Source organism: Cheilinus undulatus, linkage group 1 (genome assembly GCF_018320785.1).
Source record: "Cheilinus undulatus linkage group 1, ASM1832078v1, whole genome shotgun sequence".
Taxonomy (NCBI): Eukaryota; Metazoa; Chordata; class Actinopteri; order Labriformes; family Labridae; genus Cheilinus; species Cheilinus undulatus.
Window position 1 is genome coordinate 44,649,123 of NC_054865.1, and position 144,179 is coordinate 44,793,301.

At 38.4% G+C, this 144,179-nt stretch overlaps 4 protein-coding genes across 8 annotated transcripts; 1 reads left to right on the top strand and 3 right to left on the bottom strand.

Annotated features, from left to right (window-relative positions):
- Nucleotides 1-16,419: 16,419 nt before the first annotated feature.
- On the top strand, nucleotides 16,420-31,441 carry marchf7 (membrane-associated ring finger (C3HC4) 7). The gene is made up of 11 exons (XM_041786014.1): nucleotides 16,420-16,634; nucleotides 19,330-19,522; nucleotides 21,074-21,220; nucleotides 21,378-21,546; nucleotides 23,022-23,207; nucleotides 23,769-24,957; nucleotides 27,317-27,486; nucleotides 27,570-27,673; nucleotides 27,870-27,974; nucleotides 28,295-28,343; nucleotides 30,745-31,441. The coding sequence occupies exons 2-11, from the start codon at nucleotides 19,340-19,342 to the stop codon at nucleotides 30,834-30,836; spliced, it is 2,394 nt and encodes a 797-aa protein (XP_041641948.1). The 5' UTR covers nucleotides 16,420-16,634; nucleotides 19,330-19,339; the 3' UTR covers nucleotides 30,837-31,441.
- Nucleotides 31,442-32,880: 1,439 nt separating this feature from the next.
- On the bottom strand, nucleotides 32,881-76,614 carry ly75 (lymphocyte antigen 75). Of its 2 annotated transcripts, XM_041794364.1 has the most exons (36): nucleotides 76,355-76,614; nucleotides 73,123-73,494; nucleotides 68,808-68,981; nucleotides 68,425-68,586; nucleotides 65,199-65,318; nucleotides 64,993-65,007; nucleotides 64,281-64,418; nucleotides 60,577-60,780; nucleotides 60,292-60,452; nucleotides 60,066-60,173; nucleotides 59,478-59,566; nucleotides 57,756-57,925; nucleotides 56,196-56,395; nucleotides 55,390-55,532; nucleotides 54,895-54,973; nucleotides 53,875-53,946; nucleotides 53,208-53,331; nucleotides 53,046-53,081; nucleotides 52,696-52,865; nucleotides 50,717-50,784; nucleotides 50,533-50,609; nucleotides 48,401-48,537; nucleotides 45,728-45,836; nucleotides 45,395-45,555; nucleotides 45,083-45,212; nucleotides 42,700-42,920; nucleotides 42,440-42,602; nucleotides 41,155-41,319; nucleotides 40,952-41,074; nucleotides 40,604-40,789; nucleotides 40,282-40,505; nucleotides 39,948-40,155; nucleotides 37,392-37,553; nucleotides 37,183-37,299; nucleotides 36,593-36,778; nucleotides 32,881-34,812 (listed from the first exon to the last, which is right to left on the bottom strand). In XM_041794364.1, the coding sequence occupies exons 1-36, from the start codon at nucleotides 76,455-76,457 to the stop codon at nucleotides 34,637-34,639; spliced, it is 5,253 nt and encodes a 1,750-aa protein (XP_041650298.1). In that variant the 5' UTR covers nucleotides 76,458-76,614; the 3' UTR covers nucleotides 32,881-34,636. The 2 variants fall into 2 exon arrangements, with proteins under 2 accessions (XP_041650298.1, XP_041650306.1); XM_041794372.1 differs by lacking the exon at nucleotides 64,993-65,007 and having other exon boundaries at nucleotides 32,882-34,812.
- A 2,240-nt stretch (nucleotides 76,615-78,854) lies between these two features.
- On the bottom strand, nucleotides 78,855-115,086 carry pla2r1 (phospholipase A2 receptor 1). Of its 2 annotated transcripts, XM_041794383.1 has the most exons (30): nucleotides 114,743-115,086; nucleotides 111,544-111,924; nucleotides 111,271-111,444; nucleotides 110,783-110,947; nucleotides 110,265-110,378; nucleotides 107,957-108,106; nucleotides 107,483-107,677; nucleotides 107,237-107,400; nucleotides 106,267-106,377; nucleotides 104,243-104,355; nucleotides 103,976-104,145; nucleotides 103,630-103,838; nucleotides 102,702-102,847; nucleotides 100,318-100,402; nucleotides 100,097-100,232; nucleotides 99,678-99,713; nucleotides 98,178-98,338; nucleotides 97,478-97,542; nucleotides 95,604-95,698; nucleotides 95,390-95,526; nucleotides 94,209-94,326; nucleotides 93,920-94,059; nucleotides 92,032-92,173; nucleotides 91,244-91,479; nucleotides 85,816-85,990; nucleotides 85,584-85,718; nucleotides 83,276-83,398; nucleotides 83,010-83,186; nucleotides 79,951-79,986; nucleotides 78,855-79,730 (listed from the first exon to the last, which is right to left on the bottom strand). In XM_041794383.1, the coding sequence occupies exons 1-30, from the start codon at nucleotides 114,888-114,890 to the stop codon at nucleotides 79,513-79,515; spliced, it is 4,455 nt and encodes a 1,484-aa protein (XP_041650317.1). In that variant the 5' UTR covers nucleotides 114,891-115,086; the 3' UTR covers nucleotides 78,855-79,512. The 2 variants fall into 2 exon arrangements, with proteins under 2 accessions (XP_041650317.1, XP_041650326.1); XM_041794392.1 differs by lacking the exon at nucleotides 114,743-115,086 and having other exon boundaries at nucleotides 110,794-110,947; nucleotides 111,544-111,729.
- A 3,483-nt stretch (nucleotides 115,087-118,569) lies between these two features.
- On the bottom strand, nucleotides 118,570-138,859 carry itgb6 (integrin, beta 6). 3 transcript variants are annotated; one of them, XM_041797569.1, is made up of 16 exons: nucleotides 138,722-138,859; nucleotides 135,162-135,231; nucleotides 134,754-134,833; nucleotides 134,367-134,565; nucleotides 134,024-134,270; nucleotides 133,760-133,925; nucleotides 132,914-133,075; nucleotides 132,379-132,474; nucleotides 132,049-132,138; nucleotides 130,645-130,779; nucleotides 128,069-128,486; nucleotides 127,770-127,992; nucleotides 127,217-127,311; nucleotides 121,204-121,320; nucleotides 120,950-121,116; nucleotides 118,570-119,317 (listed from the first exon to the last, which is right to left on the bottom strand). In XM_041797569.1, the coding sequence occupies exons 2-16, from the start codon at nucleotides 135,214-135,216 to the stop codon at nucleotides 119,216-119,218; spliced, it is 2,352 nt and encodes a 783-aa protein (XP_041653503.1). In that variant the 5' UTR covers nucleotides 135,217-135,231; nucleotides 138,722-138,859; the 3' UTR covers nucleotides 118,570-119,215. The 3 variants fall into 3 exon arrangements, with proteins under 3 accessions (XP_041653503.1, XP_041654262.1, XP_041655070.1); XM_041798328.1 differs by lacking the exon at nucleotides 138,722-138,859 and adding an exon at nucleotides 135,353-135,434; XM_041799136.1 differs by lacking the exons at nucleotides 134,754-134,833; nucleotides 135,162-135,231; nucleotides 138,722-138,859 and having other exon boundaries at nucleotides 134,024-134,266; nucleotides 134,367-134,410.
- Between the last annotated feature and the right edge of the window lie 5,320 nt (nucleotides 138,860-144,179).

Here is a 144,179-nt window from a genome sequence, read left to right on the forward strand (position 1 = left end):
AGGTTGTTTTAAAGGAAAAAAATTCTTAAGTTTCTGAAAGTAATTTCAGAAGTAAAAAGTAATTTCTGAAAATCAAACATCCTACTAAATGCTATTATAAACTGAAGGTATATATTCCATAATGGCCATAATGGCTTTTTGATCTTTTATGGTTAAAGTAGCTCGACAGACCAAAACCTTGTACCCCATTTTTTAAGATTTAATTTTTTTCATAAATATGTCTTTTGGTCAACCTTTACCCTTTACATCTGACAGTGGATTTTTACAAACTTTAAAGCAAACGGAGTGTCAAAAAGATACTAACCCCACTGCCAAATAGTGCTCTTTTTGACAGATGAGGTTTTGACTTGATGACAGCATTATGTGTCTCACAAAATGTCATTTTAAACATGCTGTTCACTGTCTGGATGTATCAGAAAATGCGTTTCCTTCAATATAAATGTATTATTAGCTCTTGAAACAGAATTTTAGATTTACCAAACTGAAGTGTTGACCAAGAATCAGTAATATTAACATAGTTCACATATTTCAAGAGGGACTAGTTGGTGAAATAAGAATTTCAGAAAACCCACAAACTAAAGAGAGAAATTTTAAACCTCTGACTGGGCTCTACATCTTCTTTGAAATGTATGATGTCATGTCCCAACTCTTTTAACAACACACAATCATCCCTGTTACTATGTAATTGATATGATTGATGTGAAGTCAATAAAGTCAGCTAAATATACTAGTGTAACCTCAGATTTTTCAATAGTTAATCACAATGACAACCCTGTGATCCCCCTGATCGCATTTTGAATTTCCACTATTTTGCATTTAAAAGTGTTGTTTCATTTTGGATTTTTGACTTCCTGTTTGGATACAGATTTAAAAGAAATGAGGAATTTTGGGTAGATCAAAGACTATGATATGAGCTTAACCACTGAAAAGGGAACTTGGTATGGATTGGAAAGGATATAAGGGAACAATAAAAAGGTAAATGTTTTGTAAATCAAGGTGCAGATGACTCTTGACGTGTCCCCTGAGCTGTGGATGAGTTCCTTTTTTTGAAGGAAATGAGAAATTAAGACGCAGTACATGCACTTTGGCTTAACCAAATTGTGCTGAAGATGACAATAAAGTAATGCAATTAAACAAAAAATGCAGACCTTGATTTATTGCAATTAATTAATGCCCCCATTGATAACTAAATGCTTAAAGCATTAATCAATAGGGATGTATTATATTACAGGCATGATAACGGTATCTACAAATATTAGCGGAAAAGTAAATTATTAGGAAATATCAAAGGACAAGGAAATTTTTATTAAGCTAGTTTCTAATGTTTTGCATTCAAAAAATAATTTTGATAATGTCTATTCAGTTTTCCTGCATCATTTGCACATCCTGTAACTGTACTATTAATGCAGACAGTAAGTATATACTAGATGATACCTAACAAGAGCTTGCATATTTAAATCTTGATTTTCTGTTTTTTTCAGTTTTACTTTTACATTTCAGTTATACTTTTATATATTTGATGTTAGATTCTGGTGTACTGAAAGCAAAACTGACCAGAGTCAATTTCCTTGTTGCAGAAGCAAACTCTGCCTATAAGCTGATTCTGATTCTGGAAAATTGGAATTATTGAATAAAGGAACAGACAGCAGTCAGTGTTTATGTAACAAGAGCTTTGGCAAAAATGAAACGGATAATAAAATTGAATTGTGAATGTTAAAAGGTTTTTTTTTTGGTACAAGAAGAGAAGAAGTCCAACTTGATGTTGTTTTATTTTTGTGTTCCCGATGCATTTCTACATTATATCGCTGTGCTCTTATTTCAAAATGTATGTTGTCACATGATGTACATCGCTACATGCCAACTGCAAAGCAGAAATCATTACTAGTCTGCTTGACATATGTTCCATGCTTTAATAACTGTAAGAGCTAAGAGTGTTTTCACCACCTACACATGCACACAGTTTAAGCACGTCTTACTTAACACAAAGTATCTGTGTGTGAAAATGTGAACTCCATAAAAGAAAAAACCTCTGAGAAGGTATATGCGTGCAAAGAGGGTGAGTTATGCCTGGCTTTGTCCTCCGTTGTGTGTCTCAGAGCTACAGTATTTGTTAAAAGTAAAAGCCATGATCACATAAAACAAGTCTGAAGCCAAATCGATGCTAACATGTTGAATCAAAATGCTTCCTATGGTCTAATTATAGACCTTAAAGTCTCATTTAAATGCAGAAAAAAATGTCCTTGCATACCATATGAGCTATTTTAAGCTGGAGTGCGTCAAGGCCATCAAAAATCCATCTATTGAACGAGCTTTCATATTTATTCTAGAGCGTGTTTGAACTGCACACAAACCCTAAGAGCTATTATAAAATGTATGAAAAAAGACCCCCCTGCAGATAGAACGTACACATGCAGAATGCTGGACAGTTTCTGCTCTCTGTTTTAAACAGCAAGGCTGTGCTATAAGGAACAATGTTCAGATTGTTTTTAAGGCTTTGAAGCAGAAATCCTACAAATTAATATATAATTGACTGATCTCTGATACTGACTGATCACTTTATTAGGTACACCAGTCAAACAGCAAATACCTAATCAGCCAATCGCATTGTAGCAACCAATGGATTTAGGCATGAAGAGGTAAGGTGCTTCAAGTGACTTTGAGTGTGCCATGGTTATTGATGGTTTGGCAGGCTTTCACATTGTTTATATCTGACCTTATCATTTAAATTTTGGCAACAACCTGTGTGAATTACAGCCTCAGTTTCCTGTTCTTAGCTAACAGGAGTGGCACTCGCTGTGGCCCTCTGCTGCTGCTTCAAGATTTGACGTGTTGTGAATTCAGAGATGTTGGGCAACATACTTTAATTGTAACAAGTAGTTGTTCCCTTTCTATCAGCTGGAAACGGTCTGGTCTTTCACCTCTGAACTCTGCCATCAACAAAGCAATTTGGCCCAGAGAACTACTGCGTTTCAGACCATTCTCTGAACAGATTTACCACAATGCTGTTTAACCCTTCAAACCCTAAGCTAGTTTTTAACCATTTTGTCTCACCTGGACTTATTGTCTTATAAAGCTTTTCAAACCTCAACCCTGTAGTGCACAGTCAAGCACTAAATATCTTTCTTTATAGGACAACCTGGGCTTTAAAGATTTGTGTGCTGCTGCAATGTCACTTGAATAAAAAAAAAGTAATGGGACTATAAAGACAAAACTAAAGAGAACTTATGACTCTTGTATGTGTGAGACAGAGTAAACAATAATGACTGAGACTTTTTTGCACAGAAATTGGTCTCCTATCTCTTGAGGATCAAAATATGAAAAAGTAATCTTTCTTTGACAAAAAGTCTTAAAAATATTTACAAAAAAGTCCTTGCACTTTTTTTGCATTGGCTGTTTTTGAGCCATTATTTAAAGCAGTTTCTGTTTGCACATTTCAGGCTCTCTGTGTCTCTATTGCTCCATTATGAGCTACTCATGCTGTCTCCTAAAGGAGCTAAGCATATCGACATGCACAGTTTGGCAAAGCATGACACAGCCTGCCCCTGGGTGTCACAGCCTGTCAAAATGTGTTGTGGGAAAACAATATGGTGGATAGCATCCTACCCTGTGGTAGAAACTGTTGAAAATCAATTTTTAAAAAATGAATAAAAAGACATTGAATATCTGAGTTGCTAGTGTGGATTTAATTTTTAAATATCCTGGAAAGTCACTCAAGTTCCCAGCTGATAGAAAAACTTTTGTAAGGGCTACAAAGTCATGGATAGCATTAATAGAACTGCTCAACAGCAGGCTACAAGAAGGGAAAAAAGTGTCTATGATTTATGGTTCAAAAGTTATTTAATTTTTAATAACGTGTCTTTTCTTGTTGAGCGCACCAACATCAATCTCAGTAGGTTTACCCCTTAAATATCTTTGATATCTAGTTATAAAATGTAACTATAACATATTATACACCACCAGAAAGCTCTGTTTCTTAGGAATCTGACAATGTAAACCAAATCAGGATAAAAACACCAAAGCAGCCTCAACTGACGCATTTGACAGGCTACAAACAAACAATCAATAATAAAAGTGACACATCTCACCATTAGAAGCCCTCCTGATCATAATAGTCCATCAAAAACAGTCCTGATGAGAGTCCACACAATCTAGACCCAGTCAAAGTTTTAGTCCAAAAACTGGACTGAATCCATAAAGACCCTGTTGTAATAATGTCATTTTTCTCCAGGCAGTTATTAGCACTACTATAAAGCAAAATGTCTGCCATTCTGGATCCTTTTTGGAGTCTCCAGTTTAAAAATGTCTGGTCCTTTCCTAATCAGGCGTAAAATTCTCACTTTCTGTCCTATTATTATCCACTTTGAACCTGAACTAGCTTAGGTTTCACGCTTTGGTGCAGTTGAGTTTTCCAGCTAATACCTCCCAGTGACAGTCATCCACAGGCCTCTATTTTGTTTTCTGTTGTATTACTCAACACCAGTAGCAACAACTACAATGAGTCTGACACTTTGTTTAGAAATGTCAGAGTGTAATCTTTCTAAAGACACCTTGTCTGTGCTTTTACTCCAGATTGTTCGAAAATGTATTCAATTTAATTTGGGTATACCTGGGTAGGAGTTTTTGACTGATTTTACCCAGAATGCTAAGGTGTAAATACCTGTTTGACACCACAGCAACCAAAATAGAAGTCCTAAGCACCAATATCAGGTATTTTCTTATTTTTTTACAGTCTGTTTTATATTTGTGCACAGTCTAAATTGCAAAAATACAGAAGCAACATTTCAGTGTTAGTGGGAAAGAAAAGTACAGCTATGTATCTTCAGCATAGCAGTGTTACAGAAGGACTGGAGTCGGACTGGATTGGGAGACATATATAAAGAAAACAGAATCGGTGCCAGAATTGACCCTTGTGGAACACCACAGGGGAGCAGTGACAGACTTTTGGTCAGACCATTCTCTGTAAACTCTATGGTTTTGTGGGAAAATCCCAATAATGGGTGCTTGCGAAAAACCCAGACTAGCCCATCTGCTTCCGACAACCATGACACGTTTAAAGTCACTTAAATCACCTTTCTCCCCCAATCTGATGCTCAGTTTGGACTTAAGTAGATTATCTTGACCATGTCTACATGTCTGAATACAATGGTATTTGCCATGTATCTGGCTGATTTTAGCAGCTGGACAAGTGTGCCTAATAAACTGATCAGTCAGTGTACATAAAGCACATCTTATCCCTGCAACAAAGGATCCATCTTTTATAAATATAATGTTCATGATATGGAAAAGAAGGAGAAGTTAAAATGAAAAAAAAAATGATTAGAAGCTGCAAGGTCAGTTCAATGATTGTCAGTTTCTAATTTATTCATAAACCGCTTAAATTTTAGTTAATTAAGCATAGATATTGTTTGTTTGTGTTTTTATTCCACTGCAGACTGAACACACCATTTAAAATCCTTCTCACATTCTGGGTCTGAGTGATTTTTGGGCAATTTCTCTGTAAAACAATCGTTAATCCCTCAGAGTAATAACAGCTTGGTTTATCTGAATCATGAGCTGACATTTGCCTCTAAGCCTGTTTGCTGAGTGTTTTACAGTACCACATCCAAAAAAAAAAAAAGGGAAGAAAGGCCTGAAACCCTTGTGTTTTAAGATACACCTCCTTATAGCGCCCACTAGCACTCTCAAATCCCAGACCTTCCTTTAGGTCATATTTGACATTTTATAACTCGAAACATCAGCGTTGAGCTGAGAGGAATTTTGAGGATTTGGGAGTTATTAGTCAGATTTCAGGTAGTACATCTTTACAAATCAGTGTTTTTTAGAATTTAGAGGTGCGTCTTTTTTATTCATTTAAAGGCAGGCATGAAACTCACAGCAAGTACCTGAAAAATATGCAGTCAGGATGCACTTTGTTGCATGGAGTCCTCGTATGAAGTGATGCATATCTTTAAAAACATGAGGTCAATGGCTGCCAGCATCTGTCTATCGGCCGTCACACCTGGGTGTTTGAAAGTTTCATTATGAAAAATAGCTTTTAAATTAACCCTTCAAGTGTAAAGGTGTCATAAAGAACATTTGGGTGTGGTTGTGTGTGTGTGTGTGTGTGGGTGTGTGGGTGGGTGTGTGTGTGTGTGTGTGTGGGGGGGGGGTACCATTACACCATGAAGACAAAAGAAAACTCCAAGCAACTCAGATAAAATGTTATTTAAAACGTATAAGTCAAGGGATGGATACAAAAAAAACCCAAACCCCTGAACATCCCCTGGAGTTCAATTCAATCCATCGTCAAGAAATGGAAGGAATATGGCAACATGTGTAAATCTGCCTTGATCAGGCCGTCCTCACAAACTGAGCAACCATAGAAGAATAGCCGTGAGAGAGGCCACCAAGACACCTATGACTACTCTAAAGGAGTTACAAGCTTCAGCAGCTGAGATGGGAGAGACTCTGCATACAACAACTGTTGCCCAAGTTCTTCACCAGTCAAAGCTTTATGGGAGAGTGACAAAGACAAAGTCACTGTTAGAGGAAACTCATATTAAATCTCAACTAGAGTCTGCATAAAGGCATGTGGGAGACTCCATGGTCAAATGGCAGAAAGTTCTTTGGTCTGATGAGACCAAAATGGTGCCTTTTGGCCATCAGACTAGACACTATGTTTGGCGGACACCAAACACTGCACATCACCACAAACACACCATCCCCACTGTGAAGCACGGTGGTGGCAGCATCATGCTGTGGGGATGCTTCTTGGCAGCCGGCTCTGGAGGGTTTGTAAAGTTAAAGAGAATTCAGCAAAATATAGGAAAATCCTAAAGGACAATGTTTTCACTGCAAGAGAACTACGGCTTGGGAGAAGATTTATTTTCCAGCAAGACAATGACCCGAAGAATACAGTGAAAGTTTCACAGACATGTTTAAAAATGACAAGATGAGACGAGTCAAAGCCCAGACTTCAAAGCCTGACTGAGACCTATCCACACAGGCTTGGTGCTGTGATTGCAGCCAAAGGCATATCTACTAAATACTGACTTGAAGGAGGTAAATATTTATACAGTCACTTATTTTAAATTACATTTGTTATTGAATGTTTTAGTATCTAAATGTTCTTAAACTATCCTATTTCTGTTACCCTAAATATCAATATTTTTCACTTCTGCCTACTTAAAAAGCCATTTTTAAAAACTACACAGCAAAGTTAGAGCATGGACTTGGTGTTAATGTTTCTAATTTGCATTATCTATTATACAAAAAACATATAAGGCAAAATGTGTGGTTCTAGAGATAAATTCATTTATAAAATTGCAGTAAAGCTCATACATGGTGTTTTGACAACTATACCAACATAAAAAGATTTGTGGCTTTTAAGAAAACATTCAGAAGCTCTGTAAACCACCCATGGCTCTGCCAATGGTGCAGAATACACCATTAAAAACAAATTACACATTCACACAAAGCAGCACATTAAAGTTGGAACACTTCAAAGCACATTTCTATGAAAAAACTAGTAATTTGTTGTAGAAAATGCAGAAATGTAGGGTGCAGATGAAGGTTTATGTTTAATCTAGAATGAGAAATGCTAACCTTCCTTAATTACATTGAAATGATGCGGATAAACAAGAAAAGAATCAGGACCATGAGGTTGGAACATGCTGTCAGGTTGCTCTAAATGATCTATTTATTAAGCAGCATCTGAACACAGACTGAGGTGGGCCTGTGGGGGTGGTCTTAAGACGGTTTTTAGGAGCAATGAAAACAGGCCTTGTGTTAATTAATACTGGCAGGCCTGTGTTCCTCCTGGCAGTGTGCAGGCAGACATTCTGGCCTGCCCTCAGTGACGCCTGGTCAAAAATAGGGCACCACACAGCACAGTAATGATCACAATGGTGACATCATCTCTGCCTTCAATGTGCTCTCCCCTCAGTGCTCCTCTGAACAAAGAGCAGCAGGCATGCAGGGAGCGAGGCAGATGTCACTTTGTGTCTGGGGAACATTAAGACCAACAAATGTTCTTTGAATCCTCGCTGAAGCCTTTTAGTGGTTGTGGAGTCAAAGCAACGCCTCACTGAAAAGTCACTAATTGAAAACGAGGTTTGAACATATGAAGTGATTTTTTATTTTATCTGCAGCACGTGTGGATTTAAATAAAACATTTCAACAGCTGATTAAAACAGGGCAAAGCTTTAGTGAGACAGGAAAGTCTGCAGATAACTCACAAGCATTTTTTACATGGTGCCCCTCAAACATGTGACCTAAAGTGTTAACACATGTGGCCCTGCCTTTTCACCACAGTTTCAGATCTGCGTGACTACAATCCTGTGTTTTAACCAGCCAATATACACCTTAGATTTACATCATAACAGCTTACTCTCCAGTCCATCCAAGAGTGGCCATGAGATCTTAAAAAAAAGAGATATTGACCAAAAATGACACGGCTGAACTCTACATAACAGAAACCCTTGACCACATTTATCCCTGTAAACTTAAAAGTTAAATTCACTGCCTCATGAAAATCAACACAGCATAGAAATCTCCCCCCTGGTGACGACAACCCACAATATGTGCTTAGTAAGGTCACTCAACTCTGCTGTGTTGCGTGTTTGTGTCCATGAATCTTCTGTTTGATTTACGCTAGAAAATAACCCACAACCTTCGACTGGATGTTCTTTCCTCGAGGTTTCTTTTCTTTCTCAGAAGTCATAGACTCTTGCTCTTTGCGCTCTTGAAGACACTGAGCCTGTATTGTAGTTGTTCTAAAAACCAGCCTTTGTGGCATTCAAGTGTCTCCCACAAACACAGAAAGACGGAGAGAGAGAGGGAGGAAGGGAGACAGAGAGAGAGAGAGAGAGAGGAAACAGATTCTCAAGACCTGGACAAGCCGTGGGAAAAGAGGGGTCTTGTAGAGGAAAAGCAGAAATGTCTCAGGACATTCCTTTGTGATTACACAGTGCTCGACAAATCCAGACATTCTTGCACTTATTCTGTGTCTCAAGGAAAAAAAAGTTAAAGCAACTTTCTCTGATTCTTTTTATTTATTTCAAAAAACAAAACAATAACAGCTCTTTAGTCTTTGACACACTTATGCACACTTGGTCCATGAATCATACTCAGCATTTATCAGCATACAGATAAATATGGTTATCAGTGGAGCTGAACATTAACAGGACAATCCTTGAGCTAATTCAGCTGTTTTATGCCATCCTGTAATTAATATCTAAAAGATTATTTAAAAAAAAAGTTGTGTCCTACCTCTGACACATCTCAGCTTCTCTACACAGAAGGACAGAGGAGGGTTAACCTCCAATGCAGTTTTTCAGTATGGCCTCCCACAGATTAAACAATGTTTTTCCTTTTTTCCCTTGAGATGGTAGGTATACTTCCTAGCATGCATAGAAGTGGAAAAGGAGGCAGTTATTGTCCCATCACTATGCCTAATTCACCACATACAGTCTTCCAAAATAGCAGATTTTTTCAGAGCCGTTTGGATGGAGACCTCAATGGTGGGACGTTTTGGGCACATCTGTTGCAGACCTCTACAACGGGGTGACCTCAACCGTGGGGCAGGAAGTGACGTACTTACCCTTGTTGGGTTTGTGTTGTGTTATTTTAATTTTATTCCCCTCCACCAAACTCAGGTGCCTAACCCTCTTTGGATTTCCTTTAGTTTGTGGTGTGTTCAATCAAATGTATCCCCCTCTGTAAATATCCCCCTCAATTTATTCATAAATTTCTGCTGTTGTGAAAAATAGCTCCTTACCCTAACAGCTGACAGTGATATCATTCAGTACGTCATTCTTGTTCCAGCTTTGGTAATGTACATCACTTGTCCACCCCATGGTGGAGGTCGCCCCCGTTGTAGAGATCTGCAACAGATGAGCCCAAAACGTCCCATCATAGAGGTCTGTAGTCAGATCATCTAAGGATTTTTTTCACACCTCCAAAGATATTGTGTAGTGGTTCCAGCATTTGGGTAAACTTAATCAGCCACTTTTTAATCGCTCTTCACCATTTTTTCCCATCTATGTTTACCACCTTGAGATAATTTATTTTAACTCTAAACACACTTTGCCATATTAAGCCAACTTTTACCACAATAGCAAGTTATAACACGTTTGCCACTGTCAAGCAATAATGTCCACATTTTAACTGCATTTCACCATTTTCACTTTTTGCAATGTTTTTCTTTTCTCAACCCATATGTGCTGTTTAACCCATTTTTGCCACTTCAAACCTATTGTTGCCACTTTAAACCATTTTTCCCACTATTTAACTATTTTTCAGTCATTTTCAGCCATGTTCAACCCATTTTTACCACTTTTAACTGCTTTTCACCATTTTCTCTGCCTCTTTTTTTGTTTATACACGTTTTTGCCACTTTCCCACCACTTTTTACGGAAAAAGGAAAAGAAAGGAAAAAGTTATTCTGTTTTGAGAAAATGGGTTTATATTTTGAAAAGGCTATTGAGCTATTGAGGTTTTTGCCTATTTAAAGTAAGTTTTTCTCTCACGCCTATTACCTTGTGTTTTCTTATGGTTCATTATTGGTGGTAATCTAAGAATAATACAAAATAAAGTGCAGAAAAAAGAGGTCAGAGATAACTTTTGTAGTTATTCAGGCCTTTTTAAATTGAAGTTGATCAAATACAGGTGTGTTTAGGGATTTTTTGTACATAAAGGCAGCACAAACATAAAGGAAAAGTCACAACATACTGGCATAACAGGAAACTTTGTTTTTGCACAGCGCCATCTGGTAAAGCCTGATTTAATGAACAACATCCAAAAGAGACATGTAGGTATGTGTCTCACATCAACACCACAAGTGAGAGGTGTACATTGTGTGCAAATCTCAGGTTACATTCCCATGATCTAAGCAGAAACTGTGAGAGCCCTGGTGGAAAAAAAATAGCAGGCATGTTCCTCCCTTGTCACAGCTAGCATGAATGAGAAACAGCTCCAAGGAATGCTCCATTATCATCCTATCAGCGGCTCTGGGGGAGGAGAGACGTCGCAGAATCATGTGTCTGAAGGAGGAAGGAGAATGGAAAGAGAGATAGGGGGGTGCATACAGGCGAGTGGTTGGCATTGGCCTACAGACCTGCAATTGGGTTGAGCATCCTCCTTCCTAACTCATCAGACCTTGCTCTTCCTCATTTGTCTAGGTCTTGCGTCCTTTTTGTCAGCAATTAATCTGCAGCGCCGCCCTCCTATATTTATCCCTTTCACTCTCTGCCTGTTTCTCCTTCACCTCTCGTTCTGCCAGCCTTGGGTAGATTTACACTCAGTTTGATCACTCTTGTATACATGCGACTAATAAAGGATTGGGGCCTTTTTAAAGTGCTATATTTTTTTGCTAACATGATGAGTATCTTGTTGACCTTCACATCATTATGCATCTGCTGTGCAACAGTGCTCTCTCTCCGCTTCAAACTGACCTTTCCAGACCCCCCACTCACTTTACATGAATTCAGTGTGTTACAGCTTTAGATGGGAAATTAATTTCACTCAGTGTAGGAAAAAAAACAACAATAACATCTATAATATCTGCAGCATGACAACAAAGAACAAAGGAGTATGTGTTTAGACTTATCTGTGATCAATGCTTCCTGAGGTCCTCTAAATTAGATGTGTTAAAGTATGCAAATCAAATGAATGCAGCTAATCCAGGATTTGCTGTGATGACAGGATCTACAATGCCTTTCAAAGCAATTATTCAAATCAATCTAATTAAACCTGTTGAAATTGGCTTTAATTGCCTCCCTGACTAAACAAACACTAAGTTCTGGCATGCAAATAATAGTGCAGCTCAAATTGCTTCTTCTAAGGAGGTGGAGGGGAAAAGTGTGATCTATTACTCCCTCTAGTGGCTAATAGTGGCCCCTGGCTTTCATAATGACGTCAGCCCTGGACAGCAGTGTTTGCGGTGTCTATGTGTGCTTGTGTTTGTTTGGCCTACCTTTGTTGCAATTGACCCAGATTCTGAAGGTTTTCACGGCAAAAAGGATTCTCATCAACAGCTTTAGCACACATCACAGATGACAATTAATGGTCAGTTCTTCAGAGATCTACCTGACTGATGAATTAGAAAAGAACAGCCTTGGATCAAAAATTGTATAGTAAATAAACACTAAATGTCCCCCTTCAAGAAACCATTGACTTTTGCTTATTAATCTGCAGCTGTCACATTGATACTACAGCAGTTTGGTGCTGCAACCATAACTCAGGAATCTGATCTTGTTTTTTGTGCAATCTACAGTGCATTTTGAAAGCATTTTTCTAGAGATAATAAACTAAAAACTAACATTAGTTTTCATATCCTTTGCAAAAAATTAGCTCAGGTTTCTCCCATTGCTCTTGATCTTTGCTTGGTTGTGGTAAATTAAACTGATTGGATGTGGTTTTGGAAAGGCACACACTTCTCTATAGAAGGCCTCACAGCTGACAATGTATATGAGAGCAAAAACCAACCCATGAGGTCAGAGGAACTGCCTGCAGAGCTCAGAGACAGATTTGTTGCAAGGCACAGATTTGAGGTAGGCTGCAAACAAATTCTGTTGCACTGAAGGTTCCCAAGAGCAAAGTGGCCTGCATAATTCTCGAACTGAAGAAGTTTGGCACAACCAGGACTCTTCCAAAATCTGGTTATCTGGCCAAACTGAGCAATCTGGGATGAGGGGCCTTAGTAAGAGCTGGAAAAGAACCCAATAGTCACTCTGACTAAGCTCCAGAGATCCTGTGTGGAGATGGGACAAAGTTTCAGAAATCAACCATCACTGCAGCCCTCCACTGATTGGCTTTGGAAGAGTGGTTAGGCGGACGCCAGTCCTCTGTGTAAAACACATGGAAGTCCATTGGGAGTTCCCCTGATTGCTCAGTTAGGTCGGACGACCAGCTCCTTGAAGAGTCCTGATTGTGCCAAACTTCTTCCATTTGAGAATTATGGAGGCCACACTGAGCTCTTGGGAACTTTCAGTGCAACAGACATTTTTGTTGCCTTCCCTAGATCTGTGCCTTGCAACAACCCTGTGAGGACAGAGGCCTCCATGGTGTGTTACATGAAACCATTCTGCTTTTTATTTTATTACTGATTTTTTTCCTTTGTAAGTTATAACACTTTTTTTTTAGGTTTTCTTTGTGTTTTCGGTTGGAAAATAGAGCAGGATCCCATGGATGCGGCAAAAATGTTCAGAGAGGAGATTTTAAATCAGCATGCAACTGGAAAACCGTTAAGTGTGGTCATGGATCTTGGAGACAGTGAAGAGGAAAGGGACAGAGCTATCTTTTCATTTTACAAGATGGCTCATGTTGAATGAGCCTCTCCTTTGACATGCACACTGAAAGGTAAATTTCTTTTCTACCTAACAAATCAAACTTGCCGAGAAATCTTTTAAGATTATAGGAATGAATTATTTGTAGAATTTAACCCTTCAGCAAATCATAGAAACACAGCTTTTGGATTTTTGTGTGGTGTGTTTTGTTTGCATAGGAGATCCAGCTACTGGTGATGGTGTGACTCGCCATGTCTTTGCAACAACGGTGTCCAAACTTCAGCATGGATTTGATACCCATTTCAGAAAGTAAAACTATTATTTTATGATTTATTTATTATTTATAATGATGCATTTCTTTCACTGTATCTAGGCTAATTTATTACTACTTATGCGAGGAGCCAGTCCTGTGTCTAAAGTAGATCTTGAAATAATTCAGTGATATTAAAGTCTTGCATAATCTACATAACCAAATGTCCATAAGAATGTGTGTTGAAATCTTCTTGGTAAACTGCAGTATGGTAGTCATCATAGGTAATCAGTGACTCATTAAAATTGTTTTTATTAACAGTGTATGACAGCAGACTATTCATTTCTTTTGTCCTGACCTCTGTGTGGTTTATCTTATTTTCCCTTTATTTTAAGCACCAGGGGGAACTCTTCTGTTTGAGGGGGGAGACGGACCATTTGATTCCCTCCACTTCCCATTTCCTCCTTGAGAGCGACCTCTTTGTTCTTGCTGGACGAATGATTGGACATTCCTCCCTACATGGTGGGCCGTGCCTTGTTGGACTGAGCCCAGCAATTGTGCATGTGCTCTTTGGTGGATCCCCAGAAGAAGCCAGGATAGATATTAAGGGCTGCGCTGACTTGGATATCTGTGAGAATATCAGGATGGTGAAATTTTTTGAACCTTTTATTAATTCTAGTTTTGTTTAACAACAGTAGAATTTGTTGTCCCTGGAACATAATACTTGATAGGATCATCTGAGGTTATTACAGTTTCACTGCATTGTTTTCAGTGGATTGACATATAGAATTATGGGGTTATATTTTCTCCCACTTCTCACCTTGTTTGTTTTATTTTAGCAAATGATATTTGCCTTTTTTCACAATTAAGAGTAACATGGAATTTTTTTTTTTATAGATCTGTTGACTGCTGAATGTTTTCATGAAAATAATGCATCTCACCAATTTGGAGAAATACGTCATGTTTCTGTTCAGATGGCTTTCAGGAATTCAATGCAAAATGCAAATTAATTTTACAATGTTTCCACATGGTCTGAGAAATGAGTGTTCTTAATTAATTTTTGACACATTTTAAAAGTTTACGTTTCAAATTTGGCATTTGCTGGGCACTGATAGAAAGCATGTAAGTAGCTGTAAGCTAAGTTTTCACTTATTAATTTGGGCTTGTATTTACAGTGACTCCCTTCAGGCACTCATTTTGTAAATGTCAGAATGCCATGATGCATGTCAGATGCATCTCATGCCCTAGTTTAGTCAAAATCCATGGTGTGAATGAGCTCTTAGGGGGGAAAGTCAGATGGTTACAACTTGAAGCTGGTAAGAAAAAGAAAAAAGATTTTTAATCTGAATCGCTGCTTACAAACAGCTTTAATTTGGATTTAAAGCTCCTGCAAGGAACTTTTTGATTTGTTGATTTGGGCGCCCTCTGTGGTCAAAGCAACACCTCTAATCTCTTTGTCAATCCAATCTTATCCAACACGCGAAAGCCATGTGTTTAAAGAAAAACCACACGCCATTTCACAGTCAGATGACCTCTCAGAGTGAATCTTTACTCTAGAAACTGTTTATAAAAGCTGCTTCCTAAACATGCAGTCATTCACCTTTAATGGGACCTTGATCAATATTTGATTATCTGATAACCATTAAAACTTCTCACAGGGGCTTTAAAGCCAATTTGTTAAGACTTTAGGATATTTGCTGCAGCTTTTGACACTGTAAGCCACTTGATTTTACAATAGCTCCTTAAATGTTTAGTGCTCCTTTGGAAACTCACAATCTTCAAGTGTAAATCTATCGTGTGGGGTACCTCAAGGGTCAGTTCTAGGACCAGTGGTGTTTTCTATTTATATGCTGCCCTCTAGACACGCGATCCACAAACACATTAGTTTCCATTTTAACGCTGCTGGCGCTCAGCTTTATATTTCTTTTAGCTGTGATAACCGGCATTGCAATTCTACACTGGATTTGTGCCTCTCGGATCTTCTTCCAGACTCAAGGACCTTGATTTCTGAATGAAACGTATTTAGTTTCATCTGAATACAGGACTTTGAGCCACTGAGCAACAGCCCAGGTTTTTCCGTAGCCATGGTGAGATGCTGGTGACATTTTTTCTTTGGTTCAGGAGTGGCTCGACACGAAGGACACAACACTTGTAGCCCATTTCCTGGACACGTCTACATGTGGTGGCTCTTGATCCACAGACTCCAGGCTCAGTCAGCTCCCTGTGGAAGCCCCCCTAAGTTTTTAAATCTGTTTTTTTGACAATCCTCTAAAGGCTGCCCTCATCTCTGTTGCTTATGTACCTTTTCTTACCACACTTTTCTCTTCCAGTTACCTTTCCATGAATATGCTTTGATAAAACACTCTGAGATCAGCCTGCCCTTTCAGCAGTGACCTTCTGTGCCTTACCTTGTTGCTGGAGGGTGACAATGATCGTCCTCTGGACAATAACCAAGTCAGCAGTCTTCCCCATGATTGCAGTTGTGTGTGCTGAACCAGAATGAGAGAATGAAGGCTCAGCAAACCTGCAAATTGGACTTTTTAAAATTGTTCTCATATTTTGGGATGGTGGACTTTTGATCGTTGAGAAATATAATCCATAATCATCAGTATTAAAACAAAAAAGTCTTGGAATTTTTCACTTTGTATGAGATAAATTAGGAATTTTGGAAGTTCCTTCTTCTTCTTCTTCTTCTTCTTCTTCTTCTTATTGTTATTATTGAAGGTTCCTTTTTTTATTATCTGTCTTCAGGCATGGATGGCTTTACAGCTTAACCATGAGGAAGCTTCCTTTGAAAAAATATGGTTCAGTTAAAAACCGCATGGTGGCGCTGTTTGACTTTTTGAGACTTTAACGTCCTAGTGAGGTTTGAGGTTTAATTTGATCATTGCTGTAGATGTGTCTTTTTGTCGAGGTGGTGTATCACTTCAGTACTTTAAATAAGGGACACAAGGATAGCTGATCAACCATGCTCATAGAGAGACTGAATCTCCTAATAACAAACGTGTAACCACTCCCTCCAGGTCTGATTAAATCACCTGACCCTCTGTGTCAACAGCAGTCAACACACAGACGCCATCGATCCTGTTGAGCAGAAGCAAGAAAGACTGAAATCAAAGGTAAGGATTTGTGCAGACAGTGTGCTGAGTTATTAAATTCATGTCATGCAGATTGTCACTTAGCTGGGGAAACTGGTGGTTTCAAATGGACGTTAGATATCGTGAAAGTAAGCGATAAGGCTGGTAAAGCTAGCGTAACATTTCAGAACAGCAGCGCTAAAATGACAAGCTAACCAGCTAGCTAGCTCTGAGCTAACGGAGCTGTCAACTGCTTTAGCAAACAGCTCTGCCTTTTAGTCGGTAAACAACAGCTAAAATGTACCCTGTCCACAAGTGAGCGATCACGAAGATGATCTAAATATTCATCCTCAATCAATTTGAAAATGTAGGCACATAAGTCGGGATTTTTACGTTTAAACTTTCTAACGTTATTTGCCCTGTAGCTAACGGAATGTTAATGCTGGCTAACGGAATGTTAGCTAATGGAAGTTAAACCTTGTTCGGTCTATCTTAAAGAAAAATCTTTAATAATCGATCATTAGAGCACCTAAAATGACTTACTGTAGATTCAGTGTTCACGAAGAAAACATAACTAATGTTTTTGTAAAGTCAGTGGCTTGAGAGCTTTGCTCCTCTGAGGCTCAGTAAAGAGATAACCTCTTGTTTTGGTAAGTGATATGTGTGCATGGAGAGTCCTGCAAAGGTTAGCTACATAAGCAGTGATCAGTTTTCAGTGTTTTTGGTTAACGCTATGTAGCTCAAACATCGTTGAAATGAATGCAACCAATGCTAACCTTATGGCTGTTTTCTGTCATTTTTGATTAGAGGTTCGTAACAGCTGTTGATTCAACTTAAGTGCCATTTAGAGGGCTGTGTTTAGCTGTTTAGTTGCACTCCTCTATTACATTCATTGGTTTAATCAGCGCAACTATCAGCTGTTTTATCTGGATTGGATGCACATATTTCTACATGATGCTGCACATCAAAATTCACTCCTATTCTTTCTGTCAACTTCATTGTTCATATTGAACGTACAATTGACTTATTTAACATATTCTTTTCCATAATGCATGCATGTATCTCATATTGTATATTGAACAGAGGTATGACTCTAACAACCAAATTTCCCCCTATGATTGATCAGCCTTCTTCTCCTTATAAATTATATTGAAAAAGGTTTTTAAAAAAAGAAGATAAAAACAGACACAAATCAAAAGAAACAAAAACAAAGTTGAACATAAAAATTCCAGACATTAATTGATTTAACTTGGACACACCTTGCATCGATCAGTGCAGCATTCACTTGCATATACTAGTGTGGGGGTCTCAGAGTCTACTCAAATCCATACACAATTTAAAGATAAACTAATAGGCAAATACTTGACAGAAAAGCAGTTTTTAAGGCAACTTTTGAAAGAATTAAGTGTTTCAACAGACCTTAGGTCAATAGGCATTGTGTTCCAGAGGATAGCAGGAAAGTGACTAAACAGATCTTCACTGATTTTTTTTTTTTTATTAGCACTCAACAACAGCAACTTGAATTTAAACCAATGATTTCAGAACAAGAATCAGTTTTTTTGCCAAGTATGCTAAAGAAACAAAGGATTTGACTCCTGTTATCTTTGCTCTTGGTATACAGGAAGTAAACTTTGAATACAGAAATAAATACATTTGAAAACTGTTGAAAATTAAGATTTAGATATTAACAAGACAAGCTCTTGTGTATTATTTGTAGTATGTAAGAGTTTGTGTGCATTGATAGTATGGTTTGAAGATGTGCCAAGGGTGCGAGAATGCATTATCAGATCTTAGTATAAATTATGCAAGAATGTGTGCAGATTTACACCAGGTATATAAGTTAAGAAAAGATTACTTGAACATTATTTGGGTTTTTTTTTTTTTTTTTTGATATATTGTCATTCAGAAACCTGCCATCATTGCTTTGTTCATTGTTATGTAAAAGAGAAAATCACTATTCCTCCCCTTTAAACCACCAACGTTTTGTTGTTTGTGGGTTAAAAGATTTAGTGCTCTGTTGTGGGCAGTGATTCCTTTTATGCTGCCTTTTTTACTGCTAGTCATTTCAGTATGACAGGCTGCTGGCGTGCTGAGCTATCTTTGGGCACAGGTGTTGTAGCTAAAGTCCATGGATACATATCAGTACCAAGGAGTAACCCATACTGTATCTTCTTATGTCAGAAAGTCTACTTGACCCTTTCAGGTCATCACATGCATTTGGCTTTCAGTTTAACATCAGCAGACCTTAAGATACTAAAACTGAAAAAGTGAGAGTATTTAAGATGAATTGACTCAACACTTTTATTTCTGTAGTAAGGCAGATTAATAATGAATGACTATCCTGCCACAGACCTGCTGCAGAGCAGCTTGTTTGCTTAGACAGACTCATCAGAGGGATTCTGCTTGCTCCATTAAGTGTCATGTTCATGTGACAGAGTTCATAGTCCCAAAGATAGGCACTGTGACTTTGATAGCAACCCCAGGAAGAAGCAGCATGGTGGCACATTTAATGTTTACAGTCTTACTGTCACGTGCACTCTTTCAACAAATTAAACATGAACACACACCACCCAACCAAGGATTGGTATTTCTCAGTTCTCTGATCGAGACTTTGAAAGCCCTTTGAGAGCATGTGGTGCAAGGAGTGAACTTCATGCATGTGTGAGCAAGTTCCTCCTTCTTCCTGCCTGTGCATACTGACTGAATTTTTGGATTTATCATCTTTGTACTACAACAGGTAACCTGTGATGGACTCCAGATCGCACAGACTTCCTTTTTGTCTGTCCAGCTCGAGATCCTCGTACACGTCCAGTCCATCAGTGTCCTCCTCATCACTGGGCTCAAATAGGTTGTACAGCAGAGAGACTGTGCTGAATAATGATCATTTTCCGAGGGCATCATCTGCTTACAAAGCAGACCTGGAACAACAGGTATCGTCATTCATCATCAATCATTTTATACAACTGTTCAAGTACACACCTCTTCTTTGCATTTCCCTTCATATGTAACTCAGATGGACTACATCAACCACTATCCTGGTTATTTTTTTGGTCCTAGTGTCCTGTAACCACTGTTTCTTGTTTCACATTAGGTTGGCTTGACATTAGTGCTGGGCAGTTAATTGAGTTTAGATTTCAATTACAGTTTTGGCTGCCCACATGAAAAGAAGACAATCTTGATTTAACCATTACCGTGCCACATGTTGTTCATCTGAAGGTTTTGCCATGTGGTAAACGTTTCATTGTTTATTGTGTTGTGTCCACGAAAGTTTTTTTTGTTCATTCATTTTCATTATTAATGATTCTTTACTTACTCATGTTTTTTTTCACCTGTGTATATGTAATTTTTGCATTTTTTTCAAAGTGTTAAAGAGTGTTTAAGTATGATAAATGCATGTAATGCAGATATGTTAAAATTAATGAGTAATTGTGTTTAATAATTGTGATCTCAGCGTCATTAAGAATAAATTTGATTATGCTTTTTGCCATACTTTAGCAGTTCTACTTGACATGCTGATGTTTTCTGGTGTTGTTTTGAAGCTGTCATTGTAGAGGAACATCAGCTTTATCTAATTTAGCCTTACATGCAAAGGCTAAGTGTGATGAAAATATGAGCTAGAAAAGTGTTACTTTTGGTTGGGTAGAGGAGCCAAGAGGAACAAAAACAACAGCAGCTTTAGGTCAGCTGAGTCCACGTCTTTCCTCTTTATCTGTGTTTCATGCCACACAGGCATTTAGTCATCTTTCTTTCTTTCCAGTAAATTCCAGAGAGACCGCATTCAAGTTATCTTCTTACTGGTTCCCTTTGAGCATGCTACAGTAGCTAACTACTTATATCAGTGGTTCATCGGCAGACACTTTGGAGGTCTTTTTATAGGACAGCCTAGATTCCTTGGCACACACTGTGTGTATTTCAGTCCTGCTGCTCTTTGGGGCTCATCTAAATAGATAATGTTACTGTTGGCCTGAGCCCTGTCTGGTTGTTCTGGTTCTTTTCAGAAGAGTCCATGTTCAGTGCAAAAAAAGCCCCAACAAAGCACTCACTGTTCATGATTTAATTTAGCAATCCCACTTTAGCAAATTAAGCAATCCTCTTAAAACTGTATCTATTTGTTTTACTTTTAAGTTTCATGTGACAACTGGAAACTCAAACATATTAGGTAACAAGTAATTCAATATTTCAAAATGTCTTATGTTAAAATGACTTGCACACTTCTCATTCTCTGTTCTTTGCGGTGCATTTAGCTGCTCAATAAGTGTAAAAATATTTGCATTAAACTCCATACTTTTACATGTGCTGTTAGAGCACGAGATGCAAACATAATCAGGGCAGTACTTAACAAAACATTGCTACATAACACCAGTAATGATTCAGTGATCTTTCCAGCTACAAAAATACAGGTAGAGCTAAACTGTTGTTTTTATTAAGTACATATTTGCCCTGACTACCACAGCATGATTTTGCCCTCTCTCCTTTTAAAGAATTCTCGTCTCCTGAGGTCACCCAGAGACTACAGCAGCTCTGACAGTCGCTCCACAAACTGGAAGTTGCCCTCCTCACTGACATCCTCCAGCAGATCTTATGATCGGCCGTGGGCTGAATCCTCTCTCAGCAGCAGGAGCAAACCGGTACTTGAATTCTTCTCCGTCACGTGTATTTCTCCAACCAAATACAGCCTGGTCTGATGCATTTTTAAAGTTATAACAGGGGTTAGATAAATATTTGTAAATAATAAAAGTGATCCCTAAATGGACGTTAATTCAGTTTCTTCATTTATTCTCCCAGGCTGAGTCTGAGGGGAGGTTTGGGCGCTCAGTACTACTAAACCCCAGTGATGATGGTGATTCGAAAAGGGCCAAACTTTCATACAGCAACAGAGGACTGTACTCAAGAGCTGCCAGCACATCGGCCTCAGGATCCACCTATTCCAGTAACGGGCTGAGCAGTGGCAGAGGTACATCAAAGCAGCCATTTGTGGACCTGTATCCTAATGGTTTGATGTGAGAAAGGGCATGTGAAGCTCTGCATGTTAACATTTGAAGTCCTATTTCACACAGCTTGTCAAGCATGCTACACAACTACCGGGTGGGAATTACACAACATATTTCCTAATTTTGATGATCTCTTCTGCAATGAAAGGTTCAAATGTATTCATATTACGTAATAGTCAATTTCAGATGTTTTTTAAAATATTTTTGTTGACTAAATGGTATTTCCTGATAAGCTAAAACAGGCAAAATAAAATAACACAATACAGGCATTCATGGGGAGCCAAAGTTCATTTTAAAGGGTCAGATTTGGAAATTATTCCCCTAATACAGTGAAACAAAATACAATGATAGGTGTTGATAAAGGGAAGTTTTATTGACCTTACATTCTTATAGAAACAACTAGTGTCAGTGTATGCCTCTGTTCAGATGCAATGCAACCACAGTTAATTTGATGTTAAAGGACTGCACCAGTAAAACAGAGACTTAAGTATGGGTGAAGTGTTGCATAAGTTGACTGTATTACTTCAAGTTTCACCAACTGTTATTTTTAGATTTGTGCACATAAAGTCTTTTTTTTAGGATGTTAGTAAATGTATTCATTTCCAATGACCCTGTTTTTTAAAATGTCTAAGCAACTTAAAAACACCCAAATTTGTGCATTTGTTTCCAGGAAATGTGCTGTGCACTTTGATCATAAGAAAACTTTGTACAGACAGGAAGTCTCTGCACAGGCACAAGCTGAAAAAATAACTGCCAAAAATTACCATTTTGCAAGCCAAATGATGCACTTACAGTTATCTAAAAGGACTAAACAGCCCTAATAAAAATGTCTTATTTTTGTGGATTAAAAATGAGGCCAAGATATTTAAAACCCCAAATATTTTCGGGGTAATGAATAAAAAATGACAAATATGAAAAACCTGGTTGCATAATTGTAAAAAACAGACCTTAGACTCGTACTTTAATTCAAGCACCTTTTTAAAGTTACTACAGCACTCAGTCTTTTTGGATAGGAGTCTATCAGTGTAACCTATTTTGACTTTGCAAATTTTGCCTAGTATTCCTTGCAAAAGCACTCAAAAACTGTCTGATAATGAGGTCATTACCTGTGTATAGCCCTCTTCAGGTCATCCCACTGAGGATTCAGGTCTGGGCTCTGGCTTGGTTGTCCTAACACTTTCATCTTTTCTTGCACTTTGATTAGACTTAACAGCACCAGTATAACTTCAGTTTTTCACTTCACAATAAGCACAGCATCATATTAGTGGTAGAATATTAATACCATTTAAAAAAATAATCAGTTTAACTATTTGCATATTATTTGTTCTTTTTGGTATTTCACAGCAAGTAAATCCAAGAGTTGAGTCACTGACTTTTAACTGACTTTAAAGCAAATCTCTAGGGACCTCATAAAGTTTCTTTCCCATCTTGTCAACAGGTTCCAGTGAAACACAAAATGATGCATCTGATTCATCATGGAGCTCGTACCGTTTACTTTCACGGCCGTCAGCTTCCTCCTCCAATCCCCTGCTGTCCAGGAGGGAGCTAGAGACTAAAAATGAGCCTAGTCTCTCAGGGTTAGGAGAAAGAAGAAACAGAACTGCTGGATTGGCTTCCTCATTGTGTAAGCATACTTCAGTCAGGACCACTATGTCAAGAAACGCATACGATTTGCAGCTGTAAATATTTCTTTATTAAAAGCTATTAATTAGCACTTAAGCACTTAATTATAATTGGTGGCATGGCTTTTCTGGGACACCCCTGCACTTCCATGAACCTACATGGAAAGCATCAAGCAGGAACAGCACATGTTCCTGCTCTTCCTATACAAATAAGGAAAGCTTGAGGCATCAAAACCCAGAGCAGAGCTGGCATCAGTGACAACAGAAAGACATTGATTAAGTCAGAGGCAGAATGGAGAAGCTGGGGTGGAGGAGGGTTGCAAGAGCAGCTTGCAGAAAGAGCAGCAGAGCATAGCCAGGCCAGAGCAGTATGAATAAGTGCAAATCAGCTGGCCGTCAGCTGATCTTAATAATGGCAGCACTTGACTCCGTGGCCTGCCTGAACTGCTGTAATGTATATGCTTGGTTTGTTTTGTAAACACATGGAGTACACCACATCTACGGCTGTACTGTGACACATAAGTCAGTCTCATACAAACTGTCCATCTACTCCCTTATTTCAGATCAGACAGACAGAGTGACCTCCACGTATGCACAAGGAGCTCGACCAAAAGAGAACACATACTCCTCATCCTACTCCCTCTCCTCCTCGTCCTCTCCTTCCAATGCTAGAAGAAGCTCACCCAGCCGCCACCTCTCACCTTCCATGTCACATCGGTCCTCTCCTCTGTTGCGTGACTTCAGCAACAACAGAACCACAGCACGTTTCTCAAATGCCTCATCCAGCCTCCACTCATCTCAGGTACAAACAGGAAACCCTGAATCCTCCTCCTCCTCTTACTCATCCCACACTCCCTGGTACACCACTCCCCTTGCCCGACCAGAGGCCTCGCTCCCTCCACGGCCAGCTCCTGAGGGTGGGGAGTCAGAGGGCCGAAGCTCCACTCGACGCCTTTTGTCCCGTCTCTTTTCACGCCGCTCCAGCCAGGACTCTTCCAGCGGATCTTCTAGTGTTCGCTCCCTTGATGACGACACTCCTTCGACTGGAGGAGAGTCTGTGGACGGTGATGAAGGAGCAAGGATGGCTGCTGTGGAGCCTGAAGCTGCAGGATCAGAGTCAAACTTTGGTAACCTCAGGAATCGTAGAGCAGATCTAACACCTATCCAGGAAAACAACTATCAAAGTGGCCTGCCGCGGTCCAGGATGGCATCATGGCGAGAACCTAGCGTTGGAAGTGGTAACAGCACAAACAGTGGAGGAGGAGGCAGCAGCAGCTACTCATGGCTCTCCTCCTCCCTCCGTGGTCGCTGCCCTCCCCTGCTCGCTCGCCTTAGGAGACATGCCAGAGACGAGAGCGCAAACTCTGCTGCAAGTTCTGAAGCAGGATACAGTCGTCCCCAGCACTTACTGAGAAGATGGGGTGACCTAGAGCATAAAACATCACAAGATGATGATGATGAAGATGATGATGATGATGAAGAGGAGGAAGAAGAAGATGAAGAGGAGGAGGTAGGGGCAGTTGGTTTGGAGGCATTTGGTGCAGGTCGTCCCTGTAGACTCGAGGACGAGACGCTGCCTGAGCTTGAAGACGCCTCAATAGAATATTCGCCACAGCGCCGAAGAGTTGGAGTTTTTGAAAACATTTCAGTGTCGAGGGGTCCTGTGGGTGCTGCTGACAGCCAGCTGGATGGGGAGAGGGAGAAGCCACAGTCAAGTGGAGACCAAGAGAAGCTGCGTAGGATCAAGGAGAGGTAACAGACTAAAATCTTCCACTTGTTTTCCATTGATTTACTTTATATGCCCTCAGTTGCTTTTTTTCTGTCGCACTGTAAGTTGGTTATCATAAATACTGATGTAAAGCATTCAGGAAGTATTCAGACCTTCTTCACTTTTTTCAGTTTTGTCATGTTGCAGTCTGATGCTACAACTGAAAAAAAACATTTTATCCTCATTGATCAACACACAGTACCCCATAATGACAAAGTGAAAACAGAGTTAAACATTTTTTTACAAATAAATTAAAAGAGTAAAAATGTAAGTATCACATCGACATAAGTATTCAGACCCTTTGCAAAAACACTTGAACTTTAGCTCAGGGCACAGTGGCTAGATGAAAGCCTCTTCTCGTAGCAAAACACATGAAAGTCTGCTTGGATTTCATATGGGGTTTTGCAAACCCAAGGTGGCTTTCATGTATTTTGCACTGAGATGAAGCTTCCATCAAGCCGCTCTGCCATACTCCCAGATCGTTGGAGGACAGCAGTGATGTTTGTCCTTCTGGACCTTTGTCCCATCTCCAGACAGGAGTGTCACAGTCAGTAGCTGCATTTCCATTACCCTTAGAAATGCACAAAATCTAAAAAGAGAACTAAAAAACTGGGAATGAAAACACCTGAATTTTGAAAAACCTTTCAGATATCACTAAAAAATTGTTTCGCTTTCATGAGGAGGTTTTTCAGATGTTTTGATATAGAAATATATCGCAAAAGTGTAATGGAAACCTTTTTTCTGCATTTACAAGTCACAGGACGTGACGTACGGTGTCACGTGAACAGTTCACTCTGAGACAACATGGCGCGGTACGTGTGGACAGAAGAGGAGACGAGACTTTTCATAACATCATACTTACACCCTTATACGTGGCTTTTGCCATACATACAGACTTTGCCTCAGAACTATCATCCGCTGCCTCCGTCTTTTGTTCAGAATTGTCAAGGCAACTGCTGTAGATGTAATCATAACTGTACCAACACGGAGCAGGTTTTAAGCATCCAGCCTCCTTGCAGCAGAGTCATGCGAGATGAGATTATACGAGAATTTCCAGGCTCATGTCCAGAACTCCCTTCATTGGAAACACATTCAAAGCACAATTGTACTAAGTCGAAACTTAAGAAATATCACTTTTATTTGGCAAAAAAATGCAATGGAAACCCAGCTTGAGTGACCTTTGGGTTCTTGGGCACCTCTCTTACTAAGGCCCCTCTACCCTGATTGCTCAGTTCTGCCAGAGGATCAGCTCTTGTAAGAGTCCTGGTTGTGCCAAATTTCTTCAGTTTGAGAATTATGGAGGCTGCTGTGCTCATGGGAACCTTCAGTGCAGCAGAAATTTTTCGTTGCCTTCCCAGTTTTTGTGCCTTGCAACAATCCTGTCTCTGAACTCGTAGGCGGCTGTAGGGAGCTCCTTTGACCTCATGGCTTGGTTTTTGCTCTAATTTGCATTGTCAGCTGCGAGGCCTTCTATAGAGAGGTGTGTGCCTTTCCAAATAACATCCAACCAACTTAATTTACCACAGGTGGACTTCAACCAAGGTGTAGAAACATCTCAGCAATGATCAAGAGAAATGAGAGGAACCTGAGCTAAATTTCAAGTGTTGTCAAAGGGTCTGAATACTAAAGTCAATGTGACATTTCAGTATTTATAATACATTCACAAAAGTTTGTCAAGGTCTGTTTTCACTTTGTCATGATGGGGTACTGAGTATAGATTACTGAGAATAAAATGGTAATTTTTAAACTGTAGCATCAGGCTGCAACATAACAAAATTTTAAAAAATGTGGAGGTCTGAATACTTTCTGAATGCACTGCATATTTTTTATGACAATGTTGGTCCAGAATGTTTCTAGTGTTTTAGTGGCTTGCCAGGTTAAGGGCACCCTTCACACCCCTTATACATCGTTTCATTCAGAGGTTACTTGTATCTTGCATCTTTTTTTTTTCTTTCTTTTTTTTTTTTTTTTTTTTTACTAAAAACAGTATGTTCTGCAACTTTTCAAATCAGGCCCACTTAATCATTTAGGAAAATTTAGGAATGTAGTTGATTATTCGTTACATGTCCCCTTAGCAAGAGCTGCACTTAAAATTTACCAAGTCTGTGAAATGATCAGGAAGTCTTCATTTGTTTAAAAAAAAAACAAAAAAAACCCCATCATTTTGGTGAAAGGAAAAGAAAATATGGCAGGCACGTGCTCAGATGACCTCCAAGGATGTTAACAATAATTTACACCTTCAATAATTTACCAAGTGGTTAAGAACATGTTTTATATATGAGTCAGGATATGAAGAAGAGACTGTATTAACAGTTAGAATTCACATCCCCCTTCTTGCTGCAGACTGCTGCTGGAGGACTCAGATGAGGAAGAAGGGGACCTGTGTCGAATCTGCCAGATGGGCGAGGAGTCAGACTCTAACCCTCTGATTCAGCCGTGCCGCTGCACAGGAAGCCTGCAGTACGTCCACCAGGAGTGCATCAAGAGGTGGCTTCGCTCCAAAATTGGCTCAGGTAAATGTAAACCTCTTACCTGGCTAAAGATACCTTTGGAAACACAATGCCAGTTTGTTCATTTTTGTTTTTTTTTCTTTTAGGCACAAACCTGGAGGCCATCACAACATGTGAACTTTGCAAACAAAAACTGCGTTTGAATATAGACAACTTCGACATTCAGGAGTTGTACAGAACACATGTGCAAGTGAGTCCCCAAACTAAAGCCACACCATTTCAAAAAGATTAAGAAACTACTTTTTAAAGAATACATATTTTACAATCAAACTAATAATGTTTGTGTTAAAATTAGTTTATACTTAAAATGGGTTTCCTTGATTTGTTGAAAACCTAGAACAAAAAGCATTGCAGCTTCCTGACAGGTTTAAACTCTTGCTTCACAGTCAGAGTATGATGAGTTCATCAGCAGCGGTCTGTATCTGGTTGTACTGCTGCATTTCTGTGAGCAGAGGTTCTCCGACGTCCTCGGAGCGGTCGATGCAGCAGGGGTGAGGACACACAAACACTTTACTACACACACACACACTTGGAAGTAGATTAACCCTAGCCCTAATTCAGCACTTTTCTAGTTTATATTACATTATTCTTTAGAACATTGGCAGAGAAGAAGTAAGTATTTTATTGCTGTCAGATTTCATTATGTTGAACAGGGCTTTTTTCTTTCCAGTATTTACTTCACAGCCTTCCTACACAGTGAACCATAGATGCTCAAGTCAACACCGATTAACACATTATGAAGTTGTTTTAATGTTGTGTTGTGGTAGTATTCAAATCTTGAAAAGAGAAACTTCTTCCTTTTCTCACCCAGTTATTCAACCTGGTGAGAATTCTTCATGAACACATGGACAATCTTGAAAGTATGTTGCTCAATCCTATCTCTCTCCTGTGCCAGTGTTTTTTGTTAGTTAAGCATCTGCTTCTTAGTAAGAAGACAAGATTGTTTATAAGTGGGGCTGTCAGCGATGCGTTGATTGAATTGATCCCAATTACTTCAAGGTCTGAAATTAGAGATGGACTGATTGAAAAAATCAGGGCCAAACTGATACTGAGGCCAGAGTTTGGCCAGCAGGTCACATCCTCTGCCCCATAATAAATCTCTTCTCTAAATTACCTGTTAGCTGTGCTAAGTGTCTGCATTAAATTGTAAGGGCACAACTGCAAATATCAGTTCACGCTCACATTATTTTTCCGACACCCGACATATACCAATGTTAAACTCATGAATCTGTGCATCCCTATCTGAAATGCACACATCAGACTTTTTAATTGTATTTTTTAAATGCTATGTACACCACAGTTAAGAGAACATAGCAGTGCTGCAGCTTGATGCTGCTCACCATAGCATCTTCCTTATCTCACACTGACAGAAAGCAAGGACCCCACTGCTCCTCTAAATGTCTCATTTCACTTTGAAAAACTTGCTGTGGACAAGTCAATAGTGATCTAAATCTTGTGATATCAAACATTTCATAAAACTATTTCCTGTAGCTATTTACTTTTTTGATCTGTAGAAAGAAATCTTGTCCATGGTTTAGCTAGTGTTGTTTTGTACCAGAATTTCTTTTTTATTTTCTAAAAAAACAAAAGGCAGGTTTTTATCTAATTCAGAAGTAAAGTTCAGTAACCTGGCATGCCAGATGGAATTGTTTCACACATCCACCTGGAAAACCAGTCATACACGGTGTTTGGGAAAGGGCAGAGCCTTTGAAAAAAAACTCGGAGCATGATTGGATGAATGTTCTGTCTGTCACATCTTTACGGGCCAGTCAGAGCAACAAAACTTGACGTAGCCGCTACCAAGCTGCGCCTCTGCCAAAGGAATAAATTCAATTAGAGCTGCGTAATGTGAATCATGGCTACTGTAGACATGTCAGTGCACGACTTTTGTCATTTAAAAAAAAACAAAAAACAACTGACTGCTGTTCTTTGTTGTTTTTTTAACGAAGAAATGTGGTCAAGTTCTGAAAAAAATTGGCGCTTTAGCAGCATCCACGCTAATGTCTGTAGCTGTAATTGCACTGGTCTCATGTTGCTGCTTGCTTACATCAGGACTCCGCCATGCCCAAAAGTACTGCCCCTCGACGCTGATTGGTCCTGTCACTTTCTAACCGGGCCCAAATGGTTCAGATGGGAGCTTTGCAAGATGGATTCACCAGTGACAAAACGGAAACGGGTGAATTCATCTGCTTTGCAAGGTTAAAAAGTTCATGTAGCTTAGACAAAGAGAAAGCAAAAGCATTACTAAGAACAGTTTGAAAGAATTTCTTAATTTTGTGTCAACCTTAATCGGGTTACTTCCACTGAAAAAGGAACTGGAATATCTGAAAATTGAATGCTGTCATTTTGTACATGCATCATCACATCTGACAGGAATATATTCTCTATTTTCTTTCCCTTTTCCCACTCAAAGTGCTCAATAACTTACTTTTTTCAAAGGTGGAACAGGGGTGCATTCATAATATTCATGATTGTAATGTTTTGCTTTGACTTGCGTTAACACTGAAGTAAAACCTGACAGTTTACTATCAGCATAAACATGTCTACATAAAGTGTCACACTTCCCTTTTTTCATTGTCAAATTAAAGGTGATATGTCAGATTTTTAAAAGGAAAAACAGACATAGACAGGGCAAAAAAATTCAACGTTTAAGAGACTGCTAGCAGTGTGGACTGCACGTGTGCAGTCCTGCATGATGCAATATAATTTCTTACATTTGCACGCTGTTAGGACATGATGCAAGTCATGATTTCAGACAGGTCTGGTGCAACACTCATTCAAATAGTAAATCTAGTTCTAAAGCAAACATCAAAATACATCTCTTTGGTTTCTTAGATTGACAACATTGGTAAAAATTGTTTCAAATTTTCCAGTATGGATCTAAACTTTTTTTTTTCAAAACACAAAATAAATGAATTCTAGGACTTTCAAACAGTGATTAATCACAGTGCATTCTCAAAGTTCTGCAATTGATTGCAATAAAAAATGTAATCGTTTGACAGCCCTATTTATAATCTGTACGATGGTAAACAAACAAGAAATAGCAGTTTGGTTTTGTGTTACTTTATAGAATTTTTATGTTGGGTGTCACTTAATGTTTCCTTCTTTAAATCCTGTTCAAATGTATTTATTGTGGGGTGAATGTTTAGCCGTTTGTCTTAAATCAAAAGCAGCCATTGTGTCTTAATATCAATGATGCTGTATTTCACTCAGATGAATGTTTACATGGTTGTATTTTTATTTATCGTCTCTTAATTGCAGTTCCTCACGGGGAAAGCGACGAAGAAATCCGAGACAGCAGGCCATCTATTGAATTCTCTGACCTGGATGACGATCTCGAAGAGGAGTACTAATTATGTGAAAATGGTTGAATGAGAGTTAAAGAAAAGTGGGTCAGGGGATCTGAGGTTGAAGGGGGGGCTACCCGGTGCCATATGGTAGCTCACCCAGTTTTTCGCACATGCTTCGACATCATAATCTTCATCTGAAATGCAACAGTAGTGAGGAATGCTGAGTGCACAGGACATGTCTCGCCTTGTGGCTTTTGCGGATATGCAAACTTGAACAATTGTGTGAATCTCTATGTTGATACCATCACATTTCTGTTATGAGTGCACTTTATTCAATCATAATAAAATAAAATGCAAATCTTTTTAACTGTTAAACCACAAGTGCTTTAATGTTAAACTGAGAAGGCGGATTAAAAAAGGCAACAGAGGGGGAGTGGATTTGAGTTTAAATAGTGATGGTTTGATTCTTTGGGTGAGAGGATTAAGAAAAAGAAGGTGGTGATTTTTCCTTTTATTGTTCATTTCCCTCTTTCTATTCCCTCTGAGAACATGTCACATTCACCCCATCAATGACTTCCCTTCTATGTCTGTGTTTAAAATGCTTTATGGATGTACAAATCTAGTTTCTTGCCTTCAATTTATGAAATAAAGATTGAATGCGAACTGGCTTTTCCATCTTTTTTTTTTTAGAGGTTTTAGGAATATTACTCTTTCCAGTATAGTTGGAAATTTCAAGGTTTCTCAGAATATGACATGGTACTGATCATTTCAGGACGCTGTGAGAATACTGTTGTAAAACTAATCTAATAATGATAATTCAAAATCTCTGGTAAGATTCCATCTAATAAGATTGCTAATTCTTTGGGTATCTACTGACCCACAAAATGTCAGAAAAGATGACTGATCCTTTGCACTTTTTTGAGGTCTGTTCAGACTCTGTTTCCATTGTGACATCACATTGAGCCATTATAACACCTACTCATGTCTTGGTCTTTCCACCCACAGCCAAGTTGTACCTGTGTTGACACAACCCATAGAAAGGAGGGGTACAAAGGAGCTTAGATGCATTTAAGAGAGACAAACTGAATCAAACAGCTCAAATGTTCTTTAGAGCTGGTTAGAAACCTTCCCTAGTGCTTGATCCATGTCATATTTTGACCCGCGTACAGCACAGACATTTTATTTATGCTACAGGGACTGTGTTAGAGGGTGGACAAGGGGTATGGTGTGGCCTTTTAAAATAAAAAAATGAGTACTTGGCACCTGTTATCAGAATTTAGGATGATGATAAATTATAACCATTCTTTGTACCGACTCTAGTTTTTAAAACACTTCTGCTTAAAACCACATTTAATTTTACACAATACTTGTCTTTTACAGGTCTTTCTTCATTGTTAAACTAGGGTGATTCTCAAAATTTCAGCCCACAAACCCCAAAATAAAGGGGCCTGGAACTTTGTCCTATCTCTACACAGAATCTCTGGAGCTCAGTCAGAGCAATCGACAGGATCTTGATCACCTCTCCTGCTAAGGTCCCTCTCCCCGATGACTAGAATTATGGAGGCCACTGAGCTTTGGGAACTTTCAGTGCAGCAGAATTTTTTCTGAATCAAGAGAAATGGCAGGCACATAAGGTGTTTTTGTATAGGGTCTGAATTCTGATGTCAATGTGATATTTCTGTTTTATATTTTTTAACATCTTTGCAAAAAAAAATCTAAAAGTCTGTCTTTTCATGATGGGTTACAGTGTTAATTTTGGTAGCTATTTTTAATTTTAGTCTTAGTCTTAAGACAAAATGTCTCAGTTTTAGTCCCATTTTAGTCATTTCTACCCTTTTTAGTTTTAGTCCATAAAAAGTCCTCACATTTTAGTCTTTACTTTTTGTCCAAGTATTTATTTTCTTGCCTAAATCCGGTACCAAATCATGATAGTGTGTTCTAGGCACTCTGCCAAACCTGGGGTCCCTGCTTTCTACAGCTGAGAGACAGAATAACTACAGCTTCATTGTTTTTTTGACAGATTTTACCACTCAGGGAGAAATATCATGAATTTTGCATGTCCGACAAAAAAACTACATTACATTTCAGTCTAGTTCTAGTCATCTTGACAAAAAGTAAACTTAGTTTTTCAGTTTAGTCATCACAGATCTATTTTTGTCAGTCAAGTTTTTGTATTGGAGAAAAGGCTGTTGATGAATAGTTTGTCATAATTTTAGTTGAAGAAATGAACACTGATGGTTTACTGGGTGTAGATGAGAATAAAATATTTTTTCAACTAACATCAGGCTGCAATATAAAAAAAATTTAAAAGTGAAGGGGGTCTGAGTAGTTTCTGAATGCACTGCACTTGATGGGCTCTGTGCCTACAGTTGCAACTTAAACATTCTCATAAAATTTCCCAGTGATTGACAAAAGCCAGTCTTTGAAGACAGGAAATTTTATTGAAAGGCTTTTGTACCTGATTTGAGCTGACAGATCTGCTAAAGAGTGAATTATTAAAAAAAAAAAAAAAAAACAACTTAAAACAACCCATCAACACTTGGTTTACCACTTGATATGAATAAGCCAACCAGCCTTGTTGCGGCAGCTCTATAAACTGAGAGAAACTCAAAATTTTTAACATTCAAACGACCCATCAGAGCATCTTTGGTTCATTCTCGGTTAGAAATCACACAGCATGTATTTACAAAGCATTCACAGCAAAGGCCAGTGCAAATTGAACGTCTCTAAACATCCTTGTGCTTCAACATACTACGACATATTAAAGTGCGTTCTTGCTCAGTAGTTAAGTGCATAGGAAAGTCTAATGTACATACCAGACGTCATACAACAGGTGTCTGATTCATTTTTAAAGTAAGACAAAGTCCCACACTTTAAACTAATCAGCAGGACAGGAATATCTGCAAAATCTTCTTTTTCATCATTTATAAGCTGATGAATAAAAAAACAGTATTAGTAATTTAAAAGTTAACTTAATCAGTATTTAAATTAAATGCAAACAAATCCAGTGGCTTTAAGCTTCCATTTGGTCTGAAATAATGACTTTCTCTGCTTTTTTAAAGGCACAGTTCAGTTCAAATAATTATTTTGCTTTAACCACAGTGAAGTCGAGAAAGCTCAGTACGTCGTTTTAAGAGTCGTAAAAACTGTAAAGAACTTTCTATTTTTTATCATAAATTAAGAGTTGAACATTATCCAGTCTTTAGTTTGTTTTTTCTCTTGGCGTGTAGACAGTTAAAGGGCTTACTTTGGCAGAAACGTGTTATATTTGACATAGAAACCACCCCCTAAAGATTACAAATCAAAAAATACTGTGTTTGTAACAGAACTTGCCTTTTAAAAATCTGTTACTGTATTAAGTTGTTATTGTGTGGATAGAAAATGTAACCAAGTTTAAAATACAGCTTAAACAGTTTGAATTCCAAATGCATGCACCTTTAGTTACTGATAGTTTGAAGTCACTCATAAATCAGTGCAATTGAAGCCCTGTAATAAGGCTAAAGGGGAGTGCTTTGTAAGCTGCATAATTATGTAAATCATCTCATCAAGATACAAAATAAAAAACAAAATAAGACCTCACTCGAATCAGTGATCAGCATTGAAGAGAAAGCGCCGCCCACATATTTACATCAGGGTGCTTATTAACGAACTAAAATAGTAAGACACTGAATTGGCAGATATTCACAACTCTAACAATATTTACAGCTTTACAAATAATTGAAGGAAGCTTGCAGGCTTGAGCAGGATAAATAAATTATTTTTAAAAAGTTGGAAAAGGCTGCATTCGCTCTGGCTGATAAAGTACTAAAATGCACAGGAGGCAGGCACGTGGATACTTCCTGAGGTTGAGTCACGAAGCACGCTCAGTCAGTCTCCGTTATAATACTGTTGGTGTCCAAGTCATCAAACGTCCTCTTGTAGCGAACGGTAGAAGTGAAATAAGATCTTTTCTTCTTATAGACGACGAAGGCGATGGTTAGGAGGAGAGCGAGGAGGACCACAATGAAGAGACCGAGTGCCACAGGGGAGCCAGCAGACTCTGAGGAGCAAAAGGAACGTCAGTCAGTCTTTTCATGGTTAAGATTAACATTTTCATGTAGATGCCTTTAACAGAATTACACAAACAATGTAGACGGGCACACAGAACTTAATGATCACGACAGTAATGTCAACTTCATAGCCAGGCCATAATGTGCACAAACATCAGGATGCCAGAAAATGGAGTAAAGGAAATGGAGACAACTTAAATAGAACAGAACCTAATAATTCTGAGAAGAGACAAACAATGGATGAAAAGTGGCAAAAATGAGTTGAAGTGGCAAAAGAAATGAAAAACTTGGCCAAAAAATGACAAACATGGGTGAAAAATGGCAAAAAAAAAAAGGAAAAGCTTTAAAACTGTGGCAAAAATTGGGCAAAAAGCAGCAAAAAGGGTAAAAACAAACAAGAAAAACTGGTCAAAAGTGGCAAAAAGGGCAAAAAAACAGCAAAAATGGCGTGAAGTGGCAAAAATGGGTTGAAAAAGTGGTGACATTGGTCGACAAGTAGCACGAATAGAAATTTTAACGTTAGAACCCAGTGATAGTAGGGGTGTGAGAAAAAAATTCGATACAGCATAGTATCACGATATTTGTCTGGTGATATATCGTATCGTCTCATCTACCAAGTATCACTTTTTTTCAAATTAATTGCTAATATAAACTCGAGTCTATGATAATGGAAAAATAAAATAAATTGTTTTTCCAGTGAGGTCTGCAGAAGTGATGGTCATAGAGCAGGAGAAAGTTAGTACAAACATGGCAGCACCAGGGAAGGACATTAGGAATGCAAGCAGGGCATGAATGAGATGGACATGACACATTAGATTTGCAAGAAGTGCTACATGAAAATAACATAGTGCATAAATAAGAAAAACATAAGAGCAAGACTAATGCTAAATCAGCTAAACACTTGAAAAAATTGTATAAATCGCGATATATCGCAATAAATGATATTGCAATACTCACTGTATTGCAAAATGTTTAAAATCAAAATAATATCAAATTGTGACCCAAGTATCTTGATAATATTGTATCTTGGGGCTACTAGTAATTCCCACCCCTTGACAGACTTTACATCTCTAAAATTTGGTAAATGTTGGTCAGAATGTTAGCAACAATGCTGCTGATCCAGCACACATGCATTAATAATAATAATAATAATAATAATAATAATAATAATATCTTGAATTTATATAGCGCCTTTCAGGAAACCCAACAACGCTTTACAGGAACACACAGACATGGACAAACTATGTGAGGGGTAGGATAAGTGTAAGAGGCATTGACAATGTCAATAAATCACAACTGGGGAGGGCCCCTTCTCTGGGTTTTTCAGGGGCCCAGCCAATTCTGTGGGCAGGCCTGACAATATGGAGGTGAAAATGAGGGTTTATATAGTGCTTAAAACAGAGGCAGGTGAAGCAAAGGTGGGTGGAGTTTAGCAGTGTGTGTCTACTTGACATCTTTAGTTACTGTTTTGCGTGAACCCCCCGGTGATGGAATTTACATACTGCACATTAACAAAAGGGGGGCCAAGGGGATCTTGTTTGTGTAAAATGGAAACATTTTTCAAAGCTAGTCATGCCAGTTGCTGCAAAATTTGCTGTCATTTCCATGACTGTACTAAGCTCAGTTCAAAGTCTGCTGACTCAAGATAAATGTTGACTTTACACATAAGGAAAACGTTTATATCCTGTCATTTTTCTCTTGGCTGATATGGCAATTCAGTGTATTTAGTAAAACATCGACCTTTTCAATTGATACAGTAGTGATACTCACTTGCTTGAGTTTTGCAGACAACTCGACTGTGGCTTGACTTGCAGTTCACCAGATTCCAGATTCCTTTTTCATCTCCGACTATCATGACTGCACAGCCCAGATCTGACTTCTTCCCACTGACCAAGTCTTCAGACTTCCAGTTTGCATAGGTCAGGGTAGAGCCATCCTTCCAGGATACAGGCTTACCTTGAGGAGGAAGGAGAGCAGTTAAGGACAACGGGAAGGCTGAAGCTGTGGCTGCTTGTGTGCAATGCATCCTGGTAATTGTAGGCAGTGCAGGAAGAAAATCTCTGCTATCTTGGTCAGTAGGGCAAGCCATGGTCTGTACAGTTTCTAAATCAGATTTAAGACTTGAATATCTTTTGAGACCCAAAAAATGAAAATTTATTTAAAAATGTTACTTCGTAGCATTGGTGCTTAATAGATTTCATGTGGGACACAGAAAAGGTCAAACTATATCTTTCTAGCCTGCATGGGTGAAAAAAAGATGCTGCCTAAATAAATTAAAGGATATGATTAGCTCAAAAACTGAAGATCAGATGTGTTAAGTTGCCAAAATCCTACATTTTTCTTTAAAAGATTAGATTTACCTTGAGAATTAAAGTCCATGTTGAGCCACACTCTGCTGGTGATGAGAGGATCATCGGACACGTATTTTGAAACAAACTCGTTCTCCTCGTTTGTTTTTATGGTCAGCAGCTGAGCGTCTGTTGGCAGAACAAAACGGGACAACTGTTGAACTGTAGCAGCATCAGATGAATACTAATCATAACCCTTCATACTGGCAACAGCAGCTCACCCATGCCCTGACAGATGTCCCTGGCCTGCTGCATGGTGTAGACGCTGTAGTTGTAGAAGCTCATGTTGAAGGCGTAGCAGTGATCATTGTGCTGCACCCACATGGACACACCGTTGCTCTGAGGGCAGTGATTGGCCTCTGGGGCAGCCTGCAGACGAGCCTCTGATTCATGATAAAGACAAGAAGAAAACAAAACAAAGGCATTAAAAAACATAAAATATTAGTTGAAGTGGCAGTAGCATGTACTGGGACCTTCCACCTCTTCCTTTGCTATCCCGTATCACTGTGCTAAGCCCCGCCCTCCAAATGATGCCAAAACAAGAAAACCTATTGCTGTCATGCACTAGAGATATGCATGTTTAGCTGACTGAGCACTGAAAGGTAGGTAGCCACCCTCACCATTCAACCCCAGAGTTACTTCTCAGTAAAATGAATTGTTCATGCTTCTTATGTTTGCCCTTGATGCTGGTCAAATGAAAGCTCAGAATGCAACGCAGCCACCTGCTGGCTTTAGTTGGGGACCGGCTGAAGCTCTAGTCCCTTCTACAGATTGCATCTTTATGAGCGGTAGAGTTTGGCAGCATCTTGATCTAGAAATTTACCAGCTGATGATTTTGAATGAAACAGAGCAAAAGTTTGTTGTATTCTGAGTGTTTTCTTACCTATAGACCAGTTAATTAGACTTAATTTATATTTCTGTTAAACTGAGCATGAAAACACCTAGAGGGAACATCACTAATACGAACAGTTTTGTTTAGGAAGTTAAGTTGCAAGTCAGAATAAGAGGACAGAGACTGACAACCCATTAATCTAAAAGTGCATCTAAAAAAATTAAATATTGTGAAAAAGTTCAAATTTTCCCTGTGATTTAATTAAAAAAGTGAAACTTCCATACATTCTAGATTCATCATTACAAAGTGAAATATTTCAAGACTTTTCTTGTTTTAATGTTGATGTCTATAGCTTACAGCCAATGTTATAATAGGGTAGGATTTTTCATTAGTTTTTATTTTTAGGTTGTTTTGACTTTTGTGCTCAATTTCAGTTTAGTTTCAGTAAGTTTTTACCGCTGGTTTGTTAGTCAAGTTTAGTTTTTATTTTGCAAAAATGCTCTGTCTTAGTTTAGTTTTAATTAGTTTTAGTTTTTCCAAATAGATGTCAGGGCTGAGTGAACATCATACATTTTAAAAATCATATTCAAACAGGTTACTCTCCACTTATCACTTTGTTTATTTAAAGGTGATGTGTGAATACAACTCCAGACATAAAACTACCCCAGTGTGAAGTCTTAACCAATCAATTCAGGCCATTTTACACTTCCTAGACTTGGGTGTAGGTGCCAGTCAGTTTGGTTGTGTCATAGACTAAAACTAAGGAATTTTGTCTCTATTTTTATTTTATTTTATTTAGTTTTATAAGCACATTATACAGTTTTAGTTACTTTTCGTTTTTTTGGTAAAGCTTAGTTTATTATTTCGTTTCAGTTAACTAAAATGATTTTTGAATTTAGTTTTAATTATTTAGTTTGTTTTAGTTAACTATAACACCATTGCTTACAGCTCACACAAATAAAAATTTCACCATCTCATAAAAATGTTGACCTTACGGAAATTCATAAATTATATAATCGATGAAAATTATGCTACATGGTATGGAACCAATCAGCCCCTGGCACTGCTGGGGTGTTATGAGGTTGCTCAGATAGTGGCATTCAGCTGGTCTGTAGTTGTTGAGTCTGATGTCTCTCATCTTCCTCATTTTTACATTGACTTTTTTACTGAAAACAGTTGTAAATTCAAAACTAGAATGGCCGTCTGAGGCGGCAGACCCACGTCTAAGCAGCACCACCAAGGAACTCATGCTCCTATTGATTACTACGGTGTTCAAATTTCGAAGTGCGAGAAAAATTGAATGGGTGCGTGGATCATCACCAAAATCTAACTGATTCTTCCCTGTCACTATCCCAATATTCCCTGAAAGTTTGGTGAAGATCCAACTTTCCGTTCTCAAGTTATCTTGTACACATACACACAAACAAAGAAACGAACAAAGTGACGGAAGCCTTTACATAACCCCCTGCTGATTTCATCGGTGTGGGTAATAAGAAGTAAACACTGGAGCTGGGCAGAGCACTTATCTGACTTGTCATGTTGTGTTACTGTTTCAGTTAAGAACTGGTGGCAGAATTTTACATAGTGCCTTTAAGTTTTCTTACATATAGCAAAGGATTCAAAGGTGCTATTTTTTCTTTGAGTCATTTCTGTGGACTCAGGCATTCAGAACCAGGCAATTTCTTCCCTTATGCCACGAAGAAGGGTAATGTGTTTAATTTAAAAGAGACATATAAGGGGAGCAGGTGGCCTTGTGGTTAAAGGCACTCCCCATGTACGCGGGTGGTCCAGCCTGAGGCCCTTTACTGCATGTCTCTCCCCCACTGTTGACCCTGTTTCCGACTCTATCCACTGTCCTCCTCTAACTAATAAAGGCACAAAAATAAATCTTAAAAAAACAAAAAACAAACAAACAAAAAAAACATATAAAACTCTGGTGCCTTACTTTGGGAAGGGGTTGTGATGGTGGTGGTGTAGCAGATGGCTCCGTCCACCAGTGTATTGCAGCTGTCCCTCACCCAGGCTCCAGCAGGTGTCACAAAGACACAGCTGGCCTCTGGTTTGCTGGAGCTTAAGCCCGCCAGTGGGTCAAAGATGGTGGCTTTGTAGTCAAACTTGGTTCCATCAGACCACTCGTAGGCTGTACCCCCAACCTGTACAGAGAAAGAGAGACCATCATATTTAATCTATTTAGTTGAAGGTTACATTATGTGGACTCAGTTTCTTGTGTGTTCAGTGATAAACAATATCTAGATTTTTTCAAAATTCAAAACCCTTACATCCTGGTTCGACAGTCCAATCCAGAGTGGAAAGCCATCTATCTTGGAAATTTGCCCTATGTGTGTGTTGTGCTGGACATCGTGAACACTTGCTAGGTGGCCTCCTCGCTGTCCACACTCTTCCAGAGCCTGGTACCAGGTCAGCTTCCTCTTTATAACTTCATATGTTAAGTTGCCAAAATGTTGGAAATCCCTGGTTGACTGATTGTACTGCTGTTTTGGTTCTTTGGAGGGAAGGATCAAAAGTGTAAACACTTTAAATTGTCAGTAAAGATAACAGTAGAGAAGATACACAAGTAAAAGTCAAATAGAATACACCAACCTTTGTCCAGCTTGCATGTCACAATTGATTGTTGTTTGAACTCTGGGAACAATCTGGCATCCTTGACAACAATCCAGTTGCCGTCAATTGTAAGACCGGCCATGAATGGTCCCGTCACATCTGGTCTGCCCCTTTTCCAGTTTGAGTATTGGACAAACGTGCTGTCATACCACTTCATCTGGTTATCTACAGCAGAGCACAACTATGATAAACAGCCATGGCATTTAGGAACATTATCAGTGTTGATTTTGTGAACTAAATTAAGATGGATCATGCCTTAAAAGTACTTATACACAGTAAAAGTGAACATATCTTCTACAACCACAGGAAAATTAGTAAAATACGAACAGTTCTTATCTTTGAAGACCCCCAGCCACACGAACTGGACCAGGTTTTGAAATGGTTTGAGCTGCTGCTGAATAAACTCATTCTCCTCTGCATTTCGGATGGTTAGAATGTCTGCATCTGCATCTAAATATAAAGCATTATCATCATTAGCAAGTCTATATCAGCCTTGTAACAACTTGTTCTCAATGTTGAGAGATCCTTACGGAGTTTCTTGCAGGTTTCATGAACCTTCTTCTGGTTAAAACTCTCCCATCTGGAGGCGACCAGCTGGAAGGAGTAGCAGTTGTTCTTGAAGGGGATCCAGTTTGGACCATTAATCTTATGAGGGCACTTCATTGCTACATCCTCTGGTGTGGTGATGGTCTCCTCTGTAACAGACATGTTCATATCTTTATAAATACAAAGAATGTAAATGTCAACATACCATAACACAAAGACTGAGAGAAGATGTTCAAAGGATGTTGAACAGAAAAACCACAAACAAAGAAAACAGGATGTGCAATAAAACTGCTTTTGTTAAATGATGAGTGAATAAATCAGGTCTAAAGGCCTTAGAACATCAAAGTTGAATAATCTGAAAGGTTTCTCTAAAGGGTCCAATTTGACATTCAGAAAAGAAGAAAAAATTTGATAATAACTAAATCATTCTCTAAAATTTCCATCTACATAGAAACTTACAACCTTTCTAACATCTTTCTGGGTTTCTTTAAAGAAGTCCAGGTTCCCTTCTTTTTGTAGGTTCTGTTAATTTGGATTTATCTGGAGCTGAGGTGGTTCAGGCAGCACCTCCCGTTGGAGATCTTCCGGGCACATCCAGCTGGTAGGAGACTGAGGAAGACCCAGAATGCACTGGAGGTATTATATATTCTGTCTGGTCTGGGATTGCCTCGGGATCCCCCAAAAGGATTTGGAAAATGTCGCTGGGGACAGGGATGTCTGGTTTGAATTGCTCAGTCTGCTGCCACCGCGACCCAGTCACAGATAAGCAGAAGAAGGTGGATGTCTTTGTGCTACTGCTCTTAACTCTGGCTTTTATCTTATTTACATATTGGCTTTATTCAATACAATTTCAGATGTTGTTGACTTCTGATATGTGCAATACTATTTTATGGCTGTTTTATGAGTTTGCAGATTTGGCACTTGGTGTATTTGTTTAGGATGTTTTGTACGTGATCCACCAGACACAATTTGTTATGTTGTACATTGTGAAATATTAATAATTGCATGGAACTGAATATAATATACTCCATGTGGTGGCAGTTTTGCAGGATTTAGACCAACAGTATTTATGATCTTTTGTCCAAAGGCAGATGTTAAAAAAAAAAATTAAACAAATTAACAACTGCAGGACATCTCACAGGAAGGTCCACAAGACAGCACAGAAAAGTCTATTAACAGTTTCAGAAACATGATGAACATATTTGCAGAAGTCATTAGCAGGAAGTAAAAAAGTCATTTCTGTTCATCTGATTCTGTTTCTCCTCTCACCATGTGGTTTGTGGCAGATAGCGCCCCCTAGCTCCTCCTCACACTGTGTGGCCTTCCAGAAGCCGTCTGTGTCCAGGTAGACACAGGAGCCGCTGGTGACATCAGAGGACCATCGACTGAACACCGTGTGACTGTGGTCGGTCCAGCGATAGTGGATCCCATCCTGAGCATAAAATAAAAGTCATGTACTCTTTTTTTAAAAGGATGTCATTTAGTGGTGGATAATTAAATAAAATGAAATATTTCTTTGGAATACGTACGTCGTCACTAAAGAGACCAATCCACATTGGCGTGTTGGCCCGGCTCACATGCACAGTGAGAATGGATTGCAGGAAGGTATCAGCCACACTTGCCAAATCCATTTTGTTACTTCTGCATTGCTCTAAGGCTTCTAACCAGGTGAGGTTTTTAGCAAGTAGCAGGAAGGTGTGGTTATTCACACTGAACGGCTCCTTGGGAATGCTGGGCGCCTCAACTTTATCTGAAATGATATTTTTTAATGAACATAAAGTCATATGACTCGTGGAATGGGCTTTTGAGAATTTATCTAAGAATATAATGTATTTTAGTAAGATAAGAGAGAAAGAGATGTTCAATAGCATGCAACAACAGTGGATCTAGATTTGAATTCTGTGACCCATTAACCCTGAAACACCAACCGAAATCTTTATGATTTAAACCCATCATTACAACACAAGGTCAGCCAGTAATCTTAATCCGGCCTTTTTAGGACAACTATTTCATCACTTTAGATATGATTTCAAGGACATCATTGTTGAAACAACTTACCAATTATTAATAGAAACCCAACAAATTTAAAATCATTCAAATAACAAACTAAATATTTGGCTGCTGGACCAGTTAAGCATAGAATCTTAATTATCCTGTAATAAATGTCTGTATCAATATTACATTTGTGTTTTCTTGTACCTGCATATTTTTATTGATATTTTTAACACTCTCTTCTGAAAGATTGCATTGTATTAATTTGTACCATTTTGATTGTTGTTTGTTGATTTTGAATGTTTGATGCTCATCACTGCTTTTTGGCAAATTCTAGCCTGGCCTTCATATTCTTCCTGCTAATAAGTGCACAGTAGATGGTGATACTTTCACTCCTGCCCTCTGGAGGTTGTTGCTGATGTCACTAACAGTTGTTTTAGGGCCTTTCTTTACAGTTCTCCCAATGTTTCTGTCATCAACTGTGGCTGTTTTCCTTGGTCTAACCATTCACAACTGTTACTGAGTACAACAGTGGTTTCTCTCTTGTTCAGTACACTCCTAATGGTTGTACTGGCTATGGCCAATGTTTTTGCAGTGGCTCTGATTGATTTTACATCTTCTCTCAGCTTCACAATTGCTAATTTTCACCCATAGACAGCTCTCTGGTTTTTATATTGTTTACACCTCTAACTATAAATACAGTCTGTGCAGGTGAAACCCAAATCTGAAACTGAGCGTAGACGTTCAGCACTATTTATTGTGTGAATGATCAATGTCATTGGACATTGGACACACCTGGGCAACATAACACATGTGTCAGTCACATGTTCCAATACTTCTGCACACATGAAAAATGGGTGGGTTCAAACAAATAATGATATCTTCAAAGTGTTTTTTCAGATTAAAATGCAAACACCTGGAAATAAAAGCTGATATGTTGATCTATTGTTCATATTCCTCTTTTGATTTCAAACCCAAATGTTTTTAGTCTGCAGCAAAAATAAAGGAACTGGGCCAACCGTTCCAATACTTTTGGAGGGGTCTGTATACTGGTGTGGTGGGCTATGGGAGCGGCACTGACACTACACTATGGTCTTCTCTAAAGTCAAACTGAAATGTGCACCGCTGGTTGTAATGTGGTCCTTGGAAACTTGAGTTTAAAAATACTCCAATTCTTCTTTGGATCAGAGATGAGGGATGATTAAGTTTAAGTTATTAAAAACCACAGGTGCTGCATGCTCCAGCAGCAACATCAAGTGTAATTAAACCATCAACACTTTTAAAAAACATTTAAATCTATCTTATCCCTTTTTATCTGAAATATAGATGAAGCTTTGGCACCTGTTGGTTATTTTAGACTCTAAAGTAGTCTGGAACTTTCTATAAACTTCATGTAAAGTGAACTCATTGTAGGACAGAGCTCACCAAGCTGGGCAACACAAAAACTGTATATTAAGATCATCTCACATGGGATTACCCTACATTCTTAGATACTATATGATAATAGTTGTAGATTATTGTTTCACATATTTATTCTTAGCGATGGAGGGAAATTGGTGCATAGGAGCTTTTATGCAGAGGGAGAGGGAGAGTCTGCTGACCTGTTAAGTTTCAAAAACATTGCTTCAACTTTAAATCACTTCAAGCACCCCTGTAATCAATGTCTTTTTTTCACTCTTAGTATTTTGATGAAGGAATAAGTGAAGCTCCTGCATAGGAGCACGCTCTGCTCCATGTGCTTGCAAATGCACAAAGACAAACGCTTATAAAATGTGGTTTTTGAACACCTGGTGGTACAACCATGTACCAACCTTGGTAGGGGTTTGGCTGTATTAAAAAATGAATACTGCCCAATCTTACTCCAGTTACATCTAACAGAAATATCTGGGTATCAGAGTAGAGTTGTAAGTATTGAGTTACCTGCATAATGCTGACAAACACCCACATGTTGATACTGGGAACAGGAAGAATAGTCCCAGGTACCCAACATGGCAGAGTCTGGGCTGTTGATCATAAACACACACAGATCCATACTCGCTGGATCCCACGTCTATAACAAGAAAGTAAAAAAAACAAGAATTAACACGTGGTTGCAAGTTTAGGTATGATTTTATCTGTCAAAGTGAAAAAAAAAGGTTTAGCCAATGCTAGCAGCAATGAAAAAATTGTATCTTTATTGAGACAGGATACTGATAATGCTCTTAGTTTGAGGTTTAGGCTCCTTCCACTTACACTGACTTGAACAGCCCTGTACATGCCCAGTAGCAGGGGGTTGAAATTAAGGTAGTTAACTGGGGATTGGTCCATCCATTCAGGGTCATCACGTTTGATTTTCAGACCAATCCATATCCTCTCCATGTTCCTCATTCCAGGCAAAAGACTGGTGATAAAGTCTGTGACACATATACCAACAGTTATTCATGGCCAAAATAACACTGAAATCTGAAATATCACTTGTTACCTCTAATCTGAGGTGTTAAAAACTTTGTATATACAACAACAAAAGTGAATCAACATAATCCAGGTCCTAATGAGCTTGCTTAAAGGAGAAAAAAGAACTCCCACCTTGCTCCACCTGATCTGATATAGTGACCAGCGTTCCTCTCACTGACTGACAGTCCTCATTGCCATACATGAATGAAACAGGCTTCTGGCTCCTCATCAGAGTGTAGCACTGAAAAAAATATATATATAAATAAATGTTGCAAATCTATGTTTCATGTGACACAGTTTAAAAGTATTTGCTCAACTATTGGTATTTTGGTTTCTGCTGTAGTGAAGTTATGGATGTAAAGAGATCAATGTATGTGTTAAATCAAACAGCCAATAGATGTTCTGTGGGCTGATGAGAAGATACACATTTTTACATTTTCATCCATGCAGTCAATGTTTTTTATTTGCAGACAACAAACATGACCAAAATGACTATTGAAAATGCAAAGTTTAAAAAATGACTTTACAATAAAGCCATGGTGCCTCAGTTGTGCATGATTAGCTAAAAGACTAACATTTACCTTTTTTGTAATCCACTTCAACTTTTTTTGTCCCCTAATGGAAGTTCGCTTTGCTGCCAGGCAAACCCATAAACAAAGAGCAAATAGCCACAGAGACTCAGCCACAATGAACACTTAAGTACATAAATACAGGATATTAGAGGACGAGTGAAAGTAAAACTGTCCTGAAAGACACCACACTTATTTAATGTCAATGATTTTACCATCAACTTTAACGGTGCTTTCTTACCTTTTTCATTTACCATTGAAAAGCTACCAAAAGGGGTGATAATAGCAAAGATAAGGACAGATTCCACCATGGATCTGTAAAAAGTGCCTTTAATTTCCAGCATGACCCAAACTTGCTGAGCTTCCAGAGGAAGTGCAGTCACTGCTGAGATTTTTTTTGTAAACTACATCTGTAATTTCATGAAATGACAGCTTGTTATTAATAAAAATACTGAGGTACTTAAAATATATAAAACTCACTCCACAATCTCCCTTCTAGCTGCTATTAAAATCAGTGCATTCAAAAATCTACATACACGTCTTCTGTCAGGAGTTTTCACACCACTCAAAAAAATCATCCACCACTGGTTTGGGTGCTGTGTTGTGTTTTTATTGTTATACTGTACTAAAAGAGTAAAAATTATCATCCTCCTGAATTTCTCGATTTGGGTAAACTGAATCCTTTTAAATCTGATAGACAGCTTTGCTTGATCAACTGGTTAAACCATTAAACAGTGTTACCTTTGATAGTCTGCATCAGAAATACAAGTCCTTTCAAAAGGAGTTACTAATATTTCTAGAAGTGAAGGCCCATAATGCCAGTTTAATACTGTATTTAGGCTTTAACAAAGCTGGTCTCTAGCCAGGGCCATAGCTCTGGTTAATGTGCCTTCTCTGCCCCCTTGGACAATTGGAAGTATTCTGATCTAAAAATGGAGATAAATTAGTATGCTGTGTCAGGGTTGTGTAAGGTTAAATTGGCATATTATTACTCAACCAGAGCAAAGGGTGAACACATTCAGAACAGGCATGTGGATGTCCAGCTGCATAGTATGTGTGCTCTGGCTCTTCAAAGTTGACTGAAAACAGCATGCTATTGTGAAATAAAGTCTATGTAAAGCAAACGAAGATTCATTACTATAACTTTGTAGGTGCAATATTTGAAGTTTTAGTGTGAAGTAACTGTGTTGATGAAGTTTATTCAGTGGATTGCAGTCATGTTTTACAGAGAGCTAGTGTCATACATTATACAGCATCATTTCAAATAGCCATTACTTTCATCTTTGAATAAACTGATGAACTGTTTAAAACAGCATTTTAAACAGGCTGAATGCAACAGGTTCTTAGGGGTCAGGAAGTGAAGAACAGCCATTAGAGATGAATAGGAATGAAGGAAAGTTAGAACTCAAAAGCTCTAAATGAACCTGTGTGCTGCACATTATCAGAAAAAATATATACATTGAGTATAATCATTACATTTTACAAGAAAGTTTTTTTTTCTTTAAAGATCAAAAATCACAATTCACTCAGTCCTGCAGACCTCCTAGCCTTGTCTAGTGAGGTGAAAGGAGACAAGAGTCCAGAGGAGTTTGAACCACTGAACTAAGAGGCTAGCTGAGACCCTTTACCGTGTATAAAGTCCACATTGTTATCAACACGCTTTTAATTGAAACAATGATATACTATTAATAGAATAAACCTTGTGGGGTGAGTTACCAAGTGATGATGTGGATCATGATCTCTTAAAAGAGATGGATTTCCAGCACAAGTGAGGCTGGTCAGACATCTGAGGAAGTATGTTTTGTTTTTTTTGCCTGCATATTTCATTACTTTTGGGACACAAAAGTAGCTTAAGAATATAGAATGTTTTAATTTTTGCACTTTAAACCCTTGCTAAAGTAGTAAACAGCTCAAAAAATCATCTTTTTGCAGCCTTTCTCCATGCAGAAATCACTACTTGCCCCCCAAGGGGAAGTTCTCTGCTGCTGTGTGATGCCATCTGACAAGAACCTATTTGGTTCTGGACAGTGCTTTACTGTGTAAACAAATTAGCCCTATTTTGTTTTTGTTTTTTTTTTCTCAGTGCTATCTTACCTTTTGTCAGATTTGGATTTAATCAACTGGATATTAGATGCTAGAAAAACTCCAACATTTGGGTTTCAAGTGTTACATAAAAAAACACAAGTTTCTCTTTTTTGAGGTGTCAGCAGTGTCTAAATGCAGCTGAGGTTCAGACCTTGTTTCTGAAGGACAGAGAATCGTTTCCACATGGCAGTCCGTCAGGCTTTGGCTCCAGGGGATTTACCTCCACTGATGTGGTGTTGTGTCTCTCACACACAAAAGACAATCTCTGGCGACAACTGCGCTCATGCTCTGGAAGCAAACATATAACAGGAAATGTGTGAGAAAGTAGGAGAGACGCCTTTCAAATTGTGTAATGTGCAACAGAACATTTTTTTAATCCTTAAAAGGATTAAAACATTCTGCTTCTCTGGTTTACATGGCTTAGGCTTCTCTGAACAGTTTTTTTAAACATTCAAATATTTACTGTTCTTAACAAATTCATGACTGAATAGAACAATCTTTTGACCCTGTAAAATAAATAAAGCCACAAATGTCCTTATAATTTAAAAAAATGTAGATATTTCACATACTTAATACATGTTTTGAAAATACAACTTGTGCATTATTCATGTACCGTCCCAATTTCTTTCAAATACGTCCTACCTTTTCAATACTAGGGAGAAAAGTAAACATAAAATATTCAGAAACAGAAACAACACTTTCTCTCCAGTGAAACAACCTCCCAAAATTTCCAATATTGGCAGAACATTTTGTTTTCACCCAGCACTCAGCCTCTCACAGTTTCTAGCTGATGAAGAAAATATGTTTCAGGCCTTCATTTTTTAGTCCATTTTTCCTCTTGGATCAACTGAAAGCAATTTTTCAAGTTCAAAGTTGGCCGAATCAAGTCTCAACTCAGTATAAAGTTTTATAGTGGCAAAGAAACAATAACGATTACAATGACTCTTCATTTTAAGCTTACACTATATTTCTTAAGCTGTTTGATAACCTTTCAGAATTAAAAAAACCTGTATTTGACCTTCTGATCGTTAGAGGGAAATTTCTTTAATGTTTTAACATTACTGAGACTCTTAAATCCAGCTCAGCAGCATGGAGGCACTCTGTGCTTTCTCATCATCAAGCAGTGGTTTATAGTCCCTCATTTACAATGACGTTGATATACAAAAAAGGTGCATTGTTACAACAAATTCAACAAACCAAACTTCACACACTGAGGTGAAGTGGTTACAGATAACCGACTTGAATTTTCAAAACACACACAGTCTTTACTTTGAGAGTATGTTATAAAAATTCTACGTTAGGTGCATTAAGTGGATTTTTATAGCTCAGAGAAAGCCAGTGAGTTTTGAAGCAGTAGAGTGAAGCTGGCTGGGTCGGACGGACAAGTTCAGGATATGCAAGATGGTGTACATCTAGTTGGGGGTTTACAGATAAAAAGAAAAATGTTTATCATTTCTTCACCACAGATGACCAGCCAGCTCTGAGAAAACAGCACAGTAATGAGTGTTAATGAGCTCTCCTGCTGTAGATCAAAGGGCAGAGTGATAAACTCAGTCTAGGGATTCGTAGGTAGAAGCTTCATCATGTCTGTAGATTATCAAAGACTGATAGATAGACTGCCTCAAGGATAATTCTTATTCCGGTTAAAAAAGGAGATGTTTCTGTACATGAAACCAAGTTTCTGTTGAGATTATCAGTATTTGAATGCACATGTTTCATCACGCCCAATGTTGTGATATTTAGGCACTATTACTGTTTCTCTTTTCACTGATTTACTTTTGGGCAGTTAGAGAGATAGGGCAATAAAAGGGTCGTAAACCAGAGAAAGAGTGGAGAAAGGCATGCTAAACCTGAACCAGGGCTGCCTGCCACAAGGACAACAGCCTCCATACAGCAGGCCACACTTTTACTTTTTCAATACAGTTTCTATCTAGTGTGGATAAGGGTAGATTGTCAAAAACAACATCTCAGCAAAAGAGCACAAAGAGTTAAATTTTGCTGCTATTAAAAATCAATACAAACAATACAAAACGCTGTCATCTGCATGCAGATATAGATTCCAGGAGAATTTTGGGAGACAACACTGTTGATTCAAATTTTCAACAGGACAGGGCCCAGAACTGACCCTTGCTGAACACCTTTTGTTAAAGGTAGGCAATCTTTACACACCTTTAATCTACCAGAAAGGCAGTTCTGTAGCCACTAACAAGCAGTGGAGTTACACCAAATGTTACAGAGCATCTACATGAGAAGACTATTACAAATGTTATCAAAAGCACTTACCTGGAAAAAGGTTTTCAGGGCTGATGGAGGTGCATTTGCCCAGGAACATAGAATGATAAAAGTACATCTGGGTGTACCTGAAACAAAAATCATTTCAGTCCACATCAACATCACACCATCATAAATAAATACTATACAGCTGTAAGTATTTGGTCAGGTGTGTTAAAAAAGAGAAATGGCTTACGTCATGGGGAATATTTTTCCAGGCTGTCTTAGATCCACCCACCAGCTATGCTTTCGAGAATCCGAGTGCTGTAAAAAAAACAACATACGATTGATCTTTTCTTCTCTCAAAAATAAATAAACAGGGTGCCTGATGAAGACAATAAACATATAGTGCATTAATGACAAGAGCATCAAGCAAGCTCCAAACAGCAAATCAAAGAAAACCACATTCATGTAAAAAACAAGGAAATGATAACATGGTATTTTATAAATTCAAGTAGGAAATACTTTTTGAATGAAAGGGTTACTACTCTGCATGAAGTAGCTTTTAGGATACTGTTTTTTCCTTTCGTGGTTGAATTAGAAATAGAGTTTGTTTTTCTCTATTTTTACTACTTCCAGCTGAGTTCCCATGACTCATGTTCCATGAATAAACAAAAGAAGGGAGATCTTCTAAATTAATTAGGTCTTCAAGTCTGACCACAGATGCACAAAGAGAAAAAAAACAGCAACATGGAAAACTATAGAAATTAACCGTCCAATCGCATTTGTATCATTTCTGGTGATGTAGTTTCCAAATAGGTGCATTATCATTTGATTTCACTAGCTGCCTATCAAAGTTAAAACTCATGGTATCATGACAACCCTAGCCTAAACATAGCTTAGCAACCAAATAAAGGCTTTCCAGATATACAGAGATTCTGCTTCCTGCACATCTGTAAATCTGTAAATGCGGCAGTAAGGTGGGTCGTACTACGAAGGGTTGAAAGTTCTCTTCCTTAGCCTTCAAAAAAACTTGAGTCCATGAAAGACTAACAGATTGTTTCTTACATAAACTATATGGACAAATGTATTTGGCCACACCTGTTAATTACTGAATTCTGGTGTTTTACTCAGACCCATTGCCAAAGGTATACAAAATCAAGCACATAGCCATGCAGTCTCCATTCGCCAACATTCTGGGTCGTTCTGAAGAGCTCAGTGACCTCAAGGGTGGTACTGTGATGGATGCCTACTTTGCAATAAGACTGTTTGTGAAATTTCATCCTTGTTGGATAATTCACAGTTAATTGTAAGTGATGTCATTAGAAAGTGGAAGCGTGTAGGAACAACAGCAACTCAGCCACAAAGTGGAAGACCATGTAAAATACCAGTGTACATGATGTGTAAACATCACCAACACTCTGCTGATTCCATAGCTGAAGAGTTCTGAACTTCCACTGGCATTTATATAAGCACAAAAGCTGTGCATTTAGAGCTTCACGGAATGGGTTTCCATGGCTTATCACCTGCATGCAAGCCTTACATCTCCAAGTCCAATGCCAAGCGTCAGATATAGTGGTGTAAAGCATGCTGATACTGGACTTTGGTGAATTGAAAATGTTACCTGCCTCACTGCACTGTGCTGACTGTGAAGTTTAGCAGTGGAATAATGGTATGGGGCTGTTTTTTCAGAGTGTGGAATAGGCCCCTTATATCCAGTGTAAGACAATCTTAATGCTTCATCATAACAAAACATTAGGGCAATGCTATGCTTCCAACTTTGTGGCAGCAGTTTGGGGGAGGGCCTTTTCTATTCCAACATGACTGTGCCCCAGCGCAGAAAGCAAGGACAATTAAGACATGGTGTGGAAGAACATGACTGCCCCGTGTTTACAAAGGTGAAAAAGACACTAAGGTGAATGTTACCATGCTAGATGCTTACTGCTTATTCAAAGTGATGGTGACAGTGGTCATGTTAGCTGAAATCTACAGTTAAAGGATAGAAATGAGAGACAAACAGCCCACTGTTTAAGAAAACTACTGAGAAATTTGATAAGTAATTTCCATCATTATCAGTGTAACTGGCATTCGTGCTATCATAGCAGCCAGAGCTTAACAGGTGTAGCAACAGTAACAAAGACGGACAGGGGTTTCAGCATGATCTGTTAGGGTGGTTTGAGAGCATTCCTTTGAAAACAACAGTAACACAGGTATTCACAGTCTCTTGCCACTTACTTCACTAATATAGTCATGGATCCTACTTGCAGCCGTTGAGGTTTGTGGCGCGGCCAGTTTGCTGCCACTGGCCTTGCAAAAGAGTTGTGCCGCCTCAACAGTTAGCTTGGGCTCTTTTACAAACCAAAACTCTGCTCCGTCTATGAAGATAGACGAATCATGGTGTCCACCTGAAAAACACAACGAACAGCTCTTAATCAGGATGAATTGTAGACAATGACAACTGGCACAACAAACAGCTACTGACAGGCAAGGACAAAACGTTTCTAGAAGGCCATTTGTTATCAGTCAAAATAACAAACTTAAAAATTAACAGATGCCCTACACAGATTTTTAACAAAAGGTCTTACCTGGATTGTACCACTCTGGGTTCTTAGGTGTCTTTCCTGTTGAAGCATACATGTGTTGTTAAGAGCAGAATGCAACCAAAATTAAACGTTCAAAACAAGATTATATTGACCCTACGTTCACCTCATTATTGTGCTTAAAAACAGAAATGCTCATAATCTTACCACGGGGTATTTGGCAGACCCACTCCAGTCTGGCATCACAGTGAAACGGTGAGGCATAGAAAGGTGTGGGAGGCAAGTCATGGAGCAGAAACACAAACAGGTGCTTCAATGTGCTCTTTGTTGTCTAAAGAGGACAAAGTTTGTAGTAACACACATCATAAAATCAGTCCCCGATTAGAGCCGTATCATAACTGTGATATTGCAGTTGAGTTTGCTGTCCTGACAACACTAATGTAGATGATCTGGGTGAAGGCAATGATTCAGAGTTTGAGTGAAAGGCAAAAATAAATTCTTGCATGGGGGATCATGGTTTTAGAGCATCAATGGGCACTCCTTTGTGTGTTGGATTTGAACCACTGTTGTGTCCAGCTGTCTTTTCACGGATTTTGTTTCAAGAGAGCATGAAGGACATAAAATCAGTGACTCAAGTGTGTGTGTGTGTGTGTGGGGTGGGGGGGGGTGGGGGGGGGGGGGTACCAGCTGTGGCTCTTATTTTAACTCCCATCAGCAGATACTTTTATTCACTGATACAACAGATCAGTGAATAAAAATCAGTTTATTCATTGCCCACAAAAATATTGATGCATGGAGATTTGGGAGCAAAGCAAGAAAACAGACTGCAAACTACTTTATAAACTATTTCAAGAGTAGGATCTGTCCAGCTCACCTTGAATGCAGTGCAGTCACGATTGTATGCATCATCCTCATGGAAATCTTGGTGTAAAACATCCACTGACACCTGCAGAGACATTGAATACAACAAAATTCAGCCTGGGAAAAAAATACAATGATTTAATAAGTCCCTTAAAACTACATATGAAGAGCTGCTTTTTGTGCCTAAAACTAGTAAATAAATAATTAAAGTTATTTATTCCAGCACAGAAATGACAGCTGTTGTTGCTGTTAATAATTGAATTTCTAACCTTGCAACTAACAATGTAACAATTTGTTTCCAGGGAAAATGCAATCTGATACAAAACATACAGGTGCATCTTCAAAAAATAGGATATCCTGTAATAGTTCACTTTTCCTGTGATTCACTTGAAAAGTTAAACTTTTGTATTGTAGATTGATATTATATGAAGTAAAAATTTTCAAGACTTTTTTTATATAGAGGATAGGGTCTAAATCTCAAAATACAAGAATATTTTGGAAAAGTCCAATTTGCAAAGGTTTCCCGAGCCTTTAATCCCTCACTCTGGGTCAGTACACATAACTGCAATCATGGGAAAGACTTCTGACTTGACTCTTGTCCAGAAGATAATCACTGACATCCTTCACAAGGAGGGTAAGCCACAGAAGGTCACTGCTGAGAGGGCAGACTGTTCTCAGAGGCTGTATCAAAGCATATTCATAGAAAATTGATGGAAGGGAAGGGAAAAGTGTAGCAAGAAAAGGTGCACAAGCAACAGGGATAAGCTCAGCCATCAGAGGATTGTAAAACACAGCAGATTCAAGAACTTTGGGGAGCTTCACAAGGTTATTTTTTATATTTCACTTTGTATGAGATGAGTGTGAACACAGTATATGGATTTTCACTTCTTGAATTCAATGACAGGACAAAAAATGAAACTTTCTAATGATATTATAAGTTTTTTGAGATGCACCTGTAGATTCCCTATGTATGTACCATATGTTTATTCATTCTGTATCATGAATCAGAGCTAATGATTAGTATAATACTTACAGGTCGGCCATCGCTCCACTGCCAGGAGCGATCAGATGGGTTTCTCCTATTCAAGCCGACCCAGAAGTAGCGGTTATCACTGCAATAAAAATTTTTTTTTTTTTTTTTTTTTTTTTTAAATATATACATTTTATGCTTGGAGAAAAACATTTTAAATTTAGTGTGGAGAGGAACTGTGTTTATTTAAAAGGCCCATTTAAGTGCTGAATGAACAAAGTAAACAATGAAAGGAATTTAAATCCTGAGGTATGAGCTGATGAGAACAAACCAAAATGTTTGGCATTCATCTCTTTCAGTGACTGGTAGTATCAGAGGTAACCTACATTTACCACCCAAATATACATACACCCATGAACCCACATTTGGGTGTGCAGAGATTTTTGTAGTGTTGGTCAGAATATTACAAGTAAACAATGCAAAATAAATGTAAGAAATATATATAAAGCAGTATGCATGGAGTTCTTATGTAGTATGTGTGTGTACACAAGTCTGTACCTGATGGTTTCTCTCATGATGCTGTGGAGAGTCCGCATCTCAATATTACTGGTGAAGCTGGGCAGGTTCGCTCCAAGAGCCTGACAGAACCTCTCAGCTTCTTCCCAGGAGCGTTTTCTGCTCAGCCTTTCTTCATGAAACACCTGCAAATGTTAGGAAAAGTTATAATGGCTACTAAAACTGTACCTTTAAAGCAACAGACTGGAGCAGATTTTAAAGAATTTTAAAGAGGAAAACCTTTAAAGTAAGATAACTTGCACAATAAAAGAGTCATTAAAAATACAGTAGAGAAGCTGGCCCTTTCAGACTACTACACATTTTATAATGATATTTAAAAATACCTTATACACATGGCCCTTAGACAGAGACATTAATCCTCAAATCTGGAATAATGGATGATTTTTGCTTCTCCTTAATACTGTAAACTTAACTCTTTGTTCTTTTGTTTCAGCTACTCTTATTCACAATTAATAATTAATAGATCAGGGCATAAATTGGCGTAAGCCACATGGGTATTATGTCGAACACCAACAGATGGCTCCAAAGTTTGAAACCTCTCATCTTGTATGTTTTTGCTTTTTCGATCAAACCAGAATTGTAGCCATAGCAAATACTGTACACCACTAGTTATATGCAGCTACAAAACAGGTATGAAAAGCCAGGTATGAAAAGAGAACTAAAGCATAGAGAGCTGTTGTTATGGAAAATGATACATCAAAAATTGGTTACAGTTCCCTTTCAATTTCTACTGGAGCTGAATCACCTACGCTAGGCGTCCAAATGAACAGTCATAGACATGCATTCACCTTGTAGCAGTATTTGATGTTAGGTTTGGAGATCCAGCCATCAGGACAGCTCACGTTGAGGGGGGGCTCTGGTTCTGGAGGTGGAGGTGGACTGAGGTCTGTCCTACAGATGGTGCCCGCCTTAAAATATGTGCAGTTTTTCACTTCCCACTTGCCCAAGGGTTTTGTGGTGGAAACAACCACACAACCACCATCCCGCTCTGAAATTAACATATTGTTACAAGAAAAAGAAGTTATAATTATGGTGTGAAATCATTTTTACATTGTACCTACATACAGTTGTGTTTTTAAACCTGTGTTCTGCATTATTATCTTAACCTGACCCACCAGATAGACTGTTTCATATATATCTATTGCAGAGGATATATTACACATTCATCTGAGAACCCAAATACAAAGCATTTGGGAAGGGCAGGACTTTTCAAAAAAAATACTTAATCAGAATGACAAGAATAAGGACATAAGGTAGTAGGCACACAGCTCCAGTAGTAACCTGAGCTCGACAGGCTTACGCTGCTGTAGTTTACAAATGGTAGTTTGTTGGTGGATCAAACACAAGCCAAGGCCAGTCAAGAGAGTGCAAAATATCTTCTCTGCCAAAAGAAGCTTTCAGTGTGGCTCTTTGCTCTTCTTTTAATAAGAAAATGTGGTCCAGGTGTGATAAAACTGTTGCTATACTATAGCTACACCCAAGCGAATCATTACACCAGTAGCAGCCATTGTATATACCAGCATACAGTACAACAAAACCTTGCCTGTAACTACTGAAAACTTTTTTTTTAATTTGCTTTTTATTTAGTAAAAAATGTGGTCAATTTGATAAAACTATCACTAAACTATAGCTCTATAACAGCTAAATGCTACACAGGTTGCTATGGACTTCCAGTACAACTCAACCCTGCCTGTGGATACCGCCTTGTTCTACTTAAATGGCACTGATTGGTTAGGTCTGTTTTCAGACCTCACACAATTGTTTCAGTTAGGCTTTACAAGATGGAGTTACCTGATGACAGACATAGAATCTGGCTAATCCATCTGCTTTGAAAGGTTATTTTTTATCTTATTCAATGTAATGATGTAGGCTTATTGTCCTGGTAAGCAGATTATTGATTTAAACAAAACTTTCATAGCATAAGCAGATTCTGAAATTTGTGTAACCTAGTGGTAGCTTTGTTTCTTAGTGTCCCACCTGTTTATTAATCCTGTCATAATTCTGGTTATGGTGCAATAACTACTCGCCTTTTCAAATCCCTGTCATGTATGTCTACATATGCAACACACATATTTTGATGGTGATCTTGAACACAGTTTTTAATGTGGAATTTTGACGACATAAGGCTTTGAGACTGAGAAATAAATTATTGCCAGGTATAAATTTAACCTTCAAAGTGAAATTACATTTTCTCTTATCAAAAAGGCATAGTTAGAGGACTTGTCAAAAAAATCAAGAGCAGCACATTCTAATATGAAAATCTCAAGTCATAACTTAAGATGATAACTCTCTAGTGTTGTGCTGCTTTAGATCCTAAGTGAAAAACAAAAGATGTAGTTTGAACTAACCCGGTTCATAAAGGTCCCAGTTGGTGTATGTAACCACACCAGAGGATCCATCCTGGCTCTGCCACTGGTACTCTCCTGTGTTCTTAATGTCCTGCAGTCCTATCCAGAAGTACTGAGTATCTTTGCTGATCTGCTCAGCCAGCAGACGGTTGATAAAAGCCTGCTCAAATCTGGAAGGAAAAGTCAAACAATAGTTAGATTTCAACAGCTCAAACACATAAAAAGGATGAGCAGTTTAAGAAGTGTGCTGATGAAAAAGTAATACTCTTTCTTAGAAAAAGAACCTCTACCAAAATGACAGCCAAAACGTTTCACATGTAGATAAGCTAAGCAATGCCATTGGCCCTCATCTTTCACACAGATCTGCATTTATCAATCTGGACGTGAGCGTACAATTCACTCAAATTTCATGCCAGGTCTCAACTCATGTACACAAGTTTTCAACTCAGTGTAGACTCACTGTGCAGCGCGAATCTGGTGATGTTGGATTAGACATGACTTGGAGAATCTACCAATACTAAAGCAAATCCTTGACAAGCTGAAAGCAGCATTGCTTTTTCAATTATTTTGAGCCATGCAAACTTTCAGTTGATTTCCTTATTTGTATATTTGATGGACGTTTCTTTATTGATTTATTTTAAAAATAAAATACACAGGTGGAGGATTTAAACAGAAAAAAACTGAAGTTATTCAGAAAAGATGAAACTCATGAAACTGAGTTTTAACATTTAGCTTTGTAAATGGGAAATATTTAAGACCACTATAATTGGGCTAAGGGTTTAATGGAAAGAGCAGTGAAGTACTTCAACACTTTTAACTGTATAACAAGGATGTGTTTTTTTCCAAGAGCTGCTACACAACACAAAAGTAAATTAGACTTCATCATAATCAATCACCAAGTCTGGAGATTTAAATAACTGATGTCATCCACTACTGTGCACGTAACTACGTGTAGACACACGACTGAAGGCTGTAAGAGAGGAGCTCATCCAGTGTCTAATATATAAGTATTACAACTGATATGTCAAGAAATCCATTCCAATTAGAAATAGAAATAATAACAAACACTTTACTTATTTAATTAGCTACTGGACATTTCAGGCTTTCTTATATATCTTTTTAAGTCTCATGAACAGTCAGAAGAGAGCAGTTCATCTCAGCCACAACACAGCATATCACTGTCTGGCACCTACAGTTAGCCTACATTAATAACATTAATAATAATAATATCTGAAGCTGACGTATCGCAGCCACTCTACTCTAAGTTTGGGGCAGTTTCAGGCTGGCCTCCTGCTTGTGTGCTGCTTATTTTAATAGCCACAACATGCTTTTGTTTCACCATCTAGAGAACTAAGCAGTTATTTTTTTTAACTCAAATGTAAAGAATATTGATTATATGGTAATCTGAACATCAGTCATCTTCTCTGACCTGAAATGTGGTTTCTTTCTCATATTACATATCTACAAGTCATAAACTCTGGAGCTCAGGCCGACTGAACTGTGAATATCTAGGGGTATTTTATTTAAATGGCAGCTGTTTTCAGCTGCCGTATTTATCAACAGTCGTTCATTCATACATGATTTGACAGATACGAATGCTTCATAAATCACACATGGACCTTATCGTGAGATGATTTCAACATCTAAATCTGCGCTAGTTTTTGCATGAGTTTGATAAGTGAGGGCCAATGTGAGTTTTGATTTAGTAGAATAAACTCCTACCTGTTTCTTATAGTGATGTTACAGTGATCTTTGAAGTGTACTTGTTCGGTGTTCAGTTTATAACAGGAGTTGCCATGTCTCCTCCAACCCTGAAGGATTAAAAGCATTAATTAATTATAAATATTTCCTGCTTCATTCAGTTTAAAGCCTTTTATTCTAATGCACAATCACAGTTCTGATAAAGTCCATCCTTCTGGATTGATACTGAGAACAATCAGATCAGCATAAGCATCTTTTCTTTTAAACTGAACTTGCAAATTATGTTAAGCCTATTATGTTAGGCAACTGCTATGTCTTATCTATTATTCACATTAAGTCACCATACTTCAAATCTGACTTTGGCCTCCTTTATACTCAAAACTGGGCAAATGTTATCCAACAAACTTGTCTTCTAAATGCATAAATATAAATGTGCAAAAAAAAGTATTGTCTGACTAAATATGAGCTTAGAAACAGTTTAAACGTCTTTAATTTGCCATATTTGGGTATGTACCTAAATCACACAATGAGCATCCAACAAAATCTGAAACAAAATGCAAACTATTGCCACCTTTCCCTTAAAAATCCCCTCATTCAGGAAATACTCACATCCTCAAAGCGACATCCAGCCTGTGCTGCAGATTCCTTAACATTTCCTTTTTTCTGGCACATGAAAGGTTTCTTCACTGTGCATTCCCCAACACGCCAGGCATGAAGCTGTAGAGAACAGACGCAGGGTTGATTTCACAGCCTTTTTAAAAAAAATGTTTACAGCAGACCAACAGCAAAAGTGGACAGAAACAGAACAATGAAAGCACCCTCTCCACACACACACCTCTCCAGAGTAGAAGACACAGCTGGTATCCTGGATGGGCTGAACTGGTTGATTTTGATCCCAATATGTGAATGTGACAGGTGCGCTGTCGATCCATTTGAAGACAGTAGTGGTCCTGCCAAATCCAAACAGACCAATCCACACATCCAAAAACAGGCCATCTGATGGACCATAACACATAGGAACATCATTTAGACAAATTAAAGAGTGTGGGCAGGGTTCTCTGGAGATACCATTTTATTTTGTTTTTATTTTATTTCCTCTTATTTTTTTATTTTTCATTACCTCTATGAAAATTAGTGCTGATCATCTCTTTGCTATCTATGGAGTGAAAGCTAGCCAAAGAGCCTCCTCCTCCCCCTTCAGTGAGGTTACAGTGCAGCTGGGCCTCTGTAAAGTTTCGAGGTTTGTCCTTCAACAGTTTATAACACCAGCCGTCCCATGGGACCCAGCCTTCTTGACACACGGTTTCTTTGTAAACAAGAGACTCTGTAGAGAATGAGAAATTAAGACAAAGGACAAGTCAGACCATTATCCACACATCCCACAATCACAGCTTATACTTAGTTACTGTGGCTTGGACTGACTGATGGATTTGACTGAAATGTGTTAAAATGATTGTATGGACTGTCTGGGACTTTGTAATATGATTTAAAGGTCACATATTATGCAAAACACACTTTTGCGGGCTTTTCTAACAAAAATATGTACCCCTGGCCTGGCCACAATCCCCCCAAGAATCAGAAAAACCCACCCCCTTCCACCCCCACTTAAAAGCCAAGGAAGTCCCTTTAAGTGTCATGTTAAAAGGAAAATTTGAACACCATGAAGCATCATGTTTACAGCCTAATTAGAAACAATTTATGCGTAAATAGCTCTTTTTAGTAACAGTTGCTTTGTATTGTTGATAATTCATATTAGATTGTACATGTTGTAGCTGTTTGACAGATGGCTTAAGGCCTGCCTTCAATCCACCTCCTTGTCTACATTACAGATGTTGTTATGGAGCAATATGTTATGTTGAGATGGCATTTATGATATAACAAAAGCTTTCATGAGTTTATGTTTGGCTATTTTTAGTTTGTATTTTCTGGTAATTCCTGGTGTGTCTCATGTAATTTCTCCTGTGTTTTGTATAAATTCAACTTTGGGTGCACATATTAAGTTCAGCCTTAGGTGTTTCTTGTTTATTCTGGAGTTCTCTTGTGTGTCATGTCTTAAAATTTATTTAAATGCTTATTGATGATTATTCCCAAGTCTAGCTCCCAGGGTTTTCCTGTCTCATTTGTGCTTTTACCTGCCCTGTGTTCCTTGTTTAATGGAAAGATTTTTTCTAGTTCAGGTCCCTTAATGTCCTGTTTTATTTTGTTATCCTTGTGCCTCATGTCTAGTTTAACTTGCTGGATTCACTCCACAGTGATTGTGCAGTTAGTCTCACCTGTCTCTAAATAACCTGTGTGTATTTATCCTTTGTGGACCACTGTCTGTCTATGTATTGCCTGTTTGGTTTTGTTTTTTTCTTCATGATGAATGTATTGATTGTGAGCAGCACTGCACTTATGTCCATGACAAATTTCTCCAAGGGGCAATAAAGTTTATCCTATCTTATCTTATCTTTTGTGTCAGTTTTTTTCCATGTCTCTGCTCGCTCTTTGAATTGGTATATAGTCCTGTAATCTTTTGTGTTTTTGTTTCCTTTGTGTAACAATTTGGAGTTGGATTTTTTTTGAGTCTTATCAAGTAAGCTTTGTTACTGTAGTTTTGTTTTAGAGTCTGTTTGGCCTTTTGGAGTTTTCATCTGCACTCTAATTTTGTTTTACACTTTTGCTGAAGTCTGTCAGAAAGCCATCACTGGTTCTTTTGAAACTAAAGGGTAAAATCCCTAAGACTACATCCATACAGAGTCTCCGTTAGCCGGCATTTACCACTCTTCAGCTGGTTTCATAGGTGGAAGTCTGGCAGATAAGAATATCAGCGGGGGAAATATATACCAGTTACTAAAAGCGTAAATAGTGAATAATTACATACTATTTATGGTGTTACCTAGAAGATACAGAAGATATATTGCAAGAATCATTTAATATAAACTCAAAGTAATTTTACTACAACTGACTCTGGTTTGGAGCTGTGGTTGTAGGCAGCACACGGCTGATTCAGGCTGTGAATTTCCATGTGATCAACATGGATTATGTCAAACAAAGCCTATCTCTGAGAAGTTTAGAGCTACTGAAAACTATGCAGAGAAGTTGATGGTATGGAAGGATTTTGACTTTGTCATCGATGCAGGTATAAAGAAGCCAAAACAAAGGAAAGTACAGATGAACACTGATGCAGGGGCTGGTGTTCTATCATCGGGATGAGGATGGGCCTGGGCTGATCAGAGAGTTGTGGCTTACTTAAATAAGTGAGTAAATCCTATGACCAATTCTGTGACTAAGCAGAATTGTATTCAATATAGAATCATGCCATGCATTGCATGGCGTGGATTGTTGGGGCCACTGGCAAGAGCACTGTCTCACTTCCCAGTAGCTGGGTGTTCATGCTTGGGGCATCCTGGCTAATTAGCAGCAGTGGTTTGGGAAGAGGCATTGATCGGAGGAGTACTGTACTGAACTAACCAAAGTGAATGCTTTTGTCTTTCTTTTGGTCAACTCCAATGAAAAATGGTTGGATTTTACTGTTTAAGTGGCAGTTACAGTTGAGATCATCATTTTGTTAGAACTAATAAAGGACAATTGATAGTAAGACTCTATTTTAACTTGTGATGCAGAGTTTTATGGTGGTGTTTGGTTAACAGAGCACTGACTGGTTATTTGCTGGGATGATTTATTGGTTTTGTAAGTAGAGGATGGTATGTGGCTCTTGTTAGCCAAGTTATAGTCGTAGCTAATGCGCACGGGCTCATTTAGAGCTAATGGTGCTAATGTGATGCTAAGTGCTGCTGTTGTTTATGTTTTTAACATAGGCATACATTGTCCAACTAACTGCATGTGGATCAGGAAAAGTTCACAATTTTCATTATATTTGTTTAGACAACATACACAAAGACAAATAAAATAATGTCTTTCTGCAGTCATTTTCAAGGTCTGGTCATGAATAATGTGTCAAGCTGGCTATAATAACAGGGTAACAATAACTCTGGTTTACCTGCTTAGCTTCTACTGTCTCTGTCTTGGGTTAGGGATGGAAATCAAAATGTGTCTTCAGTCCTGCCTTCGCACAGACATAAAGCTATATCAGTGTTACTATTTTTGTATGCTTTACTGCTGTTAAAGCAGGTTATTGGTCATATAAGGCTATCTGTAGCAAATATTAGGTCGTTGAGGACTGCTGGTCATTTTGTCTTATATACCATCAACCTACCGGGAACCACAGATGGAAACTAGCCTATGGCTACAATCTGGCACATTGACATGTTCATGTTCATTAATGTGCATTGTCCCTTGTCACAAGAAAACAAATAAAAGAAACTCTGCATCCATTCTTAATATAGTCTATGGTTTATATCAAATAGTAAATACTAACATGCTTTTATCTCCTATTTACTTGATATAATCTGAGGTCATATTCTCCTTATTATCTTAATTATCTTGTTCTTTACTATCCTCAGTTTCCTTTTATTACTTGAACTTTTTTTAGGCAGATTCATGCAACTGTTCTTAAACTGAATTGTTTGTACCTGTGCTCTAAAGCTGATGAATGCAACATCCTTGTAAGCTAGAAGCTCTAGTGTCTTTTCCCCAAATAGCATACAGAAATGCTTCTGTGTGCAAAAAAAGGTCACACAGGACTTAAGAGACAGAAACACCAGAGCAAGTCTCAGTGCTTTGACTGCAAGCTACAATACAAGAAAAAAATATTTAAGTAGTCCTAAAGAGAAGAAATACTGCATGTATCTAAAACCTTACTTGGCAAACTTTACATTCATAATTGCTTTTGCTTTATAGGTCTAAGAAGAGAGAATAAAAGAGAAGGCGAGGGGAACCGACCTGTTGTTTCTGTGTGAGAAGTGTTGACACTTTTCTTGCAGATGTATGGCAGACGTTTGTTGCATGACTCAGATTCGTAATTCTGTTTTGTGTTAAGGACACCGCAGTCTGACTCGATCAATCCTGAGGATGGCATTCCTGTCAAACACACATTAAATAGAAACACAATGGCACAATGACTGTGACAGCAGAGAGAGGAGCTTCTTCTTTCTAAAGTAAATGCTGCAGTGACAGTTCAACACAGAGCTGAGGGTATAAAAATGGATTTATTGTAAGCTACAGCTACAGCAAGGAGCTCATATAAGTTGAAGGCCAGATGGCTGCATACATTCAAACTACAGTGTAAGAAAAACATTAGCCAAACAAACAGCCAACTTAACACAATAGCTACAAGGTTTCATAAAGCCTTCCATTCAAAGCTATTAATGGGTTATTCAGAAACACCAACAATCCCCATGCCACACTGTGTCCAAAAACAAGGCACAATCAGCTTCTCTTAACACTGGCCTCATTGTTTGTCTGACTGTCACCAAGTTTCACTTTATTACTTTATTTGGAGGGTAGCACCGATAGCAGCTCACAACAAGCAGGGTTTTAGAGTGCTTAGAAGAGCAGGTGTTTCTGGAAACAAACTGGTTCACAGCAGTTACACAGATCCTAGCACTGCAAAATGAAAGTGCAAAATCTGTTTTGCCCTTTTTTCATGGCTAACCTTTATCAGACAGTTCTGGGGAGGCAGACAGGAAACATAAAAAATAAGAGGTGATGCAATGTACCAATGGTAACTGCTTGTAGCAGGAAAAACCAGCAATACAAGTTGTTAAATCTATAAGTTACACCTTTTTCAATCCAATCAGCATTTAACTGTCAAAATGTGGCAAAAAATTGAAAGTAACTCAAAACAGTATCTATAATTACCTTCCTCCCAGCGCAGAACAGAAAAAGGGGAACCGTCTGACCACTGCCAGCCCTGGGAAGTGTCTAACTGATGAAGGCCGATCCACATCCTCTCAGGCATTCTGTCAAGGCCAGCCAAAACTGCACAATGCAACATAAAAGCACACAGGGTTTTACATTTATCACAAGGGAATGATAAGTCTGAGATAACACGAATTATCAAGTTAAGACATGGGAGAAATAACTTGTAGTAATATCAACTCCTCAACACAGAATTCAATTTTTAAAAAGAACCCTGGCTTAAAATGTCAAACCAGGGATGATTAAAGACCGTCAGTTTGCCTTTAAAGGAAAATGCTCACTCTCTGTCTCACTTGATGTGGTTTCAAACTGCCACAAAATATGTGTTGCAAATATGAAGAGCAAACCGTCCACTCTAAACCAGCATGTCGCACTGACTTAAAAACATGAGATATTATAGAAGATGGCTATGAAACACCCTCTAAATTTACTTATTGATGGATGGAATGACATATTTTTAAGAAGAAAAAAATTAATTACAAAACTAGAAAAGCACTCAGAGAGCACAGACCTCCGCCATTAGCCCATCTCCCAATAGTGAAGAATCCTTTGAAAACATTCCTGGATCCAGACGGTGATCCGGATCACTCCCAAAATCTAATTCACCGATTACTCCCTCCCCAGTGGGGTGGGGACACGGTGAGGCAAAGCATTGGCTTCGCTATGTGTGGAAGTCATGGCAGAGGGTGGATATTCCTCTATTCCTCCCAGCATTGTGAGTATTCTTGCTACAATTCGCTGTCTTTCCCCCTGTTACGCTCCAACTCGTCTCCTTGACTGGACGTGCGTCTTTCAAACTCTATAAACTCCAAAACTTTGAATAAGTTACTCATGTCCGCCATCTCCTGGTGTAAAGTGGTAACAGTGCAGACCTCCGCCATTAGCCCTATCTCCCAATTGTACAGAATCCTTTAAAAAATTCCTGGATCCAGGTGGTGATCCGGATCACTCCCAAAATCTAATCAGTTCTTCCTTATGCATTTCTGACATTTCCTGAAAACTTCCTGAAAATCCGTCCATGACTTTTTGAGTTATGTTGCTAACAAACTAACAGACAAACTAACAAACAAACGAACAAACAAAACCACCTGATCACATAACCTCCTTGGCGGAGGTAACAATAGTAAAATTTACCTAAATAACACTTACAGCTAACTTATCAAGTACATCCAAGTGTTACGATCCAACACACATAGGGTATGTGATGTTGGTTTATGACAGCTCCAGTCACAAGATTGGACTGGTTGTCCAGTTTGACAGAGACAGTCTGAACAGACACTCATGAACAGACACTACATCTATAACTGTACGGTTTTCATATTTTAGACTTTTAAATCCCTAATAACCAAATCTTTCCCACTTACTGCCATTCATTTTTATGGGATGTTTTCCTTCAGAGGGGGGAGGGGTTAGCATTTTTTGGGCAAAGTACCCAGATGGGTTGGTCTTATCAAAAGGGACAATTTTAGTGAAATAATTTCACATCCAAGTGAACGTAAATTGTTAGAGCATTAAGTCAGCTAGTCTAAAGTGAAGAAAATACTCAGGAAACAATCAAAACGGAGGGCAATTTCTTTTAGATAGATCACAGCAACAGTTGCTAAACGATGCAAAGTTGTTTGCAGAATGTGGCTAACATTAGCAATGCTAGCACTGACAGTCTTCAGTCCTCTTTGCAGGTTAACGTACACATTCTTGCTATTTAATTTGCTTGTTTGTTGCACTATGTAATTTGCATTGTCCCTGTCACATTAACTTTCTAAATACACACATACAATATGCATACAATTTTATTCCCATTTTCTAGATCAAAACAGTGCTAACCTGTGCTGTTTTTATGAGATATCAATGCTATCAGTTCACTGTCGTTTACATTGGGTTAAAGAGCATTACAGTAGCACGGCAGTAGCCTTTAACTGGAGGAACAGTGGCTACTAGCAGTAAATAGCATTGTTACATTTTAGATGTAGCAGTTGGCAAGGACTGCAGGTCTGAAATAATAAAAAATGATAAGTAATTAGTTGTATCGACCACTGTTTAGTTAGCTAAACGCACATGTCTGTTGTTCTGAAAAGACAATCAGATTTTGTGTTGTCAGAAAAAGGGTACTCTACAAATGTGTCACCTGTAAGTGAATTATTTGATGTATTATTCAAAATCCTATTTTGTTTGATCTTACTAATCTTGATGATTTATTCTTTACCTTAAAAGCTCCTTGGCCATTAACTTGCTGAAAGTGTTTCATAGGTCTTCTAAAAAAACATAATGCACAGGACTGAATGACAAAAAGAAGTATCTATAGAGGAACAAAAAAGAGGACGGAAAATGCAGAAAGAGAGCGCTTTCTCAACATCCTTGCTCACACCACTTGTCATCTGCAACATGTGACTGACAAATTAATGGCAGTTACAGCAAAACCTGACCACTTTCCCTGAAAAGGCTGAGGTCAATTGGGAGAACAACACACCTAGCAGGCATTTTAAGTGAGAACTGCATAGTAAAAAGGTCATGCTGTCACAGAAATAAAGATGGTTTTAGTCATTTTAGCTTCACTTCACATTTCTGAAGTATCTTTAAAGAAAGAGGGACTACCATATAAGACATAAGAAAGCTTAGCTGAAGGAGCAACATAAAAATAAGGTCATCACATTCAGAAGATGACTTGTAAGAAAAAAAGACTTACTGATTCAGCCTCAACATAGTTTTGAAGCAAATAAATGCATTTTTCTCAACTAAATAAGACAACATACATGATCTGTTATTGACCACATGCCCAAAAATCAACACAGATAACTTTGATAATTTTAATGCCTTCATTTTGTGTGGTTTTGGCCATGAATAAAGCAGATGCTCCATCTTCTGTTTTGTCTCTTTAAATCTTAATCAAACAGAGGGGGCAAGGGTGGCCTTCAACATAAAGTGTTTTTTTTTTCATAGTTCTCAAGAGGTGTAATTTTGAGTCCAGGGCTTTGAGACACACAGATCCAATTATATATTTAGAAAAGAGTTTATTTTTAATCTGTCTTTTAAACTTCCAAAGGTGTTGTAGTTGATTTAATGCTGAGCATGTAATTATGCTGATGACTTAGAATTGTGTTTTTGTTAGCTTATAACTGGAGAGAAAGAAGTAAAGATTATGAAATGATAAAAAGTAAATCAGTCTCACAGGTTTTGGAGCGGAGATCCTCGGGCCCAGACACGCTCAGCAAATCGGCTCCCTGACTGCGACATGAATCCAGAGCTTCCTGCCAGGTCACAGTGGCTGTGGAAACAAACTCATAGCAGGAGTCCCCTTCCGGCCCAGCGAACAGAGTCTGACAGCCTTCCTCTGCAAAGCCAGAGACAGGGTTAGCGTAAATGTGAGGAACTATGTGTTATACTGTTTTGTAAATTCTGTATAAAGTATTACACAGAATAATACATTTAAGAAATAACCATATTGGCATGAAATAAGATCTTCTAACAGCAACATTTTAAAACGGAGCAAATTTAAGTTTTCAGGATCCAGTGAATGTGTAAGACATCGCTGAAATAAAGATTGTAACATGCCAGGTATCAGACAGGTTCCTCTCTTTCCATCTTGGTTGAAGTCTGATGTGGTGGCACACCAGGAAAGGCTGGGAAAATCTTCATCTGGGAGGCATCCGTGATACCAGCTGCCATTGTATTTAAAGGGGAAATCACAAGGAGCACCAAAAGCGTTCCCATCCATGGTGTGGACAACTGCACAGAGAGGAGAGTGAAGTAGACAAAGTCAAAGACAAATCACAAGTCTCTGCAGTTTTATGTCATTTGTAAGAAAAAAGGAAAACAATCATGGATGGACAGTTACTGGTTAAAAGTGAAATTCCGTGTCTTGTTGTAGAATCCATTCGAAACACATCCTTGTCTCAAGAGTCCTCACAGTGATAAAACACAAGTTCTTTTTCCTTTTAAAAAGATATAGTTTTGGTCTTTTTATGTCTTTATTTAGTGAGGAAGACTGTGGATTGGTAACAGGGATGAGAGAGTGGAGGAGAAACATGTGGGAAAGAAGCCACAGACTGGACTTGGCCCCTGGCAAACATGGGATGCGACCTAACCACTCACCCCAAACTGAAGTTCTTTATAATTAGCACTAAAATCTATCTTAACAAGAATCAAACAACTGATAATTCCTCAGTTCCTTCCTCCCCCAGGTTCAGACTTTGGGTGTCACACTTGACAACACACTATCCTCTAAGCTCACATCAATAAGACATTCCTTTATTAGTCCCACAAGGGGAAATTCCAAATCAAATCCAAATCAATGTTACTTGGTCTACACACTTCAATCACCTTAGGCTGTCCCTCACATCCAACAGTGCCGCCCAGGCCTGCATGGTATAGGCCAAAATGATAACCATGATCGTTTTCATAAATATTGAAGTTACAATTTCAATATTGATATTTTAGAGATCTGCATGTCCGCCCTGTGGACTGGTGACCAGTCCGGCTGTACCTCACCTCTCGCCCAGTGACAGCTGAAATAGGCTCCAGCCCCCGAAATAGGGGCGGTATAGGAAATGGATGGATAGATATTTTAGAGTGCGTCTATCCATCTCTGTCGAGATAAGAACTGAATGAAAACAAGTTAAGCTGATATCAGCATTTGAGAAAAATACAGAGAATAGACGGCATGACATGTAACCTAATGCTACGTAAATATGCTAATGTATTTCAGCTCAATGACTGTATTCCCAGCAGTGGACCACATGAAGATTTCTATGGGCAAAGCACACATATAAATGCATATAAACTATCATCAATCATGTTTCTTTGATTGTGGGAAAGCCAATATTGAGATCGCAATCAAGGGTAAATTCATTTTACATCTCTTGTGCTGCCATTCTCATTTACACCTTGATCAACTTTGGCACTGACTTTTCCAACTCCCTTCTTCTTGATCTGCTTCACACATCTCTTTATAAATTCCAAATGGTCTAGAGTTCTGCTGCTCTCATCGTCTCCAGATCCTGTGCATTAATCACATCACTCCTGTTTCTCTGTTGGCTCCCAGTCAACTACTGCATTGATTTTAAGATTCCACCTTTAAGGCCATCAATTAGCTTGCTCCTCTGCACATTTCTGACCTCCTGAACATTGATGCACTCTCAAACACTCGCAGGTCTTCTTCTTCAATTCACCTCACTGACCCACCTGCCTGCTAGACCACCATGGGAACTCCCTCCTACCAGATCCCAATAACACTGACTAGTCTAATTGCTCATCTTTAGGGCAATCTATTCTAATTTTTTGAGATGCACCTGTTCTTGATGCAGTTTTGTTCTTCAGGCAGACCTCCTATCTACCGAAAAGCACTCTGCTTACAACTTTTGGGTCCTCACCCACCAGCTTCTATATTACATTGTAAAGAGAGAAAATACCACTGAAAACTATTTTCTGGACCATGTGAATCAACATCAAAATAAATATCAGAAAATTATTTTACTGACAAGAAATTTTTCAGCTGTTTCATGGCTTGACAATTTCTGACAGTTTCTGATTAGAGTAGTGAATTTTTCTGATCAATTTTTTTTTATTGTTTTTTGAATCATTAACATCAAAACAGAAGCCAAAAGGTATTGACAACACAAATAATATTAGTATTTATACCCCTTGAACTTTTCCACATTTCTTCACATTACAACCACAAACATAAATATATTTTATTGGGGTTTTGCGTGATAGACAAACGCAAAGTGGCACACAATTGTGAAGTGGAAGGAAAATTACACATGGTTTTCAAAAATTTTACAAAAAAAAATCTGAAAAGTGTGGTGTGCAAAAGTACTGAGCTCCCTGGAGTCTGATACCCATGAATAAAATCCAGGGCAACCTACTGGCTTCAGAAGTCACCTAATTAGTAAATGGAGTCCACCTCTGTGTAATATAATCTGTAATCTAATCTTGGTATAAAAAAAGCTGTTCTGTGAAGGCCTCAGACATATGTTAGAGAACATAAGTGAACAAACAGCATCATGAAGACCAAGGAACACACCAGACAGGTCAGGGATAAAGTTGTGTAGGAGTTTTAAGCAGAGTTAGGCTATAAAAAATTATCCTAAACTTTGAAAATCTCACAGAGCACTGTTTAATCCATCATCTGAAAATGGAAAGAGCATGGCACAACTACAAACCTACCGAGAAATGGCTGCCCACCTAAACTTACACGCCAGGCAAGGAGAGCATTGATCAGAGATGCAACAAAGAGGCCCATTGTAACTCTAGAGGAGCTGCAGAGATCCACAGCTCAGGTGGGAGTACCTGTCCACAGGACAACTATTAGTCATGCACTCCACAAATCTGGCCTTTATGGAAGAGTAGCAAGAAGAAAGACATTGTTGGAAAAAAGCTGTGAGGAGTCTTGTTTGCGGTTTGCCAAAAGCTATGTGGGGGACACACCAAACATGTGGAAGAAAGTGATTTGGTCAGACGAGACCAAAATTGAACTTTATGGCCTGCAAGGCACTATGTGTGGCGGAAAACTAAAACTGCACATCACCCTGACCACAACATCCCCACCGTGAAACATGGGGGTGGCAGCATCATGCTGTGGGGATGCTTTTCTTCCATTACGACATGGAAGCTTGTCAGAGTAGATGGCGAGATGGATGGAATCAAATACGGGGCAATCTTGGAGGAAAACGTGTAAGAATCCGCAAAAGACTTGAGACTGTGGCGGAGATTCACCTTCCAGCAGGACAACGACCCTAAACATACAGCCAGAGCTACAATGGAATGGTTTAGATTGAGGCATATTCATGTGTTAGAAGGGCCCAGTCGAAGTCCAGACCAGAATCCCATTGAGAATCTGTGGTGAGACTTGATAACGGCTGTTCACAGACACTCTCTATCAAGTCTGCCTGAGCTTGGGCTATTTTGCAGGGGAATGTGCAAACATTTCTGTCTCTAGATGTGCAAAGTTGGCAGAGACATACCCCAAAAGACTTGCAGCAGTAATTGCAGCGAAAGATGGCTCTACAAAGTATTAACTCCAGGGGGCTGAATACTTTTGCACACCACACTTTTCAGATTTTTGTTAGTAAAAAATGTTGAAAGCCATATATAATCTTCCTTCCACTTCACAATTATGCAACACTTTATGTTGATCTATCGCATGAAATCCAAATAAAATATATTAATGTTTTGTGGCTGTAAGATGAAGAAATGTGAAAGTCCAAAGGGTATGATTAATTTTGCAAGCCATTGTATGTCTTAGAAATGATAATTCAGCTTTCCCAGTTATGGATTAGACTTCAGTAACATATTTTAGCGTTTTATTTCATAAAACTGGGTCAGCTGAGTTACACAGTGACCAACAACTCCGAACATAAAAGTAAAATCCTGTACTGACTTCAACACAAATACCTGCTACACATGACTGTATGAGCACTAACATGAAACAAGCTGAAAATTGCCCTAAAATTCAAAAGACAGATTAAATTTGAGACACATACATGTTTAAGAGGCGGTAATAAACCTTAACTAACAATTTACAACATGTTGTTTTCCTGACAAAAGAAGTGATAATTCACTGGAATGAAAATTATCTAGGAGTAAGGCTTGGTTTAAAATGTAAAAAAACCTGTTTGGTTGTGTGGCACAAAAGCCAGAGGAGGTAACAGCTTATTTACAAGGGTGTAATGCATCACGAGGTAGGAAAGCAGAATTTTAGGTGCTTTACTCAACACAAACTGAATTGAGCACTACTTTCATTCCCTGGCTGCATTAGTGGGTCCTTGGAGCTTCATAATGGAAAGCTTAAAGTACTTATCCCAGAACTCACATCTACAATGTGTGAAGGCTTTTCTGTTTTAGATAGGATAAAAGCGACCACACTCACCACGATATGGTTTCTGGCAGATGTTGGCTTCAGATCCTCCTCTTACCCAAGTGTCATTGGTCTCCCGTTTGGCGATGATTTTGCCATCGCTGGCTGCCAGACCCATCTGATAAACAGTGTAGACAGTCCCATCCAGGCAGCGCCACACTAGCAGGATGTTTGCGCCACAGTCCACCAGGGACAGCGTCTTGGTCGGGACATCCAACGCCAAGCAGAGCGACGTGGCAACATGGAAGAGCCGGTGACCTGATCCCCACTTCCACAGTTGAGTTCTGTTTTTTGGGTCACAGGGGAGGAGAGTGATGTTTGTGGAAGCCCCCGTGCCCAGGCACTTCCCTGTGCTTGTGTGCTGGATGGTGAAAGCATCCTCATCTGCAGAGGGGGGAAAGGAAACACCACATGAAAATTACTGACCAACTTCACCTCAAAATCTGTTGAGCGCCTTTTCAAGATGCAGACAACTTTCTGCCATCAGTTTACAGTCAATAATCACCTCATTTACAGTGCATTCAGAAAGAATTCAGACCCCTTCACTTCGTTCACATTTGTTATGTTGCAAACCTGATGCTTGAGTAAAGAAAATTCATTTTTATTCTCATTAATCTACTCTCAGTACCCCACCCTGCAAAATACAATGAGCAGATTATTTTGCGGCCTTCCCTAGATCTGTGCCTTGCAACAATCCTGTCTCCTGTCCAGGGAGTTCCTTTGACCTCATGGCTTGGTTTTTGTTTTGATATGCATCATCAGCCTTTCCAAATCATGTCCAATTAATTCAATTTACCACAGGTGGACTCCAATCAAGGTGTAGAAACCTCCCAGCAATGATTAAGAGAAATGGGAGGAACCTGAGCTAAATTTCAAGGGTCAGAATTCTTGTGACAATGGAATATTTCAGTTTTTTATTTTAAGTAAGTTTACAAAAAAATAAAAAAAATATGTTTTCACTTAGTCAGTACAGGGTTCTGAGTGTATGTTAATAAGAATAAAAGATTTTTTTCTACTGTATGATCAGGCTGCAAGTGGTCTGAATACTTCCTGAATGCACTAAATTAATGGGTGAAGTCAACAACAAAAAAGAAAAATTGTGTGACTATTAAAATTACTCAAACATTAATGTTTTGAACTTAACCAGGCTATAGCTAAAGATAAAACACAGGGAGACCAAACCAACACTGTCAAGAAATAGCAGACCTTCTCTGAATTCTTTAGCTTGTTTTTAATTCTTTTAACCGGCAAGAGATTGCTGAGGGGATAAAGAAAACATTTGGACTAGAAGTAGTTTCCCGTTAGTCTTGTTATAACTGTGGAAAATCACAGATAATCATGCCACAGGATAAACATTCCTTGAAAAACTGCACCAAAACAGACTTCACTGGAGGGTGATTGCCCAACATATAATGGTTGTGATAAGGGCTGAACTATTTACAAAAATAATGTAATTGTGATTTTTTTCCCCCAATATTATGATTCCAACTTAATATGTGATTATTACTAGGTTCCTCATCTTATGTATTTTTCAACAAATTCAAGCAGTCATTCTATATTATAACCTATATTCAGTCAGGAACACTCTCATCACACATTTAACCATTTCATTGTAAAATAGATACACAGTTTTACTTGCCAGAGAGGGCTCTGCTCAAAAGATGCTCCTTACGTTGTTCAAGCAGATACATTTATGACGATGGATATTGAAAACAATGAAATTATTTTTTAAGCATTTAATCCAAATAACATGAATATGAGTATGCAACAAGCTATAAAGAAGGCAGCTGGGGTGGAGGAGGCTAAGCTTTGCCAGCAGCAGCAACAGCAGCAGCAGCGTGGTGCATCAACATTAATGCAAGCAAGGAATAGTGAGAAAAACCTCATGTTTAAATAGACCGCTGTGTTGAGGGAAAGAGCTTTGATTGGCTGTGGGGGCTGGGAGGCAATAATTGGGATCAGTTGGCTATCAGCTAATTTCTGTGAACTAATGCTAAGCTTCATCAATATTAGATAGAATGAACTAAAGCAGAATAATTTAAAAAACATGTGGTTGCAGTTATTTTTGCTCATATTGCAAAATTATTATCAATTCCTTATTGAAGGGGATTATCATTTTATGTCTCTTGTTTTGATCAAGAAAAACATAAAAACACAAAAAAGGAGGACTAAACTATTCTAAAAAACTGACACTTAAATGTTTGAATAATGTGCATTAAATCTTTGCTGCTGCAAAATATAAATGTACAGCTGTTGTAAATTGCAGCAGGCCACACTGCGATTTAACCTAATTTGCGATTAAATGCCTAACCCTAGTTGTGATGCATCAACAATTTAACAAACTGACTTCCTAATATTCCCTATTAAGACAACTTGTTGATTAGTTCATAAAATGTAAGAAAAATAAGAGATTTTGACTAGAGGTGTTGATCAGTGTTTAAAAAAATGCATCTTTACATGTTTTGTGTCCACAACTGTAAGCTATTCAGTTTACCTTCACAGGAGAGCAAATAAACCAGATGTATTCATTCCTCTAGACTAATTATATTTCATTTAAAAATTATAAATCAAGCCTTTCCAATCACATTGTTATTCCTAATGTTGTATTAAACACTTAGAGCTAGATATGAGATTTTCTTCTGGGGTATTTTTAAAGGTGTGCATAACAAATAACACAATTTGGATAAGAGCCGATAATGATTATTCATAGTTGATTACCGTTCATATTATGAAGCAAACGGGAAAAACTGCTGGGATTGACTTTCTAAAATAGAAACAGTGTCATGTTACAGCTTCACTGTATAATACTGCAGCTATCCACTCTTGTGTTGTGTGTTACTAATGAGCAAAAACAAAAGCTAGCCTGTATAAAACCAATACGGTGTGTACAATGTAACTCATGACTTATCACTGAGGTGCTAGAAGGAGGGAGGGATGAGTTTGCAATTTGTTAGACCTGTCAGAATACGGAGTGGCAACACGCTCACTGGGGGGGGGATGGGAACAATGAAACACTACTAACTTCCTATCTAGCTAACTACTCATGACACCTAGCTACGATGATATCTGTCTCCATTTGTGGTGAATCTAGCACGCTTGTAGCTTCTGTCGTCAATATCGTGTCAGGCGTTTATGAAAAGTTATGAGACTGAATCGAAAGTGAACCGCACAACCAGCTCAGTCGTAGTTACAATATGATAAGTGACGCAGAAATTAAAGCAACACCCTTGAGGCAATAACTTACCAAATCCGTTAACGTTAGCCGGTGAACAACTCCCCAACAAAACAAGTGACTCCAACACAGTCAACAAACAAAGGCAAAGTGTCGCTCTGGATGATTTCAGCATGGTCACAGCAGAGTCTTTTTGTTGGATTCATAAAGAATTTGCCCTCCCGGAGAGCTGACCTCTGAATATAGGACGGTCGATGACTGAACTCCAAAGCGAAAGTGATCAGATAAATACAGTAACCCAGTTGACCCAACTGTCAGCTGTGTTATCAACGGTCCCGCTCCAACTGCTGTATCAAGCAAGCGCGAGCCGGGGACTAGAAGAAAACTTCCGGTTTACCTGCCAAAGTAAAATTTCGCAAATTGGCCGTGACAAACTAACGGTAGAAGCAAATGGAAATTTGATTGCGTCTTGAAAGGCAGAGATATAAATGGTAACTGAGATTCAGTGAAAAAAGGAAGAGTTTACTAAATTAAAGGGTTGGTTAAAATTAAAAGGAAAAAGTTGCGAAAGAAAAAAAATGAATTTAGTATAAAAAACACAACAAGAAAAAATATTTAACATATTGCTTAACATATGGTAATAGAAATAAAATTCTCCTGACGAACTATTATTTCATAAACGCTTAATATAAGTGAAATTGTCACGTTGTTGAAATAAAACAGACTACCACATTACAATTTTTACCATATAATTATCTAATAGTTGGCCTACTTAAGGATATTTCTGTCGAAACGGTTAATTTGGTTTGAGTACAATGAATATTCCACAAACCAAAGGCAAAATAGGAAAAGAAGGAAAATATTTATCTAAGAAGAGAAACTGGATAATAAACTAACTGTTTACTAAGAAAAAAGTTCTGCCCTAAAACAGTTTTCTGAAAGACAACCTTGAAATTGAAGATATTTCAAAATCACGATTTTCCTATTAAATAACCCTAAATCAAATTTTACGGTGGAATTGGGAGCTTAATATGCATAATGACAAAGAAACCTGCAATATCAAACATGAAACAAAAAAAGCTTGAAAAATTAATTTTGAAACACCTGGTTCAAGGGCAAGTTAAAGCAAAAATTGCATTGACTCTGGTGACGATAACTGTGATACTTACACTAATATAATATGATAGCATAACAATATTATAATTTTCATATCATTAACAATGATAATAACAATGGTGACCATAACTATCATATTAATAATGGTGGCAATAATGGCATAATGATGATGACAATGATAAAAATGATATGAACATGATAATCATAATAAAACTAAGGAAAATGTTAATAATAAAAATGGTGAAGATAAAATGCTTGGATTACAATAATGTGGATAATGATAACAAAAACTGTAATGACAGTAAAGATATTTATAATAGTAAAAGGGGGTGTATCCACAACGGATATAAAAATACGCATTATTTCTTGCTCATGTGCCTGGTCAGGATATATACGGATGACATAATTTATAAACCCTTAAGGTTTTCTACCTCACAGGTAAAATGATTCTTTTTAACTTTCTCTGTGAAAGATGTACCGATGTCTCGAAAAATTGTAAATCACAAGTTCCAAATAAAATAATGAAAAAGAAACACAAAAACTTTAAGAGTCATAAAAATGTTATGTTTTCATTCATGACATATTTTCGCTTCCCTGCACCAGAGTGTCTCATTTTGTTGTCTAGGTGTGTTAAAGCCCTTTTGTGTACAGACAACCGTTTGATAACGCGAACTTTATTTAAAGCTTTTATTTTGAAGTCGAAGTTAGCCGTTTTCCTTCTCCGCCTTTGCATTTTGTGTCACTTAACTATTGTGCCCTCCCCTTAAAGTCCCTGAAAGCCCGGAAATTTTCTCGTATTCCCACTTCACGCCCACTCTGTTGTTTCCGTCAACTAGTTATTGGACGCATGCGGCGTTTCTCTCATGTAGCAGCTTCAGTGGAATTCACCACTGAAACTCGCAATGTACCTCTGACATACAAGGCTATGGAAGTTGTGCTTGTTTGGTAAAACACAGCAGCTGATATGAATTATTAATTAGTGTACACCCTGATGTCAGATACTGTGATATAGCTGCTTGCTCTCTCATATTTCCATCGTGAGCTGCTGCCAAACATTGATACCTATATAAAGGCCATCTATTGGTTCGGATTGTGTCCTGTTTGGATCGATTAATGGGGGGGTTATTTGTATACAAAGGCCTTCAAACTCACCATACAGACAATATGTGCTCCTGACTGAGCTTCTGATAGAACATCTTAATGTTAAAAGATAAATTAAAAATTATATTTAAAGAAAAAAGATCTTTCAAATAAAAATTGTAAAGCTTTAGAGTGTACCGGTCATGCAGGGGTCGCATGTTATTACATTTCTTAGTATGAGGAAGTAAAAACCACAAAGTGCAGGCTCTCTGTTGCTCTTTGAGTTTTTTAAAATCTCAAAAGGAGAAGTTAAGAGGGATCACGTAAGCTGCTATGTTATTTAAAACTCAGGGATGACACTGCAACTTGAGGCTTATTGATTTATTAAAACACAAGCTACTTTGTGCAAAAAAACATCTAAAATACCCTTTGTATTAGCAAATATAACAATCCTTAGTTAAAGCCTGTCAAATATTCTGTTAGTTACAAACATACAAGGGGGAAATTCCTTCTGGTACCAATTTACAGCATTTATACTTAAAAAAATAATAATAATGCAAAAGTAATACTGACAAAAAGGCTGCATCACATGTGCAGCTGTAACAGCTCCTGATTCTGGAGTCAAAACTCATAAGATAAAATAAAAATATCACTCCATTTTCAACTGTTCTTATCAATTTGCTTACTCATTATGACAATAATTATTCAGCAGATCCTCGTACCACAGCATCATGTCAAATATCAAGTATCCTATACCTCTTTTTTATCAACCCCTCTTCAACCCCATTTATGAGAACTTTGTTAGTGTACAAACTGAATTAGGCTCTCAGTGTCCCACCAAAAACATCTTCACAAACATCCATCTCATTAAAAACATTTGAATGACTTGGAGAAAAAAACCCGACAGAACCGTTTGCCTTCATTATCTCACCACAGTCCTGAGGAGTCAGCGCCACAGCTTGACAGTACCATGTGGCTTTCGTACCTGACGGTAAAACGGTGAGAAACCTTAAAAAAACACAAGCAGTTAAGTGCTAGTCCCCTGAGTGAGCCTCCAGGTCTGTGATCAGCACATTTCCATCCGAGTCAGTCGCCTGCGAGCTGGTTTGTCTGTAATAAGCGTTTCCAAGAGTTGGAAGCCTCCGAAAACGTGAAGCATTCCTTTTGTATACGAACCACGTCGCTCCTGCCAGCAGGGCAAAGATCAGCACGGCCACCAGCACCGCAGCCGCAATTATTCCACTATGTAGACCTGAAATACAACAACAAGGTAGTTTTTTGTTTTAATAAAGAGGAATATTTCTAACAGGACTCAAATATTGCTTTACTTTTAGTAAACTACAATCATTCTCAACTCATTTATCTAATACTTTTGACTCGCTGTGATTAAAAATATGCATAGATGCATAATGTGGAAATAAATGCTAACGCTTAACTGGCTTTCAAGCCAGTCAGACTGAATGTTCACTTACTGGTTATTGGTTCCACTTCCACCTCAGGAACTTCTTCTGCAAGACAATACAGAGAAGTTCAATTTATACTTATCATGTACCATCTTGAGAAAACAAACCACTAGGCTTTAGAACAGATATAGACGTCTACTACAGATCTGACTTTCTGTGTCAAGCAGATCCTCTATTCAGTGGTTGTGGGGATGTTTCTTATAAACAGACATTCTGGAGATGTTGTTGTTGTTGTCCTTAATTAGTAGCACATTTGTTGCATCAAGGGACAAATGTGGAGACATTGTTGACGTACACTATATGGACAAAAGTATTTGACCACACCTATTAAATGGGTCATTCTGAGAAGCTCAGTGACTCCAAACGTGGTACTGTGATGGATGCCTCCTTTGCAATAAGTGAAATTTTATCCCTGCTGGATATTCCTCAGTCAACTGTATATTATTAGAAAGTGGAAGCGTTTAGGAACAACAGCAACTCAGCCACAAAGCAGAAGACCATGTCAAATCACAGAATGGGCCAACGATTGCTAAGGCACAGTGCATAAAAGTCGCTAGCACTCTGCTGACTCCACAGCTGAAGATTTCTTAACTCCCACTTGCATTAATGTAAGCACAAAAACTGTGCAGTGGGAGCTTCACAGAATGGGTTACCATGGCTGAGCAGCTGCATGCAAGCCTCACAACAAAAAGTCTAATGCCAAGTGCCGGGAGAATGTTACCTGCCTCACTGCATTGGGCTAACTGTAAAGTTTAGTGGAGGAGGGATCATGGTGGGGTTGTTTTTCAGGGTTTGGCCTATGCCTGTCTCCAGTAAAGGGAAATCTTAATGCTCCAGCATACCAAGACATTTTGGGCAATGCTAAGCTTCCAACTTTGAGGCAATGGTTTGGGGAAGGCCCTTTTCTGTTCCAACATGACTGTGCCCCAGTGCACAAATCAAGGACTTTAAAGACACGGTTTAATAAGTTTAGTGTGGAAGAACTTGACTGGCCTGCACAGAGCCCTAAACTCAACCCCATCGAGCACCTTTGGGATGAACTACAACAGAGATAGTGAACTAGGTCTTCTTGTCCAATGTCAGTGCCTGATTTTATAAATGCTCCTCATAGGCATAGGTTTTAGATTATTCATCAGTTTTCATTTTCATCTCCTTTTTGTTCCACAAAAATGCTTTGTTTAGTTTAACTTTATGAGTTCTAGTGATATTTTTCTCAAGCAATATATTGGCTACTAGTTAAAACGGCTACTCTTTATATTTCATAAAATCTATTCAGACTGATATTTGAATACAATTCCAGACCTAAAATTCCCTTTGTACAATGTCTTGACCACTTAAATTAAGTCATTTTATGTCATGCCCCTGACTTGGGTGGCTATGAATAAGGTTGGATGGCCCAACATATTTAAGCTAATGCTATGGGTTAAATAGATACGACTACTGGAGATACACTGTAGAACAGGCCTATTCAATTAGCGGCCCAGGGGCCACATGCGGCCAAGAACCTATCCCCAAGTGGCCCAGTCTGAGGTCATGCCAGAGATGCAGAGGGCAACCTGTTTTGTAAATTTTGATAAATTCACACAGTATTTCAGACCGTGAATGCTCACTCTGCATAGCCTAGCATCAGTCTAACTACAATGCATTGCATTGTACTGAATTATGGCTAGTGATGCTGACAGAAGTAACCCCAAGATACCGAGTATAAAACCTGTCCTGTTCAATTGTAGCTACAATTGTGCAAATTTAGTTTCTTTGCACTTTAAGATATGCCTGGGTAAGATGTGACCAAAATTATTATTTACAGAATTTTATTTTATTTTTTTCATTCTATTTATTTCATTTTTATTCAAGTGAAAAAAAGTATATACTACCTCAGGTTATGTTCAAATACAGCTCTGTTGTTTAGGTTTTATGCACAAATGACAAAATGCCAAACTTAAAAGGGAGAATATGAATAAAAAGCACACATTTTTCAATAAACTGATATGTGTTGGTCCAAAATTGGACTTTACCAGCTGCTTACTGGGCGCCGAACATGTCTGGCCCGGCTATATTTCTTGATTTTAAAATTTGGCCCAGTTGAATTTGTAATTGAATAGCCCTACTGTAGAATGTGTAAATAGATTATATTTACTCCTGTGTACTCTCAAACTTAATGCCACTCCTGAAGAGGTCCACAAATCAGCATCCAAGGTGCCCTTAAGTTTTTAAGTCAAGTGAAAGTTTATTTATATAAGGTTTGGCTTTTGCACACTGGGAAACAGTGTGCTTAGTATTAGATCAATCAATGTTTTTGTATAAGGTCAATTCATAATAAACAATATCTATAGATAACAAGATAACAAGACCGTACTCTTGTTATCTTATTTACAAAGACACACCATTCATTAATTAGTAATGCAATATATCTGTATTGGTAAGTAAAATCTTAAAAAGTTAACTATGTACTATGTTATTTAGTTTTATTTATTTTTAGTTTTTAGTTTTATTTTGTTATTTATTTAGCTAACTATGTATACTATATTGAATTTCCCTTCGGGGATTAATAAAGTTCTTGTCTTATATTGTATTGCACTGGATTGTATATCAGCAGATAAGAACATTTTTGCCAGTATTTACAGCTGATAAATCAGCCATACATATTGCCAGGTTCTACGAATGCACCACAGTGCTTCATTTTAGAAGGTGAGGCATTAGGTTTGTAGAGTCTTCAGTAGAACCACACGTACATCGGTATCATTATCAGCAAAAAGCTAGTTTGGCAATATCAGCATGTTGGCTATCGTCAAATCCAACATTTTGCATCTTTAACATTACTCTAGCATGAGCAAAATGCCATGCAACAGAGAAATACACGATTTTATGTATCATCCATCTTTTAAATAAAACACAATCTTTATGCTTAATCTTTGAAAATTCAAAATTTTTCATTCAAACCTCTTGGCTTTGTTTTATAGAACATAGGAATAGATTTTTGGTAAATACCTGTAAAAGGTTAAAAAAATTTCCAATATGTAGTATAAATTTGAGATAGCGTATCGGATATTCATTCAGACTCATCTTACCAGAGATGGTTTTGCAGATGAAGCCGAGTCGCTCATCACACTGTAACAAGTGCCACAAACCATCAACCACTCTGGTCGTGACACAGGCGTCTGCAGTCAGCAGCTTGGAGTCTGGGGCCTTGTTAGGCCAGCTGGTGTAGTCCATAGCTGAACCGTCCACCCAGGACAAAGAGTCAGCTACAAAGCAGAAGCAGATATATAACTAAATCAGACTACAGGAAAAATCATTTTCCAATGAGTACAGAATGAGATGAATTCTTACTTACTGTCTATGTTGAAGTACATCCCCAACCACACAGACTGGTGACGGTATCCCAACGACCAGAGCTGCTCAAGAACAAACCGGTTCTCCACCTCACTCTCGATGGTTAGGACATCTGATGTGTTGACTGGAAAGTGACAGCGGTAAAACAAGCTCAAAACTATAGTGGAGTAACAGAGAGGCTTAAGCGGAAAAATACTTATTCATTTTACTTCTGAGGGTAAGATGAAGAGCTACTCTTAGCTTAGCTTGGTTTAGCTTAGCTTAGGTATCAGCAACATGCAGAAAAGTAAAGGGTAATTAATGAAAGTTCACTTTAAGTTCTTAGCAAATACTGAGGCTGGGCAATTTTTCCAAATTTATATTGAATGGCAAGCTGAAATGTGTGTTTAAATATCATATTACAGCAGAGGTGCTGTTATCTACACTCCATGCAAACATTTAAGTGTCAGTCTTTTAGAATAGTTTACAATAAATCCTACTTTCCTTAATTTTTCAGACATTTTTCTTAATACAAAAGGGAATTACATAAAAATGATAACTCTCCTCAATACATCAACTCATATAGAATATGAAAATATGATTAAAATAATCATTTTTTTTCCCAAATTGTTCCACCCTACCTGTTAGTGACTTTTACATTATTTTTTTCTTTCACATGTACTGATGTTTGCCTCACAGCTGTTTGACTGAGCTTTGTCGTGTTGTCATGTTGATTGCTCACAAGGCTGTTAAGTTCAACAAATCAATCTACTCTTGATTTTTTGAAGCAAACACAAGATACTTGTGCTCTACAGAAAGTATAAGTCCCTAAACCCCGGTAAATCCTTTCAATTTTCCTCCGCAAGTCAACCATGCTGACAGATAGGCAGCAAGCAGCCAATACCTCACCAAGGTTGTCAGGTTGGAACCCCCTTCATTGTTTTTTTTTTGTCCAATTAGACCCACACCTCTAGAAGGCTGAACAGTGATCTCCAGCATCCCAGAGCCACTGCCCTCCATGCTTGCTCTCACTGCCCACCATCCCAACACAAAGGTAATTTTCTTCTTATCTACCCTACAACATGGCCAGCCAGCATTGCCACCTTCAACAGACCCAGGCTTAGCAAGAGGGTGGGGTAGGCAGAGATAGGGTGAGGTGCCCTTACTAGGGCTAGCACTCACCCCTGCCAGACTGGGCGAATACTCTGCCTCCCCTTTCTGCCTACCCTAGCACGACTCATGATGACTTAATTAATGCAATTAAAGTAGATACAAAAAGATACGTATTTCATATTGATTCATCCATCACCTAATTTCATCCTAAGGCTTGGCCTACAGTTACAGTTTATGTTAAATCTATGTAATATTGTGTTATAATGTAGAATGGTGTATGCTTATATTTATTGAAAATACATAAGATTAAGAACTTAAGAAATAATAGCTAGAATTACAATACTGGGGGAAAAAAGACCCAAATAGATTATTTTCCCAAATTGTACAGCCCTAGTAGCTACTGAGGAGTTGTACAGTAAAATATGATCTTTCCTTATTGACAATAACCACATGAAAATATAGATCTCCAACCAGGTTGTTTAGGTAAAGTCACACTTTTATGATAAAGTCAGCCCCCCCCCCCCCCAAAAAAAAACCCTTAATAACAGTTATTTGAGTAAATGTAATTAGTTACTTTCCACCTCTGATAAGGCCTGAGGCTAAACTTCACAGGTGAAACTAACCTCAGAAGAAACCCTAGGCTGAGCAGCTTCTCCATGTTGGCCTGTAGGGGGAGTATTTAATCCATCTAGGAAATGAAATAAATGCAGGAGCCAATTCTTCATGTTGTAGGTTATTCACAACCATAATTTAGAATGTTAAATTAAAAACCAACAAATAAAAGGAGCCACATACATACAATTCTTGTGGTATTTTTCTGTTGTATATTTTTGTTTATATTGTATACTATTTTATTTATATTTAGCCATGCTGTAACTTTTTCTAATGTATGATTTTACCAGAGCAATGGTGGTAAATGTGGGTTAATGTAGATCTCACTCCCCTGTTCAGTTTGCTTTTCTTTGGGGGAAAATTGGTGATATATTCTATATTCTGTCTTTATATTCTGGGCACACTCACTGACTTAATGAGCTGGTTTTGAGTAGCAGTTGTAACCTAACTTGTGTTTTTGTTGAGATTTAATAGCTGAATGCATACCTCTCAGATTATTCTAACAACATGTCAGTAGGTTACTGCTTTTACTGTGTTCAGTCCACTTCAAGACTTTAAGGGAAAAACTGTAAGGGATAGTCCTAATAACTCATATGAATCCTTACCTCTCTGTCTGCAGTGCTCTCTGGCTTCCTCAAATGTCAGTTTCTGCACCACCGGCTCAAAGTTGTAACAGCCATGTCGAAATTTCACCCATGTGGAGGGACACACAAATTCATATGAGACAAATGGTTTGCTGCCTGTGAGAGAGAGCAAGAAGAAGCAAACATGAATGTGATCAAACAGCTGAAAAGATAAAATATTTAGAACTTTGATTTTGTCTGAAGCAGCACTGACTTGGAGGGGGGATATGACACAGGGCTCCAGACAGCGGAGTTTCACAGTCAGCTCTACGCCAGCCTCCGCTCACATCCATGTACACACACTCTCCGTTCACAAAGTCATTATCGGTTGAATCCCAGTGTGTGTACACGGTGTCACTGCCATCTGTCCACTGATAGTTGATGCCACTCTGTTAAGAAGCACAGACACCAAAGTATCAGTCCAGAAGCTACACTTGTGGAGGGTGGACAAATACACAAAACAGTAAAATTACTGCAGCCTTAGATATTAATCACAGAAATCACTGATCACAGCACTTTAATAATCATGAATTCAGGACAAACACTAATACTTAATACTAAAGTCATGAAAATTGTTGATTGTTCAACAGACACGAAAGATTAAAGATGCAAAATGGTCCAAAACAATCTGCATGACATCTTTCTATGGACACTGCTACTTAAGCTGAACTCTGGCTACTTTTACCCCTACAAAATATTTTTTTCATCTCTTTCAAATTCTTTGCTTGTAATAGCTTCTACTCTGCCATATTGTTCACTGTTTAAGACCTCCCTATGAGGTAGGGAAAGCTGGTTGAAATTATGACACTTTTTCACAATTTCCTTCATAACTAATAGGTCACTTGAAATGTGTTTTTCACCTTTTTAAATTTATTTGGGACATTTTTATGCCTTAATTGATAGAGGAGGAATGTTGGTAGGGTCAGGGACAGGGATGAGAGAGGAATGACATGAGGTAAACGAGCCACAGGCTTGACCTTGTACATGTACATGTAGCATTAAGCACTCCTTAGAGAAGCTGAGGGTTCCTGCACTGTGGATAAAAATTAACAATTGTTCCAGCGGGCAAAGTCAAGTCCCCTAAATGTATCAGTGATTACAGACCTGTGGCCCTGACTTCACTAGTTATAAATTCATATATAGGATCGAAAAAGGGGTTGATGACGCAGTTTTAACTCTTCTTAACTTTGTTTTCAAACACCCTGAAGGCCCAGCTACTCATGCACATTTACTGTTTTTAGATTCAACTTCGGCTTTTAACACAATTCAGCCCCATACTTTAAACCTCTAAATAATGATCTAATTCTAACTTGTGTCCTGGCATTGTTGGATGATCCCAGTTTGTCAGAGTGAACTGCTTTCTGCCTGATGTGATCTTCTCCACTGGCTCCCGACAGGCTTGTGTCCTCTCAACAGTTTTTTATATCCTGTACACTGACGACTGCAAAAGTTCCAAACCAGGAAGACACATTCTGAAATTTGTGGACGATACAGTCATAGGGATTCTGTTGCAGGTGGAGGACACAGCACCTGGAGCAGTGGTGGATGATTTTATTCAGTTTAAACCTAAATTTCACATAATTTAAAGACATGCGCATTAGTTTTAAAAGAAACTTAAATCCACCACTTTTAACAACGATTAAAGGAGACACTGTGAAGCATTCCCAGCTATAAACAGTTAAAAAAAAAAAAAAGGTAACAGCAGTGACCATTGCCATTATCTCTTGGTTTGGTAGTCTCTCATTAGGAGATTAAAAAGAGGTTAGAACACACTGTTAAGGTTCCAAGAAATTACCTGATCTATCTCTTTTCTACAGCTTTTTACAAGAGGGTAAAATCTAAGGCTCAGGACATCATCATGTTCATCGTCCTCTTCATGTTGAATATGAGCTCTGAACCCTCTGGCAGGAGATGAAAAGGAGATGAAAAATTCTTCCTTTTCTCAAGCCATTATACAACTAAATTAAAAAACCAAACAAACAAATAAGATGCACTTTAACTTTAAAACAGATGTCTGAAGACTTCTTTCAATGATGATTTTGCCTTCAGTTGACTTAAAATGTACTTTGTATTTATGCATTTCAGTGTTTTATCTGAATTTGTGTTTCTCATGTTAATTTTTTTTTTTATCTTGCTGCAAAGCAAATTTCCTTAGGGAACAATAACGTTGAAGTTGAGCTGAAGTTGGTACAGCTTAACCACAAGGCTATCTCCACCCCACACTTCATGTTTGCCATGTTTTAATACAGGGAACATATATATTTAGGAACTAACGAATAAAGTCATTTTTATATCTTTAACTAACAAGGAAAGGCTATTTTATTAAAACTAAAAATGGGGGGTGAGTGTGCCTCCACTAGGGTTTTTTTTTGTAAAAACAAGAAGAGGAATGCAACAATGACAACACACTATTATCTGAAGACTGTGATGGGACTGTGGAAAAGAGGTATTATATATCATGTTTAAGATATTTTCTAATTGGTTCTGGTATTGCAAGTTAAATCTGGGCTCTGCCTGTTTAGGACAGCTGGTAGTGTAGATGCACTGATTGAAGGATTGAATCCTAATCCTGGTGCCTTTTGGTGCATGTCTTCCCTGACTCTTAGTCTGCATATTTCCAGTCTGTCTTCAGCTGTACTACTAAAATAAAAGCTAAAACCCCAGACTAATCTATAAGAGATTCAAGCAAACATCAAGAGCTCTTCACCCAGTTTACTCAAAAATACCGCTTCCCAACTATTATCCGTATGCTCGATGTTGTCCTCATTTGGAATAATGTGGAACAAAACCTAAATCTCACATTAAAATTATTTGAGCTCTTTCAGAAAAGAGAATATCTGTCCCACACCTCAAAGAAGGAGTTGAATACTTCTGACCGGAAATTAAGACTAATGATTCACTAGGCGTGAGACACACTAAGTAATCCAGGGCAAATATTCAAGCACCATAAAAGGCTCATTAGTTACTAAATTCTAACACAAATACTAGAGTAGGTCTTTGTCAGTATTAGACTAAGGGAATGACTGTGTTAATGTTGGAATTAAAAGCTAAAGAAAAAAATTGTCAGTGATTCATTGAACAGAAATCAAACATGAACAGGCAGAGTGACAGAAAATGACTCAGTTCCCTTCCTTTGAATGTTTGTTTCTCTCTATGACTAAGACGGCCCATGGTGACCCAGCGATACTTGCATCCCTATGGTAAAACTCCAAGTGTCTGCTAGGAAAGCACACGCCTATGGAGTCTACTTGGGTAAAAGGCCAAGAGAAAAACCCTTCAGGCAGGTGAAATTACTGTAAGCAGCCACCAGCGGGCGCCCTTCTGTAACAGCAAAAATCAGACCTTTTGCCCTTTGCTACTTGTCATCACCTCTCTCCTGCATGACTTTCTGTCATTGCTTTCAATTTGTAATAAAAGAAAAAATGGGGAAAAAACTAAAAGAAATAGAGTCCTTAAATGAAAAATGAAGGGCAAACTTGATCAAATGATTCTGCTATTCTTAAAATTTTATACAAAAAATGAGCCAACTTGGCAGTTTTAAGATTTGGATGACATGCATTAACAATGCAAAAAAAGGAAAGAACATTCAAGCTACTAGTTTTTAAATGCATCTCATGCATGTTTGGCCCATTCAAGCCTGAGAGTAAGGTGGCCAACTTTTTCTGTAACAATTAAGGGATAAAATGATAAATATTCTAGCTCAGTGCCACAGCAGTGGTTTGTCCTGAGCAAACCATATTATTATGTAGGTTCAAACCTTGTTTTCTCCCATAAAGACCTCAAAAATTATGAGCAGATGGAGTTAGGTGGATTGTCAGTTTAGATATTTATTTTACAGGAAATGAATGAAACCACGATCAAGTGTCACATTCTGTCAGTATTACTTTAAGAGGAACTCATTATAGTGGGAAAATTAATAATCCCGTGATTTAATTGGGATAGCCACCCCTTTAGCCACTTATTGACCTCCTTAGACTCTACTTAGAGAACCACTCAAATGAAACTTAATGTTAAATGGTAAGATAAATTGCAGGTTGGAGTCCTTAAAATAAAAAGGGCAAAAGATTGATTTGAAATACGTGAGGCCTAACTCATCAAGCTCAGTTTTTATGGATAATTCTTACTGCCTTTGTCAGCTTGAATTAGTATTTTCCTAAAAATGCACCACTATTGCTTATAGCTTTTTTGTTCTGTATCAGCATGCCGTGTTTGGAAATGCTCACCTCTGTGGCCTATTACAAATTCCTGCTGGAATAAAGTACAGCCGGCTTTTAATGAGTCACTGCTGGCAGGCTTAACCCATGTCTTCTACGATTACCGTCACGTGTTGCAGCTACAACGTCTTATTTTTGGTCAATTTATCCATATTTCTATCCAAACACGTGCACCACAAACACCACCAGCCATAAAAGGAACCTATTTCAGTGATTTTGATGCTGTTGGTATATCTGATGCACCAGAGAAGGGTTATGGCTTTCATTCCAGGCATGGGTGTGCTGCATGTTGGCTGCATCTCCCTGCGGTCACAGGCCTTTCTTTCTTCATGAGGTTAACAATAAATCTTTCGACAAGTGGGTTGATTCATTGTATAGCTGGACTGAGGTGGGAAAATTCAGATTAAAAGCATTTAGTACAATCAGGGGGGTTTCTCTGAGGAAATGCTTAACAGGGCTTTTATTTTGGAAAGCACAAACTAGAAGCATACTTGTACTGTGTTTATCTTGCCTGTGACAGGCAGGTTCTACCAGAGTGGAAACAGAAAGATTCACTAATAAAGGAAGTTTAGAGAACAATTTTATTAAAAGACCTAATCTGGATCTTCAAGAAATAGACTGCAAACATACTCTACTGATGTGGATGTACATATCTGTCAAAAAAAGGTAAAGATGTCTTTCTATCAATTGTTTTCCTATCTATTATGGCTGACAACTGCGGGCTGTTCACAGAAACATCAGGCAAGCCCTCTATACTCTAGATTCAGCATCAGGCACATGAAACACGGCACTCACACAGACAGTCTGAAAGCCCTGATTTATTAACATGCAAACCAAACTGAAAATCAAGCCATGTCTGGGCCAAGACGTGCATGTCTTGGTGACACTTGATGGCCGTTTAACATGACAGACTACTAAATATCAATTAATCTATCAATCAATCTTTGAGATAACAGATGTTATCTCAAGATACTTTAGAAAGAGGGCAGGTCTAAACTGTACTCTCTCGTGAGAGCAGTTCTATTCATCATGAGCATAGCACTAGAAGTATTTAGCCCCGTCATGGTGGTGAGAAAAACCTTCCCTTAAGGGGCAAAATGTCAGATGATCAAATTTAGCATCAGTTAAGTGTTGAGTAGTGATTGCTGGCAGGAAAGGTCAGTATACAGGACAAGAGGCTGCCTCCCCTGGACAAACAAAAACAAATCAAAACACAGAATGTCCTGGCTAATATGGGATGATTGGCAACCTACCTGGGACTACTGAACAGGCTTACAAGAAAAGAGAGCAGCTATCAAACCTACAAGTAAGATCTTTGTTTCTTTGCAAGAATTAAGAAATGCACAGAAAACACATTCCGCCTCTCTAACTCAGGTGTATAGCATTCAGTGCAGGGGTGTAGATCATGTTGTATGAGAGGATACATACGTCTTGACTGTAGAGTCCGATCCAGTGGGGGACTGCCAATCTGTTGACGAGGACAGTGAGGAAAGCCTGGTGGTATGCGTCTGTAATGCTCACTAGGTCAGAGTCGCTCTCTATGCACATATGCATGGCGTCGTACCAGCTCATGTTGCCAGACACAACCTTGTAGGTGCGGCTCCTGTACTCAATGTTGTCAGGCAGGGGGAGCTGAGAAGAGTGGGCAGGAGGTTTGGAAATATCTGTAATAAGAGGAAGAAAATGCAAAGAGAAGACTGATGGTGGATGATAAGACACTAGGGGACATTTTTTAATTAGTGTTTGAGTTACTGTGAGAATAATGTATTGATAATGAGCTGTCAGTTACAGCAATCAATGGGAAAAGTTTGACATTTTCGGCACTTAAAAGCCATATGTGACTTTTCCACCTTAATATAGAAGTTCTAAAATAGATCTTATAAATTAAGCTATCACATTTAGACACCAGACTCTACCTGACTGATTTTTTAATTCAACTGGTGATACTGACTCTATAGGTCCATGCAAATTTTTCAGCTGTCACCTCAGTTATACAATAGCAATACATAAAAGTAGTAGATAGTCACCTTTATTAATGATACACCTGACTTAGAAATATCACCTTTAACATGTAAAATAATAATGTATTTTAAAGGATCAGAAATATGGAGTGGTCTGAGAGCAAAAGGAGGATGGATGCGCCCAAAAACACCAAAAGAGGGAATAAAAGAGATGACAGAATCAAAACAAAGATAAAGACACTGAGGGACTCTTACCTTGAGGTTTTTGACAAACAAATCCATAGCTGCTCTCATCACACCTCTCATCGTACCACTTCCCTGTCAGGTGGAAGTTGTGATTGTTGGATAGAACTGTGCACGTCGTCTCTCCCACAAATCCACTGAGCCACTCCTCCTCCTGAAGGGTCAGTGAAGTACACATCAATACACAGACACATGACCACCCATAACATCAAACTGGTTAACATTTCTAGTCAGCTTTTCATTTAACCAGAAACTAGTATTTGTGCTGTGATATGGTGTTATTGGTTTGTCCAGACTAGAGTGTATTTTATTACTACCTGCAATTACCTGACAATCTTTGTATAATTAATGCCTTGATCTTTATTGGTTTTTTTTCCTGTTAGTTTATAATTTGTATGGAAAAAAAGAAAGACAGGAAAGAATCTTTTTTTTTTTCTAATCATTGGTCTGAACTTAAGAGATTCTGTGTTTAAACAGGTGGGACTCTGGATGTACCCTGAGCTCACTTAAGTAACATGTTGGTTACATTACCAAAAAACATTTATAATATTTTCTATTCAAATAACTTTAATTTAACCAGGTAGTTCCTTAGGATTATGATCTCGTTTTTGAGGGAGACCTGGCCAAGACAGCACACCAGTTACAAAAACATAAAAATACATAAACATGAGAAAGAAAAGGATAAAACCAGCTATAAGAAGCTGTCACATTTTTCAGTTAGATGGCCTTTTAACATAGTTTTAAATGATCCGGTGGGACAAGATTTTTCAGATGTACTCTGCAAGTTATTCCAGGTCCAGGGATCAAAATAGGCAAAGGGTCTTTAACCCAAGCTCAGAACAAATCCTTGGAAACCTATGGATGTAGTACGCTATATGGCTCAGTTAACTGTTTTTCATTTTAGATAATGAAAATAATTTCTTCACTGTTATTTTCCTTCCTTGACTAGCTGACATTGTCCATCTAAGCATTTCAGACAGCATCCTTACACCACTAAATACTTTACATAACGCTCTGTAGATTTATCTTAGGGTGTCCATATAGAACATGTTAGAGATTACCAATTGGGGGATTACCAGTGAGACTACCAGAAACTTCAGGCTGTGTTTTTTTGGCCACAGGGGGCCCCACACCACACAAACCAAAAGATAAAATAAGGGTTTTAAATTCCATTTTTTATGTTTGATATCAAAAGCTATTTAATCTATTAATAAATCCATGTAATAAAAACTGAACCATTCATTTTCTTCATGACAATAAAGTCTAAATTATTGACTATAGTATTGTAGCAATACAGCATTCAAATAGAAAGTGATAAGATAAAGTATCAACAGCTTGGTAAAATGTTTCTTGATCATTTTAAAAGTTTTACCACATTTTGTTCCAGTAATTTCCAGATTTTTTCACTTGTCAAGTTTTGAACAATATAAACTGGTGGTTTTATCTGCACAACAAAAACAAATCTGTATTATAGGATCTGAACCCATTTCATAATCTTTATTTCTTCTTTTGAATGAACAAATTTAAAGCTTGGATCCTGTTTTATAGCTTTAAACTGATCAGAACCTTTGCAGATAAGGGGAAGGTGATTATCTAAATGTTACCCTTCTTTATTTGTTTAAAGATTATTTTGGGGCTTTTTTGCCCTTCTTATGATGGGATATCTGAAGACAGACAAGAAATATGAGAAGAGAGAATGGGAAAGACACTTGATTAGGAATCAATCCAATGACCATTACGTAGAAGACTCTAATCTTTATACCTGGGCTCCTGCTCTACCAGCTGATCTAAACCATTGCCTGTGTTATTCCACTTTTATATACAAATTTTTATATACAAATACAAACACATTCTTGAGTGTGCAGCTGTGGATAAATCTTTACTGTTTAGAGAAACTTACAGTGATGTAGCTCTTTGGTTCAACTGGAGACCAGTTGGTGTAGCTCACTGTTTTTCCATTGGTCCATCTCAGTGTGTCGTCATTCGACAGACCAATCCACACACCTACAGAGCTCCCCTGCAGCAACATAGTGATGTAGGCTGCAGAAACAATGGCGACATAATGATAAATAAAACGACAAACCAAGGCAGTATTCATATCTGACAGGGAGACACACACAGCCAGAGATGAGCTGGCTGAAACGTGACTTTGTCTGATTGTGAATGAAATTGCTTCACTTTGCCTCTACCTTGTTCTATCTCATCTTCTATAGCGATCAGCGAACCTTCGAATGACGTGCAGATGGAATGAGCATCTTTCCAGCTCTTTCCCTCCTTTGGGTTATCAACGAGGTGAAGCAGGAGACACTGTTGACACACAATTACAATGAAAATTCAACACAATACATCAGTATCACTCGTAAAACACTAATTATTTTCTTGTTACCATTAAGGCTCTTGTTTTGAGTGGTAAAGAGTCAAAAACTTCTCTCATCTCTCTCAGTCTCCTATCAGTTTTCTATCAACCATCCAAAATGCATCAAATGGGAAAAAATAAGGGGATTCCTGTTCGAGTTTAGACGCTGCTACAAGGCTTTCTGGTCCTAACAGCCAGGCAAAAAACTGCACCTACTGTGAATCATTTTGCATTGTACACCTCTGCAATGTTCATAGTCACAGTGTCACATAGCAGGGGCATAATCATCAAAATCTGAAAAAAGCTTTGAGAAAGAGAGAGGGGAGAGACATGCAGGGAAGGAACCCCGGGAAGGATATGTACCTGGACCATCTGCCTCCAGGACAATAGTTTTTGCACATGGGGCATAAAAACATAACTACGAGGCTATTGGCACAGTCTAAGAGGGATTTTTAGTGCACTGATGAGCTCATTAAATAGTCCTCAGCAGCAGTGGTTCTCAATTGGTGGGTTGTGAAGCTGTTTCCAGTATATCCATGCTTTCTTTTTTTGGTTTTTGAGTCTTTAGCTCCTTGTCTCAAGGTTTCAACTATTTATTTCCTGGCCTCCAGGACCCAAAGCTGTTTTTTCTCAGGATATTAAGAAAATTCCTCAATAAATTATCAAATTTCCCTGCTGTTTGGAATAATACATTTAAAGAAAATGCATGCATGAATGCCATTCTGGAATGGTGGGTTTTTAAACATGTTTAGCATATCCTCTCTTTGTTTAACCAGGTGTTTTTTTCCATTTAAAGTCAAACTGCAATATTTTTATGAATGAATTTAAGATGTTGGACATTTTCAAAACATTGGTTCATGATTTCTTATAAAAAGCTGGTGGTGGCTCCTGATGCCTGACCAGTTGATAACCACTGCTCTACAGAGAAGTCCACTGGTGTGGGCAGAAGAGTCGGAGAGGCTGTGATTTTAAACATAGTCAGCATGTGCTACCATGTTTCAGTGTGTGTCTAACCTTGTGACCAAAGTAGAGCCACTTGTCTGGACATCGTCCGATGTAGTGTGGCTCCCTGGGAGTCTCCACCACAGACACCGTCTTTCTCTTGCACACATATCCGTGGAGATCACCACACTTACTGGTCGACCATCTCCCTGCAGGAAAACCTCATCTCATTAGAGCATATGCAGGCAAACATGTATTTTGTGTTTCTGCATGTGCACTGCTTCACCTGTTGAAGACGACATGGTGACGCATAACCCAGCTTTTCTTGGGTCACTTCCCTCCGCCCAGTTCTGAAAGTCAACATCTGTGTGGTCGCTCCACCTGCAGGCAAAGGCACAATTACATATGGCAATCCTACGATACGATATCATACCATATGATGCAATATGACACAATACCATCCCATCCCATCCCATGCCATGCCATACTATCCCTTACCATCCCATCTCACCCCACATACCATACCCTACCCTACCCTACCAGACCAGACCAGACCAGACCATACCCTACCAGACCAGACCAGACACTACCATACCATACCATACCATACCATACCATACCCTACCATACCCTACCAGACCAGACACTACCATACCAGACCATACCATACCATACAGAGCTTAATTGTTATAGTACTGATGTACAACACAGCAAAACATATTACGAACTTACTAACTAACCAACTATAACTAAATATAACTGAAAATTAAACTTAAAAAATTGTAAAAAGAAAAAAAAAAAAAAAACATGTTAAAAACACATCAGAAATGTCCCAAATTGCAGTGGATGTTCAAATAAGTATGAAACAGCAGTAGCACTATCTGCAAAAAAGTACAGTTGCAAGGCAGTTCATATCCCCAAAGCTCCAAAACTAATACAAATTAAACTGCCAAAAAACTACATTCAAGCACAGCGAATATACACAAGCCAGTTGCACTTTCGAAATGGAATACAACAGAATAAAGAACAGCAATTTCATCATTATCAGGACATAAGAACTGGCAATTAACACATTTTAAAATCTGAATTCATGGTATTAAAATGTATACAAATGATTTCATTTAAGGTAGTGCTTCCTAACTAAAGGTGTGTAACTCAGCCATTGGAAGGATGTCTGGACATAATGTTGATGTTGTCACACCATTTTGATGCATTCTAATGAATATTTTACAGGCCCACAGCTACTCTTTGATTTAATGCTGCTGATTTGTAACTGACAAAAATTATCATTTTTTTTAGATTTAGGTAAAAAAACAATGCATGGACAGCTTATGTGTAAAATGAGAAGAACAACAGATGGACAAAAAACTTCCTAGCTATAGCCCAGTACCTCCTGAAGTGTGGGGTGGGCCTACTAGTAGGTACAGCAGGTGGGCTGCGGGAGGCCCTTTACCACATATTAAAACTATAAACACACTTTTTTTTTTAATGAACAGCAAGTACTTGATTACATGTTAGTAGGCTTTTTTAAATCAAAGAAGTAACAAAACACAGCCAGATGATTTAGTTTACATGACACCTTTTCAATATTTATTGTGTCTGATGTACAAAGTGGGTGTCATGGTTTGACTGGTTAACTGGTGATGGTCCATCAAGCATTCAACTATGCTACATTAATTTTACTAGAAACGGGTTGATGGATGTACATTTTAAAAGATTGATATAAAAAAAACACTGATGGATTGTTAATTGTACGTAATGACTGTGCCAACAGTTTCTTCTGATGTCTTTAAAATGAGGCATTCTCATTAGAAATCTTCTGTTTATGAAATAAAAATAATGAGGCAAATACTGTGAGTCCCATGTTGTGATTGACTGAAGATTTCCCAGAAGATATTCGGACCTCAAACTGGGCCCCTGCTGACGTTTGGGAAAGGCTGCTATAGCCACTAAGCTTTCTTAAATTTGTATTTACCTCATTTTATATTGTCACTGCGATATGATACTATGCTATCTCACACATTTTTCCTATATTTCTCAGGTCTAACTGTGACTACATGAACATCTCTTAACTAAAGATATCAAATGAAGTGTGGACTGCTCTTACAGAAGTAGTCACAGCAACAGTAACATTTTATAACTCACAAAACACACACACACCTGACCTCCTCTCCAGGTTGCGGGATAGAGAGGCCGATCCACCAGTCAGTCGGGCCGAGGGAGAGCTGAAGAGACACAGCAAAAAGGAACAGAGAAAAAGAAGTTACTTTCAAATCCAGTCTGCTTCTGGCTTTTCAACCATTCAGGCACTCTCTTTGGTCTTTTTCCTCTTTTAGTGCCTTGTTTTGTTCCCTTTATCCCCCGACAAGCTTCAACTACACAAGGGGCTTCTTTTGTGTTGTCCAAAGAGGCTGCTGCCCAAAATACCGCCTTTTTCTTGGTCCCTCTGTTTGGAAGCACTCAAGCCTTGAAGTGCATATATGAGGTGCATTTATGCTTTGTCAGTGTTTGTGAACACTTGAGTTTGGATAAGAAACAAGCATGTGGGTGGAGTTTATAGTTGTAAATGCAGTTTTTAAACAAGAATTGGCTAAGTGAGACTTTCGAAGAAGCAGAGTTCATTACTTTGACTCGCCTACATAAACTCCTGTATTTAAAGAGCTCATTCCCACTGAAACAGGCAGAGGATACTCCTTACCTCCTGGTCGTTACACTGGACAATAGGAGAACTTGCTCAAGGAAGACATATAACCAGTGTTTGCAAAAACCTAACTATGTTTAGAAAAAAACATATTTGAAATGAATATGAATAAGAAATGATTAGTGTATATAATGTTGAATAATGTAGGGGGTAACAGACCCGCTTCAGGCGCTCTTTGATGAAGCGCAGCTCCTCTCTGGAGTGAATGGACAGAAGGTGTGCTCCCATCATCTGACAGGCCAGAGAGACGGCATCCCAGTCGAAGGGCTGCTTTGCCAGCAGGTACTCAGCTCCACGGTAAAACACCCAGGGCTCACTCTCTACGGGGAAGTAGGAGGGACAATAATAAAACCTTACACACATTTATTATTATTACATTTTTAATAAATCTAAGGTGATTATTAATGGATACACAGACATTATAATTTATAAACCTGTAGAACTGTAACAAAGTACTTAAGAAAGCACAGATAGCACACTTTCTACCAAGAGTCTTTACTACTGTTTTATTTCATGACTACATGGCTAATCTGCAGCAGAATAAAGTTAGATGTAAGAACAGTTGCAGGGGTCAGAGTAAACATAATCGAAACCTGGCTGGTAAAGATGGGTGGTTGGTATTTCAATCTTAAAAAAAAGAGAGAAAAAAAGAAAGCAAGAACCACCTCATCTGTAGCACTAGTTTGTTTTAAGCTTAAAACACTGCTATGTTACAAGTTAAAAACAGTATTATTTACAAAAGCCCAAGTTTAGCTTGGGAAAAAAACTCCAAAAAGGGAAGGCTGTTATTACTTGAGTTCATTAAAGGATCTGTACTTGGATTGTTTCAAAAGAAAAAGACATAAAATACCAAATTGTACAAAAGGCTTCATGGAGTAAATGCTGCAAAAAATGCCCTGTAAAATTTAATACAAAAGTTTCATGATGCTGGGGATGCACGGCGGCACAGGGGTTAGCGCTGTTGCCTCACAGCAAGAAGGTCCCTGGTTCACTTCCCGGTCAGGACCCATGGGTGGGTTCTCTCTGTGTACCCCCGCTTCCTCCCACCACCAAAAACATGCTCATCAGGTTAACTGGTGACTCTAAATTGGCCGCAGGTGTGAGTGTGAGCATGTCTGTGTCTCTATGCCAGCCCTGTGATTGACTGGTCATCAGTCCAGGGTGTACCCTGCCTCTTGCCCAGTGGCAGCTGGGATAGGCTAGAGCACCTCCACGACCCCCAACGGGATAAGCGGTATAGAAAATGGATGGATGGGTTTCATGATACTGCTTCAATTGATCAAATTAAATCAAAAGAGTTCTCAAACTAAGAATAAAGACTAATTTCAAGCAATCTACTGAGCTCTAGTTTCCCAAAAACAAGCACATTTTGGCAAAAAAAACTATGCTGTTTGTTTAGCATCAAAACACTCTGAATAAGCAAAGCTTAAAGATCTTAAAACAAGATAAAAAAAATACCCTGCTAAATGCATAGAAACAATGCTATCATTACAAACAAAGCCTTTCTAAATACAGTCAGTTTTTGGTATTGTTTCACCCATCTCAGCAACAATTTTCCTGGTTTGCTTTTAACTCTGTTAAAGCAGAGACATTAAAATGATCTATCATAGCATGCTTTAATAAATAATAAATAAAATGTATAAATAAAATGCTACTCACGCTCAGTGTACCAGTAGGGTTTTATCAGCTCATAACCTGCAACATAAATCAGACTTTTGTTACTGACAAAAAGAGCTGATGTATCCTTGTGGAGAGTGGGAATGTGAGTGTTAGGGCTGGGCAACATATTAAGATATAAAAAAACACTGTTTACAGTAAGAACCACTACCAGTAATATGCTTATTGACAACAAGATAGTCTACATCAACATGTTTGGACTAAATATGAAACTGTTTCATGTCATTTAGAAGCTTTTATTTCATAAGTTAAAATCATTAGCTATTGATACCTGTTTGGTATCAGAGCAACAAAAAATGAAGTCCCAGACTCCCACTATTGGATAAGTTATTTTTTTTCATAAAAAAATATGGAGATAGTATTTCATTAACATATCGCCCAGCCTTAGTGAGTAAGTTAACCTCTGGCTAGCTTGCAGATCCACTCGTGTTTGGCGTCGCAGGGCTGCGGCATAAGAGTGTTGGTGAGGTCACTGTACACGGCACAGTCCCTCCTGTCATCCTCCTCGTTTTTATCCTCTATGAACGACGTCATCACCTCCAAAAATACACATAAATATTAAGGTCTCGCTCCACATCATCTTCTACTTCAATGAGGTATGTGAATGTCTCCATATACCTACAGGGGTACTATCTGACCACTCCCAGGCTCCAGGATCCTCAGGGTCTCTCTTATTTAGACCCATCCAGAACCAGCGAGCCTCAGTTCTACAAAAGAAACAAAGACAGGGAATTTCTTCAGTGCAATTTAACTTCATAACATTTACACTTAGAAACTGCTCCCTCTATGCTCTCTCAACACTCACACTTCATTTGCTTGCTCTTGTGGAGGGTCCACCACATTTAGTACCATCCAAAACCCCAGAATGTGAATGCATTTTTAAACCCTCCATCAGCCAGTCTGCATAAATGCTGACCCAATAAGCAGGTGTTACAACTTTTGCTGTCTGTCATTAAAGTAACTTAAAGTTCCAAGTTGTCACCTGCACAAATGTAAACACATTTATCAGGTTTTAAAAATAGAAATACTGTACGGTAGAAATATAACATACAGAGTCAGGATCTCATTTCAAGTCTCCAAAATGGTAAATGTGTTTATTTGATACTGAAGTGTTTCATGTTTACAAGGACTTGTGAAAAAGTAATCAAAGGATGCTGATGAAAAATGGAGGGGATAGAGATGGCCAAGCCCTAAGGCTTACCTGGGAAAGAGATTTAGGTGTTTGATATAATGAACAGGAATGGCTCAAGATTGTTGCCAACTTCTGAAACAATGTCAAGAGAGCTGAGTGTGAGGCTCATTCAATCTAAAATAAGTGAAATGTGTAATTAGGACAATGATGTGAGGTGCATACTTTTGTGTCTGAATCTATTATATCCTTTAAGAAATGAATCAGTTCATAGCCTACAATAATTTGATCTATGAAACATACTTAGTTTGAATACGTTTTTGCTAAATTTGAATTCTATAATCAATTTCATATTTTGGCATCTCGAACCCTCAAAGTGTCAGGTGGCATGACTGTCTGAGTAAATGAACAAATTATTGACACTATCAAAAATGGCATTTTAATTGTGAGAAATCTGAATTACAACACTTTGACATGATGTTATGGTTGAAATCTTTGAAATAAACAAATATTAATAATTTTTTCATTTAAAACTAGTAAGATCATTAAAAAACTTTTGTCACTTTATTAGCAAATTCTCAAATGTCAAGGTGACTTAACCGTAGACGTGGGACTTTTATTTTGAAATAAAGTGATAAAATTTTTTTTTTTTAAATTAAAAGATAAAAACATTTATTTTAAGTCATAGAAGGGCCACTACTCTTTGACTGTCAGGTGATACGATCTATGTTAAACTGCTAAAAAATTTATTTTACAATAAAAGTCTTGATTTCATTTTAGAAATATAGCTGTCCTCTTTCTAACAAGCGCAAAAGAAGCAACATGTGTCTTATTTGCCTGTTTATTTGAAATTAGTTGCAAATGTCAGGTGGCACAATTGCAAAAAGTGTCCCTATACAAAATAAATGACATTATCTAAACCTATAAGTATATTTACTTTACTTCTTATAAAGTAAAGGAGGTATCATACATTTTTAAAAAATTGATTGAGTACTATTTTGCTTAGGTGAGAGAGAAAACTTCTACTGTCAGGTGGTACAACTAATATGAAAGTGCTAAACTGCATTTCACCTTAAAATCCTTCATTTTATTCTAAAATATGTCTCTACTTTCAATCTAGAACAAAATTAACAAATGTGTCAAAGTATTTACCTTTTTTAATTCAATTCTAGCTGCAAATGTCAGGTGCAAATGTAAGGTGAAGCCTGACATGTCATAGACCCAATCATAAAATATTTACATGGAAAATATAAGAAAGTGAATGACTGTTTATTCATAGAGCTGTAAATCACCCTGTCTGACTCTTACTCTGTGCAGCTGTTCCACTCATTCACAAGTACAACACAGAATTTATTCATCTTCTCTCTGATGGTTTCACTTACTTTTTTGGTTGTGCAGAGGCATCACTGTTCATTTCAGTCTGTTTCAAAACCAACTAAAACTCCACATGGGAGCTTGAAATAAATTCTCATTGAAAAAAATCTTTCAGACTGAGCAGACATAAAAAGTATGTTCTTAACATCCCTTCATTGAGTCACATTGCTACAGATCTTGTGTTTAAGAGTAAAATGTCTGAAGAAATACTTCAGTATACATCATAAATCAATTTAACAGAGGATGTGGGCTGATGATAAAAACACCTGACAATCTGATTTAGTACATACTGAAGCAAAAAAAAAAAAAGTGCTGACTTTTTAAAGCGTGTTCTTCTTTTTAGGATGAATGTTGTTATTCCCTGTAGAGAGATTAGAAAATAATCCCAAACCTCATCTCATGTTCACAGTCCAATAATTAAACATGCTCATGCTGCTCTCTGCACACATTCATCAGTTCTCATCACATTCCTGCACTGATGAGGCCCAGAGGGCAGTACCAACCCTTCAAACATGGTGCTGAGGAGCTGCTTGACAAACACCTGCTCCTCATAGTGGTAGAAACTGGCAAGCTGAGCCCCGAGGGCTTGGCAAAAGAAGTCTGCCTCCACCCAGGAACGCTTCATCAGGACTTTCTCATCATGGAAAACCTGAAGAAAACACACTGTGTAAGCCGAGAGAGACAGGATGAATTACCACAAATACAGTGTTGACTGGCATATTCTTCACAATCCACATGGAGACTGCAAACAATTTCATACCTGATGAATCGTTATCTTATTTTTAAATGATTAAATTATGGGAATAAAAATGGCAAATCCTTTAACCATAGCCTCCTGAAATGTGATCGATCTACTTTTATGACAGTAGATTTTATTCTGATTGTCAACCAGTTTAAATGTCAAATGTTTCGGAAAAAAAAACACCTTAAGATGTGAGAATGGCATTTGGTCTCCTGTCTCAGAATCCTTTCAATTTTATGACATTTTTAGTGGGAAAACATAACATTTTATCACTAAATTGAGAAAATACAATCCCATTTCCTAAAAAGTTGGGACATTGGGTTAAACATGAATAACAACAGAATGTCACTACTTGCAAATCTACAATATTTTAGCATTTTTGGAAAATTAATGCCAATTTTGAATCTGATTCTACTTAAAAGTTTTGACAAGGTTGCTATTTCCACTCCGTTGCATCACCTGTTTAAAATAATAACCAATAAGTAATGGTGTGGTGGTACTTGCAGAATCGAGCACACTGTAGTGTTTTTCACTAATGTTCACTTGGTTAATGTTTGACCTTTGTAGACTTCTTGTAAAAAGTGATGCAGCTAGAGTAAAGACAGGAAGAGAAGAGAGGAAGAAGTTGAAAAACAAGAGGAGAAAGAGAGGACCAGAGAGAGAGAGAGATACAATAAGCATGATCCTACCTTAAAACAGTCATACAGCCCAGAGTGTGATTCCCATCCTGGAGGACAGGGGGCGAAGGCATCGATGTGGTGCTCTGGCAGTGTCACACTCTGGTAATTGTTGATGTTTTGCTTGCAGACTGAGAAGGCCTTCTGGGTTTTGCAGTCTTTCACCTCCCACTGACCCAAAGCAGGGCCACCTGACATTGCAACACAGCCTTCAGAACTGACTACGGTGAGGGAAGAGAAGATGAAGAAGGTGAGATGGAGGATGGAGAAGGTGATTCAGAATCAAATCCCTTACCATTCATGGTCAAAGTTAAATGATTTATCATTATACAACAAATAATTTCTAACACCTTTTTACCTGGTTGGTGTTTGTTCCAATTAGTGAAGGTGACAGGAATATGAGTGTTGTTGTGAGGAAGCCATCCATACTCTTTATCCTCATGCAGGTCCACCATTCTGATCCAGTAGTACTTGCTGCTGTCTGCACCGTTTGCATCCAGCAGACTGTTTACAAATGCCTGCTCAAATCTGCCAAAGAAGAAGGAAGAGGTAAGGTACTCACACATGCAACAAAGAAAGTTTATTTCTCGTAAACAAGTCAACACAACTTATTTTAATAAACCACCTGTTCTCTATTGTAAGTAGAGGGGCTTGGCAGTAATACTCCATCAATGCATCGTCAAAGCTCTGTTCATGACTCGTAACTGTGTAGCAGGAGTGACCGTGTCGCTTCCAACCCTGCAGTGTCAATGACAAAAAAACAAACCCAACCTTTTATTATTTCAGGTGTATTTTTACCATGATGCACAAAAACTCCATTAAACAAAGTTCAGTCATGCAAGAGTTTGACACACTTTGTTGTTATTTAATCCACATTTAAAGGGGACACATTATGCAAAAAATCCCCTTTTCAGGTTTTACTCACAAAAATATGTGCCCACTGGCCTGTCCGTAATCCCCACAAGTACCCCCCCACACACCTTTCAGAAAATGTGTGCTAAAACAAGCTGTTCTTAGATTTTCCCCTCATGATGTCATGTGGGGAGTTAGCACCTCCCCAGGTTCAGGTGGCCCTTCCCACTTGGAAGAAAGTTCTGCCCTCTTCTCCTGATCCTCCTCTCAACTACCAGCTGACATGCAAAAATCAAATACTGGAGTCTTTTTTCAGATACAAACTTCACAGGCATGTTTTGGGTACCTCTGAGACCAATATAAACTTGTCTTAAAAAGGTAAACTATGTCCCCTTTAAGAGCCAAGCTGTTATCAAATGAAGAGCCAACTGGGAGCCAAACAACCAGCTCTACTGAACTGACGTGGATCTCTCAAAAGAGACAGTGACAATGGGCAATGCTAGACGGACATCAGCTGAGCAAAAACAGGTAAGATCAGGGCTTACTGTGCTAAACCATGGCCAAGTGTACTGAACCAAACGGGAACACATTGTGGAAATGGACCGCACACAAGTGGGTTGTCTGACACCTGTAGTCCATTTTGTAGTTTTTCCTTTAATCATTAAAATAAATAATACATATCATTTTAATACTCATGGTATCAAAAAGTGTAAAAAATAATATTTTGGCAGTCATTTCATAAAGTTACTAGTAACGTTTAAAAGTAACGCTGCCCAGGTCTGTCAATATGGTTTTTAAGGTAGACTTTCTTTAAATTTTTTTTTCTTCTCTCTTTGTTTTGAATTTCAGTATCATATTGGAGATACTGTTGGAACTTTTCAGCTTACAAAGGTTACTCTTTGTAGTTTAAAAGTTTATATGTGCAGTAATATGAACTGTGTATGCATGTCTGATTCTGTTGTGGCTTTGTTTTGACAAGTGGTGTCAATCTGCCTCCCCCTCCTTCCACTATGTATCCTACCTACCCCCCCACCATCCCTATACCGGAGTCCAGAGGCCTGCACTGACACATAACAAGGCTAAAGCTTACCTCATAAAGAGGGCATCTGGAAAAAACCGCATCTCCTCCTGTATTGTTTGATAGTCAAACACAGACACTGAGGAAACAAAGGTGACTCAGCAGACTGAAAATAAAATTCTGTTTGCTAAAACCCTGGCGAGAATCACGAGAGACAGGTTTTGCCATGTCCACTGGCCTCACGCCTTCAGGGCCATTCTTTGGCCTCATGATCCTGGGCATGGATGGAGAAGCCCAATGACTCAGGAGTCTGATATTCTTGTAAACAGAGTCAAGGAGCAACATGAATCCCAGACAATACGTCAGCATTCGAGTGAATCAGCTCATTGTGCTTCTGAAGGGGTAACTCTCTCTGAACTGCAGCCCGCGTGTCTCTGCCTGGTGCATGCCCTGGTCTGTATGGAGCTATTGTAACACTGCACAGCACATTATTTGCCTGGCAATTTTCGAAATATGTCACCTAAACCTCATACAAAAAAGTTTTCTTAGAAGCAGTCTCATCACAGCCAATAAATCGGACTCTTTTTCATAGCATTTGGCTTTTTAAGAAATGATGAATTCTAAATGGTGAAGTGTAATCATGTTGTGGTTTTGATTCCATTTCACTGCTAAGGACAAAACTTAACCTACAATTAAAGCAAAATATCCTTGTCCGTCTCAGAGACACTTCAGCCATTGAGTTCATTTTGGCCTTAATGTTTTTGTGTTCATGTTCTTACTTCAGGACAACCCTCATCCCAGGATCCAGGATGGAGAATTGGATTCTGGCTTTTTCTTCGGCATACAGCAGGCAACCGTTCATCACATGAAGCTAAAAGCCAGGTTCCTTCCTGTGAGAGACATCAACATTTTACAAAGACAGCATATAATGAACGTGTGCGGACATTTTAAAGAGATTAGATGTAGCAGAACTGATTAACTGACTAGCTGAAAATGGTTTGGCAATCTTATGGTTTTTATTGTTTTGTCAAAGACAGTAATTTTATTTCCATTGTCATGACTCTCAAACTTTTTCCTGTGAAGGTCTCCAAGGCCATTTTCACATATGCACTCCTGAAAATGTCAAGCACGCCTCCCTGAAACCTTTCTGAGTTGCTTAGTGATGTATGCATGCAGCTCACAGTTGGGGGCTATCGTAGTCAGGGGGTGCAACTTTTCTGAATGTTTCCTGCTGTATTCACACATAAGGTCACCACTGATGACAAACAGACATTTTAGTAGGGGACTGGCAGGAAACTTCAGGTCAAGTCAGGGAGAATGGTCACCTTTCATTTGCACATTTCACCCTAAAACATTAAGGGTGCTCTTCATAGTTTGTACATGTGTGAATACTACTTAACTTAAATCAGAATAGAAACCCAATTTTATCCAATGTTTTATAAGGTTCCCTGTTTGAGAAGATTTGCAAGAGTACTTGGAGGTAAAAGTGAATGAAATCCAGGTCATTTAAGGACATGCATGCAAGCAGTATAAAGGACCACTGTTGCATCTGAGACTACAATCTGAGATTAAATTCTCTACTACACAGTGATGTGTAACTCAACCAAACAATTTTGGAATCAGGAAAATAATAGGACATGTACATATTCATCTATGATATACTGTGCATACTGGGGTATTGATTGTAGATTAATGAGAGAAAAAAAAAAAAATAATTGATTGCAGCATCAGTGAAACAGGGTTGCCCACCTTTTTATCAGCTTTCACACAGAGTGTTGCATCTGACAGGTTGTGAGGGGGGTGATACTGGTGCCAGAAAGTGAGAGTAACTGGAGAGCCATCAGACCACTCTACAGTCGGTGACAATGCCTGTTTCCAAAGACCGATCCATACTTCTGTACTCTCCCCAGAATCTGGCATTTAGACAGCAAATATTTAAAGAGCATCGAAACCAACAGAACATCATTCACTTCTGTACGTCTTATCAATCCTTACAGTTAGCGAGGAGGTTTAGCAGCATCTCCAGCTCAGACAAGGATCGGATGCTGGTGAGGTTTGCCTCCTGAGAGCCACAGGCCCGAGCCGACTCCTCCCAGCTCCCTGCTTCCATGTCTGTCCGCAGCTGGTAGCAGAAACCATTATGAGGCCACCAGCCGTCAGCACACTCTGTATGAACATACTGCCAGTTCTCTGTGAGAGGAGGAAGAATCAGAGGAGGAAGGATGAGAAGCACACTTTTATGAACACGCTTTCACAGCAGACTTTGTTTTGGTCCGGCTGCCGACAGAGAAATGGAGAGGAGGGTCAAAAGTTCACTCTCCAGGTGTGCTGCAGATGTTCAGGCCAAGAGCTACAAGAGCTAAATAAGCTACAGTGACTCATAATTTCTCCCTGCAGACACCTCTGGACATGCAGAGAAGCAGGCAGCTTTCAGGTGTAATATTGTGTCTGCATCTTGGAAGTTTTTACCTAATGGCTCAGCTCTGTGGGTGTCGTTGGGCGTCTTCTTACAGATGTAAGGAAGAGCAGACTCACAGGTCAGGCTCTGCCAGTGACCCTCGTAGGCCGAGTTGTAAACTCCACACTGTTTGTTGTCCTTAAGCGGGCTGGCAGGGAGCGCTGAGGAAAACACAACAACAGGAACATTTCACAGGTTTTTTTTTTTTCTTGTTACCATTGTTTATGTTGGGTCTAACTGGTTGTAAGTTAGTTTAAACTTATTTTATCTATTAGTCTATATCTTATTTTGTTGAGTTTTAACCTGTATATTCCTGATTGATTGTTTTTATTTTGTCCTGCTGCTGTACTTCTGTCTTGGTTTATTTAATTACATGTCTGTTTTTATGATGTAAAGCACTATGTTAATCTGTTTTGAAAGGCGCTATATAAATATAACTATTGTTATTATTATTTTGTATGCCAAGTTCAATTCCTTATTATTTAGGCTCCGTTCACTTACATAACAAACTGTCATTATTTGTTACAGTTGTGTTATCAACCAAATTTCTGATAACAGTATATATTTTCATCCCATTATTTAACAAAAATATTGCAGCATCAATATGTTTCATCCTTCCTTTTTCCTCAAACTGAGTTTGCACTGATGTACAGTCATGTGCACAAGTTTTAGGCATGTTGGGGGCTTAGGATTCAACACTGGGCCAAATGTGCCATAATCCAGGGCTGGGGGGTTGGGAGGGCAGCCAGAGTCAAGCTGGACACATGTCGACAAACATGTGTCCCTTTGCAGTCAAGGTCAAGCTTGATGGCAACTCCTTTCTCCTGGCCTTTTCACCCCTGATGATACATTGGGAGACTGCTGGTGGTTTTTGAGCCTTTGGGACATCCACAGCATGACCAGGGGCTCATGACAACCCTACTATTCACCATTACCCTGAGCCAGTGTTTCTTAACCTTTTTTTCTGTCAAGGCAACCTTAAATATTTTGAAAAATCTTAAGTCATCCCTGTCCAAAAGTGATAAAAAAGAACATTTCATATACCTATGACTGCTGATGGATTTATGAAGTAAGGAATTTATATGATTAATCTCCAAAACAATCTCATACAACAATTTAAATGCCTTGGATGAAATTTGTTGTGGTCCTATTGACTGTAAAAAAACACTTGAATGCGTTTCTCACCCTAAAAACACCTGCCGAAGAAAAAAAACCCTGCCCAACCCCAATATTGATGTGTTTCAGGAGAATATGAGGTGATTTTGATTATTTTTGCAGGGATAGCTGATGATTTGCATATTCATATTAACTACTGGTTATATGTACAGGAATCTGTAGGCACCCATGGGTGCCACAGCACCCCTGTTGAGAAAGGCTGCCTCAGGTCATGCTTATTTGCCACATCCACCCTTTACTCCACCCTAAAGGTGTGGACTTTGTTATTTTTCCAACAGATTATTTTCTCATGTATGCAAGGACACCTAGAGCACCATCAAGGTTGCGTCTGTCCTCCTTCCAGCCTGATAGTGCCCTTAGACTTAGTCGCCAAATCTAGGCCTTACATCAGCTCTGATTTTTAGCCTTAACATGCCTAAAAGTTCTGCATTGTAGCTTGACAAAACAGACAAAAATGCTTAGGGCCCTCAATCTCAAAGAAACAGAAATATTTAAATGTGTGATATGGGCCATCAAAACATGTTTATAAAGCTTTTTATTAAGTTAAAGATGTCTTTATTTTATATGTTCCTTTATTTGATATACAACAATCTTTTATGTAATGAAATATCTAATTTATATATAAATAAATACGTAAATTGCAAAGAAACACTGCTGTATCCAAAAATTTTCCACAATTTTACTAATTTTGTACAGATTTGTTCTGGATATACTGTTAAATTACTTACATATGATTAAAAGGATTCACATGTAGGATTTCCTTTTATTAGAATCACAAAGGATAAAACAACTTCGGATAACCTTCTTCTTTCACTGATTTAAGTATTTTATGAGATGAAATTTCACATTTTATCTTTGCCTGTGGGATACAGGCTCTGCTAAAAGTTTTAAATACTTAAACTTTAAGATAAAATACAAATTAAAAGTTTAATGTCAAGTTTTTCAATATCTAATTTCATATCTCAATACATAGGTTGTATTTAGCAGCAGCAAGCTGACTGAGTCTTCAATGAGCACTAACAAAACTGCTATTTCTTAAGAAACAGTCCTGACAAAAAAATGAAATTAAACATCATTCTTAAAAAGTAGCTCCAAGTCAAAAAATCTCCTAAAAAAGATGATTGGCCCAATAAAAATATGTACCTGTGGTGAAATTAACCAATGAGAGAGGGGCTCCATCAGACCACTGCCATCCCCGGCCACCTTTCAGATGGTTCAGTCCAATCCACACCATTGCTCCAACACCAGCCAGTCGATCTGAGCCCGCAAGAGACAGATACAAGAATGTGTCAAAAACAAAATTTACTGCCTTTACATGAAAATAGGTTACTGGTAAATAATAAGTATAGTAATACTAGTAATAATAGAAAGAATATAAATAGGATAACAAAGTGGCTTTATAAAACAGAGCGATAGGACAATATATCCTAGAGACAGTTAAATATGTGCAGCACTGGAGTCTGAGACAAATTTCCCCAATAAACAATAAAGTGTACCGTATCTTATCATATTTGCATCATTATCATATCTGGTCCCATAAATATATACAACAAAATAACAGTTCCTCTGTACTTTCTCTGGATGAGAAAAATTCTCAGTATGTCTCACACATAATTCTGCAGCTTTTCAGTCCCTGTGTGTGCTTTCTACCTGATGCATACCTCTGATGTACCTTTGCTCGGCCAGGCTGGTAACACTGAGCAGATTTCCCCCCTGAGCCTGGCAGGTGGACAGAGCCTGGCTCCAGGTGAGGATGGTGTACAGGTTGAACTGGTAGCATGCCCGCAGCTCCTGGTTTGACTCCCAGAATCGCTCGCAACTGAAATCTGTGCACAAAGCCATGAATTAAACTGACAGTAGGAATTTGTTAAATAATAAAATAAACATCTTCAAGTGTTGGAAGGAATTTGAACTATGATTTCATAGAGGTTAAGCCCAAAAAATCTTATCAACTCATAAACATCCCTACAAAAATATGTAGAAAAGAGCTGGATTTTCTTGTAAACAGATGAAGACAAGTAAAACCCTAGCTCTCTTTGCTTCCTCTTTATGTAACTCAATCACAACAGAGTTTTATTTGTTTTCTAAAGATCTCAGTGCATTTACTTAAATTTGATTCTCACTTCCATATGCCTTGTATTAAGTTTACCTTGCACAGGACAGAAGCCCCATCTCTCTGCCTCATCGTAGCGAGTGGTTGTAGAGCACCATGGAAGATGGTCTTCACGCCCCTCAGTCGTGCACTCATAGTACCATTTGTTGTTGTATTTAAAGGGCAAAGCACAAGGCATGCCATGTGCATTTCCCAATAAAGTGTGGATTTCTAAAAATAAAACAAAACAGTTTTTTTTTTAAAATGGGCAACAAAGCCTGGGTTTAATGTCATTTAAGAGGTGTTTAGATGACATGCAGGTCATTTTACCTTCATATGGACGTGAGCAGGGCCCCTCTTTGGGAGTGCCATACCTTTTAAAGAGATGATATGAATTTTTGGTTACAACCACCGAACGTCCCGTCACAGACAACTTCCAATTTAATGCTCCTTTCAAAGCGTGTCCGGCGCAGCGCCACCACAGCACGGGGAGGCTGAGGTCACACTCGAACATGCTGAGAGGCTGCGTACTGTCTGAAATGTTGAGGCCCAGGCACATGCTGGTGCCCAGATTGAAGAGGCGATGTTGGGAGACCCACTTCCACAGCATGCTGCGCGTGGGCCGCTCGCAGTCCTCCACCACCAGATAAGAGCGGCCTGCTTTGATGCAGCGAAGTTGTGGCTCACTCTGAAGGATGAACAGACCCTTTTCTAGAAAGAGATGGGAGAACAAAGGGGTAGTTAGTTTTTACATGTGGACTGTGGTTTGTTCTACTTTATTTATTAATTAAACAATACCTCATATCATAAGTCAATCATTTTACTTTGGAGTAGCCCCTTCACTCTACCGCTGATAAGAGCAGCTCTCTGTCTCTCTGGTCTGCCAGTAATACCGCAGTTTGCTATTATTGTTTAATATTTCATAAAGGCTAATGAAGCCATGTTTTCATGGAGTGTAGTTACCATGATAAATCACAATGATGATCTGGCTTTGCCCACTTTTGATTGCACTACAACACTAATACCAGGTGAAAATAAAGAAGGAGTTGGTTTTTGAGAGAAATATTAATTTGTTCTTATTTGTTCAAATATCTGGTTGGAGTTACAAACAGACTTACTAATAACCCCACCATTAGCTTCTGTGAGCTTTCAGGCATAATCATCAACATTTAAACAATAAAAGCCTTGAAATGTTTCACGTTGTGTGAGCTGAATCTATAATATAAGAAAGTTTCACCTCTTGACAGGGAAAAAAATGAACCTTTTCATTATATTATAACTCTTTTTACATGCACCTTTGTGTACACAGAAGAAGAAAAAGCAGGAGAGAAGCAGGAAAAAACTAACAGCTGAGAAACTTGTTGGAGGCGAAAGTAAAAAAAAAAAAAATGGTGTTAAAGGGTGACATCAAAAGGGAAAGATGAATGAATTTGTTTGGATTCAGTATTTCTTCAATGAATGGAGCAGCATCCAATGTACATAAAGGCCTGGGGAGAACCTCAGTTTACTGTAACTGGATCCTCTTACCAAACAGAGGATGTATACTCTGAATGTACTGTTTATGTATGAAACTGATGAAAATGGTCAGAGGAATTCTCTCAATCCTTATGTCACTATAGAAAACAAAGAGATCTGAACCAAATGTTCTCATTGTCAGTGTTGAATTTCAGCTACTAGAATGGTTGTTTAAAAACGGTGCTGCACATTTAGGCTGAGATGAACTTTATAGAGGTCTGTGTAACCCAAACTGTACATATGTAGGGGTGTATCTAAAGTTAACAAATATCCTTCCTCTGTGTGTTTACACAAGGAGGGAACTATATCATAACAATAATATTCTCACATTACAAGTAATAAATCCAGTTTCATACTGTGTGTATGAGGTTTATGTGAGGCTAATGTGTACAACAAACTGGTTGGATCTGGATAGTAAGAGTCGACAGCCAAGATGTCGATGCTGGGTGGGGGTAAGGACTCACTAACACTCTACATTTAATGTACGTACAGACTGAATCTCTTCTCCAAACTCTAGACCAGGTTCATTTCGTTCATGTTTCTGCACATTCCCTGGAAGCTTATAGACACAAAAACCTAATGTTGCAATACCTTTGCTAATCATAAGGGCAGTATTGAGCAAGATAGACAACAGTTCAAGCCCGAGCAGCAGAACGCTTTGGAAACTTTTTAAAGAAGTACTGCAGAATATCTTGTGAGCTGTTAGAAACTAGGAAACATACTGCAAGATTCTGTAAATGACGTTAGCTTATCTGGGCACAGGGGCAGATAACTAAAGATTATTTTCAGTCTTTTATGCCTTTATTCACAGAGGAGGACAGTGGGTTGTAGGGATGTGGGCGGTGAATCGCTAAAACGGTTAAATTCATCTATCAAATTAGCTGGCGCTCATATATATATATATAGTTAATTTAAAGGTGGGCTACGCATTTCAAGGTGTCATCCCCTCTGACTTTGTTTTTTACTCTCTACAGTCTCACCTAATGTCCTGCCCACACTATCTGATGTCACACAGCTACCTGCCAATTAGCACTGAGGCCTGGGTGGCACCGACTTGCATCACTTCCCGTTTCCTGCTGCAACAGTGTTGCTCTATAGTGTCTCTTATGTTGACAGAACTAGCACGAAGTTGTTGATTTTCCTCAATTTTTGAAATGACATTTTACCTTTGTCATATTAAGTACATCTTGTTTCTCATAACAAATGCATATCGATTCGAAATATTGGTTATTGCTCTCATGCTCTGCTCATAATCAGCATCGACACCGGCCCTGAAAAATCTGCACAAGTTGACCCTTATTAGACTGAAGTATTCGAGTCAATGTAGGTACTTGACTAAAACATATTAGATTGAATCCATTTCTAATCATTTCAGAACAAAAAAGTCTGCATAATGTACCTTTAAGTGAATTAAATAAACAGCCTGCAATCTGATAAAGAACAGGAACAGCTGCATATTCTTAAACTGTTAAAAACACTGGATTTAGTGCATGCTAATATCTTTGTTCACTGAGCTGCATGATTAATAGCATCTGCACAACTCACAGTTCATGTTTGAGAGTTTATATCCAATAATTAATTAGATTAGTAGGTAGAAAGCCAGGACAGCACATGTTTCTCCTCATCATAACAAGTTGCAGATCCTCTGAGTTGTCCTGTGTCACAGGTAGTAAAACTACTGTTGACAATGAGCCAATCTGCAGCAGTGCTGCTCTAACTGTGCTCCACAGGCCACTAGGGGACTTAAACTCATTTAGGTGGATACTCGTGAAACTAGGAACTAAATTGACTTCATTCACCATCAATTTACTCACAACACAGCCTGTAGGCTCAGCTGAAAGAGGCTGTGAAGTTTACACTGCTTTCCCTCCAGCACACTGAGCAGGACTCTTATGTAATTATGAATGTGTTTGGAGACAAAACACCTCCAGCAGATGTTGTGATGGCTATTTTGGATTCACATTAAAACAAAGGGAGCACCGAGCTGCAGCTGCAGGCAGATAACTGAACTTACTGTAATACTCTTCGAGTTGCTCTTTCTCCAGGACATACTCATCGTCTTCCTCGGTGACACACAAGCAGCTTTTCGCCAACAACACAGTTGCACAAATAGTCGCCACAACAGCCACGGAGTCGACGAAACGAAACAACTGTATGAACATTTCGACGGCAGGATGCAATGTCGAAGTGCAAATGTCCACACATTCCGAGGCTCCTGTTCACAGAGAGTAGTTTAGAGCTCCTCGCTGTTTCTTCCCTTCATAGAAAACTTGGTCCGAGTGAAGTTTTTCAGCGGGGGTGCAGCGACGTCACGTCTGACGGAGGAGCAGCTGCTGCTCTCCGGGCTGGAAGCTGCATTCCTGCCGCGGAGGACTGTTTTCCCTGGGACTGAGCCACTAACTTTATTTTGACTGAACAAAATGGCTCCAACTGATAAATAAATACAGAGATAGACTGATATATTGATTTCATTACAATATTAGATAAATAATTTACAAGGGAACAGTGTTGACGGAAAAATGGCATTTAGTTTCTTGTAAATGCATAAAATAAAATATTTTCTCAAGTAAAAGTAGTCTGCTCAAGCGTTTGCTACAGCTACCAAAGGCTGATGTAGTCATTAAGAACGGCCAATTAAAAAGCAAAAAACTGGATGGTAGACTTAGGGCTGGGAAAAAAATCGAGTTTTTAAGCAGCATCAATATAGTGCGAATAAAAGAATTCACACCATAGGATGTTCTGACCTTTTATTGATTTTATAAATCAATCATGGTCAATATAGTTTACCCCTTTGTTTACAAAAACACATATTTGTTGCAAGTGAAACACAAAAATATGTAAGATAAAATTAAGAGACCACATAGATATTCACCCCATTTCAAGTGACTTACCTCATTCAACAGAGGTCCAGCCAACTGGTGCTAGTAGTCTCACAATTAGTGAAATGGGGATCACCTGAGTGCAGTGAATATGTTTCAAGTGATTGTAGTATAAAGACACCTGTGTCTGGAAGGTCCAGTCACTGGTTAATCAGTATTCCTGGCTACCATTACATCATGAAGACAAAAGAACACTCCAAGCAATCCAGAAAAAAATTGCATTGTCCAGATGTTCAAGGCTGATTAAGACTTATCCACACAGGCTCCATGCTGTGATTGTAGCCAAAGGTGCATCTACTAAATACTGATTTGAAGGGGGTGGCTATATACTTATTTTACATAACATACCCTTGATTTAATTAAAATTACGTTTTAGAAATCTGTTTTCACTTTGACATTATAGATGTTTCTTTTGTCAAAAAAAAATATTGTGATGTGAGATTTCGCCCAGCCCTAAAAGGCCTATTTATTGATGTATCAATGTGTACTTTGCTTTACTTTGCTTTATATGTTGTTTATAACCTCATACAGTTCTGATTTTTTCATACATAAACCTTTGAATGTATACAAATTGAGGTCAATTTGCAAAGTTCAGTTAAAATGAGTTGTCTTTGAAGTAAAGGCAGAGTGCATAGGGGAAGTGTAATTACTTCCGCCAAGGAGGTTATGTGATTGGGTGGGTTAGTTAGTTAGTTAGTTAGTTAGTTAGTTTGTTTGTTAGCAACATAACTCAAAAAGTACCGGGCTGATTTTGATGAAATTTTAAGGAAATGTCAGAAATAGCAGAAGGAAGAACTGATTCGGTTTTGGGAGTGATCTGGATCACCGTCTGGATCCAGGAATTTTTTTAAGGATTCTTTACTATTGGGAGATAGGGCTAATGGCAGAGGTCTCTGCTGTTACCACTTTACACCAGGAAATGTAAGTAACTTAAGTAAGTAACTTCAATCTCAGCAGCACTTTGAGTGTGTTTCTATTCAAAGTTTTGGAATTTATAGAGTTTGAAAGACGCACGCCCGGTCGAGGAGACGAGTCGGAGCATAACAGAGAGAAAGACAGCGAAGTGTAGCAAGAATACTCACAATACTGGGAGGAACAGAGGAATATTCACCCTCTGCCATGACTTCCAGTCGTCCGGTGAGACCATGGGTAAGACTGTCAGTGCATCTGTTGGCACCGGCAGGCAACACTTCTGTCTCGACAGTCCGCCCGTATCGAAGACAATGCTTTACCTCACCATGTTTCCATCCAACTGGGGAGGAAGTAATCAGCAAATGCTGTGGTGGGGGGCACATGGGGACGGATCCAGAATATTTTTCAAAGGATTCTTCACTATTGGGAGATAGGCCTGATGGCGAAGGTCTGCGCTCTCCCGAGTGCTTTTCTAGTTAATTTTTTGCTAAAGATTTTAATACTCAGGTAAAGCATTGGACTACCTAAGATTTGTTATTTTTGCTGTAGTAGTAATGGGATTTCTTTACATCACTGCAAATACTGCACGTTATATTTAACATATAAATCCTAGCTATGTCCTTCACTTGGCAGACTAGGTAAAGGATTCCAGTTGAAATAATATTAGAGTCAACCTTAAGTTTAGAGGTATCCCAGTTTAATACATTTCAAATGATCAAAAGTTGTTTATTTGCAGTATCATTTCAAAATAAAATTATTCAAGTTGCTGACACTTCCTCTGTGCTTAATGATTGTATTTTGGTTTTACAACATTGTAAGTCAATGGCATCCTCACATCCCTCTGCCTCTTTAGTGTGCACATAATATTACTTTAGCACAGTAATGATTACCTTGCTATTATAAACACCCAAGTGTAATGATATCCAAACATGGTGATTCTGGTCATTTCATATATTAGTTTTTGGAAATCAAATATATCTCAGTTTCAACCAAATAACACTTGCTGGCCTATATTTCCAAAGAAAGCAAAATGAAACCAATACTGTCACAACAAGATAATACAGCTGAGTGTTTCCTTGTGTCTTAATTTGACAAGGCATGATTTAGTTTCAGGACTACACAAGTATGTTAAATTATTATAGGAATTGGGAGTTACATTCAAAGCAAAACCCTTTAAAGACAATAGAGCAATGAGAGCATGTTAAATCAGTCTTACTTTTAAGTCTTACTTGGAAAAATATTCCCCCCCAGAAAACTTAAAAAAAAGGAAATTTTGCCCTCAGAAATTATCCTTAAGTCACATCAATCAGTTAGTTTCCCACAATTGTTCAGTAGGCTCTGGACACCAAATTAAACTGTCAACTTTTTATTTTTTTTTTGTCTATTTATTTTCATTGTATGTGCGCAAAAAAGAACGTGAAATAAATATTACTGATTCTTGAGAAAAGGGACAAATTATGTTCTGAACCAGACTTTGTTTTTGTTTTTGTCCAATAGTCTAACATGGATATTTGTGTAGGTTGACAACTCAATTAGCTGCTGTTTAAAGGAACAGATTTTTAATTTAACATTTCTTTTCCAAAATGTGACTTTTTTGCCAGTTATATAGTGATTTTGTCAACTCCGTCAGACACACAAAAATGTATTTAATTTTTATTTCATTAACTGAAGATGAATATCAAGTTTTCAGTCATCTAACACTGGTATTTAGTAATGGTATTTTGTAATAATAAGCTATTTATTTTTATTCCCTCGTCTTAAGTATGTCTTTCCTAAAATTTATGACTTTCTGTCTTTATCTTTAATATTTACCATATTAAACAAACAGTTTTTTATAAATGTATAAATATTACATATAGCTTTGCTGGTATTTTAACAAATAAACTGAATAAAATGACCAGAAGGTAATGCATTTTTTTGTAAACCTTTAGTTTTGCATATTTCCAATCCTATGGACAGGACACCAAATAAAAGAAATGCATGTTAATAAATAATATCTCTACAGTTTTATGGAAAAAAATATTTTATTACAACTGTTCTTTGTCTTTACTGGCCTTGAGAGAGAAAAAGGAAATTCTCTCTTTACTGTTTCACTGCAAACAAAATAAACGTAACTTAAAACCTGTTTCACCATACCAAATCTAAACAATCTAATCGACACATATGGATGGGGTGTTACCCTGAATGCAACATATTTTTTTTAGCAATGAGTCAAAAATTCACTTTATTTATGTGCCGTGCCACTTACAGCTCAATTATCAATATTTAAGGCTCAGCCTTATTTTACAATAAAATAACAGACACAATATTAAAAAAAATCATCCACTTGTATATTTACATTCATTTGAATAAAACAAAGATTTTTTTCAGTAGTAGACCATGAGAAGTGGAGACTCCTCTTTCCCAAGCTGCATGTTACAGTAGACAAAGCTTTGTTAAAGTAGGACGCAGCAATGAAGTTCAGTGTTTAACGGTACAATGGCAGTGCACTTTTACAGCAGCAGTTTCATCATGTTTGTCCACCACAGTGTTGTTGACTGTGGTTCATCTTCTCTGAATCAACATAGAGATTCATACAATAAAAACACATTTTTAGTACCAAATATACACACTCAGTCTCTCTCACACACCTTCAAACATTCACTCACTCACACACACAGTTAAGTGCACTCAGATAACTGTTCTCCTCCAGATTGTCAATAGTAGGGATCCAGTGTGATAATCTTTTCTCTCTGTGCGCTCTTATAAGTGACATTTTTAAATGTTGATGTGGAGCTTCTGAACAGAGGATTGGTGCCCTACAAGGAAACAGAGAAAACAAAAGTATTTATTTGTTTATCTCACAGGGACAGTGCATATTAATCTACATTTCTGTAAAGATGCCAGGGTTAGCCAAAAAGCTAGTTTCCATCAGCAATCTAATGCTCAATGTTAGAAAGGGTGAGGGAAGAAAATCAAAGATGCAGCAAGCCACTTAACAGCCAGCATTCAAAATCCCATCAGAAAACAGACTCAGTTTTTATGGAGCGAACTTGTTCAGGCAGACAGCCTTGTACACTTCCATGCATCATTACTCAATGACCTGACAAACACCCTCTCAGTTTGGTGGTCTATTTAAGCGAGAGGAGTCGGGCTGCAGACTGTACATCTCTGACGGCCACTCTCACAGACCGCTCTGAGACACCGTCTCTTTCTGAACATAAATAAGCGCTAAAACTTTCAAAAATAAATCTGATTAAACTTCTGTCTTGGATTAGGTTAAGGGTTAAGGTAATGGTTAGGATGCCCAAAGTTAAAAGTTAAAAACCTGATCTGCAAAACCTTATTACCTAAAGACAAGTAAACAGTCTGCTTAAAGGAAAAAGCTTATCATCCATGAAAACATTTTAATGCAGCAAACATAGCTCATAAAGCTCTGTTAGCGACTTAAGCTCCGTAGCTAACATAGCTTGAGCTAAGCTCATAAAGTGGCTACATAATCTACATAGCTAACTTATTTATCCCTGCAAATGTAAGAGTTATAACGTACATAAACAAATGTGTTATTACATTTGCAGTAGGCAACTGCTATTATATTTGTAGGAGCTTTATCACATTTGTGGGATTTTTACATTACAAGCTGCGGATGTGTGTTACATTTGTGGGCAGATATTACTTTGCAGGTGCAACTCAGAGATGTCCCTTTCAGCACCCTGTGTTTGTGGGTAGCAGTGTTTTTTTGCCCCGGATAGCATAAAAAACAAATTTTCTTGGAAAAGTTTGATATCACATGAACTTATGTCTTCTCCAGGAGCATATGCCATCATTTCACACTCAGGTGGCGTGTTGTGTGTCTACCTTGGATGGTTAGGCTATTATGGCTAATAATAAAATTTGCTATGGAGGAATGAATGGGATTTTTACTAATACAACCTGTTGAGCTCAGTTTAGTTCCTTTAAGTCTGCCAAACCATTATAGCCACCATACAACTAAAACTATATCACTCAAATTAAGACAAGTTTATAACAGAGCTGTGGAATATGGTTTTTTAGATATAATGACAGAGAGAACAGACAGTTAGTATGATGTTTTTTCTATGTTGGGAAAGCTGTTGGCTCAAATTTGTCAGATGGGGGCCCCACAGGGTCAGAATTTAAAAACCCTTGGTCCTTACTTGTTATTTTCCCTGCCCTTTTAATCCTGAGATTTTTGTTTGTTAAATGATCAAACTGGATGAGCATTTTTTTCTGTGACCTTAACTGCTTTATAAAAATGTATTCAAACAGTTTATAGTTACATAGTTATCATGCTCAAGATTATTCTAAAATGGTGTTCATCATTTCTATAATTTAAAAACATTTTTTGACCTTTTTTGGTTTTAGATGTTTTCCTGGAGTTTGATAACAACTACATAATATTGTCAAGCTAATCTTTCAATGATTGGTCTTACTGATTGCCATTTTGCCTTGGACTTCTCAGCCTCAAACTTGGCCACCTCTTTACGGTCGTGGACAGACACCAGCACCTTCCACACACCAAGCAGGATCATGCCAATACACACCACAGAGAGGGAGACCCCCAGAATAATCATGGGGATGTTGGGTGGCTCTGGACAACCTGGAACAGAGTAGATAATGAGGTAAGACTATTAATAGAACTTCCTTTTTGTTTCTTTTCTGTTATCTCAGTTGTTGTAAAGCTTACCGTATATCTGGGGATTGTGGGCTGTGATCCCCGTCTCGCCTGCCACAGCATTAAAGGAGATCCAGCACTCATTCTCTGTCATTAGCGTGCATTGCATAGAAGCACCCTTGTCATGCTCTGAGAGAAAATGTGAAGAGAAATATCCATAAATAAGGCACAAATCCATCCTATATCACCTTCCCTTTCTGCATTGTGCTGAGAGTGTAAAAGGATATACCCGGCTCTGTAGTGCTGTCAGTGTGATTTCCATATCAAAGACTACAATCTGGTGTGTGTGTGGACTACATCATTGTATTTCACATCTGAAGCCTGAAAAATCCTCTGTGATAATCAGATATACCTCTCAGCTTGCACAAGTATAGCAGGTTTAAAATAATCTCCTGTATAAAGGAAGACGGGGTCCTTTGGCTATTCACATGCACTACAATAGCTCTGCCTGTACGACAAGGTAAATAATATGTTCCCCATTGTCCACTGCTGGACGTGGACATGGATGGTGTTGTGTTAGAGAGAGGGGGGATACAGGCTTCAGAAAGACACCCGAGTCAATGCAGGTCAGCATTCCTTCAAATCTCTGACCCATGGGGAAACTTAGCACAGGCTGGTGTTGATACCACCATCAAAAACACAGCAGCTGAGGGAACAAACTCCAGCGACAACATGCAGGTCCAACACGGGTAGGAAAGCGGCTGGTGTTTGTATACTCATGGTTTGTTTGTAATGAATATCGTTGTACATTTCCTGTTAAAATATATATGCATAGGCATTTAGTAAATATATAACTAAATGCTGCTGATTTTAGAACACAATAAAGCTAAATTTTAGGCTCATGTTGTAGCTGGCCCAAACTGTTTTCACATATCAACTTTTTTTTAGACAGACTACCTGTGAAATTGAGCATGTGATTATCCCTGATGGATGAAAGAGAGGAGGACATAACACATAAAGAATGGTGTAGAAATGGCAGATGAAGCAACAGATAGACTGATGTATTGATGGTTTCAATAGGGTATCAACCACTCAGCATCAACAAATAATCTGGGAGAAGTTTAATGGTAAAAAGAAGACATAATGTAGTTTTATTATGTGCAAGAAGATCTCACTATAGTCATGCCTCAGTTGCAGGATGTACATGTCATGATTCTGTCACGCTCAGGAAATTTCATGAATATTTTTTTTGAATATTTCATGCTGTACTCACCCTGATATCAAAAGAAAATTATAGGGGACTGGCTCGAAAAAAAAATCCAGAAAAAATTGGACTTAAAATTCATCTTTTTGCATTTACAAATGGTATTCATCAGGAACATTTATAAAAATTCAAGAGATTGGTGCATGTGTGGCTCCTAACTGGTGGGTCAGGACACAAAAGTGGGTTGCGGACTGTCTTCAGTGGGTCATGAATTTGGGCCAGCAAAATTTTAAAAATAGAAATATATAGGTTGTTTTGCATCATGTGATCCCAAATGTCTGTTGGGGGTCAGGAAGTGGGGGATAGCCAATAGGAGCGAATGGAATAGAGGAAAGTTAGTACTTTAAAGCTCTAAATAGGTAAAGACGATCCTTACACTTCACTAAAAAGGTGTTTTGTTTTGTTTTTTTTAATCACAGCTCAACAGATTTACTTGTTGTGAGGCTGATCAAAATCACGATTTACTCAGTCCTACAGACCTCCTAGCATTGCATCATTAGATGTAGGGAGACAAAAGTCTTATGCAAGAGTGTTGTGGGACACCCCTCACCCAGGCTTAAAGACGGAGGCTTCTTTCATTCCTGCCTGCTGCTGTTTCATTGTGAGTTTTTAAATTTCTTTTAACTTTTGCCTGAATATTTCACTGCTTTTGGAAGACAAAAGTAGCTAAAGAATAAGGAAGGTTTATACTTTCACACTTTGAACACTTGGCAGAGTCATAAACAGCTCAAAAATAGGAGCATTTTCCTATGTAGAAATCACTACTTGCCCCTGAAGGGGTGTTCTCTGCTGCTGTGTGACATCATCTGCAAAGGACCTATAAAGGAGATAGTGGTGGGTCCTGAGGCTAGACCATTTGAGAACCACTTCTCTATACAGCCGACAAAACAAACCATTAGTGAGAAGATTCGTTATGTCAATAAAGTTAATTTAACTGCTTTTTACTGCTGTCATCTGGTTGGTATCACATTTAACAGCATTTTTATATATGTACGCAGCAAAGATCCACAGCTGAGCTGCATGTTACACAAGGGAAGCAGGAAGATTTTATTCATCAGAAAACCCAACTTGCCCATGCTCATGGACAAGATCGGAAAAGAGATTCTGGAGCAGCCAACTTTGACAAAAACACAAACATTTCTTTTTTTATGAAAAGACTCAGCTGTGAGATGATCAGTTAAAAATCTCTATTGTTACTTGTGTGAAGTCGTTATTTGTATGTTTTAATCTAAGAACATTCCTTGCTGTTGATATTTTCTTGAAACATACACAACAACAGTCATCATCTGATTTCATTCCATGTTTTTGAGGTCGATAATCTACCTGCACAAACTTGAAACCTGCCAGAGACTATCAAAGACTGTTTTGAAAAATCTTTCTTGATAGCTCCTCCAAGAAACCATCACATCAAGGTCTGTCTGTCAAAGAGTCAGGTACTCCTCCACTACTGCAACGTTTATTATGATTTAAAAAACCTAGATAATGTGTGATAACAAACATGAATACGAGGACTTGTGTTACAGGCAATAAAGGTTCCCATCAGCTCCTCAAAACTCTAGACACAATGATATGCACAAAGGTCCACACCCAAATTGAAGATTCAGGAAACAGAATATTCCCTGTGATACTTTAATTATCTCAAACAGTTTTAAGTATCAGCCAGTTTTATTTCACTCTGTACTGGCATGACCTTAGCTGTTGGCAAGGCAAGGCATGCAAATAGATGAGCATGACAAAGTATGCTCTGTGTAGTAAACAGTGTAAGAAGGGCAAAGTCAGTGGCAATGTCTTTAATCTGAGTGCATAACATCAAATAGTTTGCAATATTTCATTGTTTGACTTAGCTTGAGTCAACAGATTTTGACACATTTATTTCTATAGAAATATATCTTTTTATAAATTTCAATATAAAGACAATATTATCCAGTTTTCCAGTCTTGGAAAATCAAACAAAAGCAGTCTGGTACATTCTATCATGTCTACAGAAGATATCACTATTATTATTTACACTTTTAATGCAATTATGAAATTATCTCATGTACTTTTAATCAGTCTTTTTACTGTGAGTATGAATATATTTAAAGTGGACTATCCCATTTTGCAGGCCCACTGGAGCAGTGGCCCTCAGCATGCCTTTAAATCTTTTTAATTTAGGATAAAATACTCCACAAGTGTGGGAGCACTTCAAGAGGTTAGAGATGATCCCAAAACAGTAAAATGCAAGCTGGGCCAACAGCTTTGGTCAGACATCTTGGCAACAAGCAACCTGGCGTGCCAGTCAAAATGGGTAAATAGCACAGAAGTTTACAAGGATTCTGTACTGTATATGGTCAAGTCAGGACAGGTCAGCCATGAGAACATACGCTGATTCGGCACTTTGGTGTGTCCACCTTTTCCCTGTACCATTGGTCATGTATATGGGCACATGTAATATTGGCATTACCTAAAGGCAAGTTTAGGTGTGCCAGGTTGCAAAGTCACCGTGAGTTCAAAACGTCAATAAAACCAAAGGTACTATTGACGTTTTGAACTCATGGCGACTTTCCAACAAGCTCTGAAATCATGCAGCACATCAGTGGCATCGGCAGGCTTAACTAATGGAGGGAAAACCACCCTCACCAACAGACTGATCAAAAACCTGCCCAACTGTTGTTTTGGTCCATCAGGATGACTTCATCAAGCCCCACGATCAGATTGAAGTTGGTGAAGATTGCTTTCAGCAGTACAATGTCATCAGTGTTCTGGACATAGATGCCATGATGAGTACGATCTACGCATGGTTGGATAACCCCAGTGAAGTTTGAGAAATCTCATGGCATTAATAACACCCTGGATACTGAGATCGTCGCAAAGTCTGACACTAAGGAGGAGAAGACTCACATCCTTATTGTGGAAGGCTTTCTGCTTTACACCTACGAACCTTTGATCAACGTGCTGAACCAAAGTTACTTTATTTCCATCCCGTGTGATGAATGCAAAAAGAGGAGGTGCTCTAGGAACTACACAGTGCCAGATCCACCCGGCCTGTTCAACGGCCACGTCTGGCCCATGTATTTGAAACGCAAGAACATGTGGTAAAGTGGTATTTCCACTTTAGACTAATTGGTTAAAAGCAATTTAAAAGGGCGTTTAGCAGAAAAGGGAAATAGACACCTGGAAACATCCTTATTATTTACAAAATGACTTGTCCTCAGTATGCCACATGTTAAACACCACCAGAAAGATCTAATTTTCAGCATTCTGACCATGTCAACCTCTCCAGGATAAAACCACCACAGCAGCCACAATAAATGCATTTATCAGGCCTAGACACATGATCATAACATTCTATCAAAAACCGTCCCACAATCTAAATCTAGTCATAATTTAAGGCCAAAACAAGATTACATGCATAAAGATCCATGGACTTGCTGTTGTCAATAGTCCATGGTATATGCTGTTATAATGTTTTTTTCCTTCAGGAAATTATAAGCAATGCAGTTAGGGCTGGGCAATTAATCGCAAATTAGATTAAATCGCAATATGGCCTGCTGCAATTTTCAAATCGCAGAAGGTGCAATATTTCTTTAACCTGAAATTTGTGTCAACATACCAGTTTAAAACTTTTTTTGCAGCAGAGATATCATGCATTATATATCATGCAATCCTTCAAGTGCCATATGTTTAGAAATTACCTAAAAAATCCTACTTTCTTCATTTTTGTATGTTTTTCTTAATGTATGTGAGAATTACATAAAAATGATCACTACCTTTAATATAATAAGTCATATCCAATTTGCTATATGAGTCAAAATCATCACAATTCTATATTTTTTCAAAACTGTTAAGCCCGTTTAATCGAATATTGTGTTGGTTATAGTATGGAATGACTTATTGCTTGCTTTGATGGAAAATATATAGGATGAGAAACTTAAGAAATAATCACATATTAAATTGCGATTGCAATATTGGGGAAAAAAATCGCAATTAGATTATTTTTCCAAATCATTTAGCCTTAAATGCAATACTGCAAAATGTCTCCAAACCTCAATCCTTTTTAGAGTCTCCAGTTTGAAAATGCCTGGTCTTTTCCTGAGAAAAACAGGAGCCACATATTAATTTTCTGTTCTGTTGTTTTCAGCTTTAAACATCAGAAGCTAAGGCTTCATGCTTTGGTCCAGTTTTCCAGCGTCTACCTCCCAGCTACAGTCATCTACAGGCCTCTGATTCACAACACAAATTCAGATGTGATTTTTGTTGTTGTTGTATTACTTAATACCAGTAGCAGCTACAGTGAGTCTGATATTTAGGGAAGAAACTTTAGTGTGTTCACCTTGCATATGATTGTTCTCTCTATGTTTCAAAAACAGCATTCAACTGAATTTGGATAGGTGTTGTTTAGTATTATCTGGAAATCTAAGGTTTTTTTTTTTTTTTTTTAACTGAAAGGCCATTGAGGTCAATAGTGTTTTTGGACATGGAAGTCTACTGTCTACTTAAAGCAAAACAACTGAGTGACAAAAGACCCTTTTTTGTTTTTGTTCTTTTTAAGTTTTTTGGGGGGCTTTCATGCCTTTATTATGGAAGAGGACAGCAGATAGAGTCAGAAACAGGGAAGAGAGAGAATATGGACTTGTAGGTTAGACTACAACTGGCTGCCCTTATACATGGAGAGCTAACCTCTCTGTCATATGTGCCCTAGAAAGCCTTCTTTTTGAGCCGTGGTATCCCATCATACCTTGTAGATGTCTTACTGACACTGTCACAGCTAGAACAGGAAATGCATCCTTCATCACATTATACAAAGCAGTTCTGTATCAGGTGCATTAGTGAGTCTTTTACCTGCTGTTGTGTTGATGAAAACTTTCGGGAAGCTGCACTTCTGATCACACCACTCAGCCTCATCTTTATCTTGCAGATGGCACTCTACACAGGTCCTGGTAGTAACACAAGCAGAACAAAGTTCTCCTTAAAGATGATACAATACCGCATGGTTTCTACAGTTTAATGAGTCTTCCATCACTGACATAGGGAGTACAAAGAAATCCCAGTGTTGGTCACTTATCACAGCTTTCCCAAGGCCTCTCTCTCTCTCTATCACCTCCTAACAGTGGTATCAAGTGGCACTGGCCCTGACAGCTGCTTTACAATACAGAAAGGAAATCTCTTAGCACTGTGCTGGGGACATTAGTTGCCTTTTGATGTCATGTGGAAGGTGTAGACACATGTGAACAAGGGGATCAGAACCTAATACGTCTGTGCTCAAAAGAACAACCAGATCATGTACTGCAGGGAGACAAAATCTTATATCTTTTAGGAATAGATTAAACAATTAAAGCACACAAACCCTACCAAATTACATCATTTTTCAAGGATGGCGTGAATGGGCTCTCACCTTGCAGAGCTGCAGGCGTCTCCACATGTTGGACACTTCTCACACTTGTCCCCAGATGCTCCAGGTACTGAGCAGACACATTGGTCACACTCACATCTTCCCCGGCCGCTGCAGACAGTGCCATCCTCTGACATGCATGACTCAGTGCTGCTGCTGCAGTTACAGTACTCTCCTGTCCAACCGCTCTCACAGTGACACTCCCCACAGTCACAGATCCCATGGCCTGCAAGTGTTCAATCATCAAAGGAGTAGTCTCAACCTAGAATCATAGTATAGATAATAAAAATGTAGAAACTCACCTCCACAGAGCTCCCCACGGAACCGAACACAGGAGTAGTCATCGCACTCGCAGTAAGGTCCATAGATGCGTCCAAAACTGGATGCATGGCACACACACTGTCCGCAGTAGCACTGCCCCTGACCGCTGCATATCGCAGACTCATTGTTGGCGAGGCAGCTACTCAACACAGCGCTGTCTTCATTGCACTCACATTCAGCTCCCGTGAACCCCGGCTGACACACACATACACCACAGTGGAAAGACCCCTGACCCTCGGTGCACTGGCTGCTGTTTGCTTCGGGAGGCTGCCGGCAGTCACACGAACAAAGAGACTCCAGGTCCACCTCCAAACTGTCCTGTAAGCCCACGGGTTTGATGGAGAAGTGCCGGACCCCTGGCAGGCATCCTGAGAGCTCCACAGTCACATTAAACACTACCTGGGGAGTAAAAAAGAAGCACCTTGACTAGAATATTTTCTCCAAACTAACATTGATCTTATCCTGACAAGCTGTGCCTTTGAAGCCTCATTACTGGGGCTTCAGTGTTATCAAAAACCATTAAAACACACAAGTAAGGGATCAACAGGGTATCATTTCCACCATTGCACTATATCAGCTGACAAAGGTTTGAATACTTTTGAACAACTTACAAGAACCAGTAATCTAAAAAGGAGGATTTTCACAGATATCTACAGTTAAGAACGTCCTTTGATAAAAATATTCAAATCATGGGGGAGGAAGAAATATGTCTGATTATGTTTTTTGTTGATGTACTTAATGCTTAAAGTAACAGAAAAATTAAGAATCTACTCTTTATTAATGCTGGAGAGAGGGCAGTTCACTATATAAAACTTGCACCTGTGGAGTATTGCATGTGGAAAAACATTTTAAGATTCTTTATAACTCCTGCAATCAAACAGTTACAAATTAACAATCCTGGGTGTGGTCAATACTGGAGATCGTGCGGTAATATGTCTACAGGTAATTTTCATATGTTTTGTAATTGCTCTGTTATTTCTTCTGACTGGGTGGATGATAAGACCGCAATCAGATCAATTATCAGCTCAAAGCTCAACTTTTTTTTAATAGTGTTGCATATTTAGAAGTGAGCCACCTGGGGTTAAAAAACAGGACAGATCTTTATTGCAAATACTACTAGTTGGTATTCAAAAGGTAAATATCAGAACATGGCTAAATAAAGAACTTCTAACAATCATTGAATGGAAGGAAAAACTGACTCTCAACAAGACTCTGAGATGCTTTACAATCTCTGTTCCAGTTCATCCCGAAAGTGCACAATGGGGTTGAGGTCACGGCTCTGTGTGGGCAAGTCAAATTCTTTCCACCAAACTAATCTGCCCATCTCTTTATAGACCTGGCTTTGTGCACTGGGGCACGGTCATGCTGGAATAAAAAAGAGCCTTCCCCAAACTGTTGCCACAAAGTTGGAAGCATAACATTGTCCCAACTGTCTTGGTTTGCTGAGGTATTAAGTGATAACCCTAAAAGACACCCTGAAAAACAGCCCCATACCATTATCCCTCCTCCACCAGATTTCACAGTTGGCACAATGCAGTCAGGCAGGTAACGTTCTCCCGGCATTTGCCAAATCCACACTCGACCATCTGACTGCCAAACAGAGAAGTGTGGTTCATCACGCCACAGAACGTGTTTCCACTGCTTCACAGTTGAGTGTCGGAATACTTTACAGAACTCCATGTGATGCTTGGCGACTTTTAAGCACCATGCGCCTAAGCAGTCAATGACCTTGCTCTGTGATTTTATGAGGATTTTACTATGGGGAATTGTTCATCAATATCAGCAAACCTCATTCAAATGCATCCATGCCCGTTTACACACCACTGACGACGAAGCAGTGGGAGCAAATTAGGGTTAAGCATCTTGTGCAACTACACATCAGCACATGACTGCAGGATCTGGGGACTGAACTCACAACAAGCAGGACGACCAACTCTACCTACATAGCCACAGTGCCCCTCTTTAAGAAAACCTTTTCATGCCATGCTTGACTGTGTTAATGCAGTCTTCCTGTGCTTAGTCTAGCCAAAGAAATCATTCATCTCACAGCATTGATTTGATTTTCTGCTGGATAAGGAACAAAGAGAGGTCACAAATTCACCTATTTAAAGCTCTTTCATCAGTTTTCAATGGGTTTTGCATTCATTTTCAGATTATTGTTCTTGTTCATGAATTTCATGACTTTAGAAGAAAAACTCATTGTTTACTTGCTCTGAACTTGTTTTTAGTGGAGCTGTATTCTTCAAATCTCTTTAGTATTCCTCCTTTAAATCTACCCTTAAGCCATCCATACCTTACTGCTTTGATTACCATGTGAAGGTTTTTTTGTCAATATTACAAAGGCACTTAGCCTGCTTTTTTTTGGCTAAACAACCAAACCATATAACAACAGTTTTACCTGTACTGCTCCTTTTTCGATAGAATCCATAATATTTTTCCTGTCTGTGTACTGTATGGCTGTAGTTTGTTCAACAGTTTCACATAAAGCATGCTAAAGTGCAGATATACCTGTATGAAGGGTTATGAAGAGAGAGTTATTGAGAGAGAGGCAACTGACCGTCTCTCCAGGTTTAATATTGGAGCAGCGTTTCGTATCAGGTAGGACACTCCCGTTCGGACAAAAAGCTGTAAAGGACAACTGGAGCTCTTCTGTGTCTCCAAGGACCTCCAGCTCAATCTCTGAACGCAGCTCCTGGAAGACAGTTTATATAAATGTGTCAGTACCTTGAACAAAAATGCAACTGGAGCAACAGCTTCATACAAACATAGTTTACAATCATCTGGAGCAAATAAAAACACAATGAACCAGCTCTAAACACAACAGACTGACTTCTCTTGAGAAGAAGTGGGATTTCCAGGGCGTTAAGTGGAATTACACTTTCACCTTGCTCTGACCTGTAGCGTGCTGAGGCTGTTTAAAACCCCCTATCTACTTCCCTCTTTTTGTGTGAGTCATCATCCCAGGTGTGCTGGTTTGCACAAAGCACCTGAGGAAAAGTGTGACAGCTGACCTCAGCGGGAGGAAAGACTGCGTTTGACTGACTAATGACCTCTGTGGCGGACTGTCTGGGTGCCATCAGAGGGTAAATTGTGAGTTTCCTGCTGGCCTGTAATTGTACTCAGTGCGTCTTTTGGGTTGCTAAGGAGGACAAAACAAGGAGATGTTTATAGCGAAGACGTAAACTGGATGAAAGAAAAGAGTTACTTAGTGTTACTTAGTAAATATGCTGAGGGGTATTTGAAGTTCTGTGGACAAAATATCCATCCACTAGACACAAATATTAAGGAAGATAAGTATAAATATCAAATGAATGTATTTTAGCACTAAACATATAACTCTTTTTATTCCTCTTGCAAGTAAGAAACATTTAAAACCAAAGGATAACAAGCACTCCTCCATAAAGAGTGTGGTAAACATAACTGAGACTTAAAGTGGGCGTAAGCGGCGAAACTGGTGAAGTAATTAAAGGACTCGCCACCCGTCACTGCCGCCAGGAGGGATTTACCGAAGGACACAAGAGCACAAGAGGTAGACGCGTGAAGAAAGAGAGAGAGAGAGTGTAGAAGAAAGAGTAAGTCAGAGTCAGAGGAGCGAGGAGATCAAACAGCTGGAACAAGCAGAGACTTGCTGTCAAACATGCTGATGCAAAGTACTGGGTGGTGGAGGGAAGAGACGTAGCAGGAGAAGGAATGAAAGAGGAAAAGCAAGAAAGAAAGAAGAAATGGAGAAAGCAGAGATACTGTCTTGGCTGGAATTTAAATTTAAGATACACAGATTGATATTTCATGCCTGCTTTATGTTAAAAATCAAATGATTGGCTCTTTGGTTAGAGCCTAAAAAATTCCAGTGTGAATTAATGCATTTTATTTTATTCCCTTATAACTGCTTATGTCCCCAGTTTCAATTCCAGTGCCTACATGTCCTACCCGCACTTTCACATCACTAAATCTGTTTATTTACCTTGTACGCTGTCACAATCAGTTCCAGGATGTTCCGCGAATCTGACTCCACGACTCCAACTGTGGCGCCAGGTATGAAATTTGCATAGTTCTAGGGAAAAACAACAGATAGACAGAAATGTCAGTGTAACACATGTCGGCTCAAACTTGCAGCTAAATTGCGAGAAAGAAGAGAGGGCTAGTTCCAACAGGTTGAATGAGAATGCAGCTCCATGAATAAATATGCAAAACCTCAGTAAACATTGTGCTCACACAGTCACATTTTTTAAGTCTCCAGTTTCAACATATCTAAAAACCAGAAATGATAGCATAAATGGAAAGAAGCTGTTACCTTATAGTTGGCTTTCTGTTTTTCTGTCACAGCAAATATCAGTAGGATATTGTTCTCCACTACCTTATCGATCAGCTGACCAAGAGTGGGATACTCCTGGGGAGAAAAATTGACAAATATCAGCAATGAATGGGCTGTGAGGCAGAGATGAGTCATTGCAGCTGACTGTATGGTGACTGTTGAATAAAATCCCTAAAATGAGGTAATACAGTGGATTAAGGTCAATAAAGTACAAATCTTAGACATGGAAGAATAATGGAAGTTTTTTGTCCTTTCCATGTCTTTATCTATAGAGGAGGACAGTGGATAGAGTTGGAAACAGGGATAAGAGAGTGGGGAATGACATAAAGGAAGAGAGAGATACATACTTTCTCAATTCTAAGGGAAATTGAAAAGAAGGAACTGGAAACATTCTTCTCTTGAATTTTCCTTAGGATAAATCAAGTCCATCCCTGTCTAGGAATGGAACCACACACATATTTGGGGTATCTGCCCCCCATAATGAAAGGTAATTTAAGAAAATAGAAACACTTACTTGCACTGTAGACATGGAGTACTCATTGTTAACATCCAGGTGACATTGCCCATCATTAGGAATCACAATGCCGGCCATCTTACTGTCCATCCCAAAGTGTGAGTCAGCATCACTGACGAACACCAGCAAACGCATGGAATTATTCCTCCAGCCTATCTTGTCCTATCAGGAGACACAGTATGTCGCTCACATTCTTTTAAATGAATCAATTCAGTTCAAATGCATGCTGCACTTAGTGACATGTTGTTGCATTTGCAATATAGCTCACTTTTGATACAGTGCACAATCACCCCTTTATGCTATAAAAACTTACTAGAACTACTAAATGCATATAATCTGCCTCTGAAAATAGTCTCCAAGAAATTCAGCATACTACTTTTAGTAACATTTGCTTAAAACTCCCACCAAAGCTTTAAGATACTTTTGAACTTAGTTATAAATATAAATGTAAGTATGATTGAAGATTTATAAATAATATTTTTGTTTAAATCAAGAGAATTAATGATATGAATGGAAATTGATGAGAGAAAAGCCTAGACCTTGTGTGAATTTTTGCCCTTAACTGTCCTTTTCTGCTGTTAATTCTCTAACAAGATTAAGAAAAAATATTTCCAGCTTTTTCCTGATTACACAGACTCAACATATGCACCTACACATTGAAAGAATATAAAACTAAACAATAATTTACAGGAATTTACAAGTTTAAAGGGAGTAAATGGGCTCAGAATTGGTTTATAGGGACTTTTGCCTTGTTAACTGACGTGTAACATCAGAGTCAAATTGGGAGATGAAATATACAGTATCTTTTGTAAATGAAATATAGCATTCACAAAAACCAAACCCTACCCCACAAACTGCTGCCTGCATGACAGCGTCAAAGCCTCCCTCTGGCACATCAACATTTGCAGAAACACGCTGCTTTCTGATGATCTCATTGAACTTGTCCGTTCTGCTCGTGAGAGACAAAACGTGTTTGTATCCAAATGTTGGCAGGCAGGTGATGTCCACATCTCTGCAGCAGAAAAGGAGTCAAACATTCAACCTCTAACATTCATTAGGATGGATTATATTTTTGACGAATTGAGACATATTGAAATATTTATTGTTTACCTGCAAGGGTTGGCGAGTTGTTCTTCTGTGATCTTGATGAAGGGCAGGACAGGTTTCTCCACAAAGGATCCAAAGCCCATTCTAAATTTACTAGTGAGGTTCGCCATTTCTTTAGACAGAGAGGAACCCAGGTCTTTGATCATGTTCAGATCATCTATCATGGATGCTGACAAGTCCATCAAGTAGTAGATATCCACAGGATAGTCCTCTGTGTGCTGAATCTTCACCTGAAAAGTCACCTGACTACCTGTGCAAAACCAAAACCAAAACCTTATTTCTGTTTGAAAATGATGAAAGGTTTCCCAAGGAAGGTTGTAGAATATAGTGTGTATGACTTGTATACCAGGTCGCAGCTTGAGGGACATTTTCTGAGGTGAGATCTGAGTGCTGTTGACATTGCCCGTCTTCTTCCCAAGTGGACGATCCTGCAAGACTTGACCTTTAGAAACAGGGAACTGCAGCTGGTCCCTGGCACATCCCTTTTCTAATAAGATATCCAGTGTGTCACATCTCTTGCTGACTGATAACCAGTCAGTGAAATTCTGAAAAATGGAGGGAAAAGTCAAAATTGTGCTTTTTGATCATGAAACATTTAGACTGTTTCATTCAAAGCAGAGAAATAAACCAATGTGATCATCACATGGTGCACTCTTCCTTACAAGAAATGCCAAATATTATAGAGTACATTATGGAAATAAAAATACATTTGTGCAGTGACTGTGTTTCTTACCTCCTGGGTGCACCAGGCACAGTGGGAACTGATCTGCAGACACTGGTCACAAGTCACAGCATTGCTGGCAGAACATGATCCTGTAGTACACATAGCATAGTGCAAACATGGAGTCAGCATGTAAACATCAAGCAAGAGGTATCCCTCAATGAATTATCTGAATTTAAAAAGACAAGTGAAGTTTTTATAGCTGAATATTTGTTAATTAATTAAGGCTGTGATACGGTCATGTACATGTATATCTTTTAATAGTATGTTAAAGTGTAGTAAAAAGACAAGCTAAAAGAGGTTATTTACAATGAAACGTTAACTGGTCATAAATACCAACACAGCTTTTATGGTCTGCTGTGTAGCGTCTTTGTTTACACGTTATGAACATGTTGCCCTGATTTTTAAAGTCCTGCTTACCCTCCACGGTGTTGATCCAGTACCGCAGTATCAGGCTCAGCAGTATAAGCCCCATTAGTCCGCGAGGTTACTGGTGATGAGGGAACAGAAAAAGAAGATTTCAAGTAGTCTCATATTTACAGCAGTGAAACGTGTCCAGAGTCATGCTTCTTCTACTCTGCCGAAAGCAGTTTACACAGGAGAGCTTCTACCTGGATAGAGGAGGAGGAGAGTGTCTGTCTCCACCTGTGCTGCCTTTTATGTTCACTTCCGTACAGGTGAGAAAGCAAGGCGGGCGCGAGGAGGAACCAAGTCTGTGCCAACATGTTGACCCCCCTAACTGAATTATCCAACCGTAGATATCGGGCAATGAACCAGGTTTGTTCCCCTTAGCTTTGTTATAACCTATTTATGTAAACATTCAACATACATTCTAGTAAAACACCAAAGCACACTTTAAACAGAACAATAGTTAAACAACAGCCTTATTGTATTCAGAATGCTAACAGTTAAAGTAAGCTAGCTCGGCTAGCTAAATTAGCACAGTTAGGCTAGCTTTTGGTTCTGTGGGCTCAAAGAAAGTCAGGTTTCTTATATTCCAGCTGCAAAACATTTTAAACGGAAGTGTTTCATTTATTACTTATTTAGCTGTAGATAAATTGAAGAAAAGGCGTTTCATATTGTTTGTACTACAATATCTTAAACGTTTGAAGCAGCTGAAGTTTTGGCTAGTTGTCAGATAAAATTAGCATTTCCATCTCCTTACATGGTAAAAGTCGTTCAAATCTATGGAAGCCCATTTCTGACACTTAAAAAGAAAATGTCTTAAAGCTAGGCAATTTTAAAAGGAAAAAATCCCGAATGAAAAATTATGAAGATATAAAAGTCTTAATTAGGGTTAAAAAGTCTTAATTATTAGATTGAAAAAAATCTAAATTACAGGATAAAAAGTCATAATTAAGAGATTGAAAAGTCTAGATTCTTAGATAGTAAGTCAAAACTATAAGATAAAACATCAGACTCATCAGATAGTAAGTCGTGATTAAATGACAATCCAAAATTATGGAAAATTGCACCTCATGATGTGACTTTTATGTATTAATTTCAGTTTATCGCATTATAATGAACCATTTCTCATAATTTTGACTTTTTTATGTCACAATAACGACACAATCTCATAATAAAGACTTACTATCTCATATTTTTGACTTTCTCTTAATTTTCAATTTCTAAAAACGTATTAAAATTTACATAGTATTTCATAATTATGACTTTTTTTATTGCACAGTTTGACTTACCTCTTAATTATGACTCTTAATTTAAAATAATCTTAAAATTTTGACTTTTTATCTCAGAATTCTGATTTTTTCCCCCATAATTATGACATTTTGACTTGTTTATTAAATAATGTTGACTTAATATTTCATAATTTTTACATTTTATATTATAATATTGACTGATCTTATAAGTTTAACTTTGTATATCATAGCTCTCATATGTAATAACTATTTTATGCCTATTTAATATTACTTTAATATTTCTGTATTTTCACTTATTTTCAGTGATTGTTTTTTAAAGTACTAAGAATGTTACAATTTTTTTAAGTTGTTGAGTTTGAAAGATGGTTGGCTGGACTTCTTAACAGACAAATCTGAGGAAGAAACTGGAGCACACAAATTAGTTTTTGCAATTTGAGAAGGTGCAAAGGACTACAGTTTCAACGTGCACCCTCTGAAATGAAGATGTGTTTGACTCTGATGTAGACATAGCATGCGTCAAAATGTTAGCTCTTTGCACCTTAGTCATTTGCACCCTATTAAATTACAAAAATGACCCGTGTGCAGTTTCTTCTGTGGATTTGCCATCTTTCAAAAGTTGAAGGTTGTGAAGCACCAACCTCGACCGCTGGAGGGGCTGAACGTAAGAGACTTGTATTTATGTTAGTTTTGAAGTTTGTGAAGTGCATGTGATAAAAAATAATGTGAAACCAGTCATGTCTAATTGTTGTGATCTCAGTCTCAATCAAAAAAATCCAAATTTTGACCAAGCAAGGCGGTATTTTAAATGCAATTTATAACCACAAGGATTTTATCCTTTTAAAAATTTGTTCTGATTGCATTGGACTGATAAACTTAAACTATTTCTATATTAAAATGTGTAGAATTGTACAGTGCCTTATCACTTTGGATTTTAAAAAGGGGCTGTAGAAGATTCCTTACTATTTTTTATTCAGCCACTCCATTATTATAGCACATTTAACTTGTTTAATGTCTTAAATGAGATGTCTATTTCTACATTAGTTAGTGCAGACATTCAACAGGTAATATTTAGTTCAGTTCATGCCTTATTTTTTGCTCTTCTGTCTTGAAATGAGATATTTGGACTTGCCCAGTGCATCTGACTTGTAATACATGTAATGTGATGTTTTGATTAGAAATTATTAACACTTGCTGAGATTTCAGTTTCAGGCTTGACTGAAGCTAGCTTTCATTATTATCACGTTACACTGAACTATGGTCAATGAAGCACAATAAAATACAGACAGGCCACACCATAAACAAACACAGCCTGTACAGCCCCTATAACCCAGCCATCCAAAAGAGGATATGTTAATCTTTAACGACGTAAGAACATGAATCATTGTTGATGTCTCAGCAGAATTTTTTTGTTTTTGCAACATAAAGATTAACTCAAAGACAAAAGCAGCCCTGTAGAGCTATCCCAACATATGAAATATAACTGTGAATGTGTGCATGAGTGTCTGTGTGTGTATAATCAGAGGGGGAGGAGGGTGGGGCTGCGTAGGTGTTGAACCATTAACAGCTGCAGTGAAAATATCCCTGCTTGTCCTAACTCACAGGAATCTCACTATTCACCACCACGCCCCTCTGGATTTGGGTGAGTCCCATCTGTCACCCCGAACCAAACCCCACCTCCTCTCCCTTTAAACTAATCCCTGTCTCACCCCTCTCGTCTCTTTCTCTCCTCCTTTCTTCTCTCAATGACAACCTTGTCTCTTTCCTCAGCTCTCTGTATTTTGATCCAACTTACCCAGAAGCCCTCTTGAAGTGTGGATCTGTGAAATCAGCATTTCATTTTATACCTCCTTTAGCTTATTTCATCTCTTTCCTGAGTGCCAGTTTACTTTAAAATTCTTTCTCTCCTCTCCTCCTTCATTTCTCCTTGCTTGTCATAATTTTGTGAATTTCCAAAGAAATCTCCCAGCATGATGCAACCAAACACCATTCTTTGTAACATTAAAGCCCTGTATGAGAGTAAACTCCCATTAGTAAGATGCTAAATGTGTAATAAGGTGTCATAGTTGCACTATACTGTTGCACTTTATTTTTAATTTGAAACCTTGTGCCTTTCAATCAGAATTCAGGGAATATAATGTTTTCAAAAAATGAAATCTGACAGCAGTGTTTGAAGCACATCGTGGCCTGCTTTCAAAGTAGTTTCAGTCTCATCAGAATTCACAAATCCATAATTTATACTCACACGTATCTCTCTGTCAGCACCACACTCTTACTATAGACAGAAATGGAGGTATACATTAACCCTGCAATGAGCAAGCTCACCTTCAGGGGCGTCCTCTGATAACATGCTGTCCCGTCTCAGTCTGTCTTCCTTGTCATCAAGTGAAAAATGGAGAGGAGTGGAGAAGCATCAGGCCAGTACATTCAGTCCTATTGTATCCCAGCAGCCGTCAGAGTAACAGAAAACCTATTGTAACGGCGCCCTTTATGAAGCATGGCGCAAGGGTGACCCTGCTGCCCATGCTCCTTGGCTCATGCGTGCTTTTGTGTGTGTGTGTCTCAGAGTGGGTAAGTGTGTGTGCATGCTTACTGGGGTCATGTGTGGGTGTTTGTACATGATCCAACTTGTCCATTTGTGTGTCAGTGTATGTGTGTGTTCAGGGGGAGGCAGCGATGATAATGAGTGACAGTAACAACTGCAGCCTGTGAGACCTCAGCAGGACCCAGCTTCTTTATTAAGAGACGACCTGACTGATGTGCGTGTGTTGCACTCTAGAGGTTGAAGCTAGTGTCAACTGCAGCACAACACCTCTGACTCAGAGGAACGCTCTTTGTGATTGGTCTAGACTGTGAGTTTGTGTGTCTGTGCACGTTAGCTCAAGTTCAGTTACTTCCTGCAGTGAGGAGGAGGAGGTAGGAGAAGCAGAGAGGGAGTGCCAGTGCTGTAATAAAGCCTCCTTCTTACTGAAGTATGGCTGGAATGCAGGTGCACACATCCTTGCAAGTGTGAGAGGATCAAGGTAGCAGTGCATAGGCCTACACTGTTAAATAATAGAAGATTTTGATTGCCCAGAATTCTTTTAAGTTTTCTCATTGAGGCTTTCATTTTGTACAGTGATTTGTGCAGCATAAAAATTATTATTAAATTATTTTTGATATATACTGAGTCTTTTGGCATTTTAGTAACTCTCCTAACTTAAAAGCTAACATCATGATGCTAACATGCTCATAATGATAATGCCAGCGTGTTACTTTATCAAGTATGGATATAGCTTAGTATGCTCACATTAGCAGCACTCTGACGATCTGGACAAAACCATCTACAAGCATTAAACGCCGTATTATTGGGGGGGGGGGGGGTGTTAATTGATCAAACTGTATTTGTATACCACTTTTCAAATAATACAGTGTTAATTTTGGCAGTTTAGTCTTTAGATTAATTTTTTGTTACATTTTAGGCAGTTTTTGCTCTCTAAAGCTTTAGTCTGGTTTTATTTAACAAAAACTCAAAATATTTTAGTCCAGTGTTATTCTATTAAAATCCTTTCCTTAGAGAGAAGAAGGTGAGTACTGCACAGGTGCTCCTCAGCATTAGGATTCAAGGATTAAACAGCAAAAAACAAATGAATGACTTGCCAGATTATTAGCAAATAGAGTCCATGGTATAGATGGTAGTCAAACCTGAAGAACTGAGGCACTCTGATGTGATTAAAAAAAATCTTTTATTAACCAAGGATCGCTACACGTTTTGACTCAAACAAGTCCTTACTAGGACATTGTTTTAGTCAACACAGAAATATTTAAGTCCAGTATTGGTCAATTAAAAGCCCTTAAATTTAAGTCTTTAAGACAAAACATTTGACTTTGTACTAATTTTATTACTCATGCTATAGAATTAATATAAATGTAAATCCCTTATTTTAATGTACTCCTGATCCCTTGTCATCTACCTCTTTCCTTGTTCCTCACCCATCTCCAGTGAGCAACCAAGAGGAAAACTGCTGACAGGAAAAATGTTGTGCCGCATGACTCAGCATTGGTTGTGGGCTGCCAGGAAACAACGATGAGTTTTAATGTAATTAAGTAGTAGTAGAAGTAGTAGTTTGTGTACTCACAAACACTAATAAACTTCATCCATTTACCCTCTGTTTTTTGAGAGACACTACAAAATTAACACATGTAAATCAGTAGTTAAATCCCTTACAATAGTGTGCAGACTTGTGTTTTTTTTTTTGGCAAAAATTTGGTACTGACACATTGCTAGTTGGCTCATTAAAAGTAGGAGAGTGCAATGGAGCTGTGGACTCACTCCTATCCTCTCTCCAACATGTGCAAAGTATTAGTTTACTATTTTAAATAAAGGTTCACCAATGTTGGTTTTCAGGGCCAATATTGATACTGACTATTAATAGACCATGTGACTGATAACTGATATATTGGAACCATTATGCCTTTGTTATGACAAACAAAACGTACTTCATGTGGAAAAATAAAACTGCATGTTAAAAAAGTAAGGAAAATAAACAACTTAACACTTGCTCTATCAACATGAGAAATGACACAAAGCAAGACTGAAGCAGGAGGAAAAAGGAAGTAAAACTAAGGATATTTTGTCTCCATTTTTATTTTATTTTAGTTAGTTTTGTAAGTGCACTATACAGTTTTAGTCAGTTTTTGTTTTTTTTTGGTAAAGCATAGTTTTTATTTAGTTTCAGTTAACTAAAGTGATTTTTTGAATTTTATTTTTAGTTATTTAGTTAACTATAACAACCTCGGTACTGGCATGTCTACAGTTGCCATGGGTCTCGTTATGCAGTTCTCTATGGAGCTTACTCCTCGGTGGTGGCGTACACCTATGACGTCAAGTGTTTTACTGCTCTGATTGGTCCGTAAAGATGTGACAGACAGAATGTCTATCCAGTCACCCTCACAGTTTTTTTTTCAAAGGATCTGTCCTTTCCCAAACACCACCTATGGGAGGTTTTCCAGGTGGATGCATGAAACAAATCCATCTGGCATGTCATGTTAAGCACCCTTTGAATTCATTGACTTTGGGTGATTATCTGTAAAATAAAATACTGATACAGATAATCAGCTAAATGCCAAATATCAGCATCAATAATCGGCCAGGCTGATAATCAGGTTACCCCTCATTTTAAGTACTAACAATAGAAAATGCTACTTCGACAGCTTGGTGGTATAGTAGATTTCAACACAAGTCCTGCCTCTGACAAGGCAAATAGCCAGTCATGCTTTTAGTAGGATTGTGGCGTGGCACCTGTTGGGTGGCAAATGAGATTTCAAGTGGGCCAGTCCCAATCCTCTGGATGAACCCCTTCCTGTGTTTCAATTATTTAAGTCTAAATCAAAGTAGTGAATTATTTGCCAGCCTAGAAGATCCAGGCCTGGAAAAACTTAAAACAGAAAAACAAAAACTTAAAGAAACACAAAAAAATCTAACAATAAACCTCAAAGATAGCATCAGGTTACATTTAAAGAAATGCCACAAATGTAAAAGCTTGTTAACTTTGCATGATCTAGCAAAGGGAATTTGCTTTTTTCTTTACAACTTCGACACATTTTTCATAGAATTTGATTGTTTTTAAATTGTCTATTTTGATTAAGGAGAGCGATTTTTTAAACCATAAAAAGCGAAACAATGCAAATTTCCAGATTCAAGTACCTCATGTTGGTGGCTCTAACTTTTCCACAAATAAAGTTCTGAAGTCAGCCACATTTTTAAACCAATGCTTACAGATTAGACCACTGATAGCCTGTGGAATATTTCATTCATGTTCGTTTTTAGCTGCACATCAGTCACTCTGAAGGCTGCAATATGAAATTATAACCTGATATTTCATGGTCTTGTCTAAGTTCGTTATAGCACCCTATGTATCAGATTGCTGACGTTTATCATACTAAATGAATGACACTGGATACTGAAACAGGCCTCCTCTCATATAGTGTCTGTGCCCTGAGTCTGACCTTGAGTATTCTCGGGGGATCAGTGCCATGTGTCCCCTCAGCTGTGGAGAATTAAAAGTGAGACACAGAGCAGATGAGAGCAAAGGGAGAGAGACTCTACCGACATGTATCTTGCGTTCAAAGGGTTGATGCCCTCATGTACAATGGGTGCTTGACTGACGTGTCTGTGTGCTTCTGCGGCATAGAACATGCATGTATATAAATATACTCGAGGAGTCAGGGGTGGATGTATGGTGTGTGTGTGTTATGGGGGTTGACAGTGGGTGTGATGGCTAATCTTGCACCCTGGTGGTTTTGATCCTCTGACTGGTTAGAGATGAGAGCATGGTGCCTTTATGTCTCCGGGATCAGCTGTGCTAAGTCAGAGCTTAAGGAGGGAGATCCGGTGTAAGAGTGAATCTACAAAGGCTGTGTGCCTGAAATAGAGCAGGAAGTGACTGCGACATGAGTGCACATATGTTGCTCCCGTTACTCATCTGATCCACCATACGTTTTTTTCATTATATCAGACACAGTCATACAAGAAGATACCACCGCTTTGAATTGCCTTCAGCTTTAGTGGACAGGTGTGATGCACAGCACCCTCTGGTGGAGATAATCACAACAGGCCAATAATAGCATAAAATACTGGCAAGAAAAGGTTCCCTTTTTATTTTCACAGAACTCTTAATTTGTGTTCATTTTAGCCACGTTTCACACATCAAGCTCTTATCTATTTTGTGACCTAGAAAACTGGTGTGTGATTTCTTCTTGTTTGGAGGAAGCAATAACAAACATTCCTGTATTTCAAGCTAAAAAATAAGTATTTTTTCTTAATCAAATTTTATAGAAAAGTACAACCAAACAGTCTTTCATTGCAGTTAAATCAATGATTTCCTTTTCACCAATATTCACCAAAAGTCCAGTTCAGATTTTCATGTAAAAAATAGGCTAAAAATGAAGCCCTGTTTTATTTTTTTAGGTTGAACAAATTGACACTGATCTGAGTATTCTCTACAATTTACTAGACACGAGGAATGATCAATAAACCATGAAAATAAGTGGCAGAGTGATTGTTAATTTAGTATGACTGGCTGTTTACCTCTGGCTACCTCCCGCAGACCAAACACATGCTCATTAGGTAAATTTGGGGCTCAAAATTGGCCGTAGGTGTGAGTGTAAGCTTGCCTGGTTGTTTGTCTCTATTTGTAAGCTGATTGACTGGCGACTAGTCCAGTGTGTACACCACCTCTTACCCAATGGCAGCTTGGATATGCTCCAGCCCCCCGCAACCGGATAAGCAGCGCAGAAAATGGATGGATGGATGGATGGGCCATTTGCCTTGTCAGAGTCGGGACCCTGTGTTAAAATCTATTATACCACAAGGCTGCTTATGTTTTTTTACATGTCAAGGTAGCATATTTTTTCTTTTTAGTACTTTAAATTGTAAATGAATACTTTGCACATGTTTGAGGACCTTTTAGTGTGCGAATGAGTCCATAACAGGCCAACTCATTTGCACTCTCTTACTTTCAATGGGCTAGCTAGCAATGCTTCAGTACCAAATCTTTGCCCATGAATGAATCTTGCAAGTTAGACAGTGTGCAAGGCTCAAGGTTCAAGGTTCTTTATTAGTACCCAAAAGGGTAAATTTGTTGTGCAGACAGGAGTTCAGTGTCCAGGAGACAAAAAACAACGATTCATAATTCAAGACACACTCCACAAAATACATTAAAAGCTGACATTAAAATGCCAAAACAAACATTGAAGATTAAGACCAAGTCATGATAAAGTGCTCTAGACGACATCCATACTT

Bases quoted from the DNA above. Each gene is read 5' to 3' on its own strand.
- marchf7 (XM_041786014.1), top strand. From the start codon at position 19,340: ATGGACTCCAGATCGCACAGACTTCCTTTTTGTCTGTCCAGCTCGAGA. The intron at 19,523-21,073 runs GTATCGTCATTC...CTCCTTTTAAAG, and splicing joins AAGCAGACCTGGAACAACAG to AATTCTCGTCTCCTGAGGTC. The intron at 27,674-27,869 runs GTGAGTCCCCAA...CTTGCTTCACAG, and splicing joins TGTACAGAACACATGTGCAA to TCAGAGTATGATGAGTTCAT.
- ly75 (XM_041794364.1), bottom strand. From the start codon at position 76,457: ATGCTGAAATCATCCAGAGCGACACTTTGCCTTTGTTTGTTGACTGTG. The intron at 60,174-60,291 runs GTGTGTGTGTGG...TGTTCTCTACAG, and splicing joins GTGTCTTCTACTCTGGAGAG to CTTCATGCCTGGCGTGTTGG. The intron at 37,554-39,947 runs GTAAGGCACCAG...ATCATGAATCAG, and splicing joins CATCACAACCCCTTCCCAAA to AGGCTCGTCTGCAGGCTGCC.
- pla2r1 (XM_041794383.1), bottom strand. From the start codon at position 114,890: ATGTTCATACAGTTGTTTCGTTTCGTCGACTCCGTGGCTGTTGTGGCG. The intron at 107,401-107,482 runs GTAAGGATTGAT...TCTAAATGCCAG, and splicing joins GCTAAACCTCCTCGCTAACT to ATTCTGGGGAGAGTACAGAA. The intron at 94,060-94,208 runs GTAGAGGCAAAG...TTGTTTCTGCAG, and splicing joins AGAAGATGAGATAGAACAAG to CCTACATCACTATGTTGCTG.
- itgb6 (XM_041797569.1), bottom strand. From the start codon at position 135,216: ATGGGGCTTATACTGCTGAGCCTGATACTGCGGTACTGGATCAACACC. The intron at 134,834-135,161 runs GTAAGCAGGACT...TGTGTACTACAG, and splicing joins CTGGATCAACACCGTGGAGG to GATCATGTTCTGCCAGCAAT. The intron at 130,780-132,048 runs GTAAATAAACAG...ACTGTCTTCCAG, and splicing joins TGATTGTGACAGCGTACAAG to GAGCTGCGTTCAGAGATTGA.